At 38.9% G+C, this 120,517-nt stretch overlaps 2 protein-coding genes across 4 annotated transcripts; one reads left to right on the top strand and one right to left on the bottom strand.

Moving 5' to 3' along the window:
• Positions 1-3,282: 3,282 nt before the first annotated feature.
• sbno2a (strawberry notch homolog 2a) lies at positions 3,283-80,627 on the bottom strand. Of its 3 annotated transcripts, XM_079819678.1 has the most exons (33): positions 80,600-80,621; positions 79,475-79,651; positions 76,146-76,225; positions 68,967-69,047; positions 68,507-68,594; positions 49,810-49,974; positions 47,056-47,130; positions 46,852-46,960; positions 43,550-43,710; positions 40,223-40,356; positions 40,043-40,133; positions 36,698-36,841; positions 35,286-35,403; positions 33,959-34,064; positions 33,703-33,856; positions 31,811-31,987; positions 30,226-30,323; positions 29,965-30,047; positions 29,671-29,853; positions 26,002-26,123; positions 24,052-24,183; positions 23,801-23,936; positions 23,613-23,725; positions 19,544-19,615; positions 19,014-19,122; positions 18,540-18,611; positions 14,329-14,472; positions 14,104-14,198; positions 13,563-13,655; positions 9,973-10,104; positions 9,103-9,179; positions 8,545-8,735; positions 3,283-6,959 (listed from the first exon to the last, which is right to left on the bottom strand). In XM_079819678.1, exons 2-33 carry the CDS (start codon positions 79,592-79,594, stop codon positions 5,788-5,790), a joined length of 4,827 nt encoding a protein of 1,608 aa, XP_079675804.1. In that variant the 5' UTR covers positions 79,595-79,651; positions 80,600-80,621; the 3' UTR covers positions 3,283-5,787. The 3 variants fall into 3 exon arrangements, with proteins under 3 accessions (XP_079675804.1, XP_079675806.1, XP_079675805.1); XM_079819680.1 differs by lacking the exon at positions 68,967-69,047 and having other exon boundaries at positions 47,056-47,127; positions 80,459-80,627; XM_079819679.1 differs by lacking the exon at positions 68,967-69,047 and having other exon boundaries at positions 80,459-80,627.
• Positions 80,628-83,379: 2,752 nt separating this feature from the next.
• On the top strand, positions 83,380-100,693 carry tm6sf2a (transmembrane 6 superfamily member 2a). The gene is made up of 10 exons (XM_079819705.1): positions 83,380-83,637; positions 84,464-84,567; positions 88,703-88,800; positions 90,082-90,185; positions 92,546-92,628; positions 92,727-92,851; positions 94,142-94,243; positions 94,333-94,425; positions 97,674-97,793; positions 99,592-100,693. Exons 1-10 carry the CDS (start codon positions 83,546-83,548, stop codon positions 99,799-99,801), a joined length of 1,131 nt encoding a protein of 376 aa, XP_079675831.1. The 5' UTR covers positions 83,380-83,545; the 3' UTR covers positions 99,802-100,693.
• The last annotated feature ends 19,824 nt before the right edge of the window (positions 100,694-120,517 follow it).

The raw sequence follows: 120,517 nt of genomic DNA on the forward strand, positions 1-120,517 counted from the left end.
CGTACTAAAATCAACCACGGTTTTACTACAAATAAAACCAAAAAAACATGTTTTTTTGTAGTTAAACCATAGTAACCACAAATTAGACATGGTTCACTCATATATAACCATGGTATAGTAAAATACAATGGTATTCAACCCACCAAAATAACATGGTTACTACACTTTTACTATAATAAAACCATGGTTCATTTTAGCTGGTTTTATGCTGTTTATTTTCGAGACACAATCTATTTGAAGTTAGTATTTATTGGCACCTCTAACATTAATTAACTATACTAAACTAAAAATAATGCTACTAGTGATGTGCATGTATGTAGATCTACATAGTAGAAGCTGAATGATTAACATTCATATTACATATTACCATGGTACTCAAATGTACACTGTACAGAAGCAGCTTCTGAAGTGGCATCTTTACACAAACTGTTTAATGCTACTCAGGGGTGACCAGTACAACCATATACTTTGATATTATGGGGGCAGAATACTTTAGTCTGGCACATAGATATAAATTACCTGTCATTTATATAGATCAGTGGCACAGCAACATTAAAGGTAAAGTAAGCGATTTTTGAGAAAGTGGATCAGACTGAGCGCCTCAACACTTTTGTAACCAATCAGCAGTAAGGGGCGTGGCCACTCAGTGGGGAAGTGCGAGTTTGGAGGTGGAGCTTTGTCAGATATCGCTTATTGCACCTTTAATGCTGCCTTCACGTGCTATCGGAATTATCGTAAATACGAGTTTCCGACATAAAAATTGCACTCTGATGTCGTGTTTACCACTGGGAAGTTCGGAAATTGTTTTGATACCCACATTCCCGAGATGGGCGCGTCATAAACTTTTAACATGGTGGCGGGGAGAACTACTGCTGTGACAGGTATACGATCTTTTTCGTTTTTACCCCAAAACAGCTAGATCGTTTAGTCTATGTAGTGCATATTTACATACAGGAGTAATCATTTGAAGCGTAGGCTATTGTATGTTTTATACACAGCAAAATTGCCTGCATTTGACCGAAATTACAGAATTCGGTATAGTGCAATTTTATGGTTGTCAGTGAATGTGATGTGACAATATAATTTTGGTTTTAATAAGATTTTCCCAATGAATATGCAAGAATAAACATGGTGTCCTCCATGATTCTTGCTCATTCCGACAACAAAGCACTTGAATGCAACAAGCTCGTAATAACGACTTCTGAAGTGGGAAATAGGACATTTCCGATCAACTCATGTTCATATTCTGATGTATTAACATGGTATTTCTTGGCTAGTGCTGATACAGACGACAACACTGTTAGAGATGAGCAATTTGAACAAACTCTTAAAATTTTATTGTTTGTTAAAAATTATATTGCAGTACAATATATTCCTTCTGTTAAATGTAGAAAACGTTCAGAATGAGTCAAAAGGCACATTTGTTTACACTATTTACAGTTCCGTCTAAACTCATAAATATTGGGATAAAACAAAGAAGCCCAAAGTAAAAGTGCTGAACAGAATTCTAACTGGAAACATTAATAATATAACAATAATATTATCAACAACAGCAACAACAATACATACAATCAGTAGCAGTCTTAAATGTTTTGTTTTTTTTATTATTAAAGTGTTCATTTGTGATTTCTTTGAAAACGCCGGGCAGCAGATGAGTATTCAAATTCTGGCAAGTTGTCAGGACAAAGGGAGAAGAAACACAGTGAAGGGGGGGGGAAACACATCTGTAAGGTTTTTTTTGTACACACAAAAACACTTAAATCGAGTAACTAGAGCCAATCACAGCCTCACAGGAACGGGATTGTGGTTTTTTTTGTTCACATATTACCAATCCAGTCGAAACGGCTTGCATCCTTTCTCATAAAAATGATCAAAAACGAAAAAACCTCATATCAAAAGCAGAGAACTTGTAGTAATACTCGAGCAATATTCCCAAATGCGCATTTTCTCTCATATACTTCAAGTCAAGAATTCGGTAGCCAGGCCTGTAGAATACAGTAGTCAGTATCATGCGTCATTATCCGCATTGTTTCCCTCGACTTTTCCTGAGATTAAGCACGACCGTACGGAGCCTGCGAAAACTGCACAGAAAACTTTGGTGCGATGGGAAACGAAACGCCCGACCCAAAGAACAAAAACCGAACTTCCCAAAGTTCGAGTGAAGGAATAAGTAACACGCAGATGCCGGACAGCAGCTCAGGGCAGTGCAGTTGGATTTGGTGGCAGGTTGCAGGCTTTGATTCTGTATTTTGGGAGAAGGACAAATCAAACAAAACCCTGACAAGGCATTGGAAAAAGTGTTTGAGCTTCTACACGTGATTATAATAAAGTCTACCTCTACTAATAATGTCCCTTGGATATAAATAGCAACAATAATAATAGTTTTATTAATAACAATAATAATAATACGAACAGCAATATCAAAGACACCAATACATTTGCTTTCATTCCAACTACACGAGAATACAAGACCAAAGGAAAAAAAAAAAAAAATCATTGACCTCATACACACAAACAAATCCGTTTTTTTTTTTCTCTTAACAAATATAATATTCTTCGGAAACAATTCAAAAATATCACTTCTGAACAGATATAAAGAGAATCGCGAGTTGTTCGTGGGGCAGTGTGTGATTTTTATAATCATTTGTTTGGTTTTTATTGCTAACTCGGTATAAAGATGGTCTCAGTGGTTCAGCGCTGTTTCGCAACCTCACGAGTAGCGCTGTCAAATCGATTAATCGCAACTAATCGCAAAGAGTTTGTTTTAGGGGTGTAACGGTACACTAAACTGACGGTTCGGTACGTTTCTCGGTTTTGAAGTCACGGTTCGGTACAGCAGTTTAAAAAAATGGCTATTTTTATTAAACAGTGGTTTACTGAAAATGTTTTGTCTGACCTTAAATGAATTAAATTAACTAAAAGTTTCTTAAGGATAATGCTGTTAACTATATAGGGAGCCCTTACTTGCACATTAGTACTATAATATTAACGATTAACAACAGAGATTCAGCTGATATTCATGTTTAGGTATAATAATCAACACTCAAATAACACATTGTGTGCAAACATGTAAACTTGTAAGGCAGTTTTTGCATTAACTCCTAAATCTAATAGGGCTGGGTAAAAAAATATCGATCTCTCGATTTTAATCGATTCTCACTTTTACAAAACAGTATCTTGATTCTTAAATCCCAAGAATCGATTAGTCTATTTTTTTTTTTTTTTTACGAAATTCCATAACATAAATACCAAGAGAACCAGCAGTGCGAAGCAAACATGAACGGATCTTCTCTTCCGCCTTTAATAGCAGTAACAGCGTGAAATAAACATGAATGAGCTTCTGAAAGTGTGTTAAAAGATACAGGACAACTCACCAAAATCCATATCATGTCACATAGAATCGCTCAATCAGTGTTTCAACCGCAGAAAGATGTCAGTAAAACGGCTTACAAGTAAACAATGTCACGTAACGTCACAGTTACCTCAGTAAAACCATATCCAGTGTCCATAAACTTGTTAGTCAGCTAGAAAAAATAACTCTAGAGAGGAGCATTTTGCTAATTATATGCACCACATTACATAGGATATTCATTTTCAATGTTCTTCAATATTTAATAAATCTGCCAAGTTTTTATAACAGCCACCCTTTAAATGTTTATATTTCAAAAAACTGATTGGAGTAGAATTATGATTATGTAATTGTAAAGGTAATATAACTTTATTATATAAAAAAAAACATAATTTAGTGTCATTTAAGTGTTTGTAGGCCTATACAAATCAGTACATTTTTACCTTCAATATTATAGGCCAATGTAGTATCAACTGACTCCTAAAGTTTACAACATTAGTTCAGAAATTAGTTTTCCTTGAGAAAATGTTCCATGTATTATACCTGATACGTATCCAAAATAATCCATATTGAATTGAATCGAAAATCGAATCGAATTGTGAAATTTGTGTCAATACCCAGCCCTAAAATCTAATTATAAAATTAGGTTTTTTTTCTCCAATTCGGTGTTGAAATAATAATTTATACACAGTGGCTGTCATTTTCATGACAGATTTATCTAAACATACATTAAATAATCAAGACATTTTATGGAGGAAAAAGCCTCCATAAAAAAGGACAAAAAAGGAGTCTGAATGACGGTCGGCTAAATCGCAAGAAATGCTTGTCCTTTACTGAAAATTGCTGAAAATCATCCAATATCCTTTTTATGTTTTAGAATAAGTGTCTCAAAATATCCATAAAAACAAAATTGTATTGTATTTAACATAATTGTATGCATTTGAAATATAGAGATGGGTTCTGTTTTAATGTAGGCCTACCCAAGTCTACCTAAAATAAATATACAGGTTTGTGGCTCTTCATTTCTTTTTAATTACCCACTTGTAAACTCATGCTCACTGTTCTTTTTTATAAATATAGTAGGCTATTTGAATTAAATCTATATTCATTCAGTTGAATCGAAATTGAATCGAGAATCAAATCGATTTGAGAGCTTGTGAATCGAAATCGAATCGGAACATCTGAATCAATACCCAGCCCTAATATATATTTATAGGCCAATATTGTGCATATATTTAGTGATAGAGTTGATTTCTCTAGTGAATTAACAGCTGTGGACACTGAAGAACTGCCTGAGGTAACTTAAATGTAATGCTACAGGACATTGTTTACAAGCTGTTTGACGTCTTTCCGCTGTTGAAACACTGATTGAGCGATTACACGACATATGATACATTTCAGTAAGTGTTATCCTCAACATACCTTAAGATATTAATTCATGTTTATTCTTCCGGAAGAGATGATCGTGTTCCTCACGCGTCTAATATGTTCGAGTGGGAACTCGGATTGAAGTTTGTTCCGCGCTTAAAACAAGCCGACTGAACCATTCGGTACAAATACGTGTACCGTTACACCCCTAGTTTGTTTATATAATATGTGTGTGTACATACACACTCACAGGTATGCATACATGCATATTATACAAACAACGACTTTCACGTTAGATGCGATTATTCGCGATCAATCGCGATTAATCGATTTGACAGGACTACTCATAAGAGCTGCAAATAAATAATTTGGTTTCCAATTCCCAAAGCTCACGGCGACCCATCCGCAGTCTATTATATTTGATAAAATAATCATTTGTTTTGGACAGTGACGAGTCTATAATATACCTGAGAAATTACACAAACGGTGTAAAGCGGGCGAGTATTCTGCTCGCGAGCGGCGCCATCACTATAACCTTGATATCGTGAACGAATCTGCCCCTGTGTTCGGATGACTGAAATGTAGAAAGAAACAAGGGTTATGGGGTCAAACAGCAGTTTCATAATCATGCGATCGGATCCGTACGCCGCCTACGAAGAAGCACAGAACTCTGGGTAAAGGATAGACACCGGAGGAAATAAATAATATAGCACTACTCTGTCTAGAAATATATATATATATGTACGCACACAAGACTGCATCTGAAGGAGATAAAGGCACTGATTTAACAGAAGGCATTCATTCGAAAAGATAAACTCCCTAAGATAGGAAACAGTATACACCAACGTCGCAATAAATAAATATGTCTTTTACCTCAATGTCTGATGTGATGAAATGGAGGGTGGAAAAGCCCTATTGCTTCAAATAAAAACCAAACTGATTTCAAGTGCCCATGTGTTTTAAATCGTCTTCATTGAACGTCAATGAGCCGAATGCAACTCTTAGCTTATGGACTGAGAATGACTTGGGAAAAGAAAAACAAAACTGTTTGACTCTGTGTGTACGAGCCACTAGGTGGCGTCCCAGTCCACTGATTTAAACTGGATGACAGACTGCCGGTGATCCGAGGGCGTTCCGTGGATCATGTGATCCAGAGTATCCAGGGGGTCCATACTGCTGTGGCCGTTGGGTAACAGATGCGTCTGTTCGGAGGAAGAAGAGGAAGGAGTGAAATGCGAGGAGGAGGAGCTAGAGTCAGAGAGGGAGGAGTTCGGAGGAGCCGATGCAAAGAGGGAGGAGGAATAAGCAGGAGGGGGCGGAGTCAGGGGCTGTGAAGTGAACGGGTACTGAAGTTGCGAATCGGGCGAAGGGTAACCGAAGTCCAAGTCGTCGAAACTGAAGTCACTGTTTGCGTTGGGTGCTCTTTCGTGAGCGGATTGACTGGCGTGTGGCTGCAGGGGTCGCAGCGGCGCATGGCGAATTGACAGCGGCGCGTGTGATTTTGAAGCGTGCGCCATGCGCTGACTGTTCGGTTGTAGCGCCAAGCGCGGGGATTGCGCCGACGTGCCGCTCTGCTGTTGCATTCGATTGAGAAGCCGCAGAACGAGGGCTTTGTCGTCCCCTCGCTGAAGCTGCAGCTGCGACAGAAGCGCGCTGTATTGCGCGGACGGTTGCGCGTGTGAGCCGCTCTGCTGCTGCGTCAACACCCCAAACGACGAATGATTCTGCTTTAGTGTGTGAACGTGCTGCTGCGGGGCGTTCAGAGCAGCGTGTGGCAATGACATGCGCATGTTCGAGTTCAAAGGCACCTGCCTATGTCTCTGCTGCTCCTGCGAAATCAGATCTTCCAGGTTGAACGTCTCTGGAACAACCGGGCATGGGCGTGGTCTGCCGCCCAGTATCCCTCCGTTCAGGGACGCGCCGTTTAGGTCTGGCACGGGTGGTTTGATGTCCGGCGAAGGGCAGGGGCTGATGGTCAGATCCAGGACCTCGCTGACAGCTTCGGCTTTTGGCTGCACCCCAGGTGCCAGAAGGGATCGTGGGTAGTGAAGGTGGTTCTGGAGGGAGTGGGGAGGGTTGGCGATGAGCTTGCGGGCGTTGATCATCTTGGCCAGCATCTCTTGGCGAATGCGCTGGTCGTTTGCGAAGCGCTCTCTCTCTCGCCGTGCTTTCTTCACCTCCTCGTCCATCCGGGCCAGTTCAGCGCGCACACGGGATACACAGTTTTCCGGGATTTTTATACCTGTAACACACACAAATCATTATTTTCTTCTTTCTTCCCATGATGTTCACACCAACAACGATAACTATATTCTGTTTACAGGGTTTTTCCTGGCTCAAAATGAGGTGGAGGTGGTAAAATCCTGCTGGCTTGCGCTTTTGCCAATTAATTGTTAGTTTTAGGGCTGTCATACATTTTCTGTGTGCTTTGATCTTTAAATAATTATGAATTTAATCCCTTTTAAGTTATCACTTTACAGTGTAAGATTACAGCTAACACCTTTAAATATTTATTCAAGTCAGTAAACAACTGAAACAATCACAACAAACTGGCAAAATAAAAGGGTTATAAATGTATCATTCATATATTTCTATCACTATAGAATATCTATACGTATGTATTTGTGGAACTAATGGTCACACTTTTATTTGTTAAACACAATCCAGAATCCACTAAGTACACACTCATTTTAGAGAAAACAATAAATGAATAAAAATATGTATTAAATTAGGTGAGTGGATAGTAAAAAAAAATTGCAAATAATAAAAATCTAAATCTGTTAATAAAAGGGTACAAATTACTTTGTGTTCTTATAAAATACATTTATGAAAAAATGTATATTATTAGATTTATATTTATATATGAATGTAGATAATTATATGGGCCTACACAAATAATATAAAATTACAAGATGTTTATTGTAAACGTAATGTGCAGCTCTGAAATGGGGCAACAAAGATATGATAGATACGAGAGAACAAGATATGCAAAAAAAGGATATGCGCTTCGTTATCCAGGTAGCCTACGTTGAAGGAGAGTTTTTTTGAATACTTGTTTCTTTGCTCATTACGTTGGTTCTCCAATCTTGAAGACCTGATTGCCTCATTGGGTTAATTGATTATATTAGGCCTTATTAGGCTAATTGAATGCTTTCTGACCATGGGTGGGGTTCAACTTATAAGTTTGTGTCATTCTCATCTTGTGTGCTGCTTTGCCCTGAAGAAGACCATCTGTTTGGTCGAAACATGTTGGCTCTTGTAGTTTTTTAAATATGACATAAGCCATACTTAATAAAGGCTTTTAAATTAATTCCTTCTCCTCTTTTACGTTTGAATGAGTGCCTGGGACCTGCCTTTTTTTGCCATTGGATTTTTCCCTACCCCAAGAGCACCTATTGCGGACTGTTTAACTCTACCTGAGCGCCGGGTTGAACCCTTTGCAGAACAAGATATGCTTTTTAATAATCTTTCAGTGCACAAAACTATGAAAATATATGAAACGCTTCAAAACAGAGCAGAATGATGCGCTTAAAGCAACATGGAGTCAGAGTGCGCAGTGCAGAGCGAGTGGAGTGTGCATTGAAAAGTTCACGGCATGAAGAGATATTGAGCGCACAAATCCTATGTATATCTGTCTTACAGTTCACAGATTATTTGTTTCTTCACATTTCTAAATTCCAGTTATTGTGTGTGTGATGCTCATTAAAAGTCCTTGTGTTGTCACCTGGTAGCGAGTACAATATAGTTCAGAAACCGCTAGATAAACTCCAACTCCAATAATTGGTTTGCTAGGAAACATTGACAAGTAACACAAAATGTTCACTCACCAACTTGTTTGCTGTTCTGTTTGGTTTTGAGTCGTACGATCTGCAGGATGCTGGAGTTGGTGACGTCTGAGACTATGTCAGACACTCGTTTCCAAACCCTCAGCAAAGCGCCACACAGCATGTGATACTGCCTGAGACGCATGCCCAGAAAACACTCCTGCCCCTGCTCGATCATCTTACACTTACCCTTCCTACGAGGAACACACAGATACACAACATTATTAACGTTTAGCACTGCACAGTGAAATTTCAAGAGCTAAATCTGTCTGATGGACTTTCAATGGTGAAGAAATTTGCCTATGCATTTACATTTTGTATCATCTGGTCCTTTAGACACGCACACAGACTTACTAAATCAGTTTACAGTTACATTACAGCTGTTAAAATAAAAATGTCAATGTGCAAAATGCAATAAAAACCTAAAAATTATTTTTTTCTGGCACTGACAAAATCTAAATGTCTCAATAGGGTTAAAGTCTTTACTGATAGCTCACGCTCTCTCTCACACACACACACACACACACACACACACACACAGTCAATCATAATGTCACTCACCAATTGGCATGGGTGCAGTTGCTGAAGGAGAAGACAAATTGAGTTTCCCAGAAATCCTTTGCTTCATCAGGCGTCACCTTTAGTGCGGGAAGATAAACACATTTCACTTGTAGCAAAAATGCCATCAAAAGTGTCAAAATGCCATTTTTTATTGTTTTTATCCATTATAAATTCATCCATAACTTTTTATATGTTTACAATAGTGTATCTTAGGGCTAGCTAGCCAATCAAACATCTGTATTCACCGTCTGCAGAGGAAAGTGAATGAGATTTTTTAAATCTTGAAATTTGAGAGGCCATATTATGCCCTAGAGTCTTGATTTTATTTCAGGCTCTACTAGAGCAGGTTTTCCTGCTTGAATGTTGATTATTTCCTCATATTCTCCATTGTCAGTAACGCTCTGTTTTGTTCCTGTCTCTATGAGGCCCTGCCTTCTGAAAAGCACACTGTGCTCTGATTGGTCGGCTGGAGCAGTGTGTTGTGATTGGTCAAGCGCTTCCAGCGTGTTTGGGAAATGTCCCGCCCCATTACCATAACCACCAGTTTCAACACACTCCTAACTAACTCAACCAGGCCCCGCCCCTTTTTTCTGCATATTAATTATTATAATGAGGAATATTGTGACGTGTTTGTTCCCGGAAGAAAACTCAAGACTACAATGGAGGCGTTTCAGGAGTTCAGGAACACTCAAACAGCAACATCACACACTAAAGAGAGAGGAACATGGGAACTTTAAACTACCATCTGGTATTGAACTCAGATTTGGACCAAACACACGTGTGTTCTGCTCTCTTCCACTAGATGTCGCCGTGCAACTGGAGCTCAGCAGAAGATTTAACATCACACTGATGTGAATGTGCATGTGGTACCTTGTAGTATCTGAGGAGGAGGTTGTCCAGGTTCTCAGGATGAGCCTGTTTACCGATGTTGGGTTTATACAGGATGAGGTTCCGCCCACGACCCTGTTCGGCAAGCAGGACACACGGCTGGCTCCCGCGCAGCTGAACACACAAAAACACACATTCCTTTTATTCTGGTAATCAAGCAATCGGTAGATGATTTTGACGATTAATCGGGTCATATTTGTAGTAGTAAAAATAGACCTAAGGCTGCGTTCACACTTGACGTCTTTTTTGACAAGAAAATGATGACAAGAGCAGAGATGTATAAAGTACTAGAGACACATACTTGAGTAAAAGTACAAGTTCCTTATCAAAAAAGTGACTTGAGTAGAAGTTGAAGTGCTCTTTAAGCACCACACTTAAGTAGAAGTACTAAAGTATTCAACATTTTTTGTACTTAAGTATTGTAAGTAGTTTATTTTAAAATGTACTACTCAAGTACTGAAAGTAAAAGTACAAGTATTGTGTTATGTAGTTATTAAAGAAAGTAGTCAAAAGTTTGAACATCATATTGTTTTTATTATTTCAAATGATTAAGCTAAAGGACAATCACGGTGTTGGTAGGTAATTTTTCTACATATTGTCATATAAATAACCTGAAAATACTGTAGTTCATTAAGATTAAATCTTACTATAACCACTCTTACTAAAAAAAAAAAATGGGGTAAGCACACTTATATTCTCATTTCAAGAGGTGTTCTGAGTAAATGATTTGTTTGTAACACTTTACAATATGGTTTGATTTGTTAACATTACATTAGTTAATGTATTAGACTAATAACTAACATGAATTAACCATGATCAATACATTTGTTACTGTATTTATTAATCTTTGTTAATCTTAGTTAATAAAAATACAGCTGTTCATTGTTTGTATATGTTACTTCACAGTGCACATTAACTATGTAAACAAATAGAGCAATTTGAGCGCAAGACGCTCGTGTTGTTTTAAAGACAGTGAATGCGCGCTCGCGGGGCTCTCTCGCGCGCTCTCTCTCTCTCGCACTCTCGCGCGCACTCTCTCTCTCTCTCTCTCATGCGCGGTAATGTGGGTTTGGAATGGAATGATTCATAACATTTTTATAATTGTAACGAGTAACGATGCAGCACATACAAAAATATCGGAGTAAAAGTATTAAACTCATCGAAAATATGTACTGAAGTAAAAGTGGAAGTAGGAGAACAAATTAATACTCTAGTAAAGTACAGATACTGCCTTTTAGTACTTAAGTACAGTAGTGAAGTAGTTCTACTTCGTTACTATACATCTCTGGACAAGAGTGCTCTTTTGTAAAAAAAAAACAAAAAAAAACAAAGAAGCTATTTGGTTCCAGATAGCAGCTGAGGGCATCATTTGTTAACAACAGCCACAACAAGAGTGCTGTGTGGTGCAGGGATACAAAATGTCTTGATGAGAAACCCTGCGTAATTTAAAAATCTACTGTTAATGTGTGACGAAACTTAGTTTCTAAAGACTTAAGACTTTTCAGGCGATAATGTAGTTGTGTAAAGCTCAAATCTGTGGTTTATTTATAAAGAGAGCACGTATTTGAACATTTTCTCTGGTGTGTGTGGAGTTGTGAGCTCCAGTGGGTCAGCGGCGCTCAGCACTCATTAACCCCAGCGAGAGCAGCCTTTCCTCGGCTAGTTTGGCGCTGGCTCTGATGTCCTGTGGTGGTAAAACACAAGATATAATTCGTCTTGTGTAGATGTAACGGCCGATCTTTGGTCTCATGGATCTATAATTTGTTCCCTGGCAAATCGTTTAGGCTGAGGGCAATGTGAAGTTTCATTAATTTTTAATTTTTTTATTTAACTTTACGTTACCGTTGTAGCCGACTAGCACTGACTTTGTATGTTTGACTGAATTGTTTTATTTCTTGTATAACTTCTTATACCTTTTACTTATACTTATATAATGGCTATTATTGATCATACTTAAACTTACATTTAACAAAAAGAGACTGGGTGGTGTTTTATGTCATATTTAATTTTATTACAATGATTATCGTATATGCAAACTTGTCTGAACCACATAATGTGTTTAATATTGTTTTAAATGTAAACAAGAAGAGGCAGGGTTGTGTTTTATTGTAGACTAAAATATACATACAGAGATACATACAACCGGCACCTTCTCCACTTTCAGGTCTTGCTCCTCGCTTGTCATTGGTCAGCTGTCAAAAACGTGCTTGACGTAGGGGCGTTTTTATCAGAAAAGTTGAACTTTTTTCAACTTGAAAAAGACGTCGGCGTTGGCGTTTAAAGGGGCTATATGCGTTTTTCTGAAATTTAAACTCGCGACTGACACCTGTGGCCAAAAAACAGAACTGCTCTCATTTTCTGCTCGCTCTCGCAGCGGTGGTGACGTCACATCCGCAGACAGCGCGGGAAAAGACGACCCGCCAGAAAATAGGAAAAATAGGATACAGACTTATAGGTGCACCCACTGTGAGCGGACAAGGTGTCAGTATGCTCATCAGGAGATGTTTGAGTCATAAATGGTGAAATAAAAAGGCTATTGTTACGTTTATTTGGGGGAAAAAGTTGCATATAGCCCCTTTAAATAAGCGCTCATGACTTTTTTAAAAACACGGTTTTCTCCATAGGATTATAATGTAAAACAGACGCATTTTTTTTAATCGAGTACTCTAATCATAGCCTGGCGTGGCCATACTCAATTCTAGTCAGAATATGAGTCTGGTACCGCTCCATTGAGCTTTGATTATGGGGCGTGTTTCAACCGAGCCAGGAAAGACCTCAATTGGATAGACCCACAACCAATCAGAGCAACGGAGCGACGCGTAACGTTAGTTGTCAAATGTCAACAGAACTCAACTGACCTGTTGCCAAGTCTGTGTTTTTCTCCATGTCCGCGGGTTGAAGCGACCCCAATTATGTGATTATATAAACCCAGGAATGCGAATTTTAGCAGGCAACCTTGCCAAAATAACATATTTTGCCAACCAAACGCCATTTTTTTTCGGAGAACCCCCCGGAAAGTTATTGTTTTGGGCTATAGTTTTGAGTAGCAATTGTGCGCGACATTGCAAAAACACTTGGAAACCCTGTCTGCACGCACGCTGGATTAAGTAACGTTACAAGAAAAAGATGAGTGTAAACGATCTTTGGCAGTAATAAAATAATTTAAGGATACACAGAGTACTTACCAACACGATCATCGTTTCTGAGAGAAATAGTGAAGGTGAACGCATATACGAACAAGTTCTCCGTTTAGGATTAGAACAAACTCAACCCAAGAGCCTTCGATGACGTGGATGATAACGTTACTGTTGATCATCTGTCCATCATCGTCTAAAGCCCGCCCTGACAATTTCATTGGTCCGAACAGTTTCTGTTCGGGCATAATTACTCCTCTATGGAGCGAGTCCAGACCGAATTGCCAGAGCAAAAAAAATTGTGGGCGGGGCTAAATTCGGCTGGCATCCAGGCTACTCTAATCAGGGAACAGCCCTAAACATTTGGATGATTTCAATAGAAAACAACTGCTTAAGCGCATCGAGCACGAGTCAGACATCAGTGTATGTGTCTTGTACCTTGTTTGAGAGGTAAAACCCTTCATATTCTCCAGAGAGTTTCTCCGCTTTACTGTAGGCCTCTTCCCAGGGCATCCCACGATCCACACTGATCTGAAAACAGCCAGGGAACAATGTCAGGACATTTATCATACTGACAACTGCTCAAAAGTTTGGGGTCAGTAGGACATTTGTACTGTTTTTGAAAGAGGTCTCTTCTGCTCACTGCATTTATTTGATCAAAAGTACAGTAAAAATTGTCAAATATTATTATAATTTAAAATAAGTGTGTTCTATGTGAATATCTAGTAAAGTGTAATTTATTCCAGTGATCAAAGCTGAATTTATCATCATTACTCCAGTCTTCAGTGTCACATGATCCTTCACAAATCATTCTCATATGAGGATCATATTGAATGAAAACAGTTCATATTTTTATTTTTCAGGATTCTCTGATGAATAGAAAGTTCTAAAGAACAGCATTTATTTGAAATATAATATTTTGTAACATTATAAATGTCTTTACTGTCACTTTTGATCAATTTAATGCGTCCTCATGTACCTTATATAGGATGACCTGGCCCTCCTGAGGGTTTCCTGGAGTTAGAAACTTCTCCTGCGTTTCCTCGTGAATCTCATCATTACCCGGAGCGAGATCTGAACACACCGGACATGAGAACATCAAGCTCACACACACACACACACACATACAGCTCATCTACAGCTATGAAAACATACCAGATAAATATTCTGCATCAATACTGTGAATCATTTTAAGATTCCTCACCCAATATTCCCATGTCATATTTTCCCTCTTTTTTGTCCTTGTTGATCAGGTAGTCAAAGTTATCGGTGAAGTACTGGAACAGAGAGTTCTGCTGATGGACCTCCAAACCCAAAATACGGTTCAGAAACTTAGTGAGGGTGCAGTCTGGGATGCAGGAAGAAAAGGAGACAATTAGCCACTTGGTTGCATATAACTTGCATATAAAAGTAATTTACTTAAATACCAAAAATTTGTGTAAATGTGATGCAACTCCACTGACAGTACGTTATATCCAGAACAAATGCACAATACCCATAGACAGTTTTTTTTTATCTGACATGGCTCTGTAAATTAGTTTTGAATAAGTCAGTCTGATTATCAGCCAACATCAATAATATCAAAATTGCCAAATATCGGCTCAGGGATACACTTTATTTTAAAGGTGCCTTACAGTGAAATTATACATTTAGGTATTGACTAATATCAATTAACAACCTGTACTTACAGGCTTGGGGTTAAGTTTAGGTTTAGTTGCATGCAGTTATGCATAATTTACTGTTATTACTCTAGTAACTACATGTAATATGCAAAAAAGACACTGTAAAATAAAGGTATTTCCCATTTAGTGCTGTCAAATCATTTAAATACAATTAATCGCATCTTACATAAAGGTTTGTGTTCATATATATATATATATACACACATATACAGATCTGGCATAACATTATCCTAATATTGTGTTGGTCCCCCTTTTGCTGACCCGTCGAGGCATGGACTCCACTAGACCCCTGAAGGTGTGCTGCTGTATCTGGCACCAAGATGTTAGCACCAGATCCTTTAAGTCCTGTAAGTTGCGAGGTGGGGCCTCCATGGATCAGACTTGTTTGTTCAGCACATCCCACAGATGCTCGATTGGATTGTGATCTGGGGAATTTGAAGGCAACGCCTCAAACTCATTGTTGTGCTCCTCAAACCATTCCTGAAGCATTTGTGCTTTGTGGCGGCGCATTATCTGCTGAAAGAGCCACAGCCAGCAGGGAAAACCGTCTCCAAAGGCTGGACATGGGCTCAACAATGCTTAGGTAGGTGGGACGTGTCAAAGTAACATCCACATGGATGGCAGCATTAACTTCTTGAGCAGTTTGAGCTCCAGTAGCTCGTCTGTTTGATCCAGCCTTCGCTCCCCACGGGCATCAATGAGCCTCGGCCGCCCATGACCCTGTGGCCGGTTCTCCACTGGTCCTTCATGACCCTGTGGCCGGTTCTCCACTGGTCCTCCATGACCCTGTGGCCGGTTCTCCACTGGTCCTTCATGACCCTGTGGCCGGTTCTCCACTGGTCCTCCATGACCCTGTGGCCGGTTCTCCACTGGTCCTCCATGACCCTGTGGCCGGTTCTCCACTGGTCCTCCATGACCCTGTGGCCGGTTCTCCACTGGTCCTCCATGACCCTGTGGCCGGTTCTCCACTGGTCCTTCATGACCCTGTGGCCGGTTCTCCACTGGTCCTCCATGACCCTGTGGCCGGTTCTCCACTGGTCCTCCATGACCCTGTGGCCGGTTCTCCACTGGTCCTCCATGACCCTGTGGCCGGTTCTCCACTGGTCCTTCATGACCCTGTGGCCGGTTCTCCACTGGTCCTCCATGACCCTGTGGCCGGTTCTCCACTGGTCCTCCATGACCCTGTGGCCGGTTCTCCACTGGTCCTTCATGACCCTGTGGCCGGTTCTCCACTGGTCCTCCATGACCCTGTGGCCGGTTCTCCACTGGTCCTTCATGACCCTGTGGCCGGTTCTCCACTGGTCCTTCATGACCCTGTGGCCGGTTCTCCACTGGTCCTTCATGACCCTGTGGCCGGTTCTCCACTGGTCCTCCATGACCCTGTGGCCGGTTCTCCACTGGTCCTTCATGACCCTGTGGCCGGTTCTCCACTGGTCCTTCATGACCCTGTGGCCGATTCTCCACTGGTCCTCCATGACCCTGTGGCCGGTTCTCCACTGGTTCTCCACTGGTCCTCCATGACCCTGTGGCCGGTTCTCCACTGGTCCTCCATGACCCTGTGGCCGGTTCTCCACTGGTCCTTCATGACCCTGTGGCCGGTTCTCCACTGGTCCTTCATGACCCTGTGGCCGATTCTCCACTGGTCCTCCATGACCCTGTGGCCGGTTCTCCACTGGTTCTCCACTGGTCCTCCATGACCCTGTGGCCGGTTCTCCACTGGTCCTTCATGACCCTGTGGCCGGTTCTCCACTGGTCCTTCATGACCCTGTGGCCGGTTCTCCACTGGTCCTTCATGACCCTGTGGCCGGTTCTCCACTGGTCCTCCATGACCCTGTGGCCGGTTCTCCACTGGTCCTTCATGACCCTGTGGCCGGTTCTCCACTGGTCCTTCATGACCCTGTGGCCGATTCTCCACTGGTCCTCCATGACCCTGTGGCCGGTTCTCCACTGGTTCTCCACTGGTCCTCCATGACCCTGTGGCCGGTTCTCCACTGGTCCTCCATGACCCTGTGGCCGGTTCTCCACTGGTCCTTCATGACCCTGTGGCCGGTTCTCCACTGGTCCTTCATGACCCTGTGGCCGGTTCTCCACTGGTCCTTCATGACCCTGTGGCCGGTTCTCCACTGGTCCTCCATGACCCTGTGGCCGGTTCTCCACTGGTTCTCCACTGGTCCTCCATGACCCTGTGGCCGGTTCTCCACTGGTTCTCCACTGGTCCTCCATGACCCTGTGGCCGGTTCTCCACTGGTCCTCCATGACCCTGTGGCCGGTTCTCCACTGGTCCTCCATGACCCTGTGGCCGGTTCTCCACTGGTCCTCCATGACCCTGTGGCCGGTTCTCCACTGGTCCTCCATGACCCTGTGGCCGGTTCTCCACTGGTCCTTCATGACCCTGTGGCCGGTTCTCCACTGCTCCTTCATGACCCTGTGGCCGGTTCTCCACTGGTCCTCCATGACCCTGTGGCCGGTTCTCCACTGGTCCTCCATGACCCTGTGGCCGGTTCTCCACTGGTCCTCCATGACCCTGTGGCCGGTTCTCCACTGCTCCTTCATGACCCTGTGGCCGGTTCTCCACTGCTCCTTCATGACCCTGTGGCCGGTTCTCCACTGGTCCTCCATGACCCTGTGGCCGGTTCTCCACTGGTCCTCCATGACCCTGTGGCCGGTTCTCCACTGGTCCTCCATGACCCTGTGGCCGGTTCTCCACTGCTCCTTCATGACCCTGTGGCCGGTTCTCCACTGCTCCTTCATGACCCTGTGGCCGGTTCTCCACTGGTCCTCCATGACCCTGCGGCCGGTTCTCCACTGGTCCTCCATGACCCTGTGGCCGGTTCTCCACTGGTCCTCCATGACCCTGTGGCCGGTTCTCCACTGCTCCTTCATGACCCTGTGGCCGGTTCTCCACTGCTCCTTCATGACCCTGTGGCCGGTTCTCCACTGGTCCTCCATGACCCTGTGGCCGGTTCTCCACTGGTCCTCCATGACCCTGTGGCCGGTTCTCCACTGGTCCTCCATGACCCTGTGGCCGGTTCTCCACTGCTCCTTCATGACCCTGTGGCCGGTTCTCCACTGCTCCTTCATGACCCTGTGGCCGGTTCTCCACTGGTCCTCCATGACCCTGTGGCCGGTTCTCCACTGCTCCTTCATGACCCTGTGGCCGGTTCTCCACTGGTCCTCCATGACCCTGTGGCCGGTTCTCCACTGCTCCTTCATGACCCTGTGGCCGGTTCTCCACTGGTCCTCCATGACCCTGTGGCCGGTTCTCCACTGGTCCTCCATGACCCTGTGGCCGGTTCTCCACTGCTCCTTCATGACCCTGTGGCCGGTTCTCCACTGGTCCTCCATGACCCTGTGGCCGGTTCTCCACTGCTCCTTCATGACCCTGTGGCCGGTTCTCCACTGGTCCTTCCTTGGAGCACTTTTGATAGAGACTGACCACTGCAGACCGGGAACACCCCACAAGAGCTGCAGTTTTGGAGATGCTCTGACCCGTCACAATCTGGCCCTTGTCAAACTCGCTCAAATCCTTACGCTTGCCCATTTATATATAAAAAGAGTGTACGTGTGTGTGTGTGTGTGTGTGTGTGAGATTAATCGTGATTACTCCATTTGACAGCACTAATATAATAAGTATGCAGAAACAATTGCTATATTAATCATATAAAACACAAAGATTAGCAGTAAATCATCCATTATAAATCACAATATTGTTGTGTTACTGAATTACATTTACCTTTCTCTGTATTCAGACCCAGACGCGGCTCCCTGCAGAAGATTCCCACATCGATCATGCCTTTCTTCATTTCTGATACACACAAATGAATATTAAAATCAGTGCACACACACATTACACTGTCATGCGCTTGAACACAGTGTCTCTTACTGCATCCCAACTCACACACAAGCCAAAATGTATGATTATTATCAATGCTGAAAACAGCTTCATATTTGTGTGGAAACTGTGATGCATTTTATTTTTCAGGATTCTTTAATGATTATAAAGCTCAAAAGAACAGCATTTATTTGAAGTAGAATCTTTTGTAACATTATGTCACTTTTGATCAAGTCCTCGCTGAATAAAAGCATTAATTTCTGACTTTTTAATGGTAGTGTATGTTTGTGAAGTGCATAGCTTTAGTGTGAAGACTACAGGTATGTGAACAGATGTAATCTCCGGCATGAAATGCATCAGTGAAGCACACTTTACCTCTGAAGAACATGATGTCACCGCCTGGGTAGCCCTTTGGTGGAGGGACTTTGTTGTCGATGTGCCCGAGGATGGCTTTAGTGATCTTATCCAGCGCTTTGGTGCCATACTAAGACAGACAAAAGACAGTTTCATTAAATGAGGTGGCTTTATCAACTGGTTAAATTCCAGTTCAAACAAGCGTTTGATTTCTGACCGGCCACTTTTCACACTGTATTTGTGGGTCTGAACTGTGGTAGATTTGCAATATAAAAGATTTCGCCCAACTGTGAACCATAATGCAGTTCATGTGTGTCTTCTGGGTTCAGAAAATTAACTAAACAAGCCAAATGGACTCCAATGTGAAAGTGTGTTATTGTTAACTAGAGCTAAAACTAATGGTTTTCTGTAGGGGTGGGCGATATACCAGTAGACACGATTAACCGGTAGAAATTTTTCAACCGGTAGAGATTTTGGACTCTCTTCTCTATCGTGGCCTCTATGGCAAAAACACCATAATCGTATATAAATATTACTAAAATAACTCTTACTTTGTTCTCAAAGTTGTACTGGCTCAGGTCTCTGGATTCAGTGGCTCGTCGGTCCCCGTGTGTCAGCGCCCCCTAAAAAACACAACACACAGTTTAACACGACTGCATTTCCATAAACACGTCGTCAAACATCCGACAGCATTTTAATCAGTTTCCCACATGATTGTAGAATGGCTTCTAATAAATATTGCATAATGAATCTACAAGTTTAACCCTTAATCGCCCCTCAAGTAGGGTTTACGTTTGAGTCCCTTGGGGTCAGATAGACCCCAAACTTTTACAGAGCGATTGCATAAGGAAATATAATTTTTTTACATGGAAAACTATATATCATTTTTTTTATTTGCTTCTCAACTATACATGTATGCTGTGTTTTTGTGGGTATTTGGTAGTTTTTTACCTATTTGCTGCACAAATACTTAACTATGTCATAAATTGGCTGATTAAAAATTATTTTTTTATGAAAAAAATCACTTGAATGATGATCTTAAATAAATATAAATAGTTTTTGGACATTGCTCTATGTGTTAGGGATAGAATACCGCCATCTGTAGGTTTGTGGAAAAACTTTAGGAATTATAGTTAAAGAGAGAGAGTGCAATGACAACATTATCCAATAGAGGTCCATAAGGAAGTTATGCAAAAGTTAAGCTGCCTTTCATCTTTCTTTTATTTGCCCTTTTCCCTCTCTTTCTCATGATTGTTCCATGTTGCATTTGTGCTCTTGTATTTGTCCTTCATTTATGTATGGAATTTTTTCAGATTTATGCCAGTTTTGTTGATTTTATTTGCCAGTTTCTATAAAAATGCTCTCTGTTGCAGTCACACACGTGTGTGTTTGTGTGTGTGTGTGCGTGTGTGTATGAGACAGAAAGTTCGTTCCACTTTGTGTTTATGCTCTTGGACCAGATCTTGATATAAATGTAGACATTTTCAGAATTATACTGGATTTAGTTGATTTTTTTTTACAAACAAAGTGAAAAAAAAAGCATTTTTTATATTTTCCCATTCATTGCCAAAATCAAAAAAATACTCCAGACACCTGTGTTTGTGTTTGTGTGTGTGTGTGTGAGTGAACATGCTTGTTCCATATTGCATTTGTGCTCTAGAATTAGTACTTCATTTATGTATGAAAATCTTTCAGATTTATGCCAGTTTTGTTGATTTTATTTGCCAATTTCAATAAAAATACTCTCTGTTGCAGTCACACACACATGTGTGTGTTTGAGTGTGTGTGTGTGTACGTGTGTGTATATGAGATAGAAAGTTCGTTCTACTTTGTGTTTATGCTCTAGGACCAGACCTTGATATAAATGTGGATAAATTTTCAGATTTATACTGGATTTAGTTAATTTTTTTTGACAAAAAAAGTGGAAAAAAAAATATTTTTTACACTTTCCCATTCATTTTCAATGTGGGGTCAATCTGACCCAGAGGGACTTAAACGGTACAAAAATTTTTACACACCTTTAGAACAACCAAATCAAGCCCAGATTTTTTGTGCATGTTTAGATAGATTATTTAGGAAAAGTCACAGAGTCTCATGGCCCTGAGATGAAGGGAACACTTTTAAAAAATGGAGGAAAAGTCCAGTTGGGTCAGCTGGACCCCAAGGGACGATTAATTGTTAAGCACATTTCATATCCTAACAAGGGTATGACTTTAAGAAAAAAAATTGGCTGAATAAATCAAAATTAGGGCTGTACACAAACCGTGATATGGACTATGGATATGTCTGTGAATTAGGGCTGGGCGAGTTTTCCGAATTTAATGTTTTGCCGCAACCACGAGAAATCGTGGTTTTGAATAAAAATGTAAGCAAACGTTACATTTACACAGCAATGATAACAGTTAAGAGAAGAAAATGATCCGACCACATGATGGCGCACCTGATGAACCGCTCTCGTGTGACGCTCTATGAACGCAGAACACATCACGTCTAAAGCGGCTGTTCACACAGAATGTGATACTGCGTTGAAAACATTGAGGTAGTGGAATGGGAAACAGCAAAGACATTAGACGCGTTCTTCTAACTTGAGCACCTTGTTTTTATAACGCTGTTTCATGGGTGAGACGCTGCTAAAGACACGAGTGCAACAGCCAAACACATCCGACAAACATAAAAACAATAGAGAAAAACCTGTAAAGAACTACAGACTGTTTGATATTGTTTACATGATGGTGACAAGCTGAAAGCTGCTGTTATTTTCTGTTTTTACAAAGCATTTGCTGTTAATAATAGCCTATTAATGCTGTTATTTATTGCTATTACTTTTTGGCTAAGAAATATTTAGCATTTTTCTTATTTTAGTATTTAGGATATGTTTAAGATATGTTTGTACGATATTTGCCTTCATATTTCATGCATATTTTCTGCAAAGATATCTAACAAATCAGTCATTTGTTTTATATTTTACACCATGACGATCATTTTAGATGTGTGCACTTGGAATAACCAGATGGTTAATAAAGAGAACATTACCCGAATCATATTGTAGGTTCATTTTAAGTTGACTAGAAATAAATAAAAAATAGTGAATCGGTCAATCGTTCTGAAAAATAAATAAAAATAATTATAAAATGTAAAAATAAAAAATCGCGATTTCCTTTTTTTTGCCATATCGCCCAGCCCTACTGTGAATATTAAAAGACTGCTATTACAATACGAAAATCCGCACGTTCCGCTGATTTTTTTTTTTGGCTTTAAATTAAACAACGAAGATGATTTTAAATTGTTTTAGTTAAAAAATAATAACACTCTGAGTGAAAACTGTGATGTCATTTAAATTTATATTTAGTATTAATTTATATATAATATCAGATTTATTTTCAGCATTTTTAGTACTTCAACTTATTTTATATCATGTAGTTGCCAGGACATTTATTTATTTTTTGTTAAAAAAAAATATATTTTGCTTTATATTAATTATCAAAAGTTATTTTAAATAGTTTAAGTTAAAAATAACAATACTAACACTCTGAGTGAAAAGTAGTAAAAATGCTGAAAATAAAACTGATATTATATATAAATTAATGCTAAATATAAATTAAATAATTTAAAAATTACATTAATGACATCACAGTTTGCACACAGTGTTATTATTTTTAACTAAAACTTAAATTTAAAATCCCATTTGTTAATTAATATACATTTAAAAATAATAATAATAATAATAATAATAATAAATAAAATAAATGTCCTGGCAACTACATGATATAAAATAAGTACTAAAAGTACTGAAAATAAAACTTATATTATATATATAAATTAATGCTAAATATAAATAAAATAAATTAAAATTGAAATATTAAAAAAGCTCATTCAAAATATTAATAAATACTAAATACAGTCATGTAATTAATATAATTTTATTTGTATTTAGCATTAATTTATATATAATTTCAGTTTTATTTTTTTAGTCATGTTCTGCAGCTTACTAAAAAAAATTAAGGAATAATCAAACATTTTTTCAATTTAAACAGTAAAAACTGTTTTACAGTACATTATTTGCCAATAAAAATGAAAGGAATTGGTGAAAATTGTATTTAATTACATTTTAAAATATTAATACATTTTTTGAAGACTTATGCATTCATTTGCTTACCATTGTGTTTTTCACAATAAATTTGTAATAAATCATAAATAAAGAATCTAGAAAAAATAAAACCAACCACAGAATTTCTGAAAAAATAAAACATTTCATAGGGCCATATTTGTGTCACAATTTTAATAAATTATTACATTTTTAAAGTTATGAATTCAACTGATTATATATCCTTTTAGATTATTAAAATTTAATGAAATAAATGTAACTAAAATATATTTTTTTATTTATTTACCATTATAAATGGAATCCATCAGATTTACACTAACACTATTTTAAGGTGACAGATTCACATTACTACATGTAACCAAACCCAAACTCTATAGTAAGTACATGAAGTGAATTAATATGACTCAGTACTTATTTGAGTAAGTACAATGTAACTACAGAACCTTATAAAACACTGAATTTGGGAGAAATAGAATAGCAGAGTGTATATATAACATCTGAAAAGCAGACTTTACCAGGCTCTCCAATCTCTTGGCAACGATAGAGGCGAAGCGTCTCTCCCCAGCCAGCTCAGAGATGAGGAAGATATACTCTGGAGCTGTAACCTGATTTGAGCGATGTGTTCGTCCTGATAACACACACACAATATATTAGAAACGCCACGATGTGTCTCAAACACGGCGGAGCCAGCGCAGACACTCACCGAACTGCTGGATGGCTCGATCAGCGCTCCATGGCAGCTCTAAGGTCATGTGAACTCTTCTCCTGCGGTTCTGCACACGTTTATCTGCCTGTAGAGAGATACCCGAGCTAGCCGCTTCTGATATGATGGCTATCAGCTGAGGGAGACAGAAACACACACAGAATGACGTGCATTAGATATATGAACACTGCATCAGAATCCTGATCCGATCTGAGGGTCGTGTTGTGTGTTTGTAGGTCAGAGGTCGTCACCTTTTCTCCGGTCATGAAGCGCTCTTTCTCTCTGACGTTGACATGGTCGATGGTCAGGCCTTGTTCTGCTCTGGTCTCATATCGTACACTGCCATCAGGACGCCGCACCACACGTCCCTTACGGCCCGTCATCTACACACACACACACACACGCACACACACACACGCATTTTACTTGTGTCTCATACCATGGACATTGTGATATTTGTTTAATATACAGATGTGAACAAGCATCAAGTGTCTCAAACAAAACTCTAAGAGCAGTGATATTATTTATATACTATTATAGTATTTAATAATATTTTGAACAAGCTTTTTTTTTTTTTAATATTTCCATTTTAATTATTTTTATATTTAAGCATTAATTTATATTTTATATCAGTTTTATTTTCAGCATTTTTAGTACTTAAACTTATTTTATATCAGGTAGTTGCCAGGACATTTATTTAATTTTATTTTTATATATATATACAAATATATATATATATATATATATATATATATATATATATATATATATATTATTATTATTATTTTTTTTTTTTATTATTATTATTTTTTTTATTTTTTTTTAAATGTATATTAATTTAAAAAAAGTGATTTGAAATAGTTTTAGTTAAAAAATAATAACTGAGTGAAAACTGTGATGTCAATAATGTCATTTTATTTATATTTAGCAATAATTTATATATTTTTATTTTCAGTATTTTTAGTAAACTTAAACTTATTTTATATCAGGTAGTTGCCAGGACATTTATTTTATTTATACTTTTTTTGATTCATTTTTTTTATTTTATTAATAAAATATATATATATATATATTTTAAATGTATATTAATTAACATTAATTTGTACAGTTTTAGTTAAAAATAATAACAGTGTGAAAACTAAAATGGATGTCATTAATGTAATTTATTTATATTTAACATTAATTAAATATAATATAAGTTTTATTTTCAGCATTTTTAGTACTTCAACTTATTTTATATCATGTAGGTGCCAGGACATTTATTTATTTTTTTGTTAAATACTTAATGGTAAAAAAATGTATATTAAATTAATGAAAGTGATTTAGTTTTAGTTAAAAAATAACAACACTAACACTCAAAAACAGTCATTAATGCCATTTTAATTCATTTTATTTATATTTAGCATTAACTTATATATAATATTAGTTTTATGTTCAGCATTTTATAGTACTTCAACTTATTTTATATCATGTATTTTTTTTGTTACATATTTTATTTTTTAAAAGTATATATATATAAAAAAAAGTGCTTTATATGAATTAAATACACTTGAATTTTAAATAGTTGAAGTCTAGTTAGCATTACTTTTTTCTTTTTTCTTGTGGACTGACGAAAGCGCCACATTAGAGTCTGAGAAAGTGTGTTACGTCTGTGTGAAATATCCATCAGCCCAAATGTGATTTGTTGACTATATCCGACCAGCTTGCATCATCTTTTAAAAGTGACCCATATCCAATATCTGCATTTACACTATACACTTGGCGAAACGAACCAAGGTAGACGTACTGACCCGGAAAAACTACGTCAAGTAAAAACGGTGTGATTTGCAACGGACGCAGACGAAATGAAGCTTTTGCTACTGCACCATCTGTGTTGAGGCTTCATCCGACATTGCGGCATTGAAAAGAGTCATGTGATCAGGGTTAGTGGCTTTTTCAATGACGTCCGACTCGCATTGACAGGGGAACATTTGATCTGTCCGCTTGCATGGAAGATCTGATTCTTATCAGATTTATTTCCACATGAGGCCTGAAAGCGATCGGAGAATATCAGAATCATGTGCTTTTTTCCCGCTTACATGTTCATGGGTCATATCTGATGATTGGAATTGGGTCACTTGAACAATGTAATGTAAATGCGGCCGTCTAAATGTAATAGTTAGTTGATGAGCATCAACACAATGCATTCGAGTGGTTCTCACCTCTGACACCATCTCTGGTCCTCCAAACTTGTCAATCAGCTCATCAAGAGTGTTGAGTGGCAGCTCCTTCCCCAGCTCTGCTATTTTACCCAGCAGCCTCTGCTTAAGTTCTTCTAGTTTAGCTGAAAACACACACACACACACACACACACACACAGGATGACTTCAGCACACAGAGTCTGGAACAGACCTTAATCACTCCTGTGTGGTTTAGCCGTCTAGACAGACATTAGGCCTGATTTAATAAGTGTGAGCTGCACAGGAAAGCATGAGCGAAGTCTTCTAAAACACACACTGACTATAATGAGCAAGCGCAGAGACCAGAAAAGAAACACTTCACACATGTTCTTTTGGTACGGACCAAAAAAGAAAATGATACATTTAGTCCTGGTTCGCTTAGCATGAACACTGAACCTAAAGACAAAACCAAAAAGCTTTTATGATGTTTATTTTATAGGGGTGTGACGATTCACTCGTTTTCTCGATGCATTGATTACAGATCCTGACGATGCATATGCATCGATCTTGAAACACGTATTTTTGAATCGTTGATTTCAGTCAATAAGCAATTTAAAGATGTCTTGAACTGGCTTTTTAAAAAAAAATTATACTGTTGTCTGAGCTCAATTTATGACGTTTGCGTGGTTTTTACATTCAGAAACATCATAATGAATCAGTAATAGGCTATTTTCTACCTTGGTTTTGAGGCTCTCTGAAAAACACTGAAGACTTGGAAGTAAACGCCCACGGCTAGGATTGGATAAGATTTGCATATTTAAATGAGCTTCAGCTCCTCTCAGTGCATGTGGGGATTGTTTTGAAAGCGTCTGGAGAAACACTCACAGGACTCGCAAAATATCTTTATCAAACAAACACAATGATTCATCTCTCATCCACCCGCGAGTGATTGGAATGTTGTCGCCCGATCAGTGAATATAACCGCGAACCGTAAACACACACACACAAGTGCGCGCGCGCAAGAAAGGAATGTTATTTCACTATTTAACCCATAAGAACCCAGACCAATTTATCCTTATAGGAAAAATATGGGGCATATAAAACAGGCTCAATGGACCACTTGTAACATGTTTCTGCAGTTGTTTTTGAAATACAACCCCTCCTTGTGAAAGATCTGTAATGTTACATATATGTGACATTGGGCGTTTATGATAAAAAAATTGATGTTACATATATGTTACATTGGGCACTTATTTCTCAGTTAAAAAAAAAAAAAACATTGTATCATTTTTTTGCTAAATAACAGTTTTTTCGGTTTCTTTTCTTTTCCACAACATATATCGAAAATATGCGTATTATTCATAATTATTAACAAAACATATCAAGCCATAGACGGATCTTCCAACACTTATCCCCTGCTTGCTGATTTTAAGAATCATTGTTGTCAGTGAAATGTAGACATGCAAGTAGAGTCTGAAAACAGTTGCGTAACATTTTGTCAGCCACCATGGTATGTCATTTTGTCATTTTCCCAAGTATGCATGACTTCCTGGCATTTGGTGCAGATCATGCGCAGATCAATACCAATCAATATTTCAATTTTTTTAAACAGTGCTGTTAACATTTTTCTGAGTCCCAGATTTAATATAACACATAGAGAAAGTATATAACACAAACAAATTATTGAATCAGCTAAATTAATTGAGCAGCTCATTAATATTTTTCTTAATATGACAAATACATAACATCAAAATTCATAAAGGTTAACAGCACGATGTGACATATGTCACCACAATATTTTCTTAACTTGTTTTTTATCAATTTGTTTAAGAAATGTATTAAAATCAGGTTAAGTGTAATTTATGATAAGTTATTAAAATGTTAGAATTGTTGCATGGGTTGAAACATACCTTTAGTAACAAAAACAAGCGTTTAAAAAAATTGCTCACACTGCAACATGTGCTAACCAGACAGGCCACCATTTTGGAAATGTTGCCATGGCAACAAAAAAATGCCCAAATTGTCACATGACTGAACCTGGGTGTTCCTTAAATGTCACTTAGGGACTTCCTGAGATGAAATTTAGGGATATTGCTTTAAAAAGACCTTTCCAGATAATCACCAGTGTTTGTGACACTCGTGTCACTGTGGGTTCTTATGGGCTAAGATAGCCCGTCGGTAGGCTGAAAAACACAGAGCTTTGGGCTTTTAAAACAGTAAAGTCAGAGCCCTGGCCCATAACGTTACAAGTCCGAGTCTGATCCCGAATGAACCAATAACAGCTTCTCCAGCCTGTGAGCGCGTGCTAAGGTGTGTAATCAATAGATATCAAACGCTCTGTAACAATGCAATACTAACACATATAAAAACATGTTTAACTCACATTAGTGTGTTGCAGCGTTCCTGTCGGATCAGAAGCACAGCATTGTGTTTTAATCTCAATATGCAAATCCAGTCTCGACCTGTGTCTTGTTTACAATCGATTCTGTGTGAAATTACGTGAACAAACGCAATGTCTTCTGCACGTGAGCTGGATTCGCATGTTTATTGCTCGTGACCCGTTTAGCTCCACGAGTCGGTGGGCGGGGCTTGAGGCGACGCTTCTGCATTCGATGACATCAGTGGTCGACATATTCTGAGATCTCACGTTTTCTGGGCCTGGTGTCTGTAAAAGCTTTTCTTTGACTAACAAGGACGTTTTCAGCTCTGAAACTTACAGGATATTCTTATATCACCATGAACTTTTATATAACAAATTTCTCAATTCATCACCCCTTTAAAATGCTAAGAATCAAATGAATCGCGATTCGATAACGATTCAGTGTTTAAAAATATATAGGGGTGGACGATTATTTTTTATTTATCCTTGTTATTAAAAATAAGAACTAAAAACAGTAGTCTTCACATGAATTAAATATACTCTGATACATAATAAAGCTACAAAGGTTATTCAGACAAGAGCACAGTGATTTTCTCTTGTTCTTTTGTTGTTTGACAGACAGCGGCAGGTTTACTGTATTAGCAGGCTGTCACTTTAAGACCTAATGCACAGATCCTATTGACACGCATTCGGTTTCTTTCCCCAACTGATATCGTTCACTTAAAGCATAACCGACTGTGTTTACATGAATACTCGTCAAGACAGCCATTTTGACATAACTGTGTGTATTTGACAGTTCGAGTGTGTAACAAGACACGAAAAAAGAACAGCTTGTGCACACATTTCGGTGTGTGTGTCAGACAGCGCAAGACAGAGAAGTTGTTTTATGCAAGTTATTGTGTTTAATAACTCTTTTTAACGTCAAGAAAGTCACATAAGTAACAGTTGTGTGCCCAGCCTATTCTCTGCTATATGTGTCAACCTAAAACGTACACTTTTCACAATGTTGAAGTAGCATATTAAAATCATTCAGATATTGCATGCCGTTGCGATATGGATATCACGATATGGATATTTGCGATATATTGCACATCCCTACTTAAGACAACCCAGTGTTTATGTGATTATTCTCCAAAAGAATTTTGACATTGTGTACGCATTTAGGTGCGAATCCAAAGCCCATTTGCTTATCCAGGTTCGGCTCCGACTCGCACTTATTCAAATGAACCACACTGACAGAGCAATCGGACCAGTTCATTAATATCAAACCAAACCGGACAAGTGTGAATGAATCTAAATGTTGATCTTATCTTGCATTGAAGTCCACCTACCAGCAGGCCCATTGATGTGGTTCACGAAAATCACATCATCATTGTCCTGTAGTGATTCAGGGGAGGAGTTTGATTCGCTGTCCATCTCATCTGAGTCCGAGTCCGAATCGTCGCTGATTTTAATAACCCCGCCCACTTCCACACAGTGCTTCGGAAACTTTGAAGTCCGGCCTCTGGGCTTTCCTTCAGAAAACAAAGAAACGGTTTCAGAAAGATTCATAACAAAACCCCCACGGACCAAAAGGCCCAGAGACGAATCAATGTTTGATACGGCACAAATAAGACGTGACTTACGTTTCCTCTTGCTTGCGGCACTTTTCTCTCTTTTGGGTTTCTGTGTTGGGAAGTGTTTCTGAACTAATGACTGGAAAACCCCCCTACATGACAAAAAGCCACAAATCTCAATACAGTTCTCAATCACAGAGCTATTGCACAGATATTTATCCATTTCATACGGCTCTCTGGAATTCTGATTGGCTTATTGGTGATGGCTTATTTCCCCGCTCAAACAGACTCGCCACTCATGGACTGCTTTAAAGCTTTCCGCGCACTCACTCAGCAGCGGAGACGAATCTGTCCAGGTGTCCATCGTTCTCGTCCAGGACCTCTCGAGTACGAGCCTCTCCAGTGGACTGCAGACCAATCACGATGCACTGTTTGAAAGGACATGGGAGAGAGGCGGAGCCACAGTCAGTCGATTTGGCAATTGGGGAAACACTTGGTTTCCACTAGAGCTGAACGATTCTGGATAAATCAAGAATCACAATTTTTTTTGGTTTCAAACAGAGATCACATGATTCTAAACAGACAACTAAACAAAATAACATGTAATTTACTAGAGTAATTTTGCTGCAGTCTATTTAAAATGTTTAATGAATCCAAATGAAGTATTTAAGAAAAATTGTTTGAATGAATTGATTCAATGACTCAATTAAAAGTATTTAAAAGTTTCATTAATGAATGAATCAGTGTCTTTGAACGAATCCCTTGAGTGAATGATTCAATGACTCACTCATAAACACTTCACTTGTTTCATTACTGAATGAATCAGTGTATTTGAACAAATCTCTTGAATGAATGATTCAATGACTCACTCATAAAGACTTCACTTGTTTCATTACTGGATGAATCAGTGTTTTTGAACGAATCTCTTGAATGAATGATTCACTCATAAAGACTTCACTTGTTTCATTACTGAATGAATCAGTGTATTTGAACAAATCTCTTGAATGAATGATTCAATGACTCACTCATAAAGACTTCACTTGTTTCATTACTGGATGAATCAGTGTTTTTGAACAAATCTTTTGAATGAATGATTCAATGACTCACTCATAAAGACTTCACTTGTTTCATTACTGAATGAATCAGTGTATTTGAACAAATCTCTTGAATGAATGATTCAATGACTCACTCATAAAGACTTCACTTGTTTCATTACTGGATGAATCAGTGTTTTTGAACAAATCTCTTGAGTGAATGATTCAATGACTCACTCAAAGACTTCACTTGTTTCATTACTGTATGAATTAATGTTTTTGAACGAATCTCTTGAATGAATGATTCAATTACAAACATTTTTAACAGTCACTTGTCGCCACCTACTGGTATAACGATGTAATCAATACAATCGTTATTTGAAGCGTCAAATAACTTACAATAATGACAATAATGATTACGTATAGTTGAAAAGAATGTGTGTGTAAAATGACAACATTAATATGTATGGATTTATGTCTTCATCAACCATCAAGCTTTTATTTTGCCAGAAAGCCTTCTCTATTGTTGACAACGGTTTATAAGAGCTTCTCATTAAGTTTGAGAAGATGGTTGCCGCATGTGTTCACAAATGCACATTATAAGCGAGTCAAAAGCAGAACAGATGCAGATGGGGTCCGTATGGATCAGAAAAAACTGAATCATGAGCAGCTCATGTGTAAATGAACACAGTGCCGTGCTTCACTCTGAAACACGCATTGCATACATTTATTTAATTAAATCAAAGCCTTTGCGATTTAAAAAAAATTGTAAATTTTGGTTTTATTTCGATTAATCTTGCAGCCCTATAACTGGGTAAGGATATGTAAAACCTTTTCAAGGGTTTATAACGAGCAAAAGCTCAAATCTCAATCTGACTCACCTTGCCGTGCTGCATCTCAGTATGAGCGAGGTCCACCAGACGACGGACTTTAGCGGCGATGCAGAGGTACTTAAAAAACCTCTGGTGTGACGACCAGAACTGACCCCATAGAGACTTCCGGGAGGCCAGACCCAGCGTGTCCGCAGCTCTGGTGAACAGCTCCAGAGCCTCAGCCCACTAGAGAGAGGAAGAGCATTTTCAATTGTGTGTAATCAAAATCTGTGGACAAACCCTGGCAGACTGTCGTAGGTTACGTCTGCATTCATCTGGAAACATTTGAAATCGCATCTTTATCTACACCGGCCTTTTGTCCACAGAGATGCCATTTTTGTTCTTTTTGAAGCCGTTCCCCAAAGTGGATATTTTATAGTACAGCTATAAAATTACAATGCTAATATGTATGGCTGTCTTAATTTTTTCATTTTCAAACAAAGCAATGAAGCTTTTAGTTTGGTGGAAAACCACAGGAGCCCTTTTTTTAAAAAAATAGGCTCATTTTCCATCTCCCCTAGAGTTAAAGGGTTAGTTCACTCAAAAATGAAAATTCTGTCATTAATGACTTACCCTCATGTCGTTGGACACCCGTCAGACCTCCGTTCATCTTCAGACACACAAATGAAGATATTTTAGTGTAAAGCTGATGCTCTGAAAGGCCTCCATTGGCTCAATGCACTTTACACTCTCATGACCTATAAAAGCTACTAAAGACGTCGTTACAAAGTCCATCTCACTACAGTGGTTCTACAATAACTTTATGAATCGGCGAGAATAGTTTTTGTGCGCAAGAAAACCCTAAATAACGACTTATATAGTGATGACGATTTCAAAACACGGCCTCATGAAGCTTCGAAGTGTTATGAATCAGTGAGTCGATTCAGCAGATTGGATCGCCAAATTTCAGTGGTTTGACACACGATCCGAATCATGATTCGACTCACTGATTCATAACGCTTCGAAGCTTCATGAGGCCGTGTTTTGAAATCGTCATCACTATATAAGTCGTTATTTAGGGTTTTCTTGCGCACAAAAACTATTCTCGTCGCTTCATAAAGTTATTTTAGAACCACTGTAGTGAGATGGACTTTGTAACGACGTCTTTAGTGCCTTTTAAGGGTCTTGAGAGTGTAAAGTGCATTGAGCCAATGGAGGCCTTTCAGAGCCATCAGATTTACACTAAAATATCTTCATTTGTGTCTGAAGATGAACGGAGGTCTTACGGGTGTCGAACGACATGAGGATAAGTAATTAATGACAGAATTTTCATTTTTGGGTGAACTAACCCTTTAAACAGTTGAGTTTTACCGTTTTTGAATCCATTCGGCCGATCTCCGGGTCTGGCGGTAGCACTTTTAGCATAGCTTAGCATAGGTCATTGAATCGGATTAGACCGTTAGCGTCTCGCAAAAAGAATGCAAAAAAAGCTATGCTAAAAGTGCCACCACCAGTCCCGGAAATCGGCTGAATGGATATGAAAACGGTAAAACTTAATTGCTTAACTCTAGGGGAGATGGAAAATGAGCCTATTTTCCAAAAAAGTGGCGTGTTCCCACTCTTTTTCAGCCATAATTTTCAATTTTACTACAGCGAGAATAAAAGACAAGGAGTAAAGTAATATATTGCTCTCTAAGTCTTTAAAAGGCGTGCAGTTTATTGCAAAATGCAAATAAATTATAAAATCAGTTTTTTCATCATACATTATGACTAAGGAAGCTTGTTTCCGCTACAGAATAAAAAATAAACAGGGTAATCTCGACTTTTTATCTCGCTATTCTGAATTTTCTTCTCACAATTGCAATTTTCTTGCAAAAAGTCTATTTTCCCTCATGATGCTTTCCAAACGCATCTGAATTAATGTAGAAGTGGCTTCAGAGATGTCTGTGTGTTTCTCTCACCAGTCTAGCTGCTTTGTTGTAGACGAGTTTAAACTCTTCATCCAGTGTAATCTCCTCTATACGGAAGGACACGCCGGAAAAGCTCAGCTGCCGTGCAATATACATGCCACTCACTTTCATATCCATAGCTACAATCTCCATAGCACCAACGCCCCTGGAAGATGGAAGGAGAAGAGTTTTAAAAAGTGAACATTGTGTCAGAAAAAAGGGAGAAATCTTAGCCATGATCACTGTGATGCTGAGGATGAACTCTGACCTCTTCTCAATAGCGTGCAGGAAGTCGTCAAACGCCTTGAACGGTGTTCCTTGACCCCAGATACCCAATCGGCTCATGTATATCATATTCTTTGGCTCAGAAGCACCTAGAGAACCGAGATGATGAAGGCAGGAAACTATTAGAATACACAAAGACTAATAGATTTAAATGAATGAAACCTGCGCCTTTTTACATGCAATATAAAGTCTCAGGTGTGTGTGAAGTGTATGTGTAATTTCAGCTCAAAATACCCCCCAGATAATTTATTATACCATGTTGTAAATGGCCATTTTTGAGTGGAAGGAAAAACCTGCCGTTTTTGTGTGTGTATCTTTAAATGCAAATGAGCTGCTGCTCCGCCCCTTTTCCAGAAAATCCCTCACTGTGCTTGACTGAGTAACTTTGGTAGCTTTAATAAGAACACATTTGTTCTTGCTCTAGTTAAATTCTCTGGTGAGGAGATAAACATGGCGGACCGTGAGGGGCGGGGCTAAGTGCCAGTCAGGGGCGGGGCCTGTTCCAACATGACGGCACATTCCTGAATGGCTCATTTTTTAGATTTATGGGGTAAATAAAATGGAGTGGATGGATTTTTACCACAAGAGAGTAGTTGTGTAAACACACTGCAGACTTAAATATTTTATAAAACTATATAAAAGTGATTTTTGCATAATATGTCCACTTTAAGTGTTTATTTGGATAATATCTAACCCTAACCAAAGCAAACATCAAGGGGTCAAAGTTTGGCTAGTTAGCATGGTCCAGTTAACAACACCATCTGGGACTTAAATGCAACTTTCTCCACTGACAGACATTCAATTGTAGCAGATGTTTAACCAGAGCCTAATTTGTCTGGAGTGAGCGACATACTTTCTATTTCAAATACAGCTAAATACTGTTCTTTTTAATTTTCTATTCATTAAATAACCCTGAATAAAACGCATCACTGTTTGCACAAAAACATGAAGCAGCACAACTGCTTCCAACATTGATAATCATCATCAAATCATCATATTAGAATGATTTCTGAAGGATCATGTGACACTGAAGACTGGAGTAATGATGCTGAAAATGCAGCTTCAATACATTCACATTAAAAAAAAAAAAACGTTATTTTAAATTGCAGCAATATTTCACAGTTTTTACTGTATTTTAGATCAAGTAAATGCAGCCTTGGAGAGACTTTTTTTCATAAATATTTAGAAATCTCTCTATACATATGTAAAGAAAAGTGTGATCAATACCTTATAAAAAAAAAAAAACAGTAGCGGAGGCCAATTACATGACTGACACATGAGTGTAAAGATGGCGTGACGCGAGCACCCACCTGTGGCACTGGCATACACCACTCTCGCCCGGGGCAGTTTGCTCTGCAAATCCAGGACGGCTTTACCCATCTTGGTGGAAGTCGCATTTTTAGCCTTATGGCATTCGTCAAACACAATCTGACAGGGGTTAAAGGTCAAGGGTCAACAGCACTACTATAAAATTTTTGTTAATACATATTATACCATGGTCTGACTGAATACTCCATTTTAATCGGCTGGAAGGTATGTACCAAGTCAGTTTAATCCCCGTTCTATATTAAAGGAACACGCCGCTTTTTTTGAAAATGCATTTAGCATTGATCATTGAATCTGATTAGAGAGTTAGCATCTCGCTCATATGATATTACACAGTGCCTGAAAATAGGCTAATGTCCGTCAACATAACCAACGTGACAACCTGCTTGCACAGGGATCGCTGGGGACTATTTTCAGGCGCTGTGCAATATCATTGCGCCGCTGCACTAATGGGGCGGCTCAAAGCTCCTTGATTATTACGCAGGAATGAGAGTATAGTTCCTAGACATATCGGCCTAGAAAATCACAACTTTTCCTAACTAACTTCAGAAGAGTCGAAAGTCTTTGGTCATTTTTGTGCGAGATGCTAACGGTCTAATCAGATTCAATGATCTATGCTAAGCTATGCTAAAAAGGCTACCGCCAGACCGGAGATCGGCTGAATGGATTCAAAAACGATAAAACTCAACTGTTTAACTCTAGAGGAGACGGAAAATGAGCCTATTTTCAAAAAAAAAGTGCGTGTTCTTTTAATGCATACTGTTTTCATTGAAGCTACACATACGTCACTCGCACTAAGGAGCACAGAAACGTACCAATGCTGACTTTTATTATTAAAATAGCTTCGCTACTGAATCGCTGCATTATATTTCTCAGCAACGAGAGGGTTTCTTAGCTTGTTTTGAAGTAATTCAACTCACAGCTTCATTGTTAATAGAGAGATGCCGCACAGATGCAGGTAATTCACACACACTTCTCTTTCTCTCTCGATAATTAATTAAATAAATGTAATCTTACAGCACTACTTATTTCGGTTTCTGATTTTTAAACGGGCAAAATGCTAGATCTAACAAGCCGTAACTGACAAAAATAACCAAAATGTTTACCCTTCCAGTCAAATATTGGGCTGCAAACATCAATAACAGCTTTAAGTTGTCATTGCGGCTAAATAACCAAATCCAAGACCTCCAATTCGCATCAGACCTCCACCTTGTGTATTAAAAATCGTTTATCCCGGTTAATCAATATTAAGCTAAATTAACTACTGTGTGTCCCATTTGAAAATGGACAAACTCTTGTTGAATGCCAGTCCATTCTAAAATGCTGCTGAAACTCCAGTTATGATACCAATATTTCAAATGAATGCACAGGCTTCAACGCTGGACGTGAAGGATACGACTCCATCAAAGTTGGGTTTGCACCAGTCCAGGATCTGTTTGAGTCTGGTGCGGTGCTGTCCCCCGGCCTGGCTCTCTCCAATAAGCGCTGAGTATGTGGCGAAAAGAACGCCCTCTGAGGTAGCCGTATCTCCGTATTTAATCTGTGTGAAAGAGGAAAAGGATGATAACTGTCACACCGGAACATTGAAATCTGCATTGGCGCTGACCAAGAGAAAGCATCACTCAGGTATAGATATGAAACCGCTTCTTGGAAAACGGTACTTCCGCCTACGTCCAGTGTGACCTTTCCAATGTGAATTTGTAATGCCTGGCGTGCACAATATTGTGGTTAAAAAGTATATCAATTATTTATTTATTTTCAGAAAATGTCCGATGGTTTGTCTAGATCAGACCCTATTCCTCGTCTGGGATCGTGCAGAGCCTCTGAAGCCTTTTTTCACTAAGAGCACAGTGGCCCACAACTGAATTTTAGGGGCACAACCAGAAAATTTAGGGGCGCACACCGTAAATCAACATGCTAACCAAATCTACTAATTTCCACTGTATTACTAATAGGGATGGGTATCGATAAGGTTTTAACGGTATTACTACTCTTCCCGATACTGCTTATCGATCCGGTACTTTAACAGTATTCTTATCGGTTCTTTTTAATATATCTTTTTTTTAATGAAAAAAACAACAACAAAAAAACGAATTAAGAACATAATTAGCATGGCTTTATAATCTGAAAAGTAAAATATCTATAGCAAAAGAAACAGCAATGTTTGAACAAAACAAATATAAAACATCTATTTGTAAATGGACCAGTGTGCAGGCATTTTTTTGTTTTAAATGCATAAGAGAAGATACAACATAAGAACAAAGTGCAAACAAATGTTAAATAAATACACAATAAAACTAGGGATGCACCGGTTAACCGGCTAAAAACCGGAACCGGCCGTTTTTTGCTTCTAGCGCGCGATCGGCAACCGGCCGGTTTCTTTTGTATTTTTCTGCCGATTTATCCGGAAGTGCGCCCGCGTGCACATACGCCTATATTGCAATCATTCACAAACATGTCACTTGTGTGTTACAAACGGAACCTGGAGAACTGAGGGAAGAGACGAGATCCGCTGAAGGGAATGAAGAGCCGCTTTCCTGCGCGAGCTGAAGTTGCGCGAGCTGAAGTTGCGCGAGCTGAAGTTGCGCGAGCTTTCCTCTCCACGCCTGCACAAGCACAGATAGTGAGCGTTTGTTCAGCTCAGATTCTCACGTGTTGGATCGGATGAGAACGAAACAGACTAACTTGTGAAAAAGCCGAAATACTTCTTTTTGTAGCCTAAAGAAGAACATGCATGAACTTTAGAAATGAAATACTATCAGTTCTGTAGCCTATAGGATGATCATCTTTATTTGGTAACACTTTAGAATAATGGTCATTAGTTAACATTAGTTAACTACATTAGTTAACATTAACTAATAATGAACTGCACTTATAAAGCGTTTATTAATCTTTGTTAATTTCAACATTTACTAATGAGAGATAACTGCATTATTAAAATCTTGTTAACATTAGTTAATGCACTGTGAACTAACATGAACAAACCATGAGCAGCTGTATTTAATTAACTAACGTTAACAAAGATGAACAAATACAGTAACAAATGTACTGCTCATGGTTAGTTCATGTTAGTTAATACATTAACTAATGTTAACTAATGACCATTATTCTAAAGTGTTACCTTTTTTTTACTTTATAATTACATTGACTTAATTTGATTTAAAAAGCACCTGCTGTAGCATCTTAGTTTTTTTCGTTGCACTAAACATTATTTGATTGAACATTTTGGAACAATTATATACTTTGGTTTTATTGAATTTCACTGGTAAAGACTTTTTTTCTTTACACTGAATTTAAAAACAAATGCTGATTTAAGTAACATCTTTGTTTGGATTGCAGAATATGCAGTTGTTGCCTTTAATTTCACCTTTCAGCCTTTTAATTTTCAATTCAATTTCCTGTTAATTTCAGATTGCGGACTTGTTTTCATTAGCCAAAAGCCAATTTAGCCTGTTAAATACCAAATAAACATCTTGTTCATGTATACTTTCATTACCTTATTGTGTAAAAAAAAAAAAACGGAAATCGGTATCGGAATCGGCCATGTAAAATCATGATCGGTGCATCACTAAATAAAACAAAGACACAAATGAAATAAACCTTGCTTTCATTTCAGGAAGGTCTGCTAACATTAATATTACTTAGAAAGAACAAACCTACAAAGAATCCTCTTGCGCGGATTATTGTGCATTTTATAGCCATTTTTATTATCAAACACCTCCCGCAATTTAACAACAGTAGAACCTGCATTTTACAACAATCACTGATTCTGACGTTAAGTTTAGGTTTAGGGAGAAATGACAGCGCAGCTGTGAAGGGAAGGATGTCGCGCTCGACAGAACACGTTAGTTTATAGGAATAGTTTTACCCCAAATCTTCTTTTTATAATTAATTAGCATTTACTAAACAAGCAAAAGTTTTTGTTTTATTTTGGGGGAAAATAACTCCAAATTAAGGGAGTTTTTGCTTAAAATAAGCTAAATAATCTGCCAATGAGGTAAGCAAAATAATCTTGTTTTCTGTTTGAATTAAGATTATTTTGCTTACCCCATTGGCAGATTATTTTGCTTATTTTAAGCAAAAACTTCCTTAATTTTGAGTTATTTTTCCCCAAAATAAGACAAAAACTTTTGCTTGTCTAATAAATGCTTCTTAATGTAAGATCTTTTAGATATTTGGACTGAAAACAAGACAAAAATACTAAGTAAGAAAAGCCTTTTTTGCAGTTTGGAAGCCGAAATCGAAAATAAAATTAGATTAATATCACAGCAAATTCCTAAAGTTTAAGCAGACTAAACTTTAGTGTAGTTCTTTTGGCCATCGTCACTCATTAAGCTAACTGTGGTGTTGTGTTCGCTGTAGCTCCACGTGAGAAAGCTCGCTCGCTTTTTCCCTCTTCTGGATTGCGAATAGCAAAAATGCATCACAGACAAATGGTTTAATATTATCTCATATAGAAACGGCTGGCAAAGATAGAATTTGACAGATATAACGTCTATCAATTATAAATAGTAAGTGTATTTTCTTAATTTCTCCAGTACTGACAGCAGGCAAATTTACTGGTCGGATGTAAAATTCAGTCGCACACTCAAATTTTAGTCATAAAATGCGATCTTCAACCATTGGTCCCCATTGAAGTCCATTTAACTCAATTTTAACCCTGCTAGTTCCATCACATTTAGAAAACCCTAATGTGCACAATATTGATGAAAATAAAAGAGTGACGATTCAGTTCACAAACCTTATTTAAAGCAAACACAGGGATGTGGAGCGCGTCTATGTCCTTGAGATCTCTCTCAGCATCGTACTTCAGATCATTTGACACACTGAACCTAAAAAAAAAATTCCCTCTGTTATGCATGAAGTCATCATAATGGATGGAGAATCATCAGGTGTGTTAGGAACGCATGCGGGTGTTTACCATAATGCTCTCTTTCTTCCCTTTAAAAAATTCTCCAGTATGATTCCGGCCACAGTGCGGCCCTTCCCAACACCGGCCCCGTCTCCGATCAGAAAACCCGCTCGCTGCCCGTTCTGAAGAATCACCTCGTGTTGCTGAGGAACACGACCACAAAGGAAACGTCATACATTTGTGCTAGACATTGGAAGAGTGGACTAATGCTGCCTTCACGTGCTATCGGAATTATCGTAAATACGAGTTTCCTAGGTAAAAATTGCACATGAACGCCCTCTGATGTCGTGTTTACCACTGGGAAGTTCGGAAATAATTTTGATACCCCAATTCCCGAGATGGACGCGTCATAAGCTTTAAACATGATGGCGGGGAGAACTAGACTGCTTTGGCAAGTGTGGTTTTATTGTTTTTTCCCCCCAAAACAGCTAGGTCGTCGTGACATTAATGTAGTACATATTTACATGTAAGAGTAATCATATTAAGCGTATTGTATGTTTGGTACACAGCGAAAATAGCCTGCATTTGACTGAAATTACAGAAATCAGACTATCTGGAATGTTTATATGCAGGGTTCCCACTCTTTTTCAGCAACCATTTTCCAGTACTTTTCCAGTACATTTTCAATTTTACTACGGCGGGAATAAAAGACAAGGATCATGCCAAATATTGCTTTCTAAGTCTTTAAAAGCCGTACAGTTTATTGCCATTACTGAACAATCCAGCATTTTTCAATATGAGCTCTTAATCATACATTATGACTATGGAAGTTTGTTTACACCACAGAATAGAAAGAAAAGGTAATTGAGACTTTTTATCTCGCTATTCTGACTCTCGCAATTGCGAGTTTACATATTTGTCATATAAACGCGAAAATTGTCGCAATTCTTTTTTCCTCAGAATTTGACTTTATAACTTGCAATTGCAGTTTAGATCTCACAATTCTGAGAAAAGTAGTAAGACTTGCAAGACATAAACTCGCAACTGTGCAAAAAAGTCAATTGTGAAGAAAATACTTTTTTTATAAGAGTTTAAAGAGTTTATATCACGCAATTCTGACTATATCTTGCAATTCTGACTTTATAACACACAAATGTTACTTTATATCAAAATGATGTGATTAGGTAGCAGCTTACGAGTTAACATTCACTGAGCAGTTAATAGCATTAGCATTAGCTAACGGCTGCAAGTGGCAACACAAGACTAAACATCATTATTCAAAAATACTACTCACACGCATCAAACTCAGCGTTCCTGAACATGTGCTTTCTGCAACTAGCGCTAATTGTTTGGGCCAGCGATAAACTCTTTATACTCGGCTAAAGAAATAACTTTTTTTAAAAGATTTTCCAGGACATTTTACATTTTCTCTAATTTTCCATGTGTTTTCCAGGACTGGAAAATTTGTCATCAATTTTCCAGGTTTTCCAGGACGAGTGGGAACCCTGATATGATTGTCGGTGCATGGGAGACTACATATGATGTTATACCATGTGATGTTATACCATGCCTATACCATGAAGCCGGTTTAGCTGGCTAGCCAGATATGTTTAAGCTTAGTTTGTGCCAATCCTGGGTTTTAGGTACCATTAAAGTGGTTTGGCTTTTAGCCGTGTTCATCTCCATAGTAACTTACGCTCCACGGCTAACCTGCTCCAGGGCAGGTGATGTTCTGGATAAGAGATCTCAAACTGAAATTGGACCAATCAGCTGTGAGCAAAGTGACACGCCTCTGATGCAATAAAAACACTCCCTCTGTTTCTATCCAAATTAAAGGTCACTATAGCAAATGGTTTTTAAAGACTGGCTTTTAACAATGCTTATTTATAATAATAATACTTTTGAATGATTTAGATATCATTTATGTAATTATACCCTTATATATTTTAGTTAATCAATCATTAATAGGCACTTAGTTAAAATTAATATTAATAGCCTATATAAAGGTCATACAAATAAGCTTTAAAATCAATAAAATAAAGCTATAAAAATGACTACATGTGATCTTATGTTCAATTCTCTCTATATATCAAATAAACTAACTTCATAACTTTTACTTGCATTGACGTATAATATATTTCTTTAAGTTATCCTCTTTCATAGACAGCTCTTTTCTTCCTGTCTATTTGTTTAAATTCTTAATATTTTTCAATCATGTAATATTCTGCAGAAGAGAGAAATGAATCTCAGTTTCACTGATCCACAGCGTGTGATTGGCTGTTCACTACTGATGTCACAGCTAAACTCCTAAACTCAGGATCAAAGCCTGAGTTGACAGAGAAAGCTGATGATCAGCATCATGGGACCAACAAAGCCTGAATTGATTGGTTTGGTTTTGTCAACTCAAAACTAATCCTGTAACCCTGAGTTTGTTAAAGGGTTAGTTCACCCAAAAATGAAAATTCTGTCATTAATTCCTCACCCTCATGTCGTTGGACACCCGTCAGACCTCCGTTCATCTTCAGACACAAATGAAGATATTTTAGTGTAAATCTGATGCTCTGAAAGGCCTCCATTGGCTCAATGCACGGTTCACTCTCAAGACCCTTAAAAGGCACTAAAGACGTCGTTATAAAGTCCATCTCACTACAGTGGTTCTACAATAACTTTATGAATCGGCGACAATAGTTTTTGTGCGAAAAAAAAACCTAAATAACGACTTACATAGTGATGACGATTTCAAAACAAAGCATCATGAAGCTTCGAAGCGTTATGAATCAGTGAGTCGAATCATGATTTGGATCGCGTGTCAAACCGCCAAACTGCTGAAATTTGGCGATTCAAACTGCTGAATCGACTCAGTGATTCATAACGCTTCGAAGCTTCATGATGCCTTGTTTTGAAATCGTCATCACTATGTAAGTCGTTATTTAGGGTTTTTTTGTGCACAAAAACTATTCTCGTCACTTCATAAAGTTATTGTAGAACCACTGTAGTGAGATGGACTTTGTAACGACGTCTTTAGTGCCTTTTAAGGGTCTTGAGAGTGAACCGTGCATTGAGCCAATGGAGGCCTTTCAGAGCATCAGATTTACACTAAAATATCTTCATTTGTGTCTGAAGATGAACGGAGGTCTGACGGGTGTCCAACCACATGAGGGTCAGTAATTAATGACAGAATATTCATTTTTGGGTGAACTAACCCTTTAACCTACCATCATGGTACAGGCCCCTGGTGTCCACCATGATTCCTGTTCACTCCGACAACAAAGCACTTGAATGCAACAAGCTCGTAATCACGACTTCAAAAGTGGGAATTAGGAAATTTCCGATAGCACGTGAAGGCAGCAATAGACAATAACTGTAAAGTGCAGAGAGAGTGTGGAGGACCAGCACCTGGCAGGCGTAGATGATGGCCTCCAGCTGCAGGGCGGAGAGCAGGCCGCAGTTAATGGTGTTGTCTGAAATGGACAGTGTGTAGGTGATGTCCGGAGGAGGAACACTGGACAGTGTGTTGGTCTCCACTACGATGTCCGGGTGAGAGATTCCAATAGTAGCTGCACACATGAGAACAGGGCGTTTATTTGCCACGGATACACCACAAAATATGAAATCGAGTTTTTACTGTAGTAGGGATGGGCTGGAATGTGTGCTCATTGATCCAAATAAAAACTGCTCACGCAACATGTGTGGATTTAAGGCCAGTTTGGCTTGTTATAGAGCAAATAAACAACAAATAAATTGCCTTAAAGGTGCAGTGTGTAGTATTTATAAGGATCTATTGACAGAAATGCAATATAATATACATAACTATGTTTACAGTGGAGTATAACGACCTTACATAATGAACCGTTATGTTTTTATTACCTTAGAATGAGCCGTTTCTATCTACACACACCACGGGTCTCTTACAGTGAGGCCGCCATTTTGTGCCGTCATGTGCCCTAAACAGGAGCCCTAAACGGACAAACTTCTCTACAGAGCGCTAGTCACTCTCTAGACTGAATAACTTTTAATAAGGTTTAATCTAGGGCTGTCAAAAGATTAATCGCATCCAAAATAAAAGTTTGTGTTCACATAATATATTTGTGTGTACTCTGTATAATTATTATGTATATATAAATACAAACACATTAATGTATATTTTTAAGAAATATTTGCATGTATATACATTTATATTATATATAAATATTTTATATATAAATATACTACATTTTTCTTAAATATATACATGCTTGTGTGTGTTTTTATATATAAATAATAATTATACACAGTACACACGCATATATTATGCCCTAGTTTAATCTATCTTTATATGTAGTGACATATAATTTTATTCAGACTATGCAATGATATTTTACATTTGATTACTATTTTTGTACCTGACAATCTAGTTTAGACCTACATGAAAAGAACTGTTTATTTCATTTGTATATGTTTGTTCTGCTGTATTTATTTGTGCTTTTGCTCGTAATTTGATTACTTGTTCTTATTTTATTACTGACTGTCTTTAACTATATAAAAAAATTATATGAGTTAGGATAATAGTTTTTAGAGTCATAACCTTATTTATTAAGCTTGCATGGCTCAAAAACAATAATAGGCCTATTTAATTTTATTTATCAGTTTTTTTGTGGTGGGGCCAGTGAAAATTTTTGCAGGGCAAGTCAAAATTTGAACCCCTGAAAAAAATCCTTAGCATTGAGCCCTTAAATATATTCCCAAAAACAAAACAAAAACACAGATTTGCGAGAAGTAACTTTAGTGGTAAAAATGTTGAAGAGGAATGGAGAAGGTGATGAACCTAAATAGGCAAAAATTTGAGTTTTTTTTTTTCTTAAAAGCAACAAAACCCAGAGAAACAACTCAAGCAAAGCCAACTTCTTTTGTGTTGTAAATAAAAAAATCCTAGGGGAAACACTGGGTCTTGTGGACACGCAGCGGCCATTGTAAGTCCACAAGACCGAAAAAGCATGTGTGTGCTATTTGGGACAGGGCCTTTGTGCTCCGAAAGGAAAGGGTGCAAATCACAACCTCACCACTAGATGCCGCTAAAAAGGAAATATAAATCGGCAACCAGTTTCGGAATCGGCCAATTTGCATAAACAAAATAAAATCGACAATGAAAAATCATGATCGGTGCATTTTTTGATGTTTATTTAAAGCACTTTGAATTACCACTGTGCATTAATTGTGCTACATAAATAAACTTGCCTATCGGAGTTACTGTTTTCATATTAAAAATGATAATTAAGACTATATCTTAATACAGTTAATATACCATACTAGGGGTGTAACGGTACACAATACTGATGGTTCGGTACATACCTCGGTTTTGAAGTCACGGTTCGGTACAGCAGTTTTACAAAATTATAGCTTTTTATTTATTTTTATTAAACTGGTTTACTGAAAAATTGTGTCTGTCCTTAAATGAATTCAATTATAACTGAAAGTTTCTTAAAGATAATGCTGTAAACTATAGGAGCCCTTACTCACACATTACTGTAATATTAAAGGACAGAACACAAACTATTAGCATAAATTCAGCTGATACTTATGTTTAGATATAATAATCAACACTCAAAAGCTTCACATTAGGCAGTTTTTGCATTAACTTCTAAATCTAATTATAAAAGTAAGTTTTTTCTCCAATTGGTTGTTGAGATATAATCATTCATACACAGTGTGTGTCATTTTCATGACAGGTTTATTTAAACACATTAATAATCCAGACATCAGTAACAGGTTCAGATGAATAAAACGGCTAATATCGGTCATATATTCAGTGAAAGAGTTGATTTCTCTAGTGAACTCACAGCTGTGGACACTGAATGACTTCTGAGGTCATGTGATGAATCAGTGAGTCCATTCAGCGGTTTGGATCGCCAAAGTCACGTATTTCAGCAGTTTGACACGCAATCTGAATCATGAATCGACTCACTGATTCATAACGCTTCGAAGCTTCATGATGCATTGTTTTGAAATCGGTCATCACTATGCAAGTCGTTATTTAGTTTTTTTTTGCACACAAAAACTATTCTCGCCGCTTTATAAAGTTATTGTAGAGCCGCTGTAGTGAGATGGACTTTGTAACGACGTCTTTAGTAGCTTTTAAGGGTTTTGAGAGTGTAAAGTGCATTGTGCCAATGGAGGCCTTTCAGAGCATCAGATTTACACTAAAATATCTTCATTTGTGTCTGAAGATGAACGGAGGTCTGACGGGTGTCCAACGACATGAGGGTGAGGAATTAATGACAGAATTTTCATTTTTGGGTGAACTAACCCTTTAACCTCATAAAAAAAAAAATATATATATATATATATATATATATATATATATATATATATATATATATATATTTCCTTTCCTCTTTCCCTCCCTACTCTAGCCTGTGCTACACTGAGAAATGTACACGGACTAAGTATTTCAGGCACTTGTTGCGCTCACTCGACTCTTCACGACCAATCGCTTATTGTACCCCCAAGTTGTAAGTCGCTTTGGATAAAAGCGTCGGCTAAATGCATAAATGTATATACCATTTAAAATATAGAACATTTTATTACCTTAAATTTGAGAATGAAAGACTTTTAGGGCTTGTGGGGATCTTAAAACATCCATGCCATGTTATACAGCATTACCGTACTCATACTGCCCACCCCTGTGCTGTAGTTTGATATGATATGACATGTGTATTTACATTTGGATGGCTTGTATTCGGCATACGTGTCCGCGTGCCCCAAATCCTCCGTCTCTTCCTCGTCTGCCTCCTCCTCTTCCTCTGGTGGCGGGGGAGGAGCAGCAGCAGCCTGTAGAAATGATGGATGGAGGCAGAAAACACCAGATGATGAAATGTGATGAAATAGAGGAGAGAGTATTAGATAAAGGTAAGGAGAGAATCTACCTTAAATCCTGCCACTGACGCAGACAGGATCGCACTGAAGTCATCCAACCTGCCAGGAAACGTGCTCAGGTTCTGCTGGAGAACACGGATACAGAGGAGACGCTGAACACTCATAGGAGATAACACACACACACACACACACACGAGGAACGAGACTCAGGCTACATACTATTACTATCGACTAAATGTCAGTTACTACCAGGGCTTAAAAACAGAAAAAAATATCAATCGGTTCACTCCGAGCAGAATCGATATTATAGCGTTTCCAACAATTGCCGTTAGACAATCGAAAGTGGCCTCTTATGCCGAATTATTTTCAGAAGAGTGATAACATTCTTTGTACATAACTTTTTTTCAGCACGACTTGTTTTAAAAATTGCATGAATAAAGAATAAATAAACTGGATAACCATTGCTCTTTTAATGCACCGTCAACTGGTAATTTCAAAGCAAACACTGCGCAACACGTCCTTGCATCACATAATCAAATTCAGTCAGCTAATAAAGCTTGATCATTTAATGCAATATAACATACCATTTAATACGAAGCATCAGCCGTCTATATAGAAAACATTGAGCTGACCTGTATTGGCAATCTGTTTGATAGATGCTAGTAGCCTACTTGGATAGGCTTAAACGAAATCCATAAACTAGCCTAAATCAGACTATTTGAGCTTAAAGTCCGAACTGCTTATTTAAACGTACGAAAAGAATGTCCTCCAATACCTGCGCTTTCATTGTAGACCTCAGCGGGGAAAGAAATGTACTTGAGGCATGTAAATGCGCGCTCACACTGACGATAGATTCATAGATGACATTTCACTCACGCTTGATCCGTCACGTCACATGCTGAACTACTCTATTCATGATTGGTCACTGCCAAATTAAAATATTAAAGAGAACGATAAAATAACGTTATTAACCGGTTAATGGTCATTTCAAATTAACGTTTCTGTTCAGAACGATTCAAATTGATTTTGATTTCATTTCCGTTTTTATTCCTCTTAAAATTTCGTTCGTTTCCGGTTTTGTTTTCGTTCCTTGAACCGGTTCAGAGCCCTGTTTACTACAATTATCTATAAAAGCACAAGACCAGCTAAAGACATTCAGTAGGACTACAAATTATTATTATTGTTATTATTACTCAAATCCAAATATTAATTTTTGTTGTTTAAATTAAAATTATAATTTTTTGTATTAAAATGATAAAATACAGAACTATTATAATATATAATTTATTAAACATTTATTTTACAGACCAACAGTGTTACTTCAAAACTAAAATAATAGTGATAAATTCATTATTATTATTCAATTATTAATTTGTTATTTAAATTAAAATTATTATTTTTATTTTATTATTTAAATTATACAATACAGAACTATTATATTATACAATGCATCAATTTTATTTAAAAACAACAGTAACACTTCAAAATAATAATTATTACTAATATTATTACTGAAATTCAATTCTTAATTAATACATTTTTGTCATTTAAATTTAAATTATTTGTATTGTATCATTTGAATTATAAAATACAGAACTATTATATTATGTATTAAACGGTAATACTGCAATACTAAACTAACAATAATTATTATTATTAGTTTTATTTTATTATTTAAATGATAAAATATAGAACTATTATAATATATAATTCATTAAACAAAAATTACAGAACAGGACTATTTCAATCCTAAAATATTAATAATACATAAAAGTATTATTTTTTATTATTATTATTATTATTATTATTATTATTCAAATTCAATTATTAATTAGTATTTAAATTCAAATGCTTATTTTTATCTTATTTTAATTTAAAAATACAGAACTAATTTATATATATATATATATATATATATATATATATATATATATATATATATATATATATATATATATATATATATATATATATATATATATATATATATATATATATATATATATATATATATATATATATACACACACACACACTTTTATTTTACAGGACAACAATAACATTTCAATACCAAATGTATGTTGTTATTATTATAATTATTATTATTACTATTACTATTATTAGTATTATTTAAATTAAATAATTATTTATTTTTATTAAGTAAATTACAATTTTTTTATTTTATTTAAATGATAAAATACAGAACTATTATAATATATCATTGATTCAATTTGTATTTTACAGAACAACAGTAATATTTCAATACTAATATCTATGGCAGTCTACATTTCTTTGCTTTCAAACCATACAGCTTTTATTTTGGCAGAAAACACATTTTCTCTTTGATTTACGCAATTCATGCGTGTCATTTTGGAAAAGAGAGAAACCTGAATAAATGTTGATCCCTGTCTATTAAATTTGAAATGTAAAAACCTTAACTTGGGCTCAACATTAGAGAGAGAGAGAGAGTCCTGAACACGGAGCACAAATACAAAATCAGCTTTTTAAAATAAACACATTAATAACCAATAACCCGACAGGTCATTCTCTGCCGGCGACACTGAAACGTAATCTTCCGTGTATCACTTCTCCATCTGCTTTAATCTGATAGCACAAGTGTCTACATGCCGGCAAAACTGGGCTAACGGGCAAAAATCTGGTTTTGTACCAACACAGTCAGCTTATTAAACATAATCGGTTTAAGAATGTGCATGCAAACGTGCTGATTGTTATTGAGTTTTGTGGCAGGACCAGTGAAAATGGCGGACGAATGAATATCTGAGAGAAAGCCAGTGTATAAATACCTGTCTCTGACTGTGTCCAGGTATATCCCAGTACATCTGTGCCGCGGTGCCCTCAGCGGGTAACTGTGCCAGGCTATCAGTGCCAAATCCTGAAGGGTCTGGGTACTCCGACAGAGATTCAGATGGGGAGGAGAACAGCGATGTGTTGGACAGCTCGTCAAGATCCTAAAAATAACCACCACAAAAACATGCTCAGAAGTTGACACTTGAGTCATTTTACTGAAAAGCACAGAGCAGCTTTGCTTCTAGATATTCTGTTATCCAACCAAAGTGTGTGTGTCTTTCGTGTTCAGTCTTTAACACACAATTAACGTGGAAAAATTAAATTAGTCCGACTATGTCGTCTGAAGCTTTGCATGAGGACAGATTAAATGCCATTGAATTGAAAAGAGTAGCTACGATAAATGAAAGTCAAGTTTGACATGAGATTGTGGTGTATCATATATTTACGTAATTATCACAAATTAGGTATCATTTGAAAGCTTACAAACTCAAAATTCATCCTGTGAAACCCGTTTTGAAATCGGACATTGTGTTACCATGGAAACGGTACTCTTAATTATTCCAGCGGGCTCCTCCCCAAGTGGGCGGTGTCATGTTTCATATTACAACATTTATTTTAACAACTTTATAATCAAAATCTTTTCCAACCTTGACAAAACACATTGTCGGAAAGGTCTGAGTCTCAAGGTTCCATATTTGGTGACTGTTTCGTGATGGAAGTGACATTTGGACATAAATTTACAGGAAAAAGCATCCAAAAAACAATCAATGGAATTTGAATGACAGCCCGGTGGCTGTTTCTGGTACTGCGCCTAAACAAAATCTCATGGGAACTTCAATTTTTGTGATATCAACTTAACTTCTTAACCCGCACCGGTTCGTGGACGGGGGGGTTGACGGAAGTGGGGGGGTGTGTACTTTTATTTACTTTTGTTTTATACAAAATATTCAATCAACTATCACAAACTATGCATCATTTGAAAGCTAAAACACTCAAGATTCATGTTCTGAACTTGTTTTTGCAATAAATACACCAGAGAGGAAAGGGTTAAATGAAACGCTAAAGGACCGTCCATGTAAACATTAGCATAATATCAGCGTTACTCATCTTTCATCTCCTGTCGTTCAGATCAGATCGGACGAATCCAATAAACACCCGCATACATCTCTGTGTAAGAGTCCATTCTTCAAAATGCATCCCACTTTTTAATCCAAAACAACGAAAAAATAGGGAAAAAACTAAAAATCCTCCGTTGTTTGCAAGAGAGTTTTGAGTTAGCGTGATCAATCATGTCCATTTTCAATGAAATATCGATTCTATTCCGTGTCTGGCAAACTCCCCCTGCTAGAATAGCTTCTCCCACGTATTTTAAACCCTCCCCCGTCTCTCTCCTTCAACCCTCGTCTCTCTCCTTCAATCAGAGACTCTTCTGGGATGCATCATATAGAGGAAGTGCCTTACAGGCTTGGTGAGCTGTCAATCATTGCGCCCATGGTTTTCGTTGGATAAAGGCACTCGGTGCCCAGCCAATGCCTTTTCAACAAAGGTTTGATTGATGGACTTAGTAACCAATCAAAAGGCATTATCTTGCGCAGTTTGCGTAAGTAGGCTTTGGTGAATACTGTTTGCGCGCTGGCTGCACGTTCTCCATGGCGCAACTGCAGTGGAGCGCGCAGTCTGTCACTGACGCTTCCCATCAGCTAAATGAGTTTTTTACACTTTGTAATCTCTGTAAATAGTTGCTTTAGTTTTTCAGTAACTGTTTATCCATTATAATTAGTAGTATATTGCAGTTTATTGCAGATTTATTTGAATGAAAAACTACTCTTTACAATAGCAAATGTTCTGAAATAAATGGCCTTTTTGAAATGACGCCTAGACTTTTCTTGACATAAAAGCTCACAGAAGCTACATTACTGAGAGAATCATCCTCATATTTGAATCATGACATGATTAGACATTCAGTTTTATATTTAAGTTATTTTCAGGCTCTTAACATTAAATTATAATATTTTTTTCCCTAAGTGAAAACAAAAAACAAAAAACGTGAGTCACTTACATGTATATTTACATGTATATTACTCTGTTCCCATATTACTTTGAGTTATTATGACTCTTGGGTAGCAATATTTCAAGTGTCTAGTTTAAAATAAGACCAGGTTTATGAATATAGACCATAGGGTTTAAGAGCTGCAGACATTTTCATTTGGGTATATCGTTTTCAAAAAATTCCACAAAAATGGGGCGCTTGTTAAGAGGTTAAAATTTGGAACACAACTTGGTTAGACATATTATTGTTTAATTTTAGAGTAAAAAATGTTTTGTAAAATATATATTTTATATGAAATAAAAAAATATTTAGTACAGTATTTTTAAACTTCCATAACTTTTTCATACTTTCATATTTTGAACTGCTTTCACTTCAGCAATAATCTGCAGAGTGTCTGCTTTAAACTTGGGTCTATATTCCAACGCATTCTTGAATTACAGCCCTTTAAGTTTGGATAGTGCATTTTCATGTGTATTCTCAAAATGGGGGGTGACAGTTAAGGGGTTAAAAACGGTGATCCTGTGATCATAAAACCATCCGATACATGATTCGTGAATTGCGGTTTGTTTTTCACAGCAGGTGTGGACTCGACACATTACTTCAGACATGGCCAACGTCCAAAAACATGTGCTGTAAATCTGTCAAGGGATGGTTTTCATTCCTGGAAGCTTCAAACAGTGTTCATGATCACATTCAATGTGCTATTCCTCAGAGAGATTCATCACTAAAGCGAGAGTTAAACATCTTAATGCACCTTTAGAGTAGCACAGAAAAAGCCCTAAGTGCTGTAGCAAACTGACCTGATGCTAAAGAAAACGTTTGTAGTAATTAGGGGTGTGCGCGAATAGTCGAATATTCGATCGGTAATTAATATTCAATAAATAAAAACACTATTCGAATTTTAATATTTTGCTTTGCTGGCCGTAAATGCAGTGAATCCATGATAAATCCCTTTAAAACTAGTTGTGCACTGTGGAGCGTGTTAATAAGTTGAGTGTATTCGATCACTATGTCGTCGACTGCCTCGCGATGTTTGGAAATACTTCATCAAATATCATCCACATGATATTATTGTTTTTCTCAACATGAAAATGTGAAACTATATAAACACGATAACCATATTCCGACTCGAGTGTATATGTACGTTCTGCACGATATCTAGCGCGCTCTGCTTTATTAGCGTTTACTTCTACTCGCGCAGCTTGAGCTTATAATGCTTTTGTTCTTTAGGCCTATATTTTTTGTTTACACATATTGTTAAATGTTTTGAACTGAATGAAAACCTTAATATATGACTTAAGCTTGTTGTGTCAATTTCCTAATCGTATGCTTGTTTAGAAATGGTGACAAAAATGTCTCTCATTTTCTCAAAATAAAGTAATTTAAATAAACGATGAGCCCAAATATTCAAATTAGGGCTGTCAAAAGATTAATCGCGATTAATCGCATCCAAAATAAAAGTTTGTGTTTACATAATATATGTGTGTGTACTCTGTTAATTATTATTTATATATAAATACACACACATTCATGTATATATTTAAGAAATATTTGCATGTATGTACTGTATATACATTTATATAATCTATAATCTATATAAATATAAATGTTTTATATATAAAAATAATATTTTTTTCGTAAAATATATACATGCTTGAGTGTGTATTTATATATAAATAATAATTAACAGAGTACACACACATATATTATGTAAACACAAACTTTTATTTTGGATGCGATTAATCGCGATTAATCTTTTGACAGCCCTTATTCAAATACAATATTTTGGGAAAATGCCCATCCCTAGTAGTAATTATTAGTATTTATTATCAAAAACTTTAGGAGTCAGCTGTCCACTACAGTCCTAAACCAGCCAAGGTACCAACAAAATATTATCTAATTATATGAAAAAAATCATATCATATAATTTTTTGTAAATATCGCACACCCCATTATGCTTATTATGAAGAATTGGTAGGTAAAATAAGCTAAGGCTTCAGTCTACATGTACTGTGTAATTATTATGGAATTATGTATGAGGGCCAAAATAAAAAAAATCTTGATTTTGACAGCGCAACCCTCAATTATAAACTTGAACTCAAGCTTGCGGTACAGAACAGGTGGAGTCCTACACAAACCCATAACCCTTCAACAATCAAATAAAAGCCCATCCCAGATACCGTAACCTATTTCGCAGATGTTACAGCCTCTTGAAAGTGCTCTACTGGATGGATCTTTCCATTTTCTGCTATAAAAATGATTTCTGGCTGTCAAAAGACGATGAAATTGCCTTGTATTATTCTGTAACTACTCTGTTCCGACAGCAAGACATCCAGTTGTGTAATCTTTCCATTTGTGAGAGTGAAACGGGCAATTTAGCCGAGATAAAGCAGGGTCAGGACTGAATGACGGGACAATAACTGTAAATTCTGCTGGACAGGAAGGAATGAGGAGCGCGGCACAAGGAGAAAGGTCAGAACAAGAGATGAAATGTCTGAACACATCAAGAAGTGATATCTGTAGAAGCAGACGCTGAAATAAAAGAACTACACTCGCAGCAATAGCTGGATCAAGCGAAATCACTCAAACCCTAAATCATTTTCAAAAGAAATAAATGTATTGCATGCACTTTAAAAAAAAAATATTGTTTTTTTTTCTACCTAAATCCTGGATTGAGCCTTTTGGGTCATTTTTGTGGTTATTTTTTCAGTGTTTGGGTGGTTTTTTGTGTTACCCAGATCCTGGATCAGACATAACTAGGGCTGGGTATCGGTAAAAAAAATTTGATATCGGTACCTTGACTTCGATTTCGGTACCTTGACTTCGATTTCGGTACCTTGACTGCAATATCAATACCAAGGTATAGATATCGATACCTTGACTACGATATCGATACCTTGACTTCGATATCGATACCTTGACTACGATATCGATACCTTGACTTCGATATCGATACCTTGACTTCACTATCGGTACCTTGACTACGATATCGGTACCTTGACTTCGATTTCGATACCTTGACTTCGATATCGATACCTTGACTTCACTATCGGTACCTTGACTACGATATCGGTACCTTGACTTCGATTTCGATACCTTGACTTCGATATCGATACCTTGACTACGATATCGATACCTTGACTTCGATATCGATACCTTGACTTCGATATCGATACCTTGACTACGATATCGATACCTTGACTACGATATCGGTACAGTGACTTAGATTTCGGTACCTTGACTTTGATTTTGATACCTTGGCTACGATATCGGTACCTTGAATTCGATTTCGATACCTTGACTTCGATTTCGATACCTTGACTTCGATTTCGATACCTTGACTTCGATATCGATACCTTGACTTCGATATCGATACCTTGACTTCGATATCGATACCTTGACTACGATATCGATACCTTGACTACGATATAGGGATGAAACGATTACCGGTTTCACGATTAATCATCATTAAAACCGCGTGTGATAATCACGATTGTGAAAACTCGCGGTAAATCTTGTCCAGTCAGCGTCAGTCTGACTGCAGCGCACCGCTGTTTCTGAATGAGAAGAAATGGCAGAAGGCAGTGACAGCGCCGGGAGATTTTTCAGACTTCTAAAAGGACCAAATCTGAGGCGTTGTCATATTTTGGCTTTTACAAAAGTCCTGAGGGAAACTTAATCGAAGATGGTCACCCTGTCTGCAAAACATGCCAGGAGAAAGTCACTGTAATGGGGAAAACACTTCAAAACTACGAACGCAAGGCAAGTGGACTTTGACCTCAATACCAAAACTACGTCTGGGAAATAATAACGTGAAGCGAACAAACAAGTTCGGTAAAGACTAGGGCGACATTAAGGGATAATCAGGGCTTGACATTAACAACCGCCATTTGCGGGTGTAACGTTATTTCGGCTGCACACTAGTCACTCTGACTGTTGAACTTATTGTAGTCTTCTCAAAAGCCATCTGTTATAATCGCGTTGCGCATTATAACCATTTACACGTGTTTCTATTGAGTTTATGAAAGCGACGTTGTCTCATAATCTGAGGCATTCAGATTAGCCAGAGTTATAACATAAATGTTCAGAGCGCGCTCACTCGCTGAAATCTCTCAAAGCAGAGATAAACGTGCGATGTATGCAGGAGATTCACTCATCATACAGAGGTTGACTGTTTTTGTTCTATTTCAGCAGCGAAAATGGTTTCAAACAAACACAGCAGAACCACAGCACATCTGATATGACTGGCATAACGCAGGTGAATTTAGGGACCGTCTCTAAAGTTACACACAGCATTGGTAACGTTATACGCGTTTCAAACTTCAATAGCATTTGAAGGGAATGACAGTCATAAAACTGACTGTAAAGTGTTCATCTAGGTGTCAGGTATGATACACACCTTTTGAAATTTAATAAAATAAACTGTCAAATCATATGGAAATATGGATATGCATTATTTCACTAGGATACTGTTTGGGCTCTTACACAAAAATATGCTATATTAAAATGCATCATTGCTGAACACTGATGCGAATATTGCTTGAATATATTTACAGAGATAATATTAGAGATTATATTTACGACAAATTATTATTATTTATGCGTTATGCGTTGCTATTGACGACGGCCATTATAAGGAAGGAAATCTCACAGATTAGAATCTATCTTAAAAAAGTGCATAGAGCTGCTTGATTTATTTGTTGTTTGTTGATTTCAAATCTAAAACTTGTTTAAATGTTTTAAGTGTGTGCATCTGTTCTTTTTGAACACTTTCATCTCGTTTGAACAAAACCGTGATAATATTGATAACCGTGATCATTTGGGTCACTATAATCGTGATGTTAAATTTTCATACCGTTTCATCCCTACTACGATATCGGTACCTTGACTTCGATTTCGGTACCTTGACTTTGATTTCGATACCTTGACTTCGATATCAATAACTTGACTACAATATCAATATCAGTACCAAGGTATAGATATCGATACCTTGACTACGATATCGATACCTTGACTACGATATCGATAAAAAAAAAACGCCTTGGGTTTGTTTTGTTTTTTATTTTGACGCTACGCGTTTAAAACTGGCCGACCAATGAGATCGCCGCTTTAGTTGACGTGCCTGGAGCTGCTGAAGTTACAGTAAAACACCACTTGGTGGCGCTCATGCACGAAACGGTCTTGCCGAGCACACATTGATGCGACAAAGAGGAAGTAGACAAAGAAGAAGATGAGCTGCTAATGCTGCTTGCCAGTTAGCAAAAAGTGTGTGAATGGTTTTGGCAAGCACGTAAATACTGTCTCTCTTCTTCTTCTGTGTGACAACCGAGTGTCAGAAGCATAAAGTGGCCGCAGCACCACCTTGTGTACCGGGAGCGCCATCTACTGAATTTGCACATTCACTCGGCACATCACCAGTGAAAATCGCTTGGGTGTGAACACAAAAACACACCGAAAAACGTCTAAAAAAAAAATGGCGATAAGCGTGTGCGATAATCGTCCCGGTGTGCAGACACCTTAATGTTTATAAAACAAGAAATAGCAAGGAGACATTAATTTTACTTGTTTATTAATAAACTAATGTTTTCTGAGTCTGTGTTGGCTGCAAAAAGGAAGTTGACGATGCTGACTCGCACCTTTCATTTGGATTACATAAAGTATTTGTTTTCGATTTCAATTGATTTGTTTAAACAGATATTTCAAGCTTTCTATAGGCCTATTTCTCATGTGTGTGAGGAAAGAATATGCTGAGTTTCGGTTCATTTATGTGACACACTGCAGTTCTTCTTGCACTGTCAAGTGCTTCAGATTTGTCATGTAGTCCGTCTTCTATTGTTGTGAATATTGCATTGCGCGCTGTCGGCATCAAGCTTGGTGAAATGTAGCCTTACTTTTGATCTTTTCCACATATGCCCCCTATTTACACTTGGCGTAAACTTGGCCGCGTCCCTGGGCGTAACCACCGTAAACGAATGTTTTTTCCACCAAAGCCAATCGTGCTGCATGCTTATTGGCTTACTGACTTTGATGAGATTAACCTCTTAAGGTAGGGCTGTAACGATTTGACCAAAAATAAAAACCTCGATTAATTGAACATTTGACCTCGATTACGATCAATGAACACTTTTTTTTTTTTTTTGCCCTCATAAGGTTGAGTAAGTTTACAGATAAGGTTTGTAATGTAAATATTTTCTACTATTAAAAGGTGGAATTTTTTTTTTCTAATGAAAAAGTGCATTTCTTTGTGATTTTAAAATACTTGAAGGAAACGGTTCACTTTCAGCAGTTATTGTCTATGGAGCAGATTTCTATTTGTTGTACATCAGATACAGATAAATTAACACTGTCGGCTTACTTTAGTCACAGGACAGCGTTGACACTGCGTTTCTGCGCTCCTCTCTGCGCGCGATCTTCACGTGATGTGCGAGCTTCTGTCTGAGTGTTCATTTGTCACAATATATCAGGCATTAGTTCAACATAATACACATCTGATGGTCGAAACTCGCTTTAAAAGTTCAAACTGGCAGGGCTTAAACCACATACAAATGACAAAGCTTTGTGAGGACGCAGCCTTCAGGGCGCGCGCGTTTTCAGAGACGCGACACGGCTCGGCTCTGTGTCACTGAAAAAAAAGGTTTTCCGTATTGTTGTTTTTGAATAGTGCACAATCGCTTTAAATGTTGAAACTGGCAAGCCTTTAAACGCATTTACTTGACAAACTTTATGAGCACGAAAGTGAAAGCGGCTTCGGGGCTTCCGCGCGCCGTCTGTGTGTGTCAGCGCGTAGGCTATAAGAACAGCAATTAACTGACCTGTATAAACTGTGTAAAACATGCAGTTACTATAGTGATTCTGGGCATCTATAAACACAGATAACCGCTCCTGCATCTGTGTGCCTTCAAACTGCACTTGATGTGACTGACGGGGCGGAGTCACGTGAAAAACGAAATAACATGGGAAAAATACGTCGGTTAGAGGTTATTTTTCGATGAATCGTACAGCCCTACCTTAACACCATGTCCTAACTACATGCGACGCGATAAGATTCCAGCGATAAGCAACATGCCTGTCCACACCAGATGCGACGCGACTGCGAGATGCAATAAATCAATCAAAAACCACAGCCAATCAGAACAGCGTGTGGACGGGCTCTCGCGGCAAGTGCACAGCACCAGAGATTAATCCTGACGGCACTCACAAGGAAATGGATAAGTACATAATCAAATTCACAAATATTACACCATTTAAACATTACTAAAATACTTACCGAGTTACTAAAACAATCTTTGTCATAGAATATACTTGTTTGTTCACAGTTTGAACGTTCTTGTTTCAATTTGTTTAAAGGGTTAGTTCACCCAAAAATTAAAATTCTGTCATTAATTCCTCACCCTCATGTCGTTCGACACCCGTCAGACCTCCGTTCATCTTCAGACACAAATGAAGATATTTTAGTGTAAAGCTGATGCTGAGAAAGGCTTCAGATAGGCCTCCATTGGCATTCAGTACATTTACACTCACAAGACCCATAAAAGGCACTAAAAACGTTGTTACAAAGTCCATCTCACCACAGTGACTCTACAATAATTTTACGATGCGTCAACAATAGTTTTTGTGCGCAAAAAAAAATCAAAATAACGACTTTATCCAACTTGTTCTTGTCTTCCGTGTGTGCCTCCACGACGCATGCGCGAGAATATGACGCAGATCCGGCGTTCGGACACATGACCCAGAAGAGATTTGTTTACAAGCAGAGGAAGACGCGCGTGTCTAAGCTGTTGAATTCTACATTGATCGTGCTTTAGGTCTCGGCGTAGTGCTCAAAATGGGGCTTAAGTGTGCATTTCATGGATTCCCGAACGCCGGCGCTACGTCATATTCTCGCGCATGCGTCGTGGAGGCACACGGAAGACAAGAACTGGTTGGATAAAGGTGTTATTTTGATTTTTTTTGCGCACAAAAACTATTGTCGTCGCATCGTAAAATTATTGTAGAGCCACTGTGGTGAGATGGACTTTGTAACAACGTTTTAAGTGCCTTTTATGGGTCTTGGAAGTGTGAATGTACTGAATGCCAATGGAGGCCTGTCTGAGGCCTTTCTCAGCCATTAGATTTCAACAAAAATATCTTAATTTGTGTCTGAAGATGAACGGAGGTCTGACGGGTGTCGAACGACATGACGGGAAGAAATTAATGACAGAATTTTCATTTTTGGGTGAACTAACCCTTTAATTTCAAGATCTGAGGTGAATTATCCCTTGTTGCTTTTAGTATGACTAACAAAGCTGGGAGCACTTAATGATATTCAAAGTCACATTACATGCTTTTGACATTAAATAAAACACATAAACACTACCTGAGATTATCATTGCCATGTTTTGTGTTGTTATTCCAGCCGCGACGTCGCAGACATATTGAAACCGTTAAAAAAAAAATAGATTAATTGCGTGTCGCCGTCGCGGCTGGTTAGGACAAAAACTCTATTTAACATGGAAAAGATACCTTTTATCGCGTGTCGCGGCGTGTGTAGCTAGGACACAGTGTAAGGTATCGAAATTTGGTATCGAACGACAAGACCTTTTACGATACTCGATAATATCGAGGCAATTCGGTCGGTACCTAAAAAGTATCAAACTCTATACCCAGCCCTAGACATAACCCAGAACCTGGGTCTTATTTCCATAAGGGATCTGATTGGCTGACGCCTGCGTTGGAAAATTTAAAAGGTTTCAACTGCTGCCGCGAGCAACGTCAGTGACGCTACACCAGTGACGCAACGCACAGCAGTGAAACGACGCAGGCCAGCGATGCGACGCAACGCCAGTCATGCAAAGCCTGCGACGCAACGGAACACACAATTAAGTTCAGCAATGCATGATGTCAACCATTCAAAGTAAATGAGAAGCATTAACGGGAGGTGGTCTGGGCCGCATTACAGTGAAAACTAAAGTCTAAATGCATCTGGTTGTTGAAACCACATATGTACATTTTTCTGCTCGCAACAATGCTAAAAAAAAAAAAAATGTACGCGCGTTATGGGCTATATGACATGGCCAGATATGACAGCGCTACTGAAGCACACATCGCCACAGACGAGCAGCTGCGTATCTCTTCATCAAGTTAACGCACAAACTACCGAAAGTAAAGTCGTAGGTGCTCAACATACAATCATACAGCGCAAGGCACTGCAGCGGGAGGTGAAAACTGCCCAGCGCACCACAGGGACTCCACTGCCTGCCATCGAACACATCCAGAGGAAACGCTGTCTGCATCGAGCTCCAGCATCCTCAAGGACTCCTCTCACCCAGCCCACAGACTGTTTTCTCTCCGCCCTCCGGCAGGCGTTTCAGGATCCACCGGACCAGGACCAGCACTAAAGAACAGTTTTTTCCCCAGAGCTGTCTCTTTACTGAACTCAAACCCTCGGTGATCCACTTCCCTCATATACTGATAACTCTCCTACCTCACATCCGCCTTCACTTTGTTATTTGCACTACCGACTGTTTATTACAGTCACAACTGTTTACTTATGCATCTTGCACTACCATACCTTAACTGGATTATGCTCATTTGCACTGCCGACTGTTATTTACAGTACCTACTGTTTACATTTGCATTTTGCACCGTACTTCTAACTGTAATATGCAATCACTTTCCACTGCACTTTTACACTCTCGGATAGCTTCTGTCCATCATTTATTGCAATACCTTAATCCACTACTATATTCCTCATTTAGCCTAACATATCATTGTATAATATCTGTAAAATTCTGTTTATAGTAATAGCCATCTGTATATTATATTATATTCATAGTACATATTCACATTTAAATTCTGTTTATAGTAATAGCCACCTGTATATTATATTCATAGTACATATTCACCTTTAAAGGTCCCATGGCATGAAATTTTCATTTGATGAGGTTTTTCAACATTAATATGAGTTCCCCTAGCCTGAATATTGTCCCCAAGTGGATAGAAATGTTGATCGGTGTAAAACAGAGTTCTGGCTGTCTTTCTCTGCCTTTGAGAAAATGACAAGCCAGACGAGCCAATCCTGAAGTCTCCTGGTTTGACGTCCAAGCAGGAACGGTTTCCTCCCTTTCCTCCGCCCAGAGAATCTGCCACGCCCATGCAAACGCTATATTATTGTCCTCGGCTTGTGAACGAGTGAACACTGGCAGTTTCTCAGTGTTTGGATGTACAAATGAAAACAGAAGTCTTTTTTCAGTTCCTTCTGATCTGTGATCAGTGATTTCTGATGTGTAGCTAATTATTTATTATTCGTGCACACACTGCGGCTTCTCTCTCTCCAGACAGAGCGGTGTTTTCGTGTTTTCTATCTTGTGAGTCAGTGTTTTTGTACGTCCTCGTCGCGTCTATCGGTTCTAAAATGTGCATACAGTCATGAGTTTCTGCTCAACATCAGCAGACTCACATCTCTTTAGAGATAAACCTTACACACACCGAAGCTCGGCCTTCAACATCCCCGACCCCCAGTACTGCATCTGGCCCACAGCGGAGGCACCAAACGCGGGTGAGATTAAGCAGAAGGAGGGTAAGCGTGAGCATATTCGGGCTAGCCAGCCTAGCCCCACAATAAACTGGATTACATTCGATTACTGCTGTTGTGTCTTTGTTTGCGCTGTGTACTCAACGCGCGTCACTGACGCTTTTATTTTATTTTTAAAATAATGCTATTATCAACACTTACTTTTAACTCGTTCATCTCGACAGCTGTAATGGTACTTTGCATGTGTTACAAAGTTGGTAATAATGATGAAGACGGACTCGGCGTGACCAGGGGCGCCACTAGCAATTTTGGGCCCTATGAAAGAATATGATGTTGGGCCCCCTACCGCACCAACCTAGCTATCCAAAATCTTTGTCTGCAATTTAATAATACGGACCAATTAAGCTCTGCTCGCTTTACCCAGAATGCCCCAATTGGCTAATGAAACATTGATTAAAATTAAGATACAATTTATACAAAACAAAACTTAATGAAGTGGTCACAATCATGTCTGACCCACTCCATGTCTCCTGTCATTGCACATCTTATGTGTCCTTTCTCACTTATGCTGTTCACTTTTCATAATCAACATAGATGGACAGATTGACAACATAGACATACAAAATAACTATAATATTTAAACATAAATATAAAACTAAATAACTTTTTTTTTTTAATGGCTACAACAATGATAGTAGCCTACAGTACAAAGAAATTTCATGTCGGAGTGGGATTTGAGCAAATGTCGTTTTAACCCGTGAGCAGTTCATGAGTGGAGTGTTTTGCTTTTTGTAACTCTGGTAGATTATACATTTATTATTTCCATTACATTACTACTTGTACTGTTACTACTAATAAAACCAATCTCTGGGGGCCCCAAAAGTGTGTGGGCCCTTAGAATCGTCCTAACTTTTCCCCCCTTAGCGGCGCCCCTGGGCGTGACTGGGACTCGTGTTTATTCAGAACTCTCAGATACAAACACAATAAACTCGCGCTGACTGACAGCGCTCTCATAACTCAGTAGTTACTATAAATAATTTTGTTAGCAATCGCTGAGCTCCGTCTCTGGTACATTAGTGATGTCCGGTTCGCAAACGATCTTTCTTTTGAACCGGTTCTTTTTAGTGAACCGAATCAGTTCACCAAATCGGACTGAATCGTTTTAAACGGTTCGCGTCTCGAGTCAGCGCTGATCCATAATTTACTGAAGTTACTAACTTTCTGACATGAGTGACAGTCCCTCTGACTAGAAATAGACTAATAACCTGAAGTATATGCTGTAACTACTACAGTTCAGACATGCTGAGAACTGATGTGAAGTGAGCTCAGGTCCATCCGTCTCTCTGGCAGCAGCTCGTGCCTCGTAGACCTCGTTAAACCACGCCCCCTCCGCTCATTTAAAGGGTTAGTTCACCCAAAAATGAAAATTCTGTCATTAATTACTCACCCTCATGTCGTTGGACACCCGTAAGACCTCCGTTCATATTCGGAACACAAATGAAGATATTTTAGTGTAAATCTGATGCTGAGAAAGGCTTCAGATAGGCCTCCATTGGCATTCAGTACATTGACACTTCCAAGATCCATGAAAGGCACTTAAAACGTCGTTACAAAGTCTATCTCACCACAGTGGCTCTACAATAATCTTACGATGCGACGACAATAGTTTTTGTGCGCAAAAAAAAATCAAAATAACACCTTTATCCAACTTGTTCTCGACTTCCGTGTGTGCCTCCACGACGCATGCGCGAGAATATGACGTAGCGCCGGTGTTCGGGAATCGATGAAATACACACTTAAGCCCCCTTTTGAGCACTACGCCGAGACCTAAAGCACGATCAATGTAGAATCCAATAGCTTAGACACGCGCGTCTTCCTCTGCTTGTAAACAAATCGCTTCTGGGTCATGTGTCCGAACGCCGGATCTACGTCATATTCTCGCGCATGCGTCGTGGAGGCACACACGGAAGTCGAGAACAAGTTGGATAAAGGTGTTATTTTGATTTTTTTTTGCACACAAAAACTATTGTCGTCGCATCGTAAGATTATTGTAGAGCCACTGTGGTGAGATAGACTTTGTAACGACGTTTTAAGTGCCTTTCATGGATCTTGGAAGTGTCAATGTACTGAATGCCAATGGAGGCCTGTGTGAAGCCTTTCTCAGCATCAGATTTACACTAAAATATCTTCATTTGTGTTCCGAATATGAACGGAGGTCTTACGGGTGTCCAACGACATGAGGGTGAGTAATTAATGACAGAATTTTCATTTTTGGGTGAACTAACCCTTTAAAATGCAAAGATGTCAGCCAATCACAACAGTGGGCGTTTTCACTGAAGTCTCACAGCAGACACGCCTCTTGAAGCAGGGCATTCAGCCACAGGGCAAACAGCAGTATAGAAAAAATGCCTTTTATTTCTAAATTATGACATTTTATGATGTAAAAGTCATACTAACAATATAAGTACACCTCAGGAAACATTATAAAATAATAGAAAAATGCCATGCCATGGGACCTTTAAATTCTGTTTATAGTAATAGCCATCTGTATATTATATGATATTCATAGTACATATTCACCTGTAAATTCTGTTTATAGTAATAACCATCTGTATATTATATTATATTCATAGTACATATTCACCTGTAAATTCTATTTATAGTAATTACCATCTCTCTATTTATATATATTCAGTACATATCCATGTCCTGCACTTATGCAACCGTTGTATATCCTGCATTTGCTGCTATTGCACTTCTGGTTAGACCTAAACTGCATTTCGTTGCCTTGTACTTGTACTTGTGTAATGACAATAAAGTTGAATCTGACCTAATCTAATATTCATTAAAGGTAAAGTAACGGAATGATCTTACCAGTGCTGTTGCCGCGCTCTCTCCTATTGCTGTCTTTGATTTTGAAATTAGATGCTGATCAATAAAATGCAGCTCATATCTGTTGTTTTCGGTGACGTTAACTCCATTAAATCTGCATATAGTGCGGAATTGAAGATTGGATTTATATCCGTTTTGCGGAGATACATTTCTGTGTACAAGTGAAAATGAAATCTTTCTGATAAATCAGATAGCTTTGATTTACACACAGCGCGTGTGTTCTCCAGGTCATGTTTACCAGGTTGTTCATAAAAGCCCAGATGTCTGCTTTTAAAGTAGTTGGAGCATTTTAATTACTCGCACTCGCCTTCCTCTGCCATTGTATCCTACCACGACAAAGCACGTACGTGACAAATGACGCTAGAAAAGAATCAGTACATTATAATCACTTATGGTCTATTACTGAACCGATACCGAATCATCCTCATCTGCATCGCGATGCATCGTAGAAACGATTCATTTCGACACCCCTATTATACTGGGTTAAAATAAACAACCCAATTTGCTGGGTAAAATTAACCCAAAACGTGTTCTTTTTAGAAAGCATCATACAAATCAGAAAGCTCAGAAACCCCAACAAGCTGACTTTGATATAACATTTAGAAGTAACACAAATTAATATCAAATAAAAGTCAAACTGATGATATTTGTAATCAATGAGTGAATGTTACCTGTATTTTTATATTAGAAAGCATATGATTATACAAAACAAAGAGATCAGAAACACCACATACTGACTTTGACATCAGAAATTATTTAAATAAATATCAAATAAAATTCATAAACTGATGATATTTGTAATCATCAATGAGTGAATGTTACCTGTATTTTCATATTAGAAAGCATATGATTATACAAAACAAAGAGATCAGAAACACCACATACTGACTTTGACATCAGAAATTATTTAAATAAATATCAAATAAAATTCATAAACTGATGATATTTGTAATCATCAATGAGTGAATGTTACCTGTATTTTCATATTAGAAAGCATATGATTATACAAAACAAAGATCAGAAAGACCACATACTGAGATCAGAAATTATTTAAATAAATATCAAATAAAATTCATAAATTGGTGTTTTGTTTTTTTTAATTAGACGGACAGAGAAATAAATTAAGAATTAAGAAAATAAATAAAGCGAGTCAAAGAGGAATATGAAAGGTTTCAGGTAACGAATCAAGAGATAATGATCTACATTTCTAAAAATGAACTAATGTCTGTGTTACAACCATAGAAAAACAACATCTCAATACATCCAGCAGCCTATCATGAAAACGTTTGTAAAGAAGACACATGTAACCAAACCTAAGCTGTACCTTTAGCACGGGCCGTCCCGTCTGCTCAGAGCGCTGCGCTCGAAACTGCAGCACAGGCATCTGACTGAGTGCCAAGAAGACTTTCATCTGAGAAAAACATTAGCTTGAACTGATAGCAGGTACAAGATCACTTAAACGCAAACCTCGGACCGGTGCGTGCTGATGGATACACCATTCACTCAAACACACTCCTACACAATCATGTGTGTGTTTGCTCTGGGGTGTGGTGGTCTTCTTTCAGGAAACGATGCTTTTGTCCACATTTACAGGCAGCCAAGCCTAAATTTACCACGTGTGCTTTAAGAAGTGTTGACAGCAGTGTGTGGCTCTTTAATAGTATGTAAATACAGAGTAAATAGTGAGTATGTGTGCCTGAAGAGCATATCATTGACTTATGTGGATAAGATCTGAACAATCCGTCCTAACTAGTTCCCACAGAGAATATTCCCTTCCATTTAATATCACTTTCCATGTGTCACAAGCCAGGTTTCTCTCATATTGCGGCCTTTGATCTTGAAATGAGCTGATGAATACCTATAATGCAGCTCATACCTGTTGCTTTCGTTGACGTGAACTCCGTTAAATGTGCATATAGCGCGGTCGGGAATTGAAGATTGAATTTATTTTAATTTTGTAGAGAGGTGTAAGGCAAGACAACCAGCATGTTTTTTCTTTCTTTTTTTCGATTGTGTAGACCGTTATGTTTGCGTGCGCCGTTGCGAGCATCATCAGCCTGCCTCAGCTTGTCAAAATGCCTTTTTTAGGCCAAACGTTCAAACTAACATTGTGATGCTTGAAATGTTTTATATCTATGGATTTTATCATAAAGAAGACAAGACCAGAGTTGATTTGAGAGACTAAATTTATCAAACATGTGGTAAACTCACTGTCAGCCGCTTGGTTGTTACTTTAAAAAACAAAAACTTTAATTTAACAAACAAAATGCTAAGTTAACTTAATAAAGAAACTAAATGAAACATAACTACTTTGACATTAAAAACAAAACTGAACTATTTTAATGGACGCAACAATGTGTAAAAGGGAGGATAAAAACATAGAAAAACACAGTGTTATGTTGCAGTATTTGTCCTGAAAAGTAAATGTGATGTTTGTTACCTCAATAAATTTAAGGTCATTCCTATTTTATGTTTTATGTTCTATTATATTAACATTAAAACACACTCTTTTTAAGACTAAAATAACAGTTCCCCAAAAATTTAAACGAAAAAAAAACGAATTTGGCAAAAATTAAAACGGAAAAAAATGAATTTGGGAAAAAATAAACTGGATTTCATAGGACCCTACATAATGTCTACTATTTTTAATAAGATTGTGAAACGGTCACAGCAACCCTAACCAAAAAAATGAAGGTGGTTTGTTTGGGGGGTTTTTTTCAAATCATATTCAGTTCAGTTAATTCATCCCACAAATAGCATTCTGTCGCTGTTAAACTGAAAGTCTCAGTCAGATAATGTGCTTGCATTGATGTGATTGTATGCTGCACTTTCAGCTATTCAAACCTGCGCTTTTATCCTGCACGCAAGAACTGCAGCTGCAATAATGATAGAGTGAACGATCTTTTGTGTTAATCACACCTTCATGTTCAACAGCACTGCTTTGTTCAGCTGTAGGTTTGAGATTAATCCATTTTCCTGCAGGCTAAGCTATTCATTACAACAACAAAAAATGGTCAAAGCACGTTAGTGTTCCTGAGATGCAGGTTCAAGCCTGGCCTGCAGCGTTATCTGCATTTGCACACGAATCGCCCCACTTTCCTATCCATTTACAGCTACTAAAACTCCATAAAGTACAAAAGGGATAGATAGATACATAGATGGGTTTCAAATTCTCAGGAATCAGAGAGGAAAATGGTTCAATTGTTCTGGAAGCAAGAAAAGCAGGATCTGCTCGTACCTGGGAGAAGTCTCCGTTCCGCACAAGGTCATGAAAGTCTATGTCAGACAGGTCCAAATTCACAGAGGACGGGTTCGGCTGGAGCTGCCTGATAAATCAGTGGAGAAAGATCAGGAACAAATCACACAGAGAGCAGAATGTCTTCAAAATGCAATTCAACTCAGAGTACTTCATATCAGATTACAGCACCACTAGGTTTATTTCTTAAATACACTTTAGATCATCAACTAAATACACGTCACTTGTTCAATACATCAGAATCAACCACAATATTATAACTGGAAACTGCACCAAACATACGAGACAGATTTGAGTCGAATCACTCGACTGATTCAGTCTATACTGCACTGACGGATTAAGCTGGATGTTCATTTTGCATGCAGTCAGAGGATTAAAAAAGTGTGTTGACTATTTAAGTGTCAATATATTATTATTAATATATAATGCATAATTCACAAACCTGTTCAAATTAGGGCTGTCGCTATCGATTCTTTTGGTAATCGAGTAATTGGTCGATGATTTTTGGGGGTAATAAACAGACCTAAGTGAACAATAACCATTAAAACGACTTGAAATACATAAAGAGGCAATAATAATTGGTTCAAATAAAGTATTAAAAGCAAGTAATCATGTAATATACATAATATAAACAATCAATTTATGTACTGTATGTATTGTAACCAGGGCTTGACATTAACGCCCGCCAAATGCGGGTGGATTTCAGCTGTGGCGGGTAAGGCAGCCACTCCCACTAGCCACTTTGGCGGGTTAAATATAATTTCAGCCAACAGCCAAATGAAATACCAAGACCGTCGTATTACAAATAACTTGCAGTTAGTGAAGGCGGGTAGGTGGAATCGCGCTGAATGACACAATAGAAGCGCTCACACGCGATCAGTTCTCCTTGCGCCTGAATAGTCAAATACACGCGCACACAGATGTCAAAATGTCCATCGTGTGGAGTATCTCGCATGAACACAGTCTTTATGGCTTAAGTGTATGTAAACAGGTGGGTAATAACTGGATGTGTGTCAAAATATTACGCCCATGTATTCAGCAGCCCAATTAAATACCCGTCTGTCATTATTAATGTTAATCAAACAACTACAGATGTTAAATAAATGTATTAGGCATGTGCCGGTATCAAATTTTCATGTTGCGATTAATTGCTGCAGCTTTTATCACGGTATACGGTATTATCACGATATTGAAATAAGTTGCAAAAAAAGTGTTGTCATACTATAACAGGTTAAATCACTTTCTTATAACAAAAGAATCAAACATTTAAATACAATAAAGCAATACACAAAAATGCATAAAGTAAACAAATATTTAAAACAGATTAAAGTGCAAAAGAATTATAAAGAACAATAGGTATGCTGAAATGTACATTTAACTAAGATTAATACATGCTTTAGAAGTATTTTTCATTGTCAGTTTGTTAATGAAGGAACTAATGTTAAATACTGGAGCCTTATTGTAAAGTGTGTGATTGAACAACAGTTAGAACATATTCAAACAATATCTAGGGCATGTAATTTAGTTCACAAACCCTTATGACCACAATTACACCAAGGACAGTGACGTCGCCCGGCATGGCGCAGCCGGGGCCCCACCCTGGAGCCAGGCCCGGGGTTGGGGCTCGCATGCGAGCGCCTGGTGGCCGGGCCTCCCCCCATGGGGTCCGGCCGGGCTCAGCCCGAATGAGTCACGTGGGGCCGCCCTCCTGTGGGCTCACCACCTGCAGGAGGGAGCGTAAGGGGCCGGTGCTTTGTGAATCGGGCAGCAGTCGAGGGCGAGGCCCCCGACGACCCGATCTCTGGACACGGAATCTGGCTTTAGGGACGTGGAATGTCACCTCGTTGGCGGGGAAGGAGCCTGAGCTTGTGCGGGAGGTCGAGAGGTACCGACTAGAGATAGTCGGGCTCACCTCCACGCACAGCTTGGGCTCTGGAACCACACTTCTCGAGAGAGGCTGGACTCTCTACCACTCTGGAGTTGCCCATGGTGAGAGGCGGAGGGCTGGAGTGGGTTTGCTTATAGCCCCTCAGCTCAGCCGCCATGTGTTGGAGTTCACCCCGGTGAACGAGAGGGTCGCTTCCCTGCGCCTTCGAGTCGGGGATAGGTCTCTCACTGTCGTTTGTGCCTACGGCCCAAATGGCAGTGCGGAGTACCCGGCCCTCTTGGAGTCTCTGGGAGGGGTGCTGGAAAGTGCTCCGACTGGAGACTCCGTCGTTCTACTGGGGGACTTCAACGCCCACGTGGGCAGTGACAGTGACACCTGGAGGGGCGTGATTGGGAGGAACGGCCCCCCTGATCTGAACCCGAGCGGTGTTCTGTTATTGGATTTCTGTGCTAGCCACGGTTTGTCCATAACGAACACCATGTTCAAGCATAAGGGTGTCCATCAGTGCACGTGGCACCAGGACACCCTAGGCCGGAGGTCGATGATCGACTTTGTGGTCGTGTCATCAGACCTTCGGCCATATGTCTTGGACACTCGGGTGAAGAGAGGGGCGGAGCTGTCAACTGATCACCACCTGGTGGTGAGTTGGATCCGATGGCGGCGGAGGAAGCTGGACAGACCCGGCAGACCCAAACGTACTGTGAGGGTCTGTTGGGAACGTTTGGCCGAGCCCCCTGTCAGAGAGATCTTCAACTCCCACCTCCGGCAGAACTTCGACCGGATCCCGAGGGAGTCTGGAGATATTGAGTCCGAGTGGACCATGTTCTCCACCTCCATTGTCGCTGCGGCCGCTCGGAGCTGTGGCCGTAAGGTCTCCGGTGCCTGTCGAGGCGGCAATCCCCGAACCCGGTGGTGGACACCGGAAGTAAGGGATGCCGTCAAGCTGAAGAAGGAGTCCTATCGGGCCTGGATGGCTTGTGGGACTCCGGAGGCAGCTGACCGGTACCGGCAGGCCAAGCGGACTGCAGCCCGGGTAGTCGTGGAGGCAAAAACTCGGGCCTGGGAGGAGTTTGGTGAGGCCATGGAGAAAGACTATCGGTCGGCCTCGAAGAGATTCTGGCAAACCGTTCGACGCCTCAGGAGGGGGAAGCAGTGCCCTACCAACACTGTTTACAGTGGAGATGGGCACCTGTTGACCTCAACTGGGGATATCGTCGGGCGGTGGAAGGAATACTTCGAGGATCTCCTCAATCCCACCGACATGTCTTCCGTTGAGGAAGCAGTGGCTGGGGACTCAGAGGTGGACTCGTCCATCACCCGGGCTGAAGTCATCGAGGTGGTTAAAAAGCTCCTCGGTGGCAAGGCACCGGGGTTGGATGAGATCCGCCCTGAGTACCTCAAGTCTCTGGATGTTGTGGGGCTGTCTTGGCTGACACGCCTCTGCAGCATCGCGTGGCGGTCGGGAACAGTACCTCTGGACTGGCAGACCGGGGTGGTGGTCCCTCTTTTCAAGAAGGGGGACCGGAGAGTGTGTTCCAACTATAGGGGGATCACACTTCTCAGCCTCCCCGGGAAAGTCTATGCCAGGGTACTGGAGAGGAGAATTCGGCCGATAGTGGAACCTCTGATTCAGGAGGAACAGTGTGGTTTTCGTCCCGGTCGTGGAACACTGGACCAGCTCTATACCCTTTCCGGGGTGCTGGGGGGTTCATGGGAGTTTGCCCAACCAGTCCACATGTGTTTTGTGGATTTGGAGAAGGCATTCGACTGTGTCCCTCGCGGCATCCTGTGGAGGGTGCTCTGGGAGTATGGGGTCGGCGGCCCCCTGCTTAGGGCTGTTCAGTCCCTGTACAACCAAGCAGGAGCTTGGTCCGCATTGCCGGCAGTAAGTCAGACTTGTTCCCGGTGCATGTTGGACTCCGGCAGGGCTGCCCTTTGTCACCGGTTCTGTTCATAATTTTTATGGACAGAATTTCTAGGCGCAGCCAAGGGCCGGAGAGTGTCCGGTTTGGGAACCACACAATTTCGTCACTGCTTTTTGCAGATGATGTTGTCGTGTTGGCTTCCTCTAACCAGGACCTTCAGCATGCACTGGGACGGTTTGCGGCCGAGTGTGAAGCGGCTGGGATGAGAATCAGCACCTCCAAATCCGAGGCCATGGTTCTCAGTCGGAAAAGGGTGGCTTGCCCGCTTCAGGTGGGTGGAGAGTTCCTGCCTCAAGTGGAGGAGTTCAGGTATCTTGGGGTCTTGTTCACGAGTGAGGGAAGGATGGAACGGGAGATTGACAGACGGATCGGTGCAGCTTCTGCAGTAATGCGGTCGATGTACCGGTCTGTCGTGGTGAAGAAGGAGCTGAGCTGCAAGGCAAAGCTCTCGATTTACCGGTCAATCTACGTTCCTACCCTCACCTATGGTCATGAGCTGTGGCTCATGACCGAAAGGACAAGATCCCGGATACAGGCGGCCGAAATGAGCTTTCTCCGCAGGGTGGCTGGGCGCTCCCTTAGAGATAGGGTGAGGAGCTCAGTCACTCGGGAGGAACTCGGAGTAGAGCCGCTGCTCCTCCACATCGAGAGGGACCAGCTGAGGTGGCTCGGGCATCTATTTCGGATGCCTCCTGGACGCCTTCCCAGGGAGGTGTTCCAGGCACGTCCCACCGAGAGGAGGCCCCGGGGAAGACCTAGGACACGCTGGAGGGACTATGTCTCCCGGCTGGCCTGGGAACGCCTCGGGGTTCCCCCGGAAGAGCTAGAGGAAGTGGCTAGGGAGAGGGAAGTCTGGGCGTCTCTGCTTAGACTGTTGCCCCCGCGACCCGGCCCCGGATAAGCGGAAGATGATGGATGGATGGATGGATGGATGGATGGATGGATGTAATTTAGTCCAGATTAAAATATAAAATGCAAGTTTGAAAATGAATAGCCTTTAGTCTTTAAGTATTATGTATTAGGTTATGTGATTACTGGGGAAACGGCTGCATTTCTGCTGTTCCGTCAGCGCCCTCTGCTGTCAAAGAATGAATGTGCACTTCAGCAAAAAAATGACTCAAAATCAAGTCATTTAAGCATGCCAAAGTCAACTTTAATCATATAAAATGTAATTTTTCAAACTGCAAAATTGTGGCCAGTGAAAATGCTGAGTGGCTAGTAACTTTGGAAAACCACAGTGGCTGGTGAGGAAAAAAGTTAATGTCAAGCCCTGATTGTAACAAATGTCTGCAGAGGGTGCTAGCGGCCTGGTGATTGTTGTTGTTGTTGTTGTTACACTTTACAGCAGATCAAATCCTTGTAAACAACATTTAACTCAAATGTCCACTTAATATTTGGCCACTAATTTAAGACAGAAATGCTATATACATGCAAATTCATAGCCTAGCTCCGCCCTCCTACGTACATCTGCTCAATTTTCATTTTCCTTCAGTACGTCGTCTGGGTTTGTGGTATATTCGCTGGTTTTCTCAGACCAAATTTTAACCGGTCCAATCAGCGAACAGAGGGAGGTGCTGAGAACGATGACGTTGATGTTGTGCGTTAGTTTGAGTTGTAGTTCAGTAAAGGGGGCGGAGAAAGATGCTTTCTCAAGATGCCTTAAAGGGTTAGTTCACCCAAAAATGAAAATTCTGTCATTAATTCCTGACCCTCATGTCGTTCGACACCCGTCAGACCTCCGTTCATCTTCAGACACACAAATTAAGATATTTTAGTGTAAATCTGATGCTCTGAAAGGCCTCCATTGGCTCAATGGCACGGTTCACTCTCAAGACCCTTAAAAGGCACTAAAGACGTCGTTACAAAGTCCATCTCACTACAGTGGTTCTACAATAACTTTATGAATCGGCGATAATAGTTTTTGTGTGCAAAAAAACCCTAAATAACGACTTATATAGTGATGACGATTTCAAAACACGGCATCATGAAGCTTCGAAGCGTTATGAATCAGTGAGTCGATTCAGCAGTTTGAATCGCCAAATTTCAGCAGTTTGGCGGTTTGACACGCGATCCGAATCATGATTTGACTCACTGATTCATAACGCTTCGAAGCTTCATGATGCCGTGTTTTGAAATCGTCATCACTATACAAGTCGTTATTTAGGGTTTTTTTGCGCACAAAAACTATTCTCGTCACTCCATAAAGTTATTGTAGAGCCACTGTAGTGAGATGGACTTTGTAACGACGTCTTTAGTACCTTTTAAGGGTCTTGAGAGTGAACCGTGCATTGAGCCAATGGAGGCCTTTCAGAGCCATCAGATTTACACTAAAATATCTTAATTTGTGTCTGAAGATGAACGGAGGTCTGACGGGTGTCCAACGACATGAGGATAAGTAATTAATGACAGAATTTTCATTTTTTGGGTGAACTAACCCTTTAAAGGAAGTAAACGCTTGTCAATGGAGAGTGGCCAGACTCTCTCTGAAATGTACGAGAGTCTGGTAGGACCAGGCTAGCAAATTCAGAGCGAGGGTTTAAACTTTTATTTTGAATCGCGATGAACAGATTGGATATTTAGGAACATATTGATGCATTCTCCTGTGTTGGTGTAGGTTTACAAGTCATGTATACATGACGGATGAAAGTTATAGGCAATCCAAACTCACAGCATATGCAGAGATGGAGTTTTAGATGTGTTGTGTTCACATAAAAACACAAAGGGCATCAGACTTTATGCATTCCCAAATGCATGTTATTGCAAAATGAGTTTGTGCGCAGAACTCATTGTGAACAGAGCATCTTTGAGAAACAAGTAACCTGCATGCTTAAATAAAGTGTCGCGCTTCACCCTGAAACCCGCAGCGCATATATTTATTTTACCGAATTGCAGCCTTTGTGATTTCACAATTGCACAATGCTATATTTTATAATACATCATGCAGCCTTTGAAAATGGTCCAATAAAGGAAGCACTTCAGTTGGAAATGACAGAATGTAAAATACCAGCATCTGACGTTAAACCCATATTGAACCTGTACATTTACAAGAAATGGAAAATGGAATGGAATGAATGTGTAAATAACAAATTATATGAGGTGAATCCAGTTTTAAATCAAGGAGTTGTTAGTTATTATTTTGAAAATAGATATGACCAGGTTGTATATACGAGATGCCGAATTGGACATTCAAGACTCACTCATTCATATTTATTGAACGGTGAAGAGAAACCGGTTTGTGATCTGTGTAAGAATTTCACGAGTGTAAAACATATTTTAATAGAATGTCCTTTTTTAAATAATATTAGAGAACGGTTTTATTCAGAAAACACATTAATGGACATTTTTAAAAAGGTTTCTCCTGGAGTAATTTTAGAATTCCTGTCAAATATTAAATTGAAAGATTCTATGTAATTGGTGTTATTATTGCTGTTGTTGTTATTGGTATATATAACTGATTTTGTATAGTGATTGTTTTTAGGACAAAATTGTTAAATTATTGTAAACAATGTATTGAAATGATATTGTTGATTGCCATGAATATAGCCATTGTTGCTGATATGGCATTAAATTAAATAAATAAATAAATAAATAAATAAATAAATAAATAAATAAATAAATAAATAAAATAAATAAAATAAATAAATAAATAAAATGGTCCAATAATGCGGTTCATGCATCCTCGTCCACGGTTTAATCGACACGGACAATATTTATTTTTAAACCAAGCACTCAAATTTAATCGAGGAACCGTGACAGCCCTTGTTAAAACACTTTTTTGTTTTTACTTGACGCACAGAGCGTGACTCACCTCCCAGATTGCATAGGATAGTGCTGGTTGTATTGAGTTTGCTGTGAGTACGCCCATGAGTTAGACGGATACAGCTGATTCTGGGGAAACAGGAAACAAACAGCACATTTGACACAGGAAGTGACCCTTTGGAAACACTGTTCAGCAAAGATACTACCCATCAACCCAAATATTTACTACATGAACTGGTGACTCGTACAGACATGGTGAGACCCAATATAAACCGTGCACACACATGGTGAAGACTAACAATTCACCAAATAAAGAACCATACACCAGGTGATGAGAGGCAACTGTTTCTGGAAGGATGATTACCATTGGCTACTCCATGTCCGTCCCATATCGGACAAGGTTCAAGACCAACTAGTTATGAAGAAGACAGTTCAAAATGTAATCAGATCAAGGAAAAAATGTCATCAAGATTATGATATTAGAAAATGCAGCATCAAACAGGCTTGTGTAATGAGTTCAATATGCTACCAACCCCAAGGCTGACAGGATCATGTTCATGTGGGGCTTAGGCTTATATATATTATAGATGCACCGATACTACATTTCTCCACCGATAGCTGACGATTGTTCAGAATGAAATCTGCCAAAACCAATAGTCTGATTTTCTTAAGAAAAAAAAAAGAAAAAGAGAAAAGAGCTATAACAGGGCTCGACATTAGGCCTGTTCACATGCTTGTCCTTCAGACAAGTAAATCTGTCATTCACTTGTCCGAGATTTTTCTTTTTTTGTAAATATAATCTATTCTGCATTATTCTCACCAGTGTTCAATCAGCTTTGACATATTTAAATATGCATATTAGTGATATTTTTACCTTTTTATAAAGGGCATTTTTCCATAATCTTATTAAATATAGGCTATGCTTCAGCTTTCATTTTATATTTTTAAATTTGATCTATAAATTAAATTAGAATAAGACACAATAGGGCTGTTAATAATCAAATTAAATAATTTACACTGAAAAATTACAACTGCATTAAATAATGTTGTGAAATTATTTTAAATATTTTTGAATATACAAATAAGAAATGTTGGACAGATAAAACTAAACCACCAGTAGGTGGCAGCATGTGACCGTCTTAATGAGCGAGTCATTGAGTCGATTCAGTGAAACGGCTGATTCATTCAAGAATTAGGTGGTCGTTTACAAATAGGTCATTGAATCTTTGATTCAACCGATTCATTAAAACACTGAATCATTCAGTAACACACACTGTTGCTGTGAGATGTGTTACGGTTCTGCTGTGATCTTTGTTTGGAACCAATTTCGCTGCAGAAATAGAACAAAAACAGTCCATATTGCTTCTAAAATGTAAGTGACTTAATGTTAATTAATTGTTTATGGAAACTGGCGTATGAAATCAGTGTCATTTTCAGTCGTGATGTTATTCAGGAAACAACACTCTTGTTAGTGTGATGTTGCTTAACTGTATCATATTTTATAAATATAAAAACTGCACAGTTTTAACCATGTATGTTAACTGAGTTTCTGTGTATGAGCGGCGCTCAATTGTTTTCGATTTTCTCGTCGAGAGGCTGCGCGAGCCTCAACAGCTCAACCTTGTTAACGTCAGTTCGTTTTATATTATCCACTATCGATCTCCACTTACACTGATGAATGCAGAATTATTATTGCACTTTGGTGATTCCCTAGTTATTTTTTGTTTTGACGTTTTAACCTGGATACTTGTCCGTTGGGCAAGTAAAATTCTTTCACTTGCCCCTTCAAAAATCCACTTGTCCCGGACAAGCGTTAATGTCAAGCCCTGCTATCATATTCATATTCAACTGCTATTTATTTTCAGTAGGCTTGCTGCGATAGTCTGTGTAACCAGTGTTCAGGCACAACACCGATTACAAACACTTTCCCACCGTTAACCTTTGGTTAACTGTTGGGGAAAAAACATCTGATGTGTAGCATTATATTAGATCTGTGCGGTACAGTATGTCTGAATATATCTGTTTCTTTAATGTTAATCAAACAATTGTGGTATCATGGAAAACAAGTTTTCCTATAGATATTTGGTTTTGATTTGGCGTGTGCCAAATTTGGTGTTATTACCAGGGATTTTAAGGTACGCGAGGCGATTGTTTTAAAACCGTCAGAAAACTTGAACTCGTTTTTAATCCAAATTAACTTTGCTGACGTTATCGACTTCAAACAGGTGTAGCCGTCATTTTTTTTGTCCGATTCCAACAAGGCATACATAATTTTGAAGGGTTTTTTTTAATAGAGAATGTGAAAATAAAATTGCGACTCATTGCGACTAATTTTGCCAGCACAGGTCACACACACACACACACACACACACACACACACACACACACACATACATATATACATACATATATTAGGGGTGTAACGGTACACAAAACTGACGGTTTGGTACGTACCTCGGTTTTGAATTCACGGTTCGGTACGGATTCGGTACAGCTGCTTTTTATAAATTTTTATTCAACAGTGGTCTGTCCTTAAATTAATTCAGTTAGAACTAAAAGTTTCTTAAAGATAATGCTGTAAACTATATAGGGAGCCCATACTTACATATTGCTATTAAAGATTAACAACAGAGCCCAAACTATTAGCCTAAATTCATTTGCTATTTATTATAATAATCAACACTCATAAGCTTCACATAAGGCAGTTTTTGCATTAACTTCTAAATCTAATTATTATTATTTTTTTCTCCAATTCGTTGTTGAAATATAATCATTTAGTGGCTGTAATTTTCATGACAGGTTTATTTAAACATAAATTAAATAAACAAGACATCACTAACAGGCTAAGTAGTATATAATGAATATATATAGGCTAATATAACAAATATATAGGCTAATATAGGTCATATATTCAGTGAAGAGTTAATCTCTCTAGTGAACTCACAGTTGTGGACACTGAAGGACTTCCGAGGTAAATGTGATTCTACACGACATTGTTTACAAGCTGTTTTATTGTCTTTCCGCGGTTGAAACACCGATGGAGCGATTACACAACATATGATACGTTTCAGTAAGTTGTAATGTATCCTCAACATATCTTAAGATATTAATTTATGTTTATTCTTTAGGAAGAGACGATCGCGTTCACTCGTGCTGCCGCTTGAAGTTGAATACGCGTCTATCAGTCACGTCACATTATAGAGCATTAAAACAAAAATACGTGTACCGTTACACCCCTAATATATATATACATAAGATGTGCAGAACTCAAGGAGTCTGAGACTCTTTGTATATATAAGTTACCATGACATTTACAATAAATAGTGAGTCTTAATATAAAAATGTTGTGGTTTAGACATTTTGAGGTGCATTATGTACCTCCATGGAACTTGGGAGAGGAGGACTGGGAGCGCTGAACTTCGGGCTCCCCAGCGGAGGGTCCTCAGGGTGCAGATAGTCCTCCGTGTCCATGACAATAGACGTGGAAAGAGTGGGCATCAGGCTCCAAGCAGAAACATGGTTACGACTCAAACCCCCGTCGTTCTTCAGCCATCTCTGAAACAGAGAGAGAGAGAGAGAGAGAGAGAGAGAGAGAGAGAGAGAGAGAGAGAGAGAGAGAGAGAGAGAGAGAGAGAGAGAGAGAGAGAGAGAGAGAGAGAGAGAGAGAGAGAGATCAGTCAGTGTAGTAATACAACAAATAATCCACTACTGATCACCTGAACCCTCCAGATTTATTTGACCAAGTACTGATTTTGGCGGCGATTAATAGCAGATAAAAATTACTAGCTACAAATAAATACATGCATACAGACCACTAGCTAATAATTTATTTTATTACCATACCAACCTGAGCTATTTTAAATTAAAAAAATGCACAAAGCAGATGATCATCTAAGCTCATGCAAACGGTTTCTTTCAGATTAAAGACGCCATATAGATTAATGTATAAATATAACAGATGAGCAATGGGTTAATATATTCAATATGTGATTAGGCCTTGTCTATGTGACACTTTTAAGGGAAATACATTGCAAGTATGTCTCAATTTAATTCTGACATCTTTAAAACAGCCTGTCACACATCCACCCTTAACAAGCAGATGATAGCAAACAAATATACATAAGATTATCATAAAATGATCTGTCTGGGCGATTGTCAAGATGAAAAGCATCAACCACACAGCACTGACCTCTCAAACACGCCACTTTAATACGATTACCAGCTCGTATTGATTATTGTAGATTAACTTAATTGATTTATTCACGAATTTATCAGCTGTCTGTGTGATTTTTCTGATTGACTCAATGGAGCGCTATTGTTTGATCCGTGCTAACATGCTAACCTGAGAGAAAACTCACTCACCGCGCTTTAATTAAACCCCCCTTTCAGCGAAACCCCTCCACGAGCCTTTAGTACCACTCAATCTGGGCTTTTCTCGATCGGTAAGGGTGTATTGGAGGGGTTAATCCATATTTTTCTACCCCTGTACGGTTGTTTACCTACTTCCTGGTCGACGCCGCCATCTTGTTCTGAAAGAAGGAGGACTCTTCCGCTGACGTCGGCGCGGCTCCAGCACGCATGCGCGAGCTCGAAAAGGTGTTAAATGTTCTTTTATACACAAAGCAAAACGTGAACGTCTATTTTTTTCATGGTAATATTACACCCATAAACAAAAATGTGCAAAATGCATACCTAAATGTAATTTATTCTTAATAGAGACGGAATCGCTGAAGACGTCTTTAAAGTTATTAACAAAAAGAATGAATTGTTTACGTTTTATGGATAAATTCTTTATATTGTAATGTCTCCATTATCATTACCAAATTCTATGAATCTTGAATGTGTCCATAGGTCAAAAGGAATATTTTTTTGCTGTTTTTGTTTTTGTTTTTTTTACCATTGAAATCTGTTTTTTTTTCTCTATGTTGTTTTTTCTTTGTATTTTTTTCTTTGCTCATTTGTCTGAGGATATGTGACATCTGTCATTTGAAGAATTCTTATTGTACGCCATAAACAGTTATTTGAATCATTTGTTTCAATAATAAAAAATAACGACAGAGGTGATTTTTTTTGCATTTGAAAATTAAATAATAACTCACTTGGTTTAATATTTCCCTCGTTTATAAATTGTTTCTGAGCATTAAACTATTAGCACGGATATAATTTAATAAGAGATGGTCCAAACAATAAGCACCTACTTATGTAATAATGATGAATACATAAGCTTTCCATTTATGTGTGGTTTGTTAGGATAGGACAATATTTGGCCGAGATACTATTGGGAAATCTGGAATCTGAGGGTGCAAAAAATATCTGTTTTATTTCTAATAATGCAGTGAAACATGTCAAATTGTGCTATTTTCATGATTTATCACAATTTTTTTTATAATTTATGTGGTTCAGATACAATAATATTTTGAGTTTCTATTTATTAAACCTTATTTCCTTCATTGTATTAACTCTAATTTTTAATTTCAATGATCTCAAAATTTTAAGGCAACCAGGTTACTTACTTTTTTAAGTTAAACCAACAATATTTTATTTACAGTGTAGTACAGATTACTAGATTTTTACAATTAAGTTAAGACATTAAGTAAAGTTAACTAAAAAGTGTTAGTTAGAATCACTGTTGGATTTTACAGTGTTGAGTTAATACAACAAAGAAGTGCCGACCAATCAATTAATCGTGATTAATCGCATCCAAAATAAAAGTTTGTGTTTACATAATGTATGTGTGTGTATAGTGAATTATACACAATACACACACATACATTATGTAAACACAAACTTTTATTTTGGATGCGATTAATTGCGATTAATTGATTTGACGCACTGAAACTAATTTTTTTTTTTTAAAGTTGTGATAAATCATGAATTTTTTTTTACAGTGAAGTTATTTATCTGGTCTTTCATAGGTTTGCACAAAAATCGTTCATGAATTCTGGAACGTTTTAGTATATATAATATATATATATATATGTTTCAAGTGCCCAACCAAATTGAACACTGATCATCATAATGGTAACGTTTTTTTGCTTGACAAAATGGCGCTCAAACCAATCAATTAATCTTAACTTGGTTTTTCTGAGTAAACAAGGAATAGTATGTGAATAGCACAGATTACTAGATTTTTACAATTAAGTTAAGACATTAAGTAAAGTTAACTAAAAAGTGTTAGTTAGAATCACTGTTGTATTTTACAGTGTTGAGTTAATACAACAAAGAAGTGCAGACAAATCAATTAATCGCGATGAATCGCATCCAAAATAAAAGTTTGTGTTTACGTAATGTGTGTGTGTATCGTGTCATTCATGTACACTATAAAAAAAAAAGGTTCTATATGGCACCAAAAATGGTTCTTCGTCGTAATCATAGAGGAACCACTTTTCTATATTGCACCATATCTTAACATGTTCTGTATAGTAGCGGTGCTATATAGCACCTTAGTCAAAGAACCGGTGAAGAACCGCTTAAGAACCAAAATTGGTGCTATATAGCACTTAAAAAGGTGGCCTATGATTACGAGCCGAGAACCATTTTTGGTGCTATATTGAACCTTTTTTTTTTTTTGGAGTGTATATATTAGAAATATTTGCATGTATATATATAAATATAATTTATATTATATATAAATATCAATATTTTAGGTATAAATATGTGTGTGTATTTACAGTATGTATATATATTATATATATATATATATATATATATATATATATATATATATATATATATATATATATATATATATATATATATATATATATATATATATATATAATTATACACAATACACACACATACATTAGTATGTAAACACAAACTTTTATTTTGGATGCGATTAATCGCGATTAATTGATTTGACGGCATTAGAGAAACAAAAAAATAATGATATCTGAATCACATTAATCACAATAAAGTTGATTTTACAAAAAATAAAAAAGTTCTGATAAATCATGAAACATTTGTTTACAGTGAAGTTATTTATCTGGTCTTTCATAGGTTTTCACATTGCACAAAAATCGTTCATGGAATTTTAGTTGCGCGTTCGTCTAACGGTAACGAATTGTTCTAGAACATTTAAAAGTATGACGTTCCAAAAATGTTTGCACAATGATCAAAGTGAATATGATTGGCAGAAAGCTCCTGTAGCACACGTTTCCCAGCTGTGTGTGCGACGGGGCTCTTTCTCTCAGCTCTGGGCGGTAATCGCTCATAGTCCGTGGACTTTGGACGCTTCGACCTGATTTCATGTTGATTCCATCATCATCATCATCATCATCAGTGCTGAGTAAACGACAGGACACGCACACACAGCACAAACCTCAGGGGAATCAAGACATACGATGTGTTGTGTCACTTTATAGATATTTATTTTAATAATTATTGTTTTTTATACATTGCCTGTACAGAGCTCAAGGATATTTGTGTGGATTCCTGATTTGCCAAATGGATCTTCCTCCAGAGATCAGTGTTTTTCTTCTGTCCCTGACAGCACCTTTTATTCTCTACACAATCAACCACGTGTCCTTCTTACAAGAGTAAGTGTGCCTCTTATGACATTATTATACACGATTAAAGATGGCATTTGTATTAAGCCATGCAAACTCGATTTTGTTTCACGGGGTCTTATATTTAGACGTTAGAACTAGCCTTCCTTATTTTGCCAAAAGAGGGCAACCAACCTCTATTTCATGCTCCAAGTCATTCTGAGGTGATCTGATCACTGAGCTCACATTATTAATGCATTGCATTGGTGAGTTCAGCCTCAAAATGCTCTTAATTCAGAAAAAGATGTAGCCTATTACTTGCTTTAAACTATAGATTATTTATACATCATGTTAATATTTAAATATATTACATACACTGTAAAAAAAAAGGTTCTATAAGGCACCAAAAATGGTTCTTGGCCCGTAATCATAGGGGAGACTTTTTTAGTGCTATATAGCACCAATTTTGGTTCTTCAGCGGTTCTTTGACTAAGGTGCTATATAGAACCGCTGAAGAACCAAAATTGATATATATTGAATATAGAACCTTTTTTTTTAGAGTGTACATTAACTATGTTATATTTATTATTTATTATTTATAATATTTATTATTTTACACATTTTGTACTATTTTTTAAGTGCAAGTCAATAGACCTGACTTCATGTATTATAGTCATAAGAATTGAATGGAAATCAGTGCTAACAATCATGGGAATTACACATATGATCTTAAAACAGGCTTATTTTCTTTATGCATATGAGGAGTTTTTCGCTTGTTTTTTCTCTTGTGGTGAAATATGACCTCATTGATCATGCAAGATAAAAACAGGCCTCTGATAATCATTTATGACGCCTCAAACGGTGTTTTCTCGCTCAGTCCACAGGTTATCCTGGCCGTAGGCATCACGGTTCTTACAACGATATTCCTCCTGGCAAACCTCAGCGTCAAGAGCAAAACATCTACTGACCCGCTCTTCTACAGTGAGTCCAATCCTCACTGATATCTAGATCTCAATTATGTCCTCCAAAAACACACTCAGACATCACAGGTGCATTTCACAAACAATTACAAAGAATGGGGTTAAAATTTTTGCCATAAAAGGTTCTATTTAAAGTCCCCATGAAATCAAATTTGAAGTTTTTTGGCTTTTAGTATGAATATGTTAGCCTTACTGTTCTATAAGCTAGTGCGCTCCAAAACAATGACAAAATTCACATTTAGAAGATATAAGCGTTCAAAACATACACCAATAGGGATCAATGATTTGATGACATCACTCTGCACTTCAGCTTCTCATCAGATTTTCTGTCCAATCAAATGCTCTCTAGAATCTGAAGCCCCGCCCCCTAAATTATAAACAGACGCCGAAGCTGCGGCTGAATTCAGTAACAGTTCACTATATAGGAGATGGGGAATGATCAGACAGTGCACTATATAGGGGATGGGGAACTATCAGACAGTTCACTATATAGGAGATGGGGAATGATCAGACAGTTCACTATATAGGAGATGGGGAATGATCAGACAGTTCACTATATAGGGGATATGGAATGATCAGACAGTGCAATATATAGGGGATGGGTAATGATCAGACAGTGCACTTTATAGGGGATATGGAATGATCAGACAGTGCAATATATAGGGGATGGGAATGATCAGACAGTGCAATATATAGGGGATGGGGAATGATCAGACAGTGCAATATATAGGGGATATGGAATGATCAGACAGTGCAATATATAGGGGATATGGAATGATCAGACAGTGCAATATATAGGGGATATGGAATGATCAGACAGTGCAATATATAGGGGATATGGAATGATCAGACAGTGCAATATATAGGGGATATGGAATGATCAGACAGTGCAATATATAGGGGATATGGAATGATCAGACAGTGCAATATATAGGGGATATGGAATGATCAGACAGTGCAATATATAGGGGATATGGAATGATCAGACAGTGCAATATATAGGGGATATGGAATGATCAGACAGTTCACTATATAGGGGATGGGGAATGATCAGACAGTGCTCTATATAGGGGATGGGGAACGATCAGACAGTGCACTATATAGGGGATGGGGAACGATCAGACAGTGCACTATATAGGGGATGGGGAATGATCAGACAGTTCACTATATAGGGGATGGGGAACGATCAGACAGTGCACTATATAGGGGATGGGGAACGATCAGACAGTGCTCTATATAGGGGATGGGGAACGATCAGACAGTGCACTATATAGGGGATGGGGAACGATCAGACAGTGCACTATATAGGGGATGGGGAACGATCAGACAGTGCACTATATAGGGGATAGGGAACGATCAGACAGTGCACTATATAGGGGATGGGGAACGATCAGACAGTGCACTATATAGGGGATGGGGAACGATCAGACAGTGCTCTATATAGGGGATGGGGAACGATCAGACAGTTCACTATATAGGGGATGGGGAACGATCAGACAGTGCACTATATAGGGGATGGGGAATGATCAGACAGTGCACTATATAGGGGATGGGGAATGATCAGACAGTGCACTATATAGGGGATGGGGAACGATCAGACAGTGCACTATATAGGGGATGGGGAACGATCAGACAGTGCTCTATATAGGGGATGGGGAACGATCAGACAGTTCACTATATAGGGGATGGGGAACGATCAGACAGTGCTCTATATAGGGGATAGGGAACGATCAGACAGTGCTCTATATAGGGGATGGGGAATGATCAGACAGTGCACTATATAGGGGATGGGGAACGATCAGACAGTGCACTATATAGGGAATGGGGAGTGATCAGACAGTTCACTATATAGGGGATGGGGAACGATCAGACAGTACACTATATAGGGGATAGGGAACGATCAGACAGTGCACTATATAGGGGATGGGGAACGATCAGACAGTGCTCTATATAGGGGATGGGGAACGATCAGACTGTGCACTATATAGGGGATGGGGAATGATCAGACAGTGCTCTATATAGGGGATGGGGAACGATCAGACAGTGCTCTATATAGGGGATAGGGAACGATCAGACAGTGCACTATATAGGGGATGGGGAATGATCAGACAGTGCACTATATAGGGGATAGGGAATGATCAGACAGTGCACTATATAGGGGATAGGGAATGATCAGACAGTGCACTATATAGGGGATGGGGAACGATCAGACAGTGCACTATATAGGGGATGGGGAACGATCAGACAGTGCACTATATAGGGGATGGGGAACGATCAGACAGTGCTCTATATAGGGGATGGGGAACGATCAGACAGTGCTCTATATAGGGGATGGGGAATGATCAGACAGTGCACTATATAGGGGATAGGGAATGATCAGAGAGTGCACTATATAGGGGATAGGGAATGATCAGACAGTGCTCTATATAGGGGATGGGGAACGATCAGACAGTGCTCTATATAGGGGATGGGGAATGATCAGAGAGTGCACTATATAGGGGATAGGGAATGATCAGACAGTGCTCTATATAGGGGATGGGGAACGATCAGACAGTGCTCTATATAGGGGATGGGGAATGATCAGAGAGTGCACTATATAGGGGATAGGGAATGATCAGACTGTGCTCTATATAGGGGATAGGGAATGATCAGACAGTGCTCTATATAGGGGATAGGGAATGATCAGACAGTGCTCTATATAGGGGATGGGGAATGATCAGACAGTGCACTATATAGGGGATAGGGAATGATCAGACAGTGCTCTATATAGGGGATAGGGAACGATCAGACAGTGCTCTATATAGGGGATGGGGAACGATCAGACAGTGCACTATATAGGGGATAGGGAATGATCAGACAGTGCTCTATATAGGGGATGGGGAACGATCAGACAGTGCTCTATATAGGGGATGGGGAACGATCAGACAGTGCACTATATAGGGGATAGGGAATGATCAGACAGTGCTCTATATTGGGGATGGGGAACGATCAGACAGTGCTCTATATAGGGGATGGGGAATGATCAGACAGTGCACTATATAGGGGATAGGGAATGATCAGACAGTGCTCTATATAGGGGATGGGGAATGATCAGACAGTGCTCTATATAGGGGATAGGGAATGATCAGACAGTGCTCTATATAGGGGATAGGGAATGATCAGACAGTGCTCTATATAGGGGATAGGGAATGATCAGACAGTGCTCTATATAGGGGATAGGGAATGATCAGACAGTGCTCTATATAGGGGATGGGGAATGATCAGACAGTGCTCTATATAGGGGATAGGGAACGATCAGACAGTGCTCTATATAGGGGATAGGGAATGATCAGACAGTGCTCTATATAGGGGATAGGGAACGATCAGACAGTGCTCTATATAGGGGATAGGGAATGATCAGAGAGTGCACTATATAGGGGATAGCAATAATGCTATGCGTTTCAAGGCACTTCGGTGGGACTTTAAGGAGAAATGTTTAACAGGTTATTCAATTTTTTTCTGGTGAATTAAAACAAAGTTAATTAATTAAACCCCTAAAAGGTTCTATATGAAGCGTCTGACGGAACACATTCTATATAGTAATTGTATCTAGAAAGAAATTGTATTTACTTGTAAAACATACTCCTATAATCTTAATTAATCTTATCTCAGGTTTCAGAAATGATCTCAACAGTGTCTCCTTCTGAGCTCAGGTTAGATCCTTACATATATCTTGATGCGTCTCTGAAGAGCGTTCTCAGAGCAGGGCATTTTCATGAGGCCCGTGTCTCTGTCATTGAGTTGGTGGACAGCCACTTAATCAGCTCGCTGTGATCAATCCGTCTCAGCTTCTCTAAAGTCTCTCCAGCCTTTATTTGTCCGGCTGCCAGTGCCTTGAATCCACAAGCGAGTCGACTTTTCCACTTGGGAATGAGGAAACTCTGGTCTGAGGGCCGCGTGATCGAAATCCTCCTTCACCTGGACAACCGTGAGCCATCATTAGCTCGGCTGTTTGGGAGAGAAATCAATAGCTGGCGAGGAAAAGAAAGTGAAAGCCAGACAGAGACGGAGAGACGGAGAGAGGGAGAGATAAACGAGAGCAGAGTGAGAGATGTAGAGCTGAACGTGGTGATGTTTCCAATCCGTGTGTGTTTCAGTGTTTGCAGTGTTTTCCTTCACTTCTGTTATCGGCATCATCAACGCTCTGCAGCAGGACGGGTTCATCAAAGGCTTCATGGACTTTTATATAAGCAATGTGAGAACACACACACACACACACACACACACACACACTGACAAACACACATGCACATGCACACTCACATGCACACACATGGACGTGCACACACTCACTCACACACACGCACACAGACACACAGTCACACAGTCACACACACACACAAACTCTCACACAGACACACATATGCAAGCTCTCCCACAGACACACTCTCACACACACACACACACACACACACAGGCACACACTCTCACAAACACACACACAGGCACACACACACTCTCACACACGCACACTCACACTCACACGCACACAATCACACACAGGCACACACACACTCTCACACACACACACACACACTCACACGCACACAATCACACACAGGCACACACACACTCTCACACACACACACACTCACACTTACACGCACACAATCACACACAGGCACACACACACTCTCACTCACTCACACACACACACACACACACTCACAGACAGACACACTCACACACAGACACACACACGCTCTCACACACATACACACACACACACACACACACGCACTCTCACACATACACACAGATTCATCAAAGGCTTTATGGACTTTATGGAGTGTGTATGGACATTCAAACACACAAAGACACACACACACACACACACACACTCACATACAGATACTCTCACACACAGACACACACTCACACACATACACTCTCACACACACACTCACTCACACGCACACAAACACACTCTCACACACACTCTCACTCACACACACACACACACACACACACACTCACAGACACACACACTCTCACTCACTCACACTCACACACAGACATGGAGTGTGTATGGACATTCAAACACACAAAGACACACACACACACTCACATACAGATACTCTCACACACAGACACACACACACATACACATACACTCTCACACACACACTCACTCACACGCACACAAACACACCCTCTCTCACACACACACACACGCACTCACACACACACACACACACACACACACACACACGCACTCACACACATACACACAGATTCATCAAAGGCTTTATGGGCTTTATTGAGCTTGTATGGACACTCAAACACACACAGACACACACACACCCACACACACACAGATACTCTCTCACACAGACACACTCACACACACACAACCAAGTCCCCATGAGTCTGTGTTTATTCAGGTTGAAGTCCCCACCGGGATAGAAAAACATGAACACACAAATAACTCACACACACACACACTGTATTCATCCTCTCACATCATGTGTTAAAGGGCGAGCCTCACCTGAGCACGGCTCACTGCATCATGATGAGCTACTGGGATGGAGTGGTTCACTACGGTCTGCTGCTCGTCATGATCCACCGCATGAGCGCAGGGTGAGGATGAGCATCATCAGATAAACACACACACCACAACACAGCCAGTGCATCTGAAACACACACACCACAACACAGCCAGTGCATCTGAAACACACACACCACAACACAGCCAGTGCATCTGAAACACACACACCACAACACAGCCAGTGCATCTGAAACACACACACCACAACACAGCCAGTGCATCTGAAACACACACACCACAACACAGCCAGTGCATCTGAAACACACACACCACAACACAGCCAGTGCATCTGAAACACACACACCACAACACAGCCAGTGCATCTGAAACACACACACCACAACACAGCCAGTGCATCTGAAACACACACACCACAACACAGCCAGTGCATCTGAAACACACACACCACAACACAGCCAGTGCATCTGAAACACACACACCACAACACAGCCAGTGCATCTGTGCTGATGCTGACATATGTGTATATATGTGTATGTATATATACATGTGTGGTTATGTTATATATAAATATATAAATACATGTATATTAAAAAATTATATATATATATATAAGTCGAGTCACACGAGCCACTAAGTATATATACACACACATACTCCTGTATATATGAATGTTAATTATATTATATTACATTATAAAAATTAATTATAGCAATATTAAAATGTTATATCTACTATATTAAAAATATTAAATTATCTATTAAATTATTTATTTTCAAAATATTTTACACATTTTACACAATATTTGTATAATGATAAAATATTATGCAATATTTCAGATGATTCACATTGAAAATATTAGTATATATGAATATTAATTATGATAATCATTAATTAAAGCATTTTAATTAAATTATTATATACTATTTAAATTATATATTAACATTTATAAATAACAATTAATTAAATAATTTATACATACATACATACACACACACACACTCTCTCTCTCTATATATATATATATATATATATATATATATATATATATATATATATATATATATATATATATATATATATATATATATATATATATATATATATATATATATATATTTATATATTTATATATAAATGAATGAACTCATATTTATTAAAACTACATATATTATTAATAATCTTAGTATTTTTATATATATAATTAAGTATTGGTTAATTATTTAGCATGGTCAATATATATTGGTCTGTGACTTTTTACAGATGGCCTGTCACACATTCTCACACACACACACACACATGTTGGGTTTTCATGTTTTATGGGGACTTTCCATAGGCGTAATGGTTTTTATACCATACATACCGTATATTCTATCCCCCTACACTGCCCCTAAACCTACCCATCACACACACACACACACACACACACACACACACACACACACACACACTGCCCCTGCCCCTAAACCTACCCATCACACACACACACACACACACTGCCCCTAAACCTACCCATCACACACACACACACACTGCCCCTAAACCTTCCCATCACACACACACACACACACACACTGCCCCTAAACCTACCTATCACACACACACACACACACACACTGCCCCTAAACCTACCCATCACACACACACACACACACACACACACTGCCCCTAAACCTACTCATCACACACACACACACACACACACACTGCCCCTAAACCTACCCATCACACACACACACACACACACACACACTGCCCCTAAACCTACCCATCACACACACACACACACACACACACACACACACACACACACACGCTGCCCCTAAACCTACCCATCACACACACACACACACACACACTGCCCCTAAACCTTCCCATCACACACACACACACACACACACACACACACACACTGCCCCTAAACCTACCCATCACACACACACACACACACACACACACTGCCCCTAAACCTACCCATCACACACACACACTGCCCCTAAACCTACCCATCACACACACACACACACACGCGCACACACACACACACACACACATTGCCCCTAAACCTACCCATCACAGGAGACATTCTGCATTATTACATTTTCAAAAAACATCACTTGTCTGATTTATAAGATGTTTTCTTCATGGGGACCTAAAAATGTCCCCACAAGGACGAGGATTTCGGATATTGCCATCTTTGTGGGGACATCTTGTCCCCATAACGTAGGGATTACCAGTCCACACACACACACACTTATATTAAAGTGATAGTGTTTGAGATGGTGTGTGTGTGTGTGTGTGTGTGTGTGTGTGTGTGTGTGTGTGTGTGTGTGTGTGTGTGTGTGTGTGTTTGTGTTTGTGTGTGTGTGTGTGTGTGTGTGTGTGTGTGTGTGTGTGTGTGTGTGTGTGTGTGTGTGTGTGTGTCCTCATACAGGAAGCCGTTCCGCAGTATGGCTCTCGTATGGGCCGGATCTATGATCGCCAGTCAGATCGTCTTAATCCCAGGCGTTGTAGTTGGTAAGACACTTTGAACATGTTTCTGCTAAAAGTGTTTATTGTCTAATCTATAGGGTCAAACTCAGCTGCATATGCATGTCTTTGTTTCTGTGTTTTAGGTAAATATGGGAAAAACATCCTCCCTGCTTTCTGGAGAAACGCCCCTTCTTTGGTTTTGCCCATATGGGCGGCGGCCAAGCTTCTCAACCGGCCGAGAGAGCTGCCAATCATTCCTGCCGACAAGGTGAAGTTATAGATGATGATGATGGCAAACATTAATATTCATATCAGCACAGCATTGATTCAATCCTCCATGATCCACTGATCAAACCGAGGATAGAAGGTCAAATGGACTTTTATCTTGAATTGTTTTGGCTTTACATATTAATTTAGTAATCCAGCAGTGCCGCACAAATGTAAAAGCGTTTCTGTGTCTTGAGGCGATCACACTAGTTGAGTTTCCTGCAGTGTTAATTTCGTTGACGGATAATTTTCGTCATAATTTTCGTCAACAACCTTTTTTCACTGACGAAAACGAGACGATAACTAAATAAAAACTAGTGTTGGATGACAAAAACTATGACGAAAACTTTTCGTCAACAAATAAAAACGAGACGAAAATGTTAGTGAGGGTCGATTAGGGAAGAGATCCAGTCAGAACTGATGTCCTGTGTCACAGATGAGCACATTTGATCTGAACTGAACACATCCCCAATCCAGCTCCAGAGCGGCTCAATCAATCAATAACACACATTTATGCCAGTCAATTGTTTATGAACTAATGCTGAGGAATAATGACAGTGTTTACTTTACGATGTTTATATAGTAATTTGTTTTAGACGGTTGTATCAATGCATATTTTATCTCCTGAACTTGAATGAGCTCCTGCAACTGCAACAGAGGCGCAGACATTTCAAAATAAGAGTCCATGTGTATTTCGAACTTGTTTGTAATTAAAAGTCACGCGTTATATATTTGTTTTTGGTTACACAATAAACTGTATTTAATTTATTTCCCATTTAATTCATAGTCAGGAGGAAAGACCAGTATTTGACACATATTCAATAAAGTATCAGGGTTATAATAGTTCACTAAAACCATTAAAAAAAATCTTCATTAGTTGAAATTAAATAAATGTTAACTGAAATTTTAAAAAAAAACTTATTTGAAGCTTTAGCTTAACCTGAAATGGCCTAATAACTAAAACAGAAATACAAAGTTATAAAATCTATATAGATGTTTTTAAAAAAACAAGCAAAAAAGTGAATTGAGCTCTATTTTGTGTATATTTAATGTCGAAAACAAAATGATGTCAAAATGTCAGTTCAAGTGACAGTCGGTTATGTAATGCTTAATGTATTACAATTTAACTAAACTCATTAGATTTTATTGAACTAAAACTAGACTAAAACTAAAAACAATTCAGGTGACTAAAATATGACTAAAACTAAAATGCCATTTTAGTCAAAAGACTAGGACTAAAACTAAATCAAAATTTGCTGTCAAAATGAACACTGGTTTCTATGGTCTGCAGGTGGAGGTGGAGCAGAAGCGGGCGCTGTTCTCTCGCCCGGCGGATCTGCTGCTCACACTCGGCCTCTTCGCCACCATCATCTTCACCGCCTTCAGAGGGCTTGTGAGTATCTGCACATCCATCCCTCTGTCCGTTTATCCATCCATCTCTTCCATCACTCATCCTTTTCCTTGCTTTCGTATCTTCATCAGGTTATTCTTGAATGTTCTCTGGACTCTTGTTTTTCCTACATCTACCAGTACGAGCCGTACATGAAGGACAGCGTCGGCTTTCCAAAAGTCATGGTGAGAAATCACACGTTCAGATTTCACATACAATTATAGATATATATATATATATGCCGATCAGTGAAGTGAATAACACTGATGATCTCATGTTAGTGGGTGGGATATATTAGGCAGCAAGTGAACATTTTGTCCTCAGAGTTGATGTGTTAGAAGCAGGAAAAATGGGCAAGTGTAAGGATTTGAGCGAGTTTGACAAGGGCCAGATTGTGACGGGTCAGAGCATCTCCAAAACTGCAGCTCTTGTGGGGTGTTCCCGGTCTGCAGTGGTCAGTCTCTATCAAAAGTGCTCCAAGGAAAGACCAGTGGAGAACCGGCCACAGGGTCATGGAGGACCAGTGGAGAACCGGCCACAGGGTCATGGAGGACCAGTGGAGAACCGGCCACAGGGTCATGAAGGACCAGTGGAGAACCGGCCACAGGGTCATGAAGGAATAGTGGAGAACCGGCCACAGGGTCATGAAGGACCAGTTGAGAACCGGCCACAGGGTCATGAAGGACCAGTTGAGAACCGGCCACAGGGTCATGGAGGACCAGTTGAGAACCGGCCACAGAGTCATGGAGGACCAGTGGAGAACCGGCCACAGGGTCATGAAGGACCAGTGGAGAACCGGCCACAGAGTCATGGAGGACCAGTGGAGAACCGGCCACAGGGTCATGAAGGACCAGTGGAGAACCGGCCACAGAGTCATGGAGGACCAGTGGAGAACCGGCCACAGGGTCATGGAGGACCAGTTGAGAACCGGCCACAGAGTCATGGAGGACCAGTGGAGAACCGGCCACAGGGTCATGAAGGACCAGTGGAGAACCGGCCACAGAGTCATGGAGGACCAGTGGAGAACCGGCCACAGGGTCATGGAGGACCAGTGGAGAACCGGCCACAGGGTCATGAAGGAATAGTGGAGAACCGGCCACAGGGTCATGAAGGACCAGTTGAGAACCGGCCACAGGGTCATGAAGGACCAGTTGAGAACCGGCCACAGGGTCATGGAGGACCAGTTGAGAACCGGCCACAGAGTCATGGAGGACCAGTGGAGAACCGGCCACAGGGTCATGAAGGACCAGTGGAGAACCGGCCACAGGGTCATGAAGGACCAGTGGAGAACCGGCCACAGGGTCATGAAAGACCAGTGGAGAACCGGCCACAGGGTCATGGAGGACCAGTGGAGAACCGGCCACAGGGTCATGGAGGACCAGTGGAGAACCGGCCACAGGGTCATGAAGGAGCAGTGGAGAACCGGCCACAGGGTCATGAAGGAGCAGTGGAGAACCGGCCACAGGGTCATGAAGGACCAGTGGAGAACCAGCCACAGGGTCATGAAGGACCAGTGGAGAACCGGCCACAGGGTCATGAAGGACCAGTGGAGAACCGGCCACAGGGTCATGAAGGACCAGTGGAGAACCGGCCACAGGGTCATGGAGGACCAGTGGAGAACCGGCCACAGGGTCATGAAGGACCAGTGGAGAACCGGCCACAGGGTCATGAAGGACCAGTGGAGAACCGGCCACAGGGTCATGGAGGACCAGTGGAGAACCGGCCACAGGGTCATGAAGAACCAGTGGAGAACCGGCCACAGGGTCATGAAGGACCAGTGGAGAACCGGCCACAGAGTCATGAAGGACCAATGGAGAACCGGCCACAGGGTCATGGGCGGCCGAGGCTCATTGATGCCCGTGGGGAGCGAAGGCTGGATCAAACATACGAGCTACTGGAGCTCAAACTGCTCAAGAAGTTAATGCTGGTTCTGATAGAAAGGTCAGATTACACAGTGCATCTCAGTTTGTTGTGTATGGGGCGGCACAGCCGCTGACCAGTCAGAGTGCCCATGCTGACCCCTGTCCACCACCCAAAGCACCAACAGTGGCACGTGAGCATCAGAACTGGACCATGGAGCAATGGAAGAAGGCGGCCTGGTCTGATGATCACGTGGATGGCCGGGTGTGTGTGTGTGGCTGACCTGGGGAACACATGGCACCAGGTGCATTATGGGAAGAAGGCGAGCTGGTGGAGGCAGTGATGCTTTGGGCAATGTTCTGCTGGGAAACCTTGGGTCCTCCATCATGTGGATGTTACTTTGACACGTTTCACCTACCTAAAGGCCTGTACACACCGGGACGAATATCGCGCGCGCTTATCGCCAGCGTTTTTCGTGCCGTTTTTCGGCGCGTCTTGAGTGTTCACACCCAAGCGATTTTCAAGCTGACACTCGCTTGTCACACAGAAGGAGAAGAGAGACAGTATTTACGTGCTTGCCAAAACCATAGACATATTATGTATATGGACAAAACCATTCACACACTTTTTGCTAACTGGCAAGCAGCATTAGCAGTTCATCTTCTTCTTTGTCTACTTACTACTTCTTCGTCGTATCAATGTGTGCTCGGCAAGACCGTTTTGTGCTTGAGCGCCACCAAGTCGTGTTTTACTGTCACTTCAGCAGCTCCAGGCACGTGAACAAAAGCGCGATCTCATTGGTCGGCCAGTTTTTTACGCGCCGCGCCAAAATAAAAAAACGAACCCGAGGCGTTTTTTTTTTTAAATGACGCTTTTACGCCTGGCGTTTTGCGCGTCGGTGTGAACACTCACATTGGCGCCCATTGTTTAGTCCCGAGGCGTTAAACGTCGGCGATAAACGCGTGCGAAAATCGTCCCGGTGTGAACAGGCCTTAAGCATTGTTGAGCCCATGTCCAGCCTTTGGAGACGGTTTTCCCTGTGGCTGTGGCTCTTTCAGCAGATAATGCGCCGCCACAAAGCACAAATGCTTCAGGAATGGTTTGAGGAGCACAACAACGAGTTTGAGGCGTTGACTTGGCCTCCAAATTCCCCAGATCTCAATCCAATCGAGCATCTGTGGGATGTGCTGAACAAACAAGTCCAATCCATGGAGGCGCCACCTCACAACTTACAGGACTTAAAGGATCTGCTGCTAACATCTTGGTGCCAGATACCACAGCACACCTTCAGGGGTCTAGCGGAGTCCATGCCTCGACGGGTCAGCGAAAGGGGAACCAACACAATATTAGTCATAATGTAATGCCTGATTGATGTATATGGTAATATTATAATGATTTAATTAATGATTATAATAATGAATAGACAATGCACACTTTGAAAATTCACCTGTGGATTTAGCACACTATCTGTATGATTTGAGATGCACTAACACTATGGACAGAATCAGGATTGACAGCCAGTGATATTTACTGAGATCCTGATGATGGACTGATCAGATTTCCTGTCCTTCAGATGCTGGTGTTCCTGTTCTATGTTTTGCCGCTCATGGCAGTGTGTGTTTATGGGCTTTACACTCCGGGATGCACATGGATGTTGGACTGGACGCTGGTCCTCGCAGGAGCTGTAGCTCAGGTAAATACACAGGAACCCATAATAATAATTATACAATTTCTAGTGTTGTATAAAGCAGGGGTTTTCAAACATAAAGTTCTAAGGGGCCCCCAGAAAATTTCAGAGCCTAAAAAGATAAAGCAAAAATGGATAAAGTCTAGCGAACATTCTAACGGTTTCAGTTCTAAATGTTCTTTCCTTTCTGGCCACATACCTTCCAGAATTGTAAATGCTTGTTTTTTATTTTTATTGTGAGTTTTTCTCACTTTAGTCCCCTTTATCTTGCTCAATAGAGTATGTGAGCTGCTTACAAACATTTATTGTGAAAGTTGCTTATACAAATAATTTTTAATTGAACATGTTCTTCTTCAGGTTTATACATCCAACATTAAATATACACTCTTAAAAAAAAGGTTCTATATTGCACCAAAAATGGTTCTTGGCTCGTAATCATAGGGGAACCTTTTTTAGTGCTATATAGCACCAATTTTGGTGCTTCAGTGGTTCTTCAGCAGTTCTTCAGCAGTTCTTCAGTGGTTCTTCAGAGGTTCTTCAGCAGTTCTTCAGAGGTTCTTCAGCGGTTCTTCAGTGGTTCTTCAGAGGTTCTTCAGCGGTTCTTCAGTGGTTCTTCAGAGGTTCTTCAGCAGTTCTTCAGAGGTTCTTCAGAGGTTCTTCAGCGGTTCTTCAGTGGTTCTTCAGTGGTTCTTCAGTGGTTCTTCAGAGGTTCTTCAGCGGTTCTTCAGTGGTTCTTCAGCGGTTCTTCAGTGGTTCTTCAGAGGTTCTTCAGCGGTTCTTCAGTGGTTCTTCAGTGGTTCTTCAGCGGTTCTTCAGTGGTTCTTCAGTGGTTCTTCAGAGGTTCTTCAGCGGTTCTTCAGAGGTTCTTCAGCGGTTCTTCAGAGGTTCTTCAGCGGTTCTTCAGCGGTTCTTCAGAGGTTCTTCAGCGGTTCTTCAGTGGTTCTTCAGTGGTTCTTCAGTGGTTCTTCAGAGGTTCTTCAGCGGTTCTTCAGTGGTTCTTCAGCGGTTCTTCAGTGGTTCTTCAGAGGTTCTTCAGCGGTTCTTCAGCGGTTCTTCAGTGGTTCTTCAGTGGTTCTTCAGAGGTTCTTCAGTGGTTCTTCAGTGGTTCTTCAGCGGTTCTTCAGTGGTTCTTCAGAGGTTCTTCAGCGGTTCTTCAGTGGTTCTTCAGTGGTTCTTCAGAGGTTCCTCAGTGGTTCTTCAGTGGTTCTTCAGTGGTTCTTCAGCAGTTCTTCAGCAGTTCTTCAGCAGTTCTTCAGTGGTTCTTCAGAGGTTCTTCAGCAGTTCTTCAGAGGTTCTTCAGCGGTTCTTCAGAGGTTCTTCAGCGGTTCTTCAGTGGTTCTTCAGCGGTTCTTCAGTGGTTCTTCAGAGGTTCTTCAGCGGTTCTTCAGCGGTTCTTCAGTGGTTCTTCAGAGGTTCTTCAGTGGTTCTTCAGCAGTTCTTCTCCGGTTCTTTGACTAAGGTGCTATATAGCACCTCTGAAGAACCACTGAAGAACCACTGAAGCACCAATATTGGTGCTTTATAGCACTAAAAAAGGTTCCCCTATGATTACGAGCCAAGAACCATTTTTGGTGCCAAATAGAACCTTTTTTTTTAGAGTGTAGCCATTTTAAGTTGAAACAATATGTTGTATTTATAATGTCACCCTTACTGTTATTTAATGTTTTTTCATACATAAAAAAAATATAAGAATTTTTCGAAGGGGGTCCCTCATATTTGGGGGTCCCTGGCATCATGAAGTTTGAAAACCCCTGGTATAAAGCACATGTTGTTGTATGTGACTGTGGATCTGATCTCTCCACAGACCCAGTGGACTCACCTGGGAGCGTCGGTTCACTCGCGCACACCTTTCACCTACCGCATCCCCAGAGAAGAGTGGCGGACGGTGGTCACGCTGAACCTGCTGAACGCCGCGCTGCCCGTCCTGCTCGCCGCCCGCTGCTACATGGATCAGGCCTTCTTCATGAAGAGCGTTCCTCAGGAACAGGCCAGCAACGGCAAGAAGAAGAAGTAGAATCACGGACAATTCACACAAGAACGTGTGTCCTCTTTGCAGGACAGTGCAGCTTGAATTGGGAGCGTTTCAGAAGAGACAGCAGCCGAAACCTCCCCGAATGATCAAGTGACTACATTTGTATCTGCCAATATTAGTGTGTTTTTTAAAATTCATAGTGAGCCCATCGCTCTGGTCCCAGTTAACAGAATGTTGGGAATGTTTCGGAATGTTCTCGGAACGTTCAAAACATACGGTTTCCCTCGGGTCATTTTGACCCGGAACGCATTTTTTAAATTGAGTGTTCATCTGAGTGGTCCAAGACCTTAGGACTTTAGCTGCACTTGATCCACGTATACACAGCAAAAAATGGACTTCAAGGAGTTTTGTGGTTGAAATTATAAAAAGGTAATAAATCTTTCCCTCACGGGTCAATTTGACCCCCTTACGCTGCGTTCACACCAAACGTGAATAGAGCATCAGGAGCGAGTGATTTCAATGTTAAGTCAATGGAAAGGCGCGATGACGTGCGTCTGGAGGTCCTGCGGCGCGATAGACGCGTTTTGCGCGGCGTGATGGACGCGATTCCGCCTCATTTAGGCGTCCAGTTCGCGCTAATGATGCGAATTGTGCGTCTTGCGCGAGTGGTGCTTTTTGTGCATTCACGCGTTTGAAGCGAATTCGTGTCTGACGCCCGAGTTGAAAAATTTGAACTTTGGCGTCAATTCGCGCCGTGTTAACCAATCAGGAGCCTGCTCACTGCTGTCACGTGATAAAGTGACGTGATGAGAAACCGCATAATTAAAAAATACTACTATTGTGTCACAAAATGTAGTTTTAAGACTTTTTCAGGTGGGAATGTAGTTGTTTAAAGCTCAAATCTGTGGTTTATTTATAAAGAGAGTGCCTATTTAAAAAAATAATCTAGTGTTTGTGGAGTTGTGAGCTCCAGTGGATCAGCGGTGCTCATTAACCCCAGTGAGAGCAGCCTTTCCTCAGCCAGTTCTTCTGCCGTCTGCTGCTGCTCTGATGGCCTGTAGCGGCTCGTCTTGTGTGGATCTAACGGCCGATCTTTGGTGTCATGAATCATCATTTGTTGTTTGCCAAATCGTTTTGACTGAGGGCAACGAGAAGTTTCATAACTTTATTTTTTAAGGATATTTGATAATACATGCAGTGAAGATAAAGTAGCCGTTGCCTGGACCACATTTCACATTTTTGGGGCTTCTGCCAGCCGGATCGTCTCGTTGCGAAATGGCTGACATGGATTGTTTTAAAATACGCCGAATAAGCTCAATTTTCCGTCTTTAGCTAGCTTGTAGTCTCAATATATATATATATATATATATATATATATATATATATAGCTCAAATTGAGTAAAGAGCGCTTTTTACAACTTGCCAGACTCACTCACTTTCTTCCATGCAAGATCCTTTTTATACCTGCTTCTATAAAGTATGAAGATGTATCGTACAGCTGCGGGTATCCACATATGATTCTGTCCTCATTGTTATCACTACTAGAGCAAGCTCCTGATTGGTTAACGAATATCCGCCAAAGTTCAGATTTTTTAACTTGTCGCCTCATTCGCGCCGCAGAATGTCTATTCGTGTCTTTGCATTGACTTAACATGTAAATCACTCACGTGAAACGCTTCATTTGTGTCTGGTGTGAACGCAACATAAGGCCATCTAGTGGCAATGTTCATTAAATATCATGTTATATAATTTTTTTTCCCCACAAGAGGTCGGCAAAGACATCGAAATTGATGAGCTGGTTTATGCATGATTTAAAGTCATTTTGAATTTAAGTTGAAAGAATGTGAAGAATGTACTTAAATTATATTATTTATTGATAAAAATCTAGTTATTTAAAGGTAAATACGGAGTCTCTAAAGGGACCTTCGCAAAAAAAAATTATATACAGACTTTTGCTGGCGCACGACAAAATTATCGCGTTTCGACGAAAAGAATACTGTATTCAATACTTATAAGAATAAGTATTTAAGACGCTATTATATTTATTCAGCATCAACTCTAACAAAGCGTTAAGTTTCTTGTGCGCACGCGATAGTTTTGTCGTGCACACGCGAAAGTCTGTATATTTTTTTTTTTTGCAAAGGTCCCTTTAGGGGCTCCGTAGGTGACTATATTAAATAAGAATAAAAAATATCCCCAAAAATGCATTTAAAAATTTAAAATATATTATAAAAATGAAATAATATAAGCTTTCTGGACATAAAACAAGTATAATTTTAGGGTTCCGGGTCATTTTGACTCACGAGGGAAGGATTTGTTACAGAAAGCGAGGGGTTAAATGTTTTTAAAATGTTCTTTTTTCTTGGTTATACGAACATTCCATTCTGTCACTCTTCAAACATTATGAGAACGTTACTTTTGAATGTTCCCTGAACGTTTTTGAATATTCTCTGAACGTTTTTTGAATGTTCTCTGAACGTTTTTTGAATGTTCTCTGAACATTCCGAAACAAGTAGCAACATTTCAAAAATATATAGAGATCCATAAACGATGTATGTGTTTGCGTTTTGAGAACATTATTAAAGACCGGATAACGTTGAACAAACATTCTATTAACGTTACTGTAAGAACTTTGAGCAGAACGTTGGCCAAAGTTCTATTATAACACTAGCACAGGGCTCGGCATTATCGCTTGTCCGCTTGTCCGGGACACGTGGATTTTTTGAAGGGGCAAGTGAAAGAGAATTTTACTTGCCCGACCGGACAAGTATCCTGATTAAAACGTCAATAACAAAAAAAAAATAGGGAATCACAAAAATGCAAGAATGATTCTGCCTTCCTTTAGTGTAAGTGGCGATCGATAGTGGATAATAATAATAATGTATAATAAACTGACACAACAATGTTGTGCTGTTGACGCTCGTGCAGCCTCTCAAGGAGAAATCACAACAAATGAGTGCCGCTAATTAACTCAGTTAACGGTTAAAATTACAAATTGTGGAGCTTTTATATTTATAACATATGCCTACAGTTAAGCAACATCACACGACCAAGAGTGCTGTTTTCCTGAATACCATCACGACTGAAAATGACACTGATTTCATATGACAGTTCCATAAACAATAATAACATTAAAGGGATAGTTCACCCAAAAATGAAAATTCTGTCATCATTTACTGTATGAGTTTCTTTGTTCTGCTGAACACAAAAGGGAACAAAATACTATGGTAGTCAATGGTTGCTTTCTCTGCTTTGTTACATTCTTCTAAATATCTTATTTTGTGTTCAGCAGAACAAAGAAACTCATATAGGTTTGGGGGTGAGTAAATGATGACAGAAATTTCATTTTTGGGTGAACTTTCCCTTTAAGTCACTTACATTTTAGATGCAAAATGTACTGTTTTTGTTCGATTTCAGCAGCAAAAACAGTTCCAAACAAAGATCACAGCAGAACCATAACGCATCTCACAGCAACGATGTGTCACTAAATGATTCAGCGTGTTGAATGAATCGTTTGAATGAATCACTCAATGACTCACTCATTAAGACTCACCTGCTGCCACCTACAGGTGGTTTAGTTTCATCTTTCCAACATTTCTTATTCGTATATTCAAACATATTTAAAACAATCTCATAACATTATTTAATGCAGTTGTAATTTTTTTTGTGTGTAAATTTAATTTGATTAGTAACAGCCCTATAGTGTCGTCTTCTAATTTAATTTCTAGATCAAATTAAAAATATAAAAGGAAAGCTGAAGCATAGCCTATATTTAATAAGATTATGGAAAAAATGCCCTTTATGAAAGGTAAAAATATCACAAATATGCAGATTTAAATATGTCAAAGCTGATTGAACACTGGTGAGAATAATGCAGAATAGATAATATTAACAACACACAAAAAAGAAAAAAACTATTTACTCGGACAAGTGAGTGACAGATTTACTTGTCCGAACTTCCGAAGGACAAGCACGTGAACCGGCTTAATGCCGAGCCCTGTAGCTTTGCATTTTTTTTTCTATGCTAGGTTATAAAAGTCATAAGAAATTTTTTTTTTTTTCAATATCAGTGTGATTAGAATGATATTAGACAGATGCCTGATTTTATTTATTTTATTATAAGCAAACACTCTAAAAAATGCTGGGTTAAAAACAACCCAAGTTGGGTTGAAAAGGGACTAACCCAGCAATTGGGTTGTTTTAACCCAGTGAATGGGTCGTTTTAACCCAGCGGTTGGGTTAAATGTTTGCTTAAAACAACCCAATCGCTGGGTTAAAACAACCCAATTGCTGGGTTAGTCCATTTTCAACCCAACTTGGGTTGTTTTTAACCCAGCATTTTTTAGAGTGAATCAACCAAAACTTTGACATGCATCCCTAGAAAAAAATATAACATCAGTTTTTCTTCTTTACATGATGTTTTGTGGCTTCTGTGTGTGTGTGAAACTCTGCAGGTTTATCTCGGGTCAGTTCAGGAAATCTCAATAAATCTGGACTCTGGACTGCTTCAGAGATGTTTGATGGGTGTGTCCTGCTCATGTGTGTGTGTGTGTGTGTGTGTTTGGTAGTATTTGAAATTAGTTTACATTATTAAAACAGATCCTGATCTCACAAAAAGTCCTCCGGGGCACATTTGACTGATTTTAGTGTGAAATGAGGGGATAAAATGGTCTTTTATATGATATAAATCATTAAGTTATCACATGTTCCTGGCAGATTCAGCCATGATGTTTCATTCTGTATTTATTTTATATATAGTTTCCCCAGCACTGAGAACGTTTCTGTGGTGCGATGATTTGTCAGTGGTGTCATCAACCCTCATATCTCTTGTCTTGTGAAATCTGCTCTGTATTATTCTTTGCGTTAGGCTCCAAAGGGAACGCCGGGGCACGGGTTCAGCTGGGAGAGATATTTATAGTGTTGCAACACAGTGGAACCAGAAGACGGGTGATTCATTTAAAGATATCATGAGCATTTCTTTGCCTCGTCCTATCGAATTTCTGACCTTCGCTCTGATGACATCATCGGCGTCACTGGCCCAGTGACCTCTTCCCCGGTTACCATCAGATGAATGAAGCCTGTGAGCGAGTTAAATCAACTGATTACATCACTGTGGGCCTATTTTACCAATCTGAGCGTATGGTCTGAAGCTCACGGGTATTTGTGGTTGGTGATTGGCTCAAATATCGGTTCTTGATTCGGTATCAATTCATATGTATATAGCCTCAAAATATCACGGGTATTTGTGGTTGGTGATTGGCTCAAAATATCGGATCTTGATTCGGTATCAATTCATATGTATATAGCCTACTGTACATATAAGGGAAAATAAGTTGGCCTTTTTAGCACTATTTCAAACTTTTCTGGGGTTAAATTATATTTGCTGGAATTCATTAATATTCACTTGTGTGTGCTCATATAAGTATCATTAACAATATTAGGATACAAGTTATTACCGTTGTAAAATTTCATATTTAAATAAATCTAGTGTTTGATCGTGTCTAAATATGTATTCAAATGCAAAACCTAAAAATAAGTAAGAAGTTATTATCTGCAATACTTTTTTGAGCAACTAGAATGTATATTTATTAAAGAGCCATGCAGGCATCTATAGTGGGTAAACCATGGCATTACAAATGAAATGTATAATTTTTCCAGCCACAAAATGACTCTAATTTGCCTAATTAATATCCACTAAATATTATTAAACTAAAATATAGAACATTTATTTAATTGAAAAATAGTTAAGGTGTATGGTCACATTTGACCACCAATGAGTGTGAGCAATTAGTAAGGAATACCTGAGGGCTAAATACAAGAAAATCATTAACATTAATTTTAACAATGTTACATCTCCATCACTCTCCATAATAAAATGATACTGTAAATATGGTTGACCTAATAATCTATGCACACTATGCTGTACTGTTTACCAAAAATTGCTGCAAATACCTGTATAGTGAAGCTGTTGTCTATCCGCTTAAGCCATTAAAAGTCACCATAAAATCTAAATGTATTGTTCTGCAACATCTCTTCTCTGAGGACGAGGGCGGGGCCACCTGTCACTCACATGAGATCCACCCATGGGTCGTCAGAAGCAAAGAAAATGTGGGCGGGTCCTCAGAATTTTTTTACTGGAGTAGATGCCAATTACAAGTACAAATATACTGCTTTGCTTGCTAAACGTATTGTTCGGAAAGACAAAATGACGGAAATTGCCATATCATTGAGAGTGGCAGTAGTGTAGGGTAAGACGCACGGCATGTAGTTTTGACACAAATCGACCCGCGGTTCGAGTCCGCCTTTTGCCGAGCTCAATCTTCTCCCTTTTACCATCACAAATCAGATCAGAAAGGCATTTATTCTCAATAAAAATGAAGACAATATTAGAAAAGTGGAAATAAAGCGTATAACGTTTTTAATAATAAGTGTTTATTGATTAGGGGTAGGTAAACAGACATGTGCTGAAATGTTAGAGACGATATAATTGAGTGAGTCCAATATCATTGATCGTAAAAAGTGGGTCTTGTCCCAACCACATACAATGGTTCCGACGCCCATGGATCCACCAATAGCAAACCACCACCATCCAATCAATTCCCCACAGACAGAATCTAGCCCCGCCCCTACATTTGTTCTTGTTTGAGAAGCGTTTCACTCGCGGCACAGTAGAGAAGAAAACACCAGCGCAACTTCCATTTCATGCCGAATTTGAACGTCTCAGCAATGATGATGTCATGCTGCATTATTCATAAGGATGGAAATATTTGCTCTGACAATGATTTGATTAAATTACAATAGAATTCAGATTCAATTTTCAGTGTCATAATCAGTTTTGATTATCGTGCAACAGTTCATCATTGTTTTAATAATATGCTGACTGGAGGGAAAATTGACTAAATGGGGCAAAATTGTTTTTCCCGATAAAAAATGAACACACAATGCATAAAATTAACCGTGTTCATTGCCATAAAAAATGATGCATTGCGGAAAAAACGTCTCGGTTACGTATGTATTATGTAACCCTCGTTCCCTGAAGGAGGGAATGGAGACGTACGTCGAACGTGACCGACTGAAAGGGAACTCTAGTTCTTAATGTATACCTCAAATATGTTTTTGGCTGATGTCCTGTGGTCTAATGACGTTAATGGACCATAACTGAATTCTGATTGAACTCAAGCGAGGCTTTTAATGCGCTGGAGCTGTTGAGGGTGAGGGTGTGTGTCGCACTGGGACTCGAACAGATGTCTCTCAGATCGCATCATTAGGATCTCACAAGCTCAATGATGTCGGCCAGTTCTTCTGGAATTACAAAGAGCATGCTTAACTATTGCCAAATGGAATGCTTTGATGTGGGCGGTAACCGTGGCAACACTGAAGATGCTCATTAGCTTAAAGCAGCTTCTGCTGGTAATGGCTGATCTTTATCTGTCTTTGAAAACACATGAATAAATGACCCCTCTATACCTCCATAAAACATGTTTACTCACAGATAACCCCGAGGACAGAAACAAATGATGCTTTTACACCTACATTGGCAATAGACAAACATTAAGCGAACGTTCCATTTTAGAATTTTCAAACATTATGATAACGTTACATTTGAATGTTCTCTGAACGTTCTAGTAGCAACATTAAAAAAACGTTACAAGTCAAGTCCAGTCATCTTTATTTCTCCAGCTCTTCACACACAGATGCTTCAGCTTCACACTGATGACAGGACATTCATTTAGTTTTAGATGAAGAGCTAAAGTCACTTTTTGATTGATTCATTTCTGTTGTAAAAACTGATTTCAAAATGTAAAAAATTGCACAAAATGAAAACAAAAATGTAAATATTATTATCATAAGTGTGAATCAAAAATCAACAAGCATGATTTCATCTCTTAAATGTCTTAGTGTGTGTTTTGGTCATAATTTAGACTTTTAAAAAAATCTAATTTCAGCTTTTTATCTCATAATTAGGACTTTTAATCATAATTTTGACATCATTTTTATCGCAGAATTTTTAAAATCCTAATTTCAACGGTTCATCTCACAATGACTTAGCATATTTTTGCCTTTTTATCTAATAATGTGGACATTTAAAATCCTATTTTCAACATTTTACCATAATTATGACTAAGCATGTCATATTTCTGACTTTATTTAATAATGAGGACATTTAAAATAATATTTTTGACTTTTTATCTAATAATGAGGACTTTTAAAATCATATTTCTGACTTTATCTAATAATAAGGACATTTAAAATCATATCTTTGACTTTTTATCTAATAATAAGGACATTTAAAATCATATTTTTGGCTTTTGATCTAATAATGAGGACATTTAAAATCATATTTTTGACTTTTTATCAAATAATGAGGGCATTTAAAATCATATTTTTGACTTTTTATCTTATAATGAAGACATTTAAAATCATATTTTGACTTTTTATCTAATAATGAGGACATTTAAAATCATATTTTTGACTTTTTATCTAATAATGAGGACATTTAAAATCATATTTTTGACTTTTTATCTAATAATGAGGGCATTTAAAATCATATTTTTGGCTTTTTATCTAATAATGAGGACATTTAAAATCATATCTTTGACTTTTTATCTAATAATGAGGACATTTAAAATCATATTTTTGACTTTTTATCTAATAATGAGGACATTTAAAATCATATTTTTGACTTTTTCTCTTAATTATGACTATGATAATTGAAACGAGCTGATCAGTAATATAGTTGAATATTTAGTGTCCCCAACTGGTGTATAAATAACGTTTTGCGCTGACGTTTTGAGAGCATTATTAAAGAGCAGATCACTTTGAATGTTAGTTCATAACGCTGAGAGAACCTTGTCAGAACGTTTTGAGAACGTTCCCTGTTAGCTGCCAGTGAGCTAGTGTTGCTCTAATCTCAGGTGACAATAATTGAACATGGCAAATTTAACAAGAAATGTTGATTATAAATACTTTCACACAGCATTGATAAAAATATTAATCTAATAAAATACAAAAGTAGTAATAAATAAAGTCTCCATCTGCAGTTTTACAGCTTGAATCTTGAATGTGCAAAAATCACCAAAAGCTTCATTTATACGGTATGTCAAATCATCAACATACACAAAAGTTTGGGGTTAGTAAGGCTTGATTTTAATAGAAATTAATACTTTTATTCAGCAAGGATGCATTAAATAGATATAAGACATTTATAATAAAGATTATATTTCAAATAAATGCCGTTCTTTAGAACTTTATATTCATCAAAGAATCCTGGAAAATAAAATTGATCAGTTTCCACAAAAATATGAAACATTGATAATAATCAGAAATGTTTCTCGAGCAGCAAATCAGCATTTAAGACTTTTTTTAAAGATCTTGTTAACCCTTATCCTTCCCTCACAGGTCAAAATGACCTGAAGCCCTAAAATTATACCTTTTCTTTGTCCAGAAAGCTTATTTAATTTTGATAATATTTTTAATGCGATTCATTTTTTTCTTTTATTTAACTTTAAATTACTATATTTGATCAATAAATAATAAAGAAATAATAATTGAAGCATATTCTATTAACATAAATTCAAAATAACTTCATGCAGAACCCTTTGAATCCAGCTCAGAAAGTCTCCCATTGGGTGTCTTTGCCGACCTCTTGTGGGAAAATAATAATTTAACATGATATTCCACATGATACATTTTCAATGTACATTTATGAAATGCACTTTCTGTGAAGCTGCTTTGAAACAATGTGTATTGTGAAAAGCGCTATACAAATAAATTTGAATTGAATTGAATGATATTTACAGTATGTGAACCGCTTACAGAATCTGTGAAAATGAACACACACACACACACACACACACACACACACACACACACACACACACACACACACACACACACACACACACACACACACACACACACACACACACACACACACACACACACACACACACACACACACACACAGCCATGGATCATCCAGGGAACGACACACAGCACTGAGAATCAATGCTTCAGAAACTTTTTATCAGGGTTACTTTAATAAATTCAGCTATTTTTTTTTCTTGTGGACTATATGTAAAACAATTTTTATGTAAAATATCTTATTCAGGACAGTACTAAATCAAAAATAACATGCATTTTGTATGATCCCTCTTATTTAGTTAAAATTATTCCCATTTTCACAGATTCTGCAAGCGGTTCACATACTTTTTCATGCCACTGTATGTCCTTATAGCTCTCTATGGAGCAGATGAGCTGTTCCGCTGGGTCCTAAAGTCAGTTTCTCCTCAGAATGCATTCAGATACACATATAGACATTATACAATCATTTTTGGTTTTAGCATTTTTAGTTTGAATTTTGAGCATTTTTAGGTTTGTCTGTGTGTACTGAAGCATTCCTCACATTCCTAAGGGAGTCAGGATTTATTACTTATTACAAGGGTCTTGGACCACTCCGATGAACACTCAATTTTTAATAATTTAAAAAAAAAAAAAAGAGTTCCGGGTCAAAATGACCCGAGGGAAGGTTAATACCATATGGAAAATTTAAGGAATAAATTGTAAGGGATAACATTAAATCAATATGTTTTCTAAATGTAAATGTCTAAGGGAGAAACACAGTGAGTTCTATTATAGCAACACTTCAGAGTTTGAAAATACAACTTCCAACAGATATCTTAGCCTACTTTTTAATTCATTTTGTCCCCCAAAAAAGATTCAACCACTAAAATAGAATACAATGGAAATATCGTACTGTATTTTTGTCTTGTTTTCCAATGCAAACGTCTAAAGATTCTTAAATAAAGACACATTTACTGGAGAAACTAAATGATATCAAATATGAAGTCTTGTTTTCAGTGAAATGGATCAAAATGAATTAGCATGAATTAGCATGCTGCTAACATGATTTAACACATTGCTAGCATGTTATTAACAAGGAGAAGCATTTTGTTAGCTTGAATGAACAAGTTTTAACATGAATTAACATGTTGTTAACATGAATTAGCACATTTATAGCATGAATTAGCATTTTGCTAACATGTTTTAGCACGTTTGTTAACATTAGCATGTTTTGCTAGCACATTTTAGCACACTGCTAGCATGTCCTATAAGCTAATTGCTAGGCTTTGCCAGGGATAATTGTATAATTGACAGTTATTGTATTAAAGTTGACCCCCTCAATGTAAGTCTGTGGAACTTTTATGATTTTTAATCTTCATTTTTAAGAAAACCATAAGTCGGATCAGCTTGAAAAGATACAGCGCACAGAGTCAGAACAGTCTGAAGGTCTGAGCCGAGTTTGGTGGTTGTGGCATCAAAGAAGAAGTTTATAGTAGATTTCTCAAGCCTAACTAACCAACACCAGCATTTATTCAAAATTATGCATATTTCATACTCACCATCTCAATACACTAGCATATTTAGAATGGATTCACTTCAAAAAAATGAGCAAAATGCATGATGGAGAGAGAGAAAACAGATCCGTCCGGCTTCAGAAGAGGAAGCGGGTCGCTGAAATCAGCAGATCCAATCAGGTTTATTGTTGGTTCGTTTCGAGTTTAATAAAGAACAAAACACATCAACAAACGAGAAGTGAAGCCATAAAAACATCAAGGTTTGACCTTGCACCGAAATCAGGATTTCATACGCTCATGATGTTAATATTTCCAAAACTACTGACCATAGAATCAAAAACATGACAGATGAAATCGAACACAAACGCGATTTATATACAGAAGACAGTGAGGGAGGGATCTGGATTATGTCTCGTCATGTTCACTAAAGAATAGGTCACAAGTTACACTGTCAACTAAAGTTAAGGCAACTTATCGCATTCAACTTTTTAAGTTAACTCAACTAATCCACTCCAGTTAAAATCAACATTAAAACCTTTGTTCATCTAATGAGTACCAGGTAATCTTTTGAACTTCTTGTCAAGACAACTAAAAAAACCAAGTTGAGCCAACTTGAAAAAATAAAGCAACCTATTGTCCTCAATTTTTTTTAAGTTAACTCAAATAATTAGCTCCAGTTAGTCAACTTAAATACTTTTGTTTGTTGAAATAACAGCTAAATAACAGTAACAACGGCAGCAGCATAAATCAAGTGTGTTAATGCAAAGCAATAACTGTTATTATACAATAGTTACCACATTAAACAAATGTTCAAGCTGCAATGCATGCTGGGAACTGGTACACCATTGTTGAATGTAAAATTGTTTGTTCAGATAACTCAATTTGGATAGTTGGGACAACATTTGAACAACATTTGGACAAGTTTTGGACAAATACTTTTGGTTCACACCAGGCGTGAATGAAGCTCAATGCAAGTGCGGCGCGATTCGCACGAATGAGGCGTCGCAAATGACACTGCGTGAATTGAGCGTTTGACGCGTGATACGCGCGAGCGGTGCGAATTGAAAAATCTGAACTTTGGCAGATATTCGCGGCGCGTTAACCAATCAGGAACTTGCTCTAGTAGTGACAACAATCAGGACAAAATCATATGTGGATTCCCGGAGCTGTACGATCTTGCTTGGAAGAAAGTGAGTGAGGATGTCGGACAGTCTGGTAAGTTGTAAAAAGAATTGAAAAACTTGAGACTACAAGATAGTTAAAGCCGGCAAATTTAGCTTATTAGCCGTATTTTAAAACAATCCATGTCAGCCATTTCGCAACGAGACAAGCCGGCTGGCAGAAGCCCCTCCCATGACGCAAATTCGCATTTGTTGTGAAGTGAATGTCACGGGCGAATGAAGTGAGTAAACTCAAAATGCGTCCAACTACACGCGAATCGCACAATTTATTTGCGCAAGTCGCATATGGTGTGAACGCACAGCAAGTAAGGTCAACAAATAAACTTTTATTAGTAACATGTTTAGAGCATTCTTGTTTTGTTCACTCAAGATAATAAACCGACTCATCCCAAATAATCTTTGTTCAAACTATTGTTACATTTGTAATGGTGCGTTCACACCGGACACGAATACATCGCGCTATTCGCGCGTAGTTGGACGCTTGAACATTTTGAGTTTACTCGCTTCATTCGCGCGTGACATTCACTTCACAACAGACGTGAATTCGCCTCATGGGCGGGGCTTCTGCCAGCGGCTCGTCTCGTTGTGAAATGGCTGACATGGGCTGTGTTTACACGTCTTTTTTGTTAAAATACTACTGTTAATGTGTGACAAAACTTAGTTTTAAGACTTTTTCAGGTGATAATGTAGTTGAAAAGCTCAAATCTGTGGTTTATTTATAAAGAGAGCTCCTATTTGAACATGTGATCTGGCGTTTTCGGAGTTGTGAGCTCCAGTGGATCAGCGGCGCTCATTAACCCCAGCGAGAGCAGCCTTTCCTCGGCCAGTCCTTCTGCCGCTGCTCTGATGTCTCTGTGGCGTCTCCAGCTATAATTCGTCTTGTAACGGCCGATCTTTGGTCTCATTGATCTATAATTTGTTCCCTGGCAAATCGTTTAGGCTGAGGGCAAAGTGAAGTTTTTATTACTTTTTTATTTTTAGGCTGTTTAACTTTACGTTACCGTTGTAGCCTTTGAATGTTTGACTGAATTGTTTGCTTTATTTCATGTATAGCTTATTATACCTTTTACTTATACTGTTGTATTATTGATCATACTTAAACTTGCATTTAACAAAAAGAGACTGTGATGTGTTTCATGTCATTTAATGTTATCACAGTGATAATATGCACACTTGTCTGAACCAGATATTAATATATGATTAATATAAACCATATGATTTTCTCCTCATTGTTGTCACCACTAGAGTAAGCTCCTGATTGGTTTACGCAGAATGTCTATTCACATCTTTGCACTGACTTAACATGTAAATCACTCGTGCAAAATGCTTCATTCACGTCCGGGGTGAACGCACCATTAGAAGAAAATGTGGCTAACTAAAGTTTTTTTGGTTGACATTACTTAGATTCTCAAGCATATGTATCATCTCATATGTTCATATTTTTACTTAATTACTGTTACGTACTGCTCTGAGACGTGAAGGATGAGGATCCAAACGCAGCTTTATTGAAAGGGTAATCCACAATCGTAGTCAAAACCAGGCAAAAGGGTAATCCACGGAATGGGCAAGTAATCCAAGACCAAGAGACAAGAAACCAGGGAAACCGCTCAGAAATGCAGTGATACAACTAACAAGACTTCGCAGTGAATGACAGAGTGCACATGGTTTATATAGGCTGAGGTAATGAGGTAATGAGACACAGGTGTAAACAATGAGTGCTGATGAGTCCGGGCAAAGGATTATGGGTAATGTAGTCTTTGATGGAATGACAGTCCGGGATGGAGTGCCCTCAGGTGGTAATCAGGGGTAGGCTGGGAAAACCCAGACAACTTCCGGCAAATTTAGATTTGCTCTGCAAGTAGTCTGGCAAAGAGTCCATTCAAACCCATTTCTAAACCCTAGAAATCGCGGCACCAATCAGAAACGATGGGGCGGGCTTTACACGATGACGACAGCGCAGCGACGTTGAAGCAGATTTGCCGCTGCTGTGGAGCATCACTCGTTCGAATCAGGTATCGCGTCTGTTTTCAGCGATTTAAACTTCTCCTTTTCGTTAAAACCCGAGCAAAGAACAACACTCGAAGCCTTTATATCTAAAAAAGATGTTATCGCTGTCTTACCGACTGGATTCGGCAAAAGTCGTGTGGAAAAACGAATGGGTCTTAGCGAGAGTCCTCTGGTAGTGTTAATGTTTTACAAAATATAGTTTTAAGTCCTTTTCAGGAGTGAATGAAGTTGTTTAAAGCTCAAATCTGTGGTTTATTCATAAAGAGAGCGCCTTTTTTTAAATTTGATCTGCCATTTTCAGTGTTGTGAGTTCCAGTGGTTCAGCGGCGCTCAATCGATCATTGAGCCCGCCGAGAGGCGCCTTTCCTCGGCCAGTCCTTCTGCCGTCTGCCGCTGGCTCTGATGTCTCTGTTGTGGTTAAACCGTCTCGTCTTGTGTAGATCTAACGGCTCATCTTTGCTCTCATTAATCTATAATTTGTTCCTAGACAGATTGTTTTGTCTGAGGGCAAAGTGAAGTTTCATAACTTTATATTTTTAAGATATTAAACTTTACCGTTGTAGTCTCCTGGCGCTGACTTTGACTGAATTGCTTTATTTATTGTATAGCTTCTTATACCTTTTACTTATACTTTTATAATTGCTATTGATGATCACACATAAACTGACATTTAACAAAAAGAGACTGGGTTGTGTTTTGTGTCATATTTAATTTATTACAGTGATAATCATAGCCTATATTATGTGTTTTTTTTTTAATGTAAACGAAAAGAGGCTGGGTTTTTTATATTTCGTTTTGTTATAAACATGCATTGAAGATAATATGCATTGCCTGCACTACATATACAAATATATACTGAGTGATACTGTCAAGAGCAGAGTACCGGACTAGTGTCCTCCCGTCCTCGGGAGTTCGTTCTCCGGAGTCAAACTTGGTAAGTCACGGACGCAAGTCAGAAGTTCGCGTACGAAATATGACATAAAACACCACTGCCTCATTTCATAAAAAAATAAAAATTAAACATAATAATAATAATAGCCACACGAATGTGGTTCAGGCAACGCGTAGTTAGGCCTACATTGATTATCTTATATATTTATAATAAAACGAAGTATAAAACACCCTGCCTCTTTTCGTTTACATTTTAAAAATAATTAAACATTAATATGTGGTTTAGGTAAGGTGACCAGATTTCTGAAATGGAAACCGGGGACATTTCCTATTTGAGAACAAAAGTACAGACAAGAACGAATATTGAGAAACGTCCAGAGTCTCAGATGTTTCTCCGTCGCTCTGCATAGGTCATCTCCCTCATCGCTCTGATTGGTTTGAGGTCTATCCAATTGCGCCGAGAGGCATTTGAGCGACGCCCGTTGGTGACGCCCCTTTGGAAATGATTTGTCTATGAAGCTTTGCCAGACCATAACTCAGTTACTACTGAGAATGGTCTGGTTTTAACCAGGCTAAATCAGGGGTACTCTCACTGGTGAATCGTGACAATTACAATTTTTGATCATCCCCATGTTTGAGATTTGTGTTGACATGAGACAATGTTGAGGCATTACGCTATACGTTTTTCTCATTGCAACTTATTATTAATGAATAAACTGTGTGCCTCTAGTTTTAAGAGGCAAATGATGTTTGTGTCATGTACTTTGAAAATGAAAAAATGGAGATGGAAATCAAGAATTGTAGCTGCTTGCATCGCTAAACATTCTTTGGTTGTCTTGACAAGAAGTTTTAAGTTCAAAAGATTACCTGGTAGGCCTACTCATTAGATGAACAAAAGTTTTAAAGTTGGAGCGAGTTAGTAGAGTTAACTTAAAAAGTTAAATGCGATAAGTTGCCTTATTTTTTTTAAGTTAGCTCAACTTAATTTTTTTTTACAGTGAGCAAACAGATCCAGATTCACACAACACGTCTGCTCCGAAACCAGCATCATAACCTCTCAGGAAGCACTTCATTAACACTGTATATTTGAATAAAAATGACACACATATGTGTAAAATAATGCATTACTTAGAATAAACGTCCATATTTTCCACCACTGAAAAATGAATTTGAGTATATTTAGATTCATCCCACAAACTGGACCCTACTTCATTGGAGTATGAGGTCTCTGCGGAACAAGAGTGGGCGTTTCCAAATTTGTGGGTGTTTTCAAACTGATGGGTGTTTATAAATCACGCAATGAAAATGATCCCCTTCACCAGACCCCACCCACACTGTGACGTGGACAAATCAGGTAACAGTGGAAAACGGCCCTCTGTTTATGGCCACGCCCACTGATCTGGTAACTCCTATTACTAACCTGCAGAGACCTATACTTGGAGCTTGTTCCAATGCATTCTGGGAGTTTTCTAGTTAGGCAGCTCACTGGGTTTAGGAGTTGTACATTTTCAATATCCAAACATTCTTAGATCAAGACACATTTACTTGAGAAGCATGACTTCAGATATTATATTAGATAATATTACACTCTAAAAAATGCTGGGTTAAAAATAACCAAAGTTGGGTTGAAAATGGACTAACCCAGCAATTGGGTTGTTTTAACCCAGCGGTTGGTTAAAAGTTTGCTTAAAACAACCCAATCGATGGGTTAGTCCATTTTCAACCCAACTTGGGTTATTTTTAACCCAGCATTTTTTAGAGTGTATAATATAAAATATTGTCTGAGGAACTTGAATTAAGTGAGTTTATGCTTAAAATTAAAACTTAAAAGGGAAAATAAGTTTGTTTTGTTTGACCCCACACTGAAAAAAATGATTTTTACTTCTCGTTCAAATTGCTTGATTAAAATGAGCTACATTTTGTCCGTAACTTAATTTTACCGTGTTCAATCCACTTAAATATAAGTCAAATTGACGTTAACTTAATCCGTTTGTGTTGAGATTACATGAATGATTTGTGTTGCATTAACTGAAAGTGGGAAGGGCTTGTTAGTTCCCAGCATGCTTTGCATATGGCTAAATCAAGAGAGTAAATGTTGTTTTTTATGTATTTTTGAGCAAGATGATGTTTAATAGTGTTTGATATTTAATTATGTTGGAATTATTAGAACAATTTGAATTAGAGTGGAGAAGAGTGGAGCATTTGCTTAGACTGTGGACTAACACTTCATAACGGCTTTGCTGAAGGAGCTCCTAACGCTTAGCATTTAAGATGCTAATGTGTGCTATTGCTAGCTAAAAATTTGTCAACTAGCTAGTGCAGTATTATAATTCAGTTGTGTAACATTAAAATATATATAACTGAAGTGGACGAATGAATATATGAAATTGAATGCCTGAATGATGTCAGGGAGCCGAATACAATTCACTTTGAGATGCTTAATTAAATCACTGAAAGTGTATTTATTCAATGATGTTGAAGTTACATGAACAAATGATGTTTGTTTAACTTCACTGATTCATGTGGGACCGATGTACACAACTAAATCATGTAAATACAACACACTTTTTCAGTGCATCGGCAGACACTTAAAGCTTTTATGAATAATGCATTATGAAAGTATTTGAATGCATTGATTATAATTATAATGCATTGCATGATCTCATGAATAATTATAACCACAGTTATAAAACACCTTTAGAAAGTGAATATTACAATGCATTTTAACTTCAGTTACAATTATTTATGAGAATATACAATGCATTATAATGCACATTATGAATACCTTTATAATGCATTATACATAAAGGCTTTAGGTAAAGTGCTACTGATATTCTTTCTTATTTTAAGCATTAATTTGTATAATTGTTTTGGAAAAAGAAGACTTAATAACTTGGTTAATGTGTGTCGATTTATGAATGTTTAGATATTTGGGTAAAACTTCACTTAAAGCCTTTATACATGATGCATTATAAAAGTAATGCATTAATTATGCCTTGGAATGCATTGTATGAATCTCACACCTTTAGAAAGTATAATGTATTAAAACACACGACAAACAAATATTTTAATGCATTTTAACTTTGGTTACAATTATTTAGGAAAATATAATGCATTATACATAAAGGCAAAAGTGTTACTGATAATTTTCTTGTTTTAAGCATTAATTTGTATTAAAAAGAAGACTTAATATCTTAGTGAATGTGTCTCGGTTTAAGAATGTTTAGATATTTGTACTGGAAAAGACCAAAATACTTATTATGGTTATGAACTAACTAATGAGTGTCATCTTTAAAACCTGCACAAACAAAAAAACATTCACAAACGCATGCAGTTATCTCAAATAACACTCTCTCTCTCTCTTTCTCTTTCTCTTACACACACACACACACACACACACACACACACACACACACACACACACACACACACACACACACACACACACACACACACACACACACACACATAAACACAGAGAAACATTTCGACATGTTACCAAGCAACAGGCATGTTAAATGAATCCGTCTGAAACTCCTGAAGACGAGATTCCTCAGGGTGAGAATGAACTGTCATACCACAGCGAGAAGAGTGAACGACACACTCACACAAACCTCATTCCTCACACTGCTGCATTTCAAAATGTGTCGCCGCAATTTATAAAGTATGCATTCATGCATTAACCTTCTCAGTTCTCTCCTTCAGGTCAAGCGGATCGATCTTTGAGAGTAACCTGAATGAAAACATCGCCTTCATCGCCTCCTTCAGGATTCAGTGTGCCTGCGTTTGTTTCAGGACAGAAACGACTGACCCGGAATCACTCTAGACACAGAGATGACAGTTTGATGTGTAAAGTGACACCTGTCACTCATGATAGTTTGATGTGAAAAGCGACACCTGTCAATCATCCCTGTGTGACGTGGGAAACGTTCCAGAGCTTTCAGATGCTTCATCACAATCTGTGCAAGAAGATCATTTTTGGAATTGTGACGATTAACCCAGCACGAAATGTGATGTTCCCAGAACGTCCCAGAATATCCCCGCTGGTGTCAAGGGCATCACCTGGTAACTCGAGACAGTCCCGATGTGGAGTTCTTTAAAGGGTCCGGGGACGTTATTTAGCGGATCTTCAGGGAACATTCAGGACGTTCTGGGAACGTTTAGGGGACCACATTTTATTTGGAAATCTGATGTTCCCAGAATATTCAGAGACGGTCCCGATGTGGAGTTCTTTAAAGGGTCCGGGGACGTTATTTGGCGGATCTTCAGGGAACATTTAGGACGTTCTGGGAACGTTTAGGGGACCATATTTTATTTGGGAATCTGATGTTCCCAGAACGTTCCAAGACGGTCCAGATGTGGAGTTCTTTAAAGGGTTCGGGGACGTTATTTGGCGGATCTTCAGGGAACATTTAGGACGTTCTGGGAACGTTTAGGGGACCACATTTTATTTGGGAATCTGATGTTCCCAGAACATTCAGAGACGGTCCAGATGTGGAGTTCTTTAAAGGGTCCGGGACGTTATTTCGAGGACCTTCAGGGAACATTTAGGAAACCATATTTTATTTGGGAATCTGATGTTCCCAGAACGTTCCAAGACGGTCCCGATGTGGAGTTCTTTAAAGGGTTCGAGACGTTATTTGGCGGATCTTCAGGGAACATTCAGGACGTTCTTGGAATGTTTAGGGGACCATATTTTATTTGGAAATTTGACGTTTCCAGAACGTTCTCAGAACGCCCCTGCTGGTGTCAAGGATGTCACCTGGTAATGCTCCCACAACGTCCCAATACGGTCCCGATGTGGAGTTCTTTAAAGGGTTCGGGGACGTTATTTGGTGGACCTTCAGGGAACATTTAGGAAACCATATTTTATTTGGAAATCTGATGTTCCCAGAATGTTTCAAGACGGTCCCGATGTGGAGTTCTTTAAAGGGTTCGGGACGTTATTTGGCGGATCTTCAGGGAACATTCAGGATGTTCTGGGAACGTTTAGGGAACCATATTTTATTTGGGAATTTGATGTTCTCAGAGCATTTTGAGATGGTCCTGATGTGGAGTTCTTTAAAGAATTCTGGATGTTATTCGGCGGATCTTCAGGGAACATTCAGGACGTTCTGGGAACGTTTATCGGACCATATTGTATTTGGAAATTTGACGTTTCCAGAACGTTCTCAGAACGCCCCTGCTGGTGTCAAGGACGTCACATGGTAATGCTCCCACAACGTCCCGATGTGGAGTTCTTTAAAGGGTTTGGGACGTTATTTAGCGGACCTTCAGGGAACATTCTGGACGTTCTGGGAACGTTTAGGGGACCATATTTTA

The sequence above is a fragment of the Gobio gobio genome (assembly GCF_949357685.1).
Source record: "Gobio gobio genome assembly, chromosome: 6".
In the NCBI taxonomy this organism is placed as follows: Eukaryota; Metazoa; Chordata; class Actinopteri; order Cypriniformes; family Gobionidae; genus Gobio; species Gobio gobio.

What these genes read in the sequence shown, in the direction of transcription:
- tm6sf2a (XM_079819705.1), top strand. Translation starts at nt 83,546, where the DNA reads ATGGATCTTCCTCCAGAGATCAGTGTTTTTCTTCTGTCCCTGACAGCA. An exon ending in TACTGACCCGCTCTTCTACA is followed by an intron (nt 84,568 to 88,702) that starts GTGAGTCCAATC and finishes TGTGTGTTTCAG; the next exon opens with TGTTTGCAGTGTTTTCCTTC. An exon ending in TCGGCTTTCCAAAAGTCATG is followed by an intron (nt 94,426 to 97,673) that starts GTGAGAAATCAC and finishes CCTGTCCTTCAG; the next exon opens with ATGCTGGTGTTCCTGTTCTA.
- sbno2a (XM_079819678.1), bottom strand. Translation starts at nt 79,594, where the DNA reads ATGCCCACTCTTTCCACGTCTATTGTCATGGACACGGAGGACTATCTG. An exon ending in CGTCAGTGGCAGGATTTAAG is followed by an intron (nt 46,961 to 47,055) that starts GTAGATTCTCTC and finishes TCATTTCTACAG; the next exon opens with GCTGCTGCTGCTCCTCCCCC. An exon ending in GACCAGAGATGGTGTCAGAG is followed by an intron (nt 24,184 to 26,001) that starts GTGAGAACCACT and finishes GTGTGTGTGTAG; the next exon opens with ATGACGGGCCGTAAGGGACG.